Genomic DNA, 133,820 nt, shown 5'->3' with positions numbered 1-133,820 from the left:
GTGTCTGAAGAGGGAAAGCAGTGTTACCTCAGAAAATGCTTTGTTCAGGGTTCAAATCAAAGTCAAAAATTAAATAAACTGAGGAGGCAAAGAAAACAATGGAGTTTATACATACAGCCCACATTAAAAACATACAGCATATACACATTATGCAGCATGTAAAGTACGGAGGTGGTAACTAACTATTGTTACTTGTTACTTTAAATTTAATTCTATGAATCGTTAAAGAACATTACAGATACAGTAAAATGTGTTACTATCACTTTGCATATGCAGCTAAAATGATAATCAAACACAACATAAAATGGTTCAAATCAGCTCCACCTTTTCCAGCTGAGCGTGTTTTGTCCCAGAAATGTTTGCCTTTTGTAATATTTTTCACCTTTAGAAGTTTGTTTGCAGGTGCATATCTTCTAACATTTAATGTACTATTGCTTGTAACTAAAGGGTCAGTTTTCTAATAGAATAAATGAAATTAATTTTTAAACAGTCTAATAGTCTAAAGATTTACTTGATACTAATAATTCTTCAACTAGAGTAAAATTACTTAGTTGGAACATCTACACTCTACAACATACAGAATATTAGAAGAATCAAATAATGATATCTAGTTTACTTAATATAAATATGAGTATGTTGTTTATTTTATGATAAAATTAGAAGGTCTGGTTTAACTTTGTTGTGGCATGCAGTCTTTTAATTTGATGGTGAGTTGAATAAAAAAACGGATGGAAATTCCCTCAACTTTAAGATTTAGAAAAAAAAGCTAGCAGACTTCCCCGAATGCACTGTTTGAGTGTATATAGTTTAAAGAGACTATTTTAAATAGTTTGGAAAAAATTATCAGGATGAAAACGTCCTATATGCCTAGAATATGTACTGCATTGCCCCTATTCATAATAATAAAAAGTATGGAAACCATGATGAATGTTAGTGTTGAATTCTATCCAGAAACTAATTTAAACAAAGAAACTGAGGGCAGCTTCAGATGTTGTTGTTGTACCAATTTTGGTACTTAATGAATTCAGCAGCTGCAGCTGGAAATTCTTCATGTCGACACGAGCAACTTCATTAGTGTCAGTGTGAAGAACTGATTCTTTAAACTACAAAATGTAAAATAAAAACAATGTCTTTTGATTAACCATGTCACTAAATGATTGAGTTAACTTAATATTTTGAGCAAAGTGAACTTTACTTATAGATAAAACTCGTGAATTGACATTGAAAAACATCTTTTGACCTAAGTTCAGGGAAATTGTGTTTTCAAGGCAGCAGGTGAACTTTCGTTTCCAAGACGAACTTTCTTAAAATGATTTACAGTGGATACCCTAATTTTAAGGCACTTATTTACACACTTACTTAAGTATTATACTTCTACCTCATCTTCTAGAATGAAAAAGCATTACTTAATAATTTTAATGTGGACCCAAAAATCTATAAGACTATTTGTAATAACTATACTTACACACAAGATGGCAGCCTGCAACTATTTTAACTCTCACCGTGGGCATTCTCAGAACTATTATGTTTGGCTGAATTTACTCTACTTTGAAAACCTGGTAAATGTGTACTTAAAGTGGAAATACATCCTATTTCACTGTAATATGTATAACTTTTAAATGTATGTTTTGGTTAGGGTTTGGTCCTCACGAGTTGTGTGATAACATTCAAGACAACAATAAACTTTGAACACTTTCTTAAAGCCAATATTTTGATAATCTGTTTTATAAATTTCATATATAAAACATCAGCATTGTATCTGCTAGAAGTTGGAAATACACAAATACCCAGACTCTAGGGAGTATTCACTTGACAGCCTGGTGCTCCATCCCACTTTCTTCACAGAACATCTGTCTGCACTCATCAGGCCAAACCCAGTTTATGATCCGTTCAGCCACCCTCCTGTTTTAAAAGTGATTCTAACTTCTCATCACTGCTGACTTCTAGGACCCTGTCACAGATTGTCAGTCCCATTGTCCATCTGTTCCTCATAGACACAAGGCAAAGCCATGACGTTAGTGTAATTAGCTGCATGGTAAGTTTGGAATCCCCACAGGGAGCAGTCGAAACGTGATTTTCTGGGACAGTCTGCATCCAAATCTCAACCAAAAATAGATGTGTGGGAAAAAGAACAGACACATTCTGGACTAAAGAGAGTTACTATACATTGACAAATGACCTGTGTTTGCACATTTTGGGTTTATGTTTCGGTGCATATCCAGGGTTATCGGGACAGGGAAATTACAACTGTATAAATTATAAATATATCTGAGGTGAACTGATGGTAAAAAAAAACAAAAACTAAGCTCAAATAATACATTTCAGATGTTGGAACTATGTTTTATCCACAAAATATTTTCTTATGTCTGGAAATGTAATTTTCTGTTTGTGTGAGAAAGTGTATGAGGTAAATCATTTAGTGTTGCTTGAAAATATTATGAGTGCAAAAATACAAATTAGGTTCACTTAAACAAAATACATTTTAGAATGTTCAAGTTGATTGTTAAAAACGATAAGTTTGTGTAAAAAAAAGACAAACTATGCATCCGAATATACTTTTGAATTTGCTCACTGAATAATTATAGAAAGGATTTTGCTTATGTGTATGTGTAAGGATAACCTCAACATTGCCAGTCCTGAACTTCCATATGTCTAATTGCATTCTTGAAAAGAAAACAAGCAAATGCTTGAATACACTTTTGCAGAGTTATGGCTTCTCATTTTATTCAGTTGGTTATTCAAAGATTTATATCTCGAATGCTCAGGCTGCAGACAGAGACACAGTCTGCCTCACATTCTCCATCTATCCCGCCCGAGTCCTCATCTTATCTCTGAGGACAACAGATGAGCTCTCTGCAGTGGCCCTTATCACTCCCACTTACCTCTATGAATCTTTGTTGAGCTTGTGTGTGAGTGCGTGTGTGTGCAATATTACTATAATATACCACTGTGTGTGTGTGTGTGTGTGTGTGTGTGTGTGTGTGTGTGTGTGTGTGTCTGCAAATCCTTAGCCATATCCAATAGTTCTTTATGTAAAGTAGCTTTTCTTTAGATTTTCTTCATCACATTTCCTCTTTAGCTTTTTGTGCGTTTGCTGCTGCCTCATCTGCTCTACCATGACATAGATTATCTATTTTTTTTCTATAAGATTATACTGTAGGGAAAATGTAGAGATACAAAGCACCAGCATACACAAAAAAATTTTCAGATTACAGCTTGCTCTTTTCCATGCTTCTGAAACGAGCATGCTTCCACGTTCTTCTTTTAGTTAAGCTGTAGCAATGGCTCAGTAGCTTGTGCAAGCAAGGATCTGTTTCAGGCTGCAGTTCAAGGCCATTACCTCACACAAAATGTTTCTATAGCTGTGAGTAAACTTATGCTCTTATGCATTCCCTTGGCCCTTACTCTGAAATGAGGACTGACCTAAATGCTTCCACGCCCATTGTATTAAAACTCAAACTGACCCTCACACTGCCATGTACAAGTACAAGCCCTAGAAGATTACAATATAAACCCATCAGACTAAATGAGGCTGATGTGTATGCTGCCTCAGTTTATTTGACAGTGAAGTCAATAACGTAATGAAGCGAGAGTCTATTGAAATTACAATAACGCCTACTGACTTTCTACATGAGCTCTTTCACAGGCTGATGGACATTATAATAAGCCTTCAGCTGTTATTGTCTTCTTCACTCTGGCTTTTCGCTTCAATCCACTTGACCTGAGTTCTCTCTTCCTTTCCTTTCCCATTTCCCTCTAATGCCTTTGTCATACAAGCAGCATTGCTCGATATTATGGAAATGCCTTCTTCCGTTTTGGTTGATAGAGTACTTTGGTCTGGACTGAAATAGTTTATACTAATGTTACTTTATAACCACATCCATGATTTCCTGACTTTGTCATTGTGACATTGCTGATAATAGCATGTAGCTCAGTACAGCATCATAAAGCAACCAAAATGTAGCTCTACATGTTTCTCCACCCTGTGTGAGTTCAACTGAACGTTTCTGTTATTGTGTGACAGGTGTAACAGTCCAACTTTGAGCTTTCAAAAGTCTTATCTTGTCCATCTGAGAGCTTTCCTTCTCAACCACCCTGCATTTACAGTATGAGGCCTCTCACTCACACATTGTTCTGTGCATACACAGGTACTATACAAACAACATAGAATAATATGAAGCCAATAGAACATAGAAAGAAAAATAAAATTATTGTTTTCACAGCTGTTCACTTGGCACACATGCTTTAAGCTGGACAAACTGAGCTGGCTCAGAGTGTGCTGTTACAGTGAACTCCTGTTCAGCAGCAGCATGTACAGGGGAGAAGTGATGAAGGTTAGTTGTAGGTGATGGATGATGTTGCCTGCAGCACTGTCATTGAGCAATTGACCTGAAGTCATCTGAGTTGTTAGTATTGAATTAAGGATCTGTAATGAAATCATAGACCCGGGCAGCGCTAAACACAGGGATCCGGCTCTAATGCAGCAAGAGTGATGATGTTATTGCTGCACTCATATGTCATGTCCCTGTGTGCTGTTATCCTGGTTGGACATCAGTGGTAATAATTATGTAATAATTCATATAATCCTTAGAAATAATGTACTTATTTGCGCCTTGAATTCAATTCTATCGATATTATCTTTTCTTACTAAAATCAGTGCAAACTGTGAGATTTCACGCTGCGATGCCATGTAGAAGAAGCTGATATTGTTGTAGTTGTGATAGCAGAAGGATGGAGACGCATTTTAAAGATATTATAGAAAAGTAAATACACTGATCAGGTTTTGATTATCCGTGTTCAGCATCATAGGAGATACACAGGTAAAGGATAGAGAAGAGACAGTGCATTAGAGTACATTTCACTCTGTACTTGATTGTACTCACTTTAAACAATAATGCAACAGTAAACCAAACCTTCACCTAAGTTCTTCAAGGTACAGCAGATGACTAATATTAACAATGGTGCACTTGGAGGACTACACCAACCTCGTGGCAGGATGCATTATTTTCCTGGAATCAGATTTTTGCAGTCGTGGGGATAATAATGCTGTCACATGCAATAAGGTTTGAACCAAAACAAATTTTCTGTCTACGGGAAAGTTGTGTGGGTGGTTCCCTTCTTCTGTGGTCTGACCACTAATTGTGTCACGCACTAAAAGGAGAGCTTGGTTCAATTTCTAAGCAGGTATTTAGTTCTTTAGAGCACTCACAGAAAATTACTGTCTTCAGAAAACCTTAAAGTGGGTTACTCAGTATAGTAAATTCAAAGCTGAGCGGTCGACAGTGTGACTAATTTTGTCAAAGGAATAAACAAGGATATGAGCAATACACTAATCGTAAAGATCAGGATCTCTGACCAATGATTACACCATCCCTGGTGTCTTGGAATGCTGACAAGGAACAGATCGATGCTGACTCAATAAGAAAAAACAACCACAGCAATACAGTAAATCTTATACATACATATGGACAAGTTGAAATAGGAGATTGTAACTTCTCTCCATTCAGCTGCAGGAGACACAAACCTTGTTCCAAAAACCAGGCATTTAGCGGAAATTAGACACCTATCATTTACATGGTACAGTATGTTAATGGAGTTTGTATAACTTTGCACTCTCATACTTCAAATGTTGCAGATTAACTATATAGGATAACTGAACTTTTGCAGCCTGGTAAAATGCATGTCAATGATTTCTCTCTGTTATGGCCTCATCTACTGCAGAGTTGCATTAATCAGTGCAATTGGGAAGGCATTTTAAGGGGTGGAATTTAAAGTGGGTGGAATTCTTGGCAACAAGGGTTTGAAAATATAATGACATATGTAATGAATGAGATTTTCTAGCTTGTAATAATCAAGAAGATTACATGTTATTAGAATACACTAGTAGATCAAAATTGACAGATGGAGCTAATCATGCTGTTTTTTTGTTCCCGAACAAGATGGAAAATTGATGGCTACCATACATAGTGTAATTCTTCTGTTTTCAAATTTTAATGATCTTTTATTTAGTTATTTTAAGCCCTTTCTTGTAAAACGAGGGGGTGTTATTAAAGAACTCCTTTGTTTTGTTGTGGCCATGAGGGAATTTGTTTTGAGCTCTATTAACATTCTGTGGGGAACTGTGACATTTCCCCTCTGATTGTATGTTTGCGGGCTCAGAGCGCTACTTTTGGTGTGGAAGTGAAAAGTGATATGTGTGAGCAGCTGTTTGGTCTCCACAGCTCGCCTGGACTGCCTCCAAGCAGCTCATGTGTGTGCATACTGCATAGATGTAAGGATGTGTATACACAAATGTGTCACGCATCACCATTAACCCATAAATTCTCCCTGCATCACCTTGATGTCAAAGTGGAGCTACGCTATTCTTTCTCCACACTGTCCCATCAGAGGCTTTCTGTCCAGTGTGACTAAAGGACTGTGAATGAGTTTACAAGAAAACACAAAATGAGTCACACATACATATCCTGTCTTCTGTAAGCATTTCTACTTGGAAAACAGATTAGATTTATAGATTCAAAAATGATTTATATGATTTAAGGACAGTGCCGGTACCCAGCCTCCTGTTTGAAGCGGCTTGCATCCATCTGTAAATTACTGTAAAATTTGTCTCTGAAGAGAGCTGGTGGAAGTCGTTACACATGTTTCACTGTCTGTTTACACACAGACTGCAATAAAGTCCAAACCTCTGGCTGCTTGAATCCAATTTTGCCACAACCTGACTTCCCACCAAGTGCACACTGGGACAGAGCCCAGACCCTGAAATGGAGTAAGTGGGAAAGAAAATGAATAAATAAAGGAATTAAAGTTTGCCACATTGCCAACATTGGTTTTTCTTTTCACAGTGTGCTAAAACCTCAATACACTGGAGACAAGGCTGGTCAGAGGAACATTTCAGTAAAAGCAATAGAAAATTTAAAATCTGTGAAATCAGTTGCATCTCTGCAGCTTAAAAATAAAAACCCCAGCCACAGAGAGATATGAGCATTTGTGATCTTTTTGTGATTTATTTATTTATTTTTTGCTTTTAGAATCTAATACCACGCTCAAAATTACATCGTTAACAACATATACACCAGTCAGCCACAATATTAATACCACCTGGTAGTTTCAATACAAAAATATGATATGATTTTAATAAAAATCTTACAAACTAATAAATGCTGAGGTTTTTACTATGGATTAACCACCTGTGGAGTCCTACTGAAGTGCATTATAAGAAGAGGCGGTTCTGCTCACAATATTTGAAATTTATCGGGGTGCCAAAAAATTCGAACCATAATTATCATGCTCAGTATTGTTTAAATACATCATTATTAATTTCATTCTTTTAATTTGATAATAAATAAGATGATATCAGGTGTTCAGTGCTTACCACCTCTGCACGCATGGTGTTGTGTAGCTGCCATGCTAACCCTTGTCCTCCGTGACATAATAATTAGACCATCGGGTTTAATGTTGTGGCCAACCAGTGATATTACGTTCCCAATTTAAATTATTGTGTTTCCTTATGTTATAATTTGATTATTTACACTGCACATGCAACATATGCAGCTGAATTCTGCATATATATTTGGTCAAAGATATATATTTTTACCCTAACCTGAACCTAGATTGACCTGAACACTTTGCAACCTATTGGGTTAGAGATCAGTTGGGTTTTGGTTCAATTTCCATAAGTTCTAGCAGCACAATTTGTGCTGATGAGAAATCGCCAAAGCTGTTTAACCTGAATATCTTGTATAATGACTACCTGTGCAAGATTGCAGTCTTTCTAATACTTGTAACAACATTTCAGTCTGGCTCAAAGTGGTGGACTGACTGTACTATGGAAATAGTTGAAAATGAATATAATACAATCTGTTAAATCAACAACAGACTAATTTAAATGATTAATTGCAAAATCAGCAGTCAGTGACTCTGCTCTTTCTTTCCACCTTTGTTCATAAATATGAAAAATATTGCTACATAGGGCAGAGATTTTATACATACATTTTACCCATACATACCTGTATTGTAACCACAGTATTTGTATTAAAGTTACAAGAAATTATTCTATCAAGGGAGCAAATTCAGAGGTGGAAAGAAGGTCAGACATCAAAGATTAACTATGATTTGTATCTGGTCCTGTACTAGTTCTCTATGATAGTATAGTCAAAGAAAAATCAAATACTGTGCATTTTCACAGCAGGTGATAATTGTGAGGATGTTCCTGTTGGAAAATGTCTTTTTGAATGATTTTTACAGAGATGTATTATCATTATAACAGTTGCCACATTTAATAAGTTGCATTCTCACACTTTCACCATGACAATGAAGTTAAGTTAATTTAAGATCTGCTAAAAAAGCTACTGGTTTTGTCAATAAATGCAGACCTAAATTGACCCACGTCAAAAGTACATTTATTGTCCTAATTGTGGTAATTGTCCTCCAGTGCAGCTACTGACCTCATTTTCCGGCTGGATATGGCGAAGTGGGATCAACTCTGCATGTATCAACCGTATTAAATCATCAGGCCATGTTTCATCTTTAGTGGAAGATGAGTGCTCTCCTGCTGTGCTAAACTCTCAGTCCCGTCCTCCCTAAACCTGATGATTCTTATCCAGTGCACATTAGTCTTAATTAAACTAAAGTGTTTTCTCTTTTCTTAATTCCTCCGCTCTCCGTCATTTTCTCTTTCACTCCTCCAGCTCCCCCTTTTCTGTCCCTTACTCGATTTTCCCTGCTGTCCTACCAGCAAGGCTTCATCACATTTAATGCTCTGGTTGTCTTATTTCATGGGAAACGCAACCAGTTTACTTCCATTTATATACAATTGTAGGCAATAAAAAACATTCTTTAGTTCACAAACTAATGGGATGTTTCCAAAGGAATTTGCAACGATTCTCCACTGAAAATCACTGGCTATGTGAATAGGGCCTGGTGCTAATCTCCAGGCTTCTGTCTGAGTGTCGGAATAGTAAGCTTTGGTCTTTTCATGGGTTTTGTTGACAATGCAAACCGTCCAACACCAAAGACACAAAAGATACTACATGCACTGCACATTGACATTATACTGTAGGCTTCTTTATAGCTTGATTTTGATTGTGTGCAGAATCACGTTTGCATTTCTTTTCCATGTACTTATGTTAGTTTGCTTTTAGATTAAAACTTTTTAAGCTGAATCTTAACAGTCTTAATAACATCAGAGAACCTACATTTATTGCAGCCAATTTAAGAGCTCTGAGGAAGCCTTTCACACAGTTTAAAAATAGTCTGTGTAATACATATTTTTCATAATTTTCTACATCTCCTACATTGTTTTCATTGATGTATGCATGTTTTCAGGAAACATTATGTGAAGCAAATGGAGATCCAGCTGCATCATAAGATTAAGTGATCAAGTTTATCTCTCTGATGAACAGTACATCAAAAATGTGTATATTTTCTATGGATAGTTGCTACATAATAAACAAAAAGAAAAAGTGCCACAAGATGTATTTAGTGTAATTCTTGCATGTACTCAAAAACCGATGCAGCAAATTAACACTGAGTTGTGGTAATAAAGAGATGTGCAGGGATTTTTTTCTCTTTCTCATCCCAGTATACAAAACAATAATTCTAATTATCTGTAGCTACTTCAGTTACAAAACACATCTCTCTTCCACTTTGGCCAAGTGTCCATCGGCTTCCTTCCTGTCCCTGACCTCCAAGGTTGTGGCGGCATAATGAGCACACTCTCCTGTTTCTCTCACTTCTGCGCTGTCCTGTCTCTTTCCCACTTGTCTCAAAGTTGTTCCGCTTTTGCTGCTTAATATGACCTCATGTGTATGAGATTTACTGCTTGTGTATATTCAGGGACAAACTAGCAGCACATAATGTTTGACAGTGACTTATGGCTAAGGGGAAACAGGACTGGGTGCAGAAATATCACTGTTTATGATCAACGTAAACACAAACCTCGGCATTTAGCAGAAGCTCTGCTCTAAAACAGTCATACATCAGTGTCTCGCAAGTTAATGAACAGTTCACTGGATCACACTGTTTGTTGTTTTGTGGCTGATGCCATCTACGCTATTCACTGTTACTCTTTTCATTATAGAATGATGTTAATAATCACATCTAGTGAAGTATTAGAGAGTTTCTCAGCTGACCACAATACCTTTGGCTAGTCAAGTTTGGTAAACCTCATTAAAGTCCCCTAGACAGAAATGCTCTTTTTAGGCCTCACAGTTGACTGTTAAAGGGAGTAGGTCAATAAAGTCTTTATTTGTCTATACACGGCCTGTCAGCAGGTTCTCCGTGTTGTTTTCCTGAGAGTCACTTTTGATTTAACATATAATCCATTTTAATACAGAGTGGTGAATGCAGAGCGCTGAAGCTTAAGTCCTAACTTGAAAGGAAACCGTTTGCCAAGGAAATTCATGCAGCGAGTCCATTAACAAAGTCAGTGCACAAGATGTGTGGGAAAGATTAGAGCTGGCAGCGCTTATTCTCACCTGCTACTGTTAATACACAGGCAAACAAGACTCACAGAATTTTACATAAACCCTATTTTATTTCCATGGCTGACATTTTTTTTCTGTTACAGCTACTCACATTTGGTAGTTTTGTCCACCAATTCTTTGCTGCAGTAGTTAGGAAGTTATTAAATTATAGCATGGAAGTAACTGCATGCAGTAATCAATTCAGATATTTTTAAAATCATGTTTTTTATAGTTACTACAAATTACTAATCTTTCAATCTTATGAAACAATATTGTACATTATTTACACGTGTATGTAAGAAACAATAATATAACCAAATGTTTACAGTTGAGCTTGAGTTGTCATACGTTGCAGGGAAATCAAATCATTCACTTTTCATGTGTGAGAATAGAGATTGACGTTTCCATAGCGATGCATGTGCACGTCTGGAATGTCTCTGTGTGCACTGAGCTCTTTCTGTCCCCCTGTGGTGTGGATCTCTGTGACAGAGAAACCACTCAGTCTCTCAGCAGCCCTGCAGACTTCCTTTTGCCTACAGTAAAGCACAATTTTATTCTATTTCCAACTCTTTTTTGGCAGTAAATAAAAGTACTGGCTGTGGCTGCACAACTCATCAGAGCCTGCCAACCGAGGTTGTGGCCTGGTGGAGCAGGGCAGTAGCCTGCTGGTGGATGTATAGTTGCAGCTTGCACTGTAAATTAGACATCAGATAAACCTCTATCTCCATTCAAGGCTGTGGGAGTGTGGACCAGCAAGATGTTGGTCTCTGAATAGCACAGCAGCTGAAACCAAGGAGGTGAAACACAGGCTGAGATTTGAAGAAAAATACACTACTGATGAAGAACTGAACATTATTATACTGTAGCAAGAGTTTCGAAAAAAGAGGGGATAGACGCTGATGAAGATGTTTGTATTTTTTTAGATACAGTGGGATTGTTTCTATCTTTAAAGCAGACCTCAGAACAGGAGCAGGAACAACAATTTTCCCCCTCATCTTAAAATGATCAGCTTCCAATTTCAGTTTTTTTGTCTGCACGTTGTATCTCATCTCTCACCTCAGCTGGATCAGGCTGGAGGCCTGGCACAAGATATCCTGATAATGAGGAGAAAATGAGAACAGCGGAAACCATGAAAGGAAATATCCCTTCAAACGCCCCCCTCTCCCTTTTCTTTCTTTGGCCTCCGCTCCCTCCTCTCTGTCCCCACTCCAACCTCTCAACCTCTATTCCCAGGCTGCACACCGAGCTGGGCCCTCCATGGAGAGCAGGAAGCTGGACTGGGAACCAGGAGCCTGCTGTCTCCAAGCCAAGGCAAGCGGGTAGGAGATGTCTGCCTAGGAGAAGGTGGCCACTTTCCCAACTATGAGCCAGAGTCAAACTGACAGGCATGTTCAAAAGACCCGGGGGAAATCACAGAGTCTGAAAGACCTGAGTACATGGGGGCACCATGTGAAAACCAGCACCCAGTGGATGAGCATAATAACACACATTGTTCTCACTGGTCCCTTCATTTGGGAAATAATAAAGTAAATCTCTATCTTGCATACAGAGAGCCTGGGAAAGATTTGTTGGGCTTATGTGTCTTTTGGGAGGTATGTTAAACCACAAAATACAGAACTTTAGGAATCCAAGTTCTGTCACCATGAAAGGAAAGACATCAAACTTCATCCCCAGATTGCCATGCTAAGTTTTTGTTGCTTCAACATGTTTTACAGATTAGGGTGAAATATGTCCTTCAAAGAAATTTTGTGAATGTAAAATATTTTTTTGGTGTCATACAAGGTCATACTTCTACACCATACCCAACCTATACACCAAGGGGCTGTTTTACTGACATTATTCAGTGGTTTGCCACCACAGCCTGCAATGATCCTGCGGTGTGGATTTCGTAATCGTTACTCATTACATTTTTTTTTGTGTGTCAGATCACACAAAAATGTATGTTTTTCTTGAGGAAAGGTGCCTAGTTTTGCATTTAATCCAGTAATCAGCAGTGAATTCAGTCTTTCTAAATACATACCTCTACAGTAGCTACCTGATTAGTTGTTGGCAAACTAACACATGTTTTATTTTCTAAACTTGATTTCCCCCCCCCAAAAAAGGCAGCTAAATGAAGCAACCTACGGCCGAGCATGTAATTGAAAACATACTGTTCATTTGTGTTCTTGTGGCTAAGATTAGGCTTGTCTTCTAGAGGTTAACCTCTCTCTCTTTTTGACCTGTGTGTGTCATATATGAATTATAGTGGAAGAAAACGATTGACCATATTCCACTCTGTTCTCACCCTGGGAACTCCTTTAGGTTTTTCTAACCACATCACCAGTGTGGAATGTCTCAGAGATTAGTTAGATGCTAAATAATTGGTTTTTAAGTGTTGTGGCAAGATGGGTTTTGTGTTTGGTCCAGTGGGTTTCCATAAAACATGTTTTGGAGTTGAGTTTTAACAGTAAAGTTAAAGCTGTGGGTCTAGTCTGTCACCATAAGTCTGGGTACAGCATTACAGAGCTGTTCATGTGACTGAAGAGTCATGTTTAAATCTCGTGATGCTCTTAACATGTAAAAGAAACTGCAAATCACCACTCCAATACCAACAGTAATTCTACAGTGACACATCCTAGATAAATTAAACCTCAACCATCTGCACGTCTGTACAGAAAAAAAGTGAAAAAAATATGGTTTTGCATGTGTCATTTGAGTGAACATTTCTACATCTCACATTAACATCAAGTGTCTGCTTCTTTCTGTTCTTCACAGACGTGTTATCACACGTCAAATACAGTTTTTTGCAGCTTTTTTTTTTACAGCTCTGCATTGTAAATTTTACAATCTTTGGAACCCTGGAAATGTGTTTAAATTTGAAGATACACTTCTCTGTGTTTGCACAGCATGAGTATCAGGTAGGCATCACATATTAATTATTTAGTTATTTAGCTGTTTTCAGCTGTATTGTGTTGAAAACTCAGTTGTCCTGTCCCTGCTATTGTTCTGTTCCTCAAAGAATTGTCTCTATGCCTGTGAGCTCTGATAGCTGCTCCCTGATCCCCTCAGTGGCCTTGCTAAGCAGAGATACATCATTATTTTTGACTGGAAAATATCTCTGAGATGGGCAAGCTGAGATAAAGGTTGAGTAAGATATTTAAGGTAATTTGTCTTCATATTTATCTTAGCAAAGTTTTGAAAAATTGCTAGCCCTGTGTAATTTTCTTCTTATAGGGCTTTGAAAGACAAGAGCCTTAAAGCAGTCGCATAAACTACAAATACAGAAAAGCTTTTGTATATTTGTTTGCAAGAAAGCAAGAAAATTTTACCTTTCAATTTTTGCTGCTTTTCTTTAGTGATCAAAAGAGTTGAACTTAGTGTAAGTTTATACTTGGGGGATAAAAACAACACCATGTATCAGAAGGTAACACTCCCTCATGCAGCTTTAAAACGGCCGACTAATACGGTTATCCAATCCAATACAGTAAGTGGGTGCTCATGAAAAAGTGTGTGAGAATAAGAACAGGGAGAAGGGTAAAAAGAACCAGATTATAGCGTTATGAATCATTAGAGATTGATGGATTGGTGCAAGTGGAAACTGGGGTTTTGCCTTTCGATGCGGTCTGTCATACTGGAGTCCTTAGCTACGACTCTGGGACTATCTGACTCTTCCTCATATTTCAAAGCCTATTACTCGATGAGCATGACATCCAGAGATGAGCAAAGGCATCGTGGAGACTTCAGATGAACGTTCCACATTAAACATCCATTAGTAGGGATTTAGTTTGATGTGAAGTGGGACTAAAACCTAAAGTCAGATCCCAACTCTAGCACATGCAAGACTCTGAATTTTGTTTGATTATCAAACCTCAACATTAGGCAGTAGTTTTCATCATTAGGAGAAAGAGCTGGCGTCTGGAAAAGCGGCAGGATCCCCGTCATTACCTTGTATATTATGTTTTTTTTAACTTTACTGCCAAACAGATGGCTTGTTTGCTTTAGTTCTCCATGCTTTATGGCCATGCAGCTTCCATGTGTATAAATACACGCAGACATTGCTTCACAATAAGAAGGCAACAAACTAACCGTCAGAATAAAATAAGGTGTTCTTTCCATTCACTTGAGCTTTACAGGGCCATGAAAGTAGTAAAGAATATTTAATGCTGGGCAAGAGAAGTAATGTCGGAGTGAAATTTAGACTGCATCATTACCTTTTTCACAGAAATTCTCTCAGGTCCTTTACTCACTGGTTTTTATGTTATCAGCTGTACAAGGTTGTTCAGTATTTCAGCAAAGAAAAGTAATTTTTCAATCATAAAACAAAAATATATTAAAATTAAATTAAATTTTCTTTGTAAACTCTTATCATATTGCACATATGCTGCTGGGAGGCATACAGTTGACCTCAAGGCATTAGGTGTAATAGCGAAATATTCAAAATTTTAGCTGTTTGGAATGAACAAATAAAACAAGAACAATTCAAATAGTTTAACACAATTAATGTTACAAGTTGATCCTCCAAATTCAACACAATATTCAACTTTTAATGGTGCTGAACACAATCCCTCAAGCGCTCATGTTAGTAAATCAGATTTTTTGTCAAGCACACGTAATGCAACAAATCAAGTGCTTCATTAGTAGCACTGGGCTTGTTTGAAATAGAACACATACCTGAACTGCCTCGGGTTTGTTGAGTGTCATGTTTAATTGCATGTTAGAAATAATTCAAAATAATTGTCCAACATTCCTTTTCACAAACAAGCAAACTGATACTAAAAGAAACAACATTGAAAGCATAGTTTGCAAGTTAAAAGTTAACAAAACAGTGGCCACAAACAGAAGCCATCGATGGCTGGAAGCAGATTTTTGATGACGCAGGTGGAGAAAAACCCAAGACCCAAGAGCACAAGAAAAGTTGGCTCTAATATTCTAAAAACTATAAATAAGCGCCAAAAATTCTGGAATTCTTTTATGTTTAACTGGAACTTTTTGGGCCTATGGAACAGTGATATTTCTAGAGGGAAAATAATGAAGCGGGCCCAGAAAACAACCTGGTGATGCTCTGGCACTGCAGCATGTGGAAGACAAGATGGTTTCATTCAAGTATCAGGAGATCCTAGGAGAAACTTTATGCTGTCAGTGAAGAAGCTGAAGCTTAGAGATCATTAGATCTTTTAGGACAATCATCTCAAACATACATAAATGTCCAGCAAGGCTTGGTTACTGAAGAAGAGTGGCTGTCACAATCAGCTGACTTAAAACACAGATACTCAATACTCAAGAACATTAAGGAACTTGAGGCCTTTGCCCAAGAGGAAAGGGCTAAGATTCCTAAGGAGCAGTATCCACCACGTTGACTGCATGTCATGACTGCAAGGGTGTTCTAATAAGTACTATAAAGGGTTGTCATGAAATGGTCGATTCTGAGAAATGGTTAATGGTTAATTCTGAGACAGCAGTAGTCCAGAAAAGATGCATTTTGTGTAGATTTTGGAGGGAGCAAATGTAAAATTAGTTGTGTTGAGCTATTTAAATTGCTCCTAGTACCCGGTTTACCTCCTTCAATCATTCTACACAGATCCTGCAGATGGTGCTAAAAAGTGCAGGTATGGAGTTAAAAAAATAAAAATAAAAAGATAATCTGATAAAGGACATATACGATTGAAACACCATTATTGGTAAATACAGTTATTTTTAAAAAAAAATCATTGACAATCTATCTTTGAGGTTGAACTGTCCTTTGGCACAGCTACTGTCTATTAGCCAGAACTAATGATTTATGCTGGTAGAGGAGCACACATTGCCTCTTAAATTTAGATGAAAATTAATATAAAAAAAAGAACAAGTTTCTTTCTAAAAGGTTCCTCCTATACATGTTCACATCCATACAGGAGCAACTGTGTTGGATTAATAGACCATGGAACATCAGCGTTTGAGCACTTAATGATCAGTGCGCACAGATCCGATAAAGGTTGTGGCTATGGCTCTGGAGCGTTGGTTTCCCAGGGGCAATAAATGCAAAGAAGAACTTTCTGTGGAGTGTTTCTTGAATCTTTTTGACTCACATAGGCTTAAATAATTTATTACAAAGGCAGAAGTGCACTAAAGTACTTCATACATAATGAAGAACTTAGAGGATGGTTCAATGTATAGAAAAAGTCAGTATTGTAGCACAGTAAATATACACTATTAACAGCACTGCTTGGAGAAGAAATAGAAATGTCCATTTCTGATGGTCTAACTTAATTCATGGCGTGTTGCTAAAGAAGAAATTTAACATCTATCAGGTTTAAACTTTAAGAGAAGACAACGAACTCTGCTGGGACGACTGTGGCTATTACAGTATCAAACAGAAATGCAGAACATGCAACCTTTACCTGTCAGTAGTATGAAAATATCACTCTCCAAGATATACACCAGCAATTCAATAGTTATTCTGTATGTGAAGATCTTTTAAAGGCTATATAATTATAATGCAAGCTGTACTGTACTGCTGCAACAACATGCATAAGAAAATTCAATAAATCCTCGTGCCTTTCTCTCCACATTTCCTAACTCACATTTTGGCCTTCTTTGGTTCCTTTTATCCAAATGTGGCAAAAACAGGCCCAACTATAGTACATATGAACTTGCATAGCGGGAGCTTCCAGCTGCAAGGAAGAGCTGCCACTGAGGTGCAATTACACTGCTGGAGTGCCTCAGCGCCTTGACTTCAGACAGGCCTGGAGATGTTTGATGAGACATCAAACAAGTTCCAGTAAAAATAATGTGAATGTGAAGACTCTGTATGGCTCCTATCTTTTGTCGTGAAAGAGATGTGGGCTATAATGAGGGAGACATAGATGGTTTGGTTCATTTGTTCCCATGCATCCGACTTGTTCTCTGTTCGTCTGTGTCTTCACTCACATAACTGCTCTCTTCTTTCTGTCTTTCAGCTTAAGGTGACTGTGCATTTTGTGCCACTCATTCAAAAATAGTGTCCAGCAGTTGCTGATTTCCTCTATTTTAGGACTCTGACAGCTTCACCACCACAAACCCATGGGTCCTTGATCATGTTGGGATTAAGTCACCATGGAGGAGCTGCCTGAATTTACTTTGAAAATATTTTTTTGTGCACATTGGACAACCTGCAGGATGAAGGATACGCCTCTGTTTCAACATACTCTTGTATATTCAGCCTCCCTGGCTGAATCCAGATGTCTTGAGGTTGGAATAATGGGGGTCATAAATGAATTAAAGGCAAATTCACAGATATTGAAACAAGCCCACACAGCCAGCCAGGGGCTTGTATAAAAATACTCTGGCAAGACAGTCTTTGCAGCCTTTCTGCTGTATTTGTGAATCTAATATTACACCGACGCGTGCTGTGTGATAACACCTGGAGGCTCAGACATGTTGAGAAGCTCATTAATCACCAACTTGCATTCACTGCGTTTTGTGTGATAGATTGTAGCACGAAGACAAGCGTACAAATGACGAGAAGAGCCCGAGTTTCTGTCTCTGTGTGCTAGATACCCCTGTCCAGCTGTGTATGTATGTCAGATGTTCGTAACCCTTTACTTGGTTATGAACGACCTGGCAGCTGATGGCGCAGTGTAACTGGGCACCGACATGGGATGACTTACCACTGGGGGCACACGGCAGTAGCCACCTCTATGCAGATGGCTGTGATTCTCTTAACATCTGCGTCAGGCTGCCCCTGCTGTAAAATAAATTTCCCTTCTAGGCCTGAAACACAACTTTGTCTTTAGTAGCGTTAACATGCCATGTAATCACACTGGGTCTGTGAATGTCATTAGCCTCCCTTTGAAATATCTAAGTGAATGAGAGGAAGGGGGCTTTTTGAAAACAGGTGTGTGCATGTTTGCTTCCTCCAATGAATAAAAATAAAACCCTTTAAACTACAGACTGCAGTGGCTCCTCAGTATTCATAATTCACATGAAATCAGTCACGAGAACTGGACAGAATGCAGGATTGCTGCACAATTTCTCACTGTGTTGCAGGTTTTAATCAAACAGCGTATTTACAGGAGCCAGCAGCCGTATAACTTACAGTATATGAAACAAATTGTGATTGTATAGTAATGAGCTTTGAAAAGTTCCATATTCAACAAAGAATTGCTTTTAATTTGTCAAGTTAATGCTGCATTCAGCAGAACAACCCCTCAAGGACTGACCTGGCAACCTACAGCCTTTTCCTTTCCTTTCTTCTACATTTTTGTCCTTTTCCTTTCCTTCCTCGTCCGTCTCCTTTCTTTTCCTGTTCTGTCCTGTCGTGTCCCTTTCACTTCATTTGTCTTTCAACCCATTTCCTTTCCTTTTCTTTAATGTTTGACTACTTACGTATTCCACGACCGAGACAAACTTCCCTTCTCACACTGACCTGGGTCTGTCGACTTGAAATTTACAATGCTGAGGTGCAGCTAGGGTGTTTACCCTCCTGCTAAAGGGAGAACTGTGGAAAGGGCATTTTTGTGAGCTGTCCTCTCACGTGCCACCCACACAGACCTAAGCGAGGTGTTATCCTCTGCTATAAATCACTCGGGTCATTAAATCACCCCAGACACTCTTCTGGCCTTTCTCATCACAGTGGTTTCTCTTCATCTTATTCAATTAGGGAGATTAATGTCCTGGGATATGGCACCCAGGCTGACATTCTGTCATGGAGGACATGACTGAAATGTCACAATATGAGGGGGACAGGAAAGGAACGAATGGGCAGGGGACACTCATTACTCTGAACACATGGTGATAAGCCCCAAGGAGAGAGCTCTTTATCCTTGTTTATGTAGCCACCTGTTGCTGCTGGCTTGATATGGCTTCATGATCATAACTTACAATAAGAATCCAAAGCAAACTTAATATTCATTTTATTACCTTACACAATAAGCATTTTTAATTCTGCTTTGCCCATTAAACCCTGAATAACAGTTCTAAAAACCTCCTCTGAGATGAAAAGGAGGCTAAAAGGAATGCTCATCTCTTCACTGTGACTTACTCTAGATATGATTAAGCGTGAAGCAAGAACAGACCTGTAGACATGCAGCTCATTCAGAAACAACTGCCAGAACCAACAATATTTCCCTACAATAGAGAAGGGAAATAAAGTGGGGATTGACCAGTGGACCACATATGAAAAAAAGCTCTGGGCAAAGACTTTGAAGGCTCCTTGTTAGTCTTTCCACTAGAACTGCCACTGAAATGTAAAGTAGGTGGTCAAAAAAAGCCTGGGTAGATACATGAAAAAGTGAAAGACAGAAACGGAAAAGGGCACTTTTCAATGTATTGTTCTGCTGCCAATGAGAGCAACAGCAGGTCCTGGGGGATATTTTATGACGATATAAATATAGATTTAAAATGCCATTTAGTAAGCCTAGCTGTGATGGTGGGATTTGGATGGCAAGCTAGTGAGTTGAAGATATGTAATGGTAGTGTACAGTCTTTCATCTCCTGTCAAGTGCAATTTTTATCCAGCCTTGTTGTTGTGCTGTGTCTGGCATGTTCACAATAAGATAAAGGGCACATTAAGGAGGACAAGGTGCCAGTGTCTTGAACGACTGAATACAGACTCTGTTGCATGAGTGAAGCTACTGTGCTAACTGTGTTTTTGTGTTCTGTTTTTCTTGTGTTCAGACATTCTTGGTCCCCAGAGAATGAATATACTGATTTGGGTGATCTGATTTATTTTCTTTCGCATCATTATGAGGTCTACATTTAGGGATTTGAGTAAAACGCTTGTTTGCAAAACCATTAAATTTGGTACAAACATTCACGTCACGATAGGGATCAATTAAAATAACTCCGATGAACTCTGAACTGATCCCTTTGCTTTACAGAAACCGGTAGTCTTAAATCACATCATATTTTATTTTTAGTTTAACTCATTGTTGATATGTCAATAAGAAAAGAATTATGCTACATTTGAAATTGTGCTATATTTTATATTAAACAATCCAAAAAATGTTAGTTTTTATTTTTGTTTACAATTTCATTTTATTGATGTATTGTACTCTTTTTCAAAAAAATGTTTATTGCAACTGCCAAATTATATGCAGAGCTTCCCTCTCGATCTTTAAAATTTTTAAAATTATACACTGACCAGCCACAGGGGTGGCAGTGGCTCAGTTGGTAGAGTGGCTGCCTACAAAGCATAGGGTCAGAGGTTCATGCCGTGCTCTTCCTGACTACATATCAAAGTGACTCTGGGCAAGACACTGAACCCCCAACATCCCATCCCCAGCTGCGCAGTGCCAGTAGAAATTGGGGAGGGTTGCGTCAGGAAGGGCATCCGGTGTAAAAACTGTGCCAAATTAACATGGGAACAAAACAATCCGCTGTGGGGACCATGAACTAACAGGATAAGCTGAAAGGACAAAAAATAAATAAATTACGACCGCCAGGTGGTATTAATGTTGTGGCTGATTGTTGTATGCTTTGCTATTGATTTAGCATGAATTAATTTATTTGTTTAAAATACTCTGATGAAAAAAGATTGAGGAGGTTTACCCATTTTGCCTACAACATTAACTGACTGAAAAAGGTTTTTTTTTGTAGTTTCCCCCCCCTAGTCTCGGGCTATCAATGTCCTTCTGTGAGCCCTTGAATGTCAAGAACACCTTCTGAAATGTGCTCTGTGCAGCTGTAGTTTGCTTATCAAAACACCATGGCTATTATGATTTCAGCGCGGTTGTTTTAATTTCATTAACATAAATAAACAAAATGTAACGTGATTAATTGCAGAAAGTAGAGCAAACTAAACATTTAAAATATGCAGCAGAACTGCAATAACGATTAAAAATGCTAAAAATTGTTCAAAATGAATGCATCTGTGTAGTAATGCAAAAACATCTCACTGAGAAAAACAACAAGAATTTAGTGTTTTTGCATTTGTGTCGCCTTCACCTAACCCACTTTGTCTTCAAATAGGGTCGGGAGGCAGCTCAGTTGCTGTGTTACTGGTCTCAAATGTGGACTTTGGAGTTGACTTTAGCTGCTGTTGGCTGGTTTGTCTCTGGCAGGTGACTGACAAGAGCAAATACTCAGGCAGCCATAGTATTGTTCGGGAAAGGGAAATCTCCTGGGAACCCCTCGAGAGACCGCCCTCGCAAACACAGACAGGATTGTCTACCATTTGTTAGTACTCATTTCTTCCACGGAGTGATTGTCAGGCTCTGGGTAGTCATTGTTCAGCATGTGTTGTGTGATTTTAGGTGTTGTATAATGTGACAGTTATTGTTATCAAAACTGACTAGAGTCTAGCAATAAGCTTGGTAAAGTCAACAGAGGAGATGAAGTAACATTTTGTATGATATTGTAATAAAATGATAGGGTGCAAATGCACATGCTACAAGGCACTGCACAGTTGTACAGCGAGGCCTTTTAATTTGAAATTTTATCTGCAGCTGACAGCAGGACTCCTTTGTGCATTATTTATATAATTAACCTTTACTCAGCTGTGGGAGCCAAAGCACAGAGGAGCAAAACAATCACACAAATACCTTCATACACACAAATACAATTTGTCTCTGATGAAATAAGAAGCAGGGGGAAGATCATGGCATATGAAATAATATGATTATGCTGGGACTCACAGGTGTAGCTTTTCCAATTGCTGCTGTACAGCAGTTACAAAATCCATCCCCTCCAGAGCATAATAATTAACAAGTTTATGTTGTTTTTACCCTGGGTGGTTCGCTAAAAAAAAAGTGTTTAAATAATTATTTCTGTTTACATTGCTGTTGGAATCAGCATCACTCTTTGTTGTACAGATTTGAGAAACAGAGCCACCACTTTCTTTGAGGTGTTTTGTGAATTTGTGGATTTTATTTGCCCGTTTGGAAAATTAGCATTTTGGCGCTAGTTGGATATATCCAAGCTGTCACTGTCTTGGCAAACAAACAGTTGACATGATTCCAGCGAAAAGAAAGCAAACAATAACAACTGACTACATCTTACGGTAATGAGGTGAATGCTTACAAATGCTACAACTTTTTCACAGAAATGTGACATACAGTACAGTGTATTGCTATATTCACAGTGAAAAAAAAATATCTTCAATTACCTACTACTTCTATACAGTAACAAACAAGTGATTTTAATTCACATCCCCCCATTAAAAAACTGAGAATTATGTCCAGCAATGCACGGTTTTGCATTTGCTTTTCATATAGCCGGTCTAAAATAATGATGATGATTTTACAAAATTTACAAAAGAAGAGAATAGTTCCTCAACACACTACAGTGCACTGGGAAGAAGAAATGGGAAAAAAAAGCCCTCTCATTCTCTGGTGATATTTTGAAGGTCAAAGGATCAAATTAAACGATGGTTTTACATGGAAACGCAAATACACCAAATACACCAATCTTTATAATAGAAGAAGTGCCAGGGAAAATATGGGATACTCCCTGGCTTTTCCAATGTGGCCGCTGTTATGGCAAATTCTAGTACAATTACATCTCTCTTTTCATTAAATGACCATTTGTCACAATGAAGAAAAGAAATCCTTCATACCAGCATATGGTATACCTTTTCAGGAGCTTTTTCAACTGACCACAAACCTTCAAAATGCATCCAAATGGTCTGTTGAGAATCACACGTGTCTATAACTGAGTTTGTCCACGAATGACAAGGGATTAGACTCAATCAGACCATCCAGGCTGGTCAAATTCTACTTATAGGTGGATGAAAAACATTGGTTCAAAGAAGGAAAATGCACTTTTATGCCAAAAATAGCTTTTACTATTCTCTTGAATGCAGCAACATAGTATGTCATGTCATATACTGTCATTGTTAGATTAATTACTCTGTGGACAAAACTTCTTTAAATCCCAAGAAAATAATTTGCACTGGTCCTACACTCCATGTGGTCAATAAAAAGCTGAGTGACAATAAACAAGGCTTGTGCTATTTCTTGGCCAATTGTTGTCATCAACTTTGCACTGCCTCCCATTTCTCAGAAAACCTTGGAGCCATGGGCAAACATGTGCTCAGAATCTGAGCAGTGATGCTTTCACTTTGCTATTTTTCAGCAGGATTGATACTTAGTAGGAGGGGAGGCCAACGAGCAGCCAGGCAACTTCATTAGCATAATTGCATCATTAATTGTGAATCTCTTTCACTCTGAGAAATAGTTGCTGGTGGTGGATGCAGCTTCCAGTAAGGAGAAAGGCTCCACACACACAGCGGTTTGTAACGACCCGGAGAAATGCCTGCTGCCTCATTAGTGCTACATCCCTGCAGGCCTCCGTCCCTGAATACAGGGGGGTCTGATGCCTGTGAATGACAAACCCATGGTGTTTGGTAGAGTGGAGGCATTCAGGTGAAAGTTATTACACTTTTCTTCCCACACTCGGCCACATAACTCAGCTTTAGTCTTCCCCCTATTGGGGACACTCCAAGGTCGACTGTGTCTCTCCAAGTAAAAGCTGCAACCAAACTTGTGTTTGAAGAGCTATTCCCAAACTGCTGTCTCTTCTATAATGAGGATGCTCTCCCAGCATTCCTGGCCGCTGCTGCCATGAAACACAATGAAAGAAAGGCAGCGTGGAGAGGACGACTGAGTGAGTAATTAGGAGTGTAAGGCAGATCTTGAATTAGCAAAGGAATGACAAGTGTGAAAGCCGGCTCTTTATTTTAACAGAGAGAAACCTAGAGAGTGGGCAGAGCATGATTCAAGACAAGAGACAAAGGAGTGTGTAAAATACAAACCATGAAGACACTTTCATTTAAATGTGATGCTTGTGAGTAAAAGAATAAAGAGTAAATGTGAAGCTAAGCTAGCAGATAATTAGCCTAGCTTAGCATAAGAACTGGAAACTGGAAACTGGAAAACTTCTAAAACTAAATTAATCTATTAAACTAGAGGTACTATTTAACTTTTCAATTGAATTAAACCTATAGAAATTGAAAAAATATTTTTTTTACATGATTTACAGATAGTCATGTAAAGGATCATGCTTGGGTCAATTAACTGGGTGTTTAAGGTAGAATTTTGATGGACTTTTTATCTAAAAAACATTTCAATTTTCTTTAAAAAGATGTTTATTTTTAGACACCATTAATGTAACTTGGTTGAAAACTGGTCTTTCAATGAGGCTTAAATGGTCTCCTTCAAATGAAATTACTGGGTACATTTCCACAGCTGCCACGATTGAAAAAATATTCAGCTGCAGTGTCAGCAACTTGATCATTTTCTGCTTTCGATGACGGTGGGCAGTTATTTAAGCAGTTATTTTTCAGCAGTTAATTGTTTAGGCAGAGATTTTAGTTATTCTCCGGCTGCCCTAAAACAAACTGTACACATTTTTAGTTATCACAGAGGGATGTTCAGGGCAGTGTGGATTGCCAATTTATAATTCATAAATGATAAATAATGTGTCACAGTGGGTCAGCTGCACCACAGCTTAATGTAGTTTTCTATTTTTAGTCTACAGTGAACATGAATCGGACCTTTTTTATTCCATGGCGTGCAACTTAAATAGTTTTCTGCAAAGAATCAAACGTAAGACAGAGACTTAACAGAGACAGACACAGAGACAAAAGTATTCATAATGAACAATGCCTGCATGGGAAAGTGGTCTCAAATTCATGGAAAACTAAAGGCACTAAAGGGGTTTGGCTGTGCTTGTGTTGGATGGTAAACTTTGTGATGAATGGCAACAGAATGATTTCTGCCATAGGTGTGGGAAAGTAAAAAGATCCCTAAAAAACATTTTTAGTTGTGATGTAATATACTTTTTTAGACATAACCATGCGGACAATGATCCGCTATGGTGACCCTGAACTCACGGGATAAGCTGAAAGACAAAAAAAAAAAAAAAGACAAAATAAAAGATTCATCTTTTCTAATTACTGTCACTGTCCCTATTTCTATACTGCACCCTTGGCACCCTGTCTTACTCTTTTCTTTTTTTAGTTGAACCAGTCTGATGTTTGAAGGTTTTGTTTTGCTGCAAAACAAACCATGTTCTAAAGACACATAAATACAAGCTGTCTTTAAATGTAGATGATCCTTTCACTGATATAGTCACCACCCACTGAAGACCCGATTCTGAATAATATAATGCTGAAAAATAAGGTCTGTGTCAGCACATACACTATGTACAGCAGTGCCACTGACTCTACGATCATACTATAGTAAAATGGATGGGCACGTCTTTGTGATGAAAATCAGTTCCACTTTTTCATATTCATTACAAATGGAACATCCTGTACTCTGAGAGTCTTTGAAGTGATAAGCTGCCTCTATTTGCCAAATATTACTCTTTGTTGGTAAAATGCCGTGGACATCTGTTAAGGCTGATCACCAAACCAGACCTTTTTCCACGCATTCTTGTTTTTTTTCCCCTCCTTTTGCTGACCTTTGGGATTGTTTATTGAAAAGTTATGAGCAGTTAAAGGAGTTGCATAGGGAGAGGATGCTTCTGATAAAGCATAGATGGCGTGGCATCAAATTCTTCATGATGTCCTTTACAGTAGCCTATTGCAGACAAATGTTTTTGGTAAGTGAGGAGTGAGTGAGGAGTATACTGACTCAGAAGTCATACGTTGATTGATGCAAAACTGTGTATGTTATAAACTGCAATGTGGTAGTGTATTAGTCATGCTTGATAAGTCAGATAGGGGGGTTGACCCATATGGTCATTTGGTTAAGATAAAAGCTTGTGTTAAAGCCATTTGTATTTAAGACTCATGATGTTTGGAGTTGGAGGTTGACAAAAATCTGCAAATCGTTCTGCAAGATGAACTTTGTTATTGTCATCTCCCTCCTTTTACTCTGTTTACTTCCATATATTCTGAAACAGATCATTTTGCTTCTTTATGTTAATTGTGACAATGTGGTTATAGTTCCTCTTAGACACAACAGTTGCAAAAGCACAACCAAATATGTATCTCTCTGTCCTGAGTTCAGACTGCTCATCCAGCAAAATTTGAAGATGCCTCTGTATTTCAACAAAAGCCAAGCTCACATTTCTTGTGTATTAACAACCTACAATATCAAGAATTTGACATTTCACTTTGGTTCAGTGCTAAACATTAAAACAAATGCATGATTCTTAATTCAACCAAAACAAAACTCCTCAGATCTCTACCCTGAAACTTTTTCAAGGTTTCTGTTGCTCACTAGTTGTGTAATAATACTGTAAAAAAAAAACAGTTGAGTGACTTGAAATGTTGGCAGGTTCACTAATGAAAACCTAAATAAAAATATTAAAATGCTGATGAATGAGCCATCTACAGTAATTCCTACTTCCACTTTTCACTTTGTATGGCATATCCCCCTGAAAGGCCATATGGTCATAATACTTACAGTATAATCTATGCTACTAAATGTGAATCATCTTGAGTGCTGTTGGAGTATGGTTTATGTTGCACAATGTTGGAAAAGACCATGGTTATTATTAACTCAACCTCTCCTCTATATAAGTCACACCCCACAATGCTTTCTGCCTCCCTACAGAAAGAGCACACCAATTGGTTGTTAACATTAGCACTGAATTTATTGGTAAGACGTACTCGCTATTTTACTAACATGACTACTGCCACACTTTAAAGCTGCTGCTGCTGCTCATATGGCCTTTCATAAGCCCCACCTCCACCTCGCAATTTGCTTCCCAACTCAGACTGACAGTAAATTTGTTTGCACTTCATTATTTTACTATGTTTCCCTATGCCTAGCCCTAATGTTTTGTGTCTAAACCTAACCTTGATGATTTAGGTCTTAAATCTGAAAGGTTTGGAGGTTTGTTTATATTTGATGGATATTTAAAACCTACTAAAACCTCTCAGTTGACCTGTCCCATGTATGGCATGATAACAACCTTCTGAACCTACTCTGAGGTAGAATATTGTCTACTGAATTATAATTATGGGCTGATAAATGTAAAAACCAGAGTGGATGGCTAGTGACTGCAACTGTGAGGTTTCAGAAGCTCAAGTGCAATGTGGGGTAATTGCGTACATTTAGTCATATGGTTAAATAATTAGCAAACAGTCAACCAAGATGAGCTTGTTGATGAGGTCACAAAGAGGACAAAAAGTCACAGGTTGTGTCATGTTTAGAGAACTGCTTAAGATCACTGTAGGCATTTTGTTGATACAAGGCCCAAAGCAATGTAGTAGATAGTGGGTCCTGGGGTCACAAGATCTACAAGAAGGTGCAATAAAAGGGTTTTATTGCTTCACAACTGATATCTTCAGACAACCTAGAAAGGGACAAGAATGATGACTGTCAACTGCGTGCATCTGGTTTCTTCATTCATGTTTTGTGAGAGTGGTTCCTGTTTTGGGTTTGAGTATAAATAGAAGGGGTTTCAGAAATACAAGGCAAGACACCAACATCCATGGGTTCTTCTCCATGCCGGCATGTATTAAACTGAGATGGTTTATCACGGTGAGTTCTGTAAAGATTTAGTAACACTTGACTAAGGAAGAGAGACAAATTTCTATCACAGCAAACAAAAGGTTGCTGCATTAATTCCATAAACCAACATGGGCAACAGTGAACTTTCAGCAACTTTTACCTGCAGCCTGTTCTCACTGTGATTAAATTTAAAATGTTCAACTCTTCTGTACTTTTAATTAGCTGTGAATCATCTGCTCTCTCCATATGTGGTCTCCCACACTTGAAGTTAATTGGGAAACCTGTCCAATATGGCCCACAGATGTTCATTTGAAGGGTCATTTGCTGTAGATGTTGCATTAACACAAGTGTTTTAGTTGACTGACACAACAGTGATTTATGATCTTCTGGGAATCCCAGGAAATTGCGGTGAACATTTTATTGTGGGTGAACAGTTTTAGCTCCTTGCAGTTCACTGGACATTGTTGTCCGGTCAGTGGTCTGGCAACGAGTGGAAGTAGCAACAGGAAAGTATTGCTGAATGGCATAACTTTGATTTCTTGTTGATACAACCTTAATTAATTTGAGAGACCAATGTGGTTTCACATAATTAATGTTTATATGCTGTCCAGTAACTTCCACTGCATGAAGGGCTGTGAATCACACAGAAACTCATACAGAAACCACAGACTAGTTCTGCTTCTGCACCACCTCCATCCTTCATCGGTATTTCCTTCAGGTATCCATCACACAAAGCGCTGCTGTGTGAGTTGTGCCATACAAAGCAAAACTCACAATGAGCCTTTTTGTCAAGGTGTTGGATGATTTAGAGCATTAAAAAAATCAAATGAATTAAAAAAAGATCACTTTAAACTTCATTGCTTGTAAATTCAGCCGGCAGTCACCGTGTTTTGTATTAAAACATCCACAGTGAATGACAGCAACATTAGTTTTCCTGCCTCTTTGAATAAGATGATTTTGTTGGTGGTGCTGGAAACACTGTGTGCTTCCATCCCTAACCTTTTAAACTTGGTGTAGTATTTTCCAAGTGTTATACCAAAACATTTTAAGAAGGATGAATGTACTACTATATTTTAAATTTACAGATGTTGTGCGATGTTGTGGTGTGGTGAGAATGTATGATGACAGAGTGTTAAAAAGTAATGTTGAGTATAACAAGTGAGGGCTGAATTGAAAAAAAAAAGGATAATAACTTAATAACGTAAAAGCTTTTAAAGCTAAAGCTTCAAACAAAGTCCAATAGCATCTCTTTGTAAATCACTGTAAGTAAATTACAGGCAGTATTTGTTTAGTTCCATCCTAAGATGCTGCTACAACCCATTAGGTTCTTCTTCAACTAAACTGCAAAACGGTTACATTTAACAGACGAAGGAAATACAACTATATGTTGTTACTTTGAACATAATGATGATATGTTGCAAATACAATAATACTGTATATTTCTCTACATAAATTTCCCATCTAACAATACAGCATCCAGTTTGTGGGACTTTAGCATTATTAAACAATTTTATGGTTATGCTTAGGCATTTACAGCAGCTGGTTAGGGTAAGAGGAATCTGTGTCTGGTTTAATAATCACTTTACACATGTGCTTACAGTAATTTCTTTTACACAAATTCACAAATTTTCCCTAACCATTGGTTTGCCAATCCTGCACTTTACATCTCCCCAACCAGCCCAGCCACCTTCTTCCAACTCTTTTTCCCTTAATAAAAGTATAATTTCATTCAGAAATAATTTTGCACTGGAAAATAATGATGAACTCATTACAGTTTTGACTGATGTACTAGCATCTGCATGGAAAAATAACAGGATTTATAACTGGTTTACTCTGTGATCAGTGAAAACTTTGTTTGCCTTTTTAACTTCATATCAATTTAAATTAAACCCTGGTGTTCCTGCTGCTTTCTTGTGTCACACTATAAACACAACATCGAATAAATAACTTCAAGTTGTTGTGAAGGACATAAAAGCTTTGCTTTGAAGGACTAACGCTTTGCACTGTTTTTCACAGTTCCAGTTCCAAGCTCATAGTTTTAACTTAACAAGGGAAATCATTACTCCTTTAGTGTATGTTGCATTTCGGTGTGCAATTGGTTTATGTGCAATATGTAAAAAGTAAATCTTGGTGGTTTCATGATCATATTCACACATAATATATTACATGGCATGCACACACTAACCGGGTTATTTTCATCTCCATGAGAACTTGTAACAGATAAAGTAAGCATATTCACGATTACATACAGCAAACTGAATAAATGATTCATAACAAGACCAACTCAAATTGAAGAAAAACACAACCACTAAACAGACAGACAAACTGTGAGAATATTTTCATGGCATTTCAGTCACTCAGAAAGACTTCAACTCTCATCGTTAAATGCCCTTAAAGTTCAGTAAAGCTCTGTTCTTGGGACTAATAAAAAAATATGACTGCTTTAAAAATGACTTCCCAGTGGCTGTGATAATAAGCAGTTAACCACTAGTTGCTTCTGTTCTATTTTCTGCTCATTATTGTTTTGCCCAATATATAAACATTTTCTTTTGGCTTCCAGAACCCCTTTTTTAGCTTTTCCCACCAGTACAGAATAAGAAATGAAATCCCCTCATTTGATGACTAATATGATGAGTGTTAAACCGTCACTGTTTAGTAATTCTGGGCTGGTGGCAGAAACATAGCGAGTTAATTAAGTATAGTAGAGTTAGTTAAAATAGTTGACTAAGCTGAGCCATAAAACACTGAAAACTAAAATTGGCATGTTAATGTATAGTAATGGTTGTAGAATGTTGAAAATAATCCAATTTAACAGTTTCCATGTGTTTACTTCAGTTTATGTATTCACTGTAAAAGGGGCAGACTGTTTACACTCTTGCTATACTGTAGATGAACAGCATCAGCATTTTGGCATCAATGTAGACTTTGTTCATTTTCCACTCTGTCTGATTTGATACACAACAGAAAGCATAGTGCGTGCTGTTTTTGAGATTTCTACTCACGTGATGAAGGTCTGTGGCCTCGAGCTAGTCGCATGGCTGAGGACAGCAAAGTTGGACACAATCAAAGGCACTAATTACAATCAGGCATGTAATGGGGCTATCAGCATTGTTTGAAAAAGGGCCAATTTGCAAGAAGGTCCTTTGGTTTAGGAGGAAAAAAGGGAATTTTTGACAGAAGACACTTTTGCGTGTGAGAGATTCCATCCATGTGTGCAACGCTGCATTTCAGTTGCTTAAACAGATGAAAAACAGACATATCTTGGCAAACAACAAGTTGCAATGTGGTTGTGTCTGTTAATTACTTTAACAGCACTGAATGTATTTCAGCCAAATAAACACTTCATCAGTGTAGCAATCTGAAACTCAGGCGGCTATTTTACTTACTCATCTAAATTTTTTAGCATTCAGTGATCTGTGCATGCTTGGACCTCTGATAGGCCAGACCCAAAGGCCTTATCAAGAGTGTCATATGAGGAGTTTCAAGAGAAATAATGTCAAAATGTTATGTTAAATTGTTAAAACAAGTGTGCAGGAGATTTCTGTGGTAATCACAGACATATTTATCAGCATAAATGAATTTTACATTTGAAAAGGAATCCAAAAAACGGAAACTCTTGGTATAAGAATGAAGGCGTCCCAGGATACCAGAGCTCAGACAGGCCTGCTGGTAGATGTCCAAACCACAGCTTTAAAAGATTTTCCATTGAAATTCATATCACACCTGTCGGGGGCCTCTAGGCAGGAACCTTGCTGCTTAGCGTTCTGAAGACTATTTGCAAATTACCGCCTCTACCAGAGTGGTGGGTAGAATAACACACAGCAGCACTGTCAAAGACTCAGCTACAGTGCCTGGGTCAGCTACCGGAGGGAGAAGAGATATGGGGCAGGACCAAAGGGGATGTCAAACCTGGCTAACCAACTCCTACTCATATGGGACCTGTTGCTCTTTCCATGCTCACCCACTGGTGTCCCATTTCTGTTATTATGGGAGTTTTCGAAGGAAATGTCCAGTGTTGTTAGCAGCAGACTTTTTACTGGTTTTTGACGTGAGGGTATAATAAAGCAGACTTGAGCCTAGTGTCCATGCTCTAGATTTACATGATGGATGGTAGCAGTGGTTGAACAGGACAGGTTGCCTGCTGTAATGGGTCTCTGAGGAACTTAATCAGCCATTCCCACTGCGCTACGGATAAATAACAAGCTGGACAAGTCTACTCTAGGGGGGTCCAGCCAAGAAAGAGCTGACTGATGGCACTCTTGAAATAAATAGCAAGAACTACCCTTTAGCAAGCTAATGAGCTTAATCAAGAGTGAAGGCTAAGAAACAGAGACACACACTTAAAATGCATCTTTATTTCCATCTAGGGCAGCAAATAGTGCCTGTTCTGGTCATACCACATATTTAGTCCCCTGACAATCTCAACAACAACATACTATGTGAGGAGCTCCTGTTGTATAGTATATTTATCTCCAGTGGGAACTTGACTGAGTACAAAGAGTTAGATCGGCTTTTTGGCTATAAATATCTATTTAAAACAGTGACGTGTAGCATTTGAAATAGCTGGAAACATCACTATAGAGGTTTCAGTATCTTGCATACTGCATGTTGCTATGGTGTTAATTGGTGTACATTAATATGATTAGAAAAAAGCGTAACTGAGTGATACTTGAAATAAATGGTTACAGCTTAAACATTCCTAAACAAACAGTAGTAAGTAATATTTTCAATGTTTTCAACAACATACAACAGCATCATGAAGCTGACTGAGATCGATAAATCAAATCACTGTGTGTATTTTTAAAGCTAATATATCAGTATAACTACCTACAAATGAGAACAAGGTTTACAAAAGCACAGAAACTTCTAAGAGATAAAAAGTAATACTGCAATCACATTTTAAATTATAATTACTGTAAATATACTTGGAGGACCATTTTCTATTTAGTTTGCAGTTCTGTATTCCAGTGCTCCTGTTTCAATAAGGTAAATGGAGTCCAAGAAAATGTAAAGGGATTTCAAGACAAATCAGCTGTGTATGTAGCAATAATAAATGTTTCTTCTGAAATGTTTTTACACTACACTCTCACTTGCTCTAATGAAGTCAAACCTGAACAGTTTTTCTTTCCTATCCACTTTGTAGTTTTACAACGTTCTCTTCATTTTCTTTTATACTAGTTTATACTGTTCATATCCAACTAATTGGATCACTCTATGGACTTGGTCCCCAGTCTATCTATAGTCATCCAACCACCTGCACAACACAGTATGTGTTAAGACATACACATGATGATTTCCAGAGATATAATTGAAAAAAAAATGTTCTGCTTATTCTAGAAATGGTAATTTCAGTCATATGGTGAAAATAATGTTTCTGTCATATTTGACTATCAAAACTGACGTTCACTGGCATTTTATTACTGTGCTTATTTTTGTTATGTCTGGTTTACTGACCCGTCAGGGTGGAGTTTACATAGATTGTTCAACACAGGAAGGATGAGAGCACTGCTGAGGAGAAAGAGAAAACCTGTCCAGATGTAGTAGCTTTACAGCCGTTTCATCAATCCCATGGCCACCAGTTCCATAGTGTCATAAAGGACATATATATCAAAATAATTTAATAATTTATGCACAGCCCAAAATAGCTAGAGTACTTACTGATCTCTATGACAGCCTGAAGTATGCAATACCTAAGACTGGATTAAATCACAACAGCACATACTGCACATCACATTTTGTTTGTTCGTCAAATAGTCACACCAACAAAGAGTAGGTTAATTCAACATTCAGGTAAAGATGAGCTAGAGCTTTATTTTAATTTTGCATTACCTGAATACCAAACATGAGACATGTGAGTTTAATTTATACAAATACATCAAGCTGCATACCATTACTTCATTAGTTCAGTATTGTCTGACCTAATAAAATCCTAGTGTGTAGACATGTTTCTGTTTTCTGTTCAGACCATATTACCATTTTACCATTACCATTCATTGCATTGTGTTGTGGGAGCAACCACACAAAACAGATGTTTAAAAAAAGTTGTGTCCTGGAGTGTGAGTCATCTTAGGTCTGTCATGAATACTTATATCAGAAATGATGATGTAAACAATGTTAGGTTGTATTTTCTAGCTTTTCATAACTCATTTTATAATTTTAAAAAGTGAAAAGGCTCTTCTGCTTATTGACACATACAGCCGAGTATCATCAGCATAGAAATAAAGCTCAATTCAGTCCGTGCGTATCATTTGTCCACAAGGTCGTACTAAAGATATAAAAGCAGAGTGCCATGAATAGAGGTACTCCATATGTCACAGCATAAGATATTGATGTAGTATTTTACAAGAAACACGCACTAGGTTTTTTTTTGCTATCGGTCCGGAGTACAAAATAACATATCAAAAATATATTGATGTAAAACGTCGATAGCTGAGCGAGAGAAGATAAAATTGGAACCTTAATCCATAAGTAGTCGCTAATTTACTGCTTTACTAAGTGCTGTTTTGTTGTTTTTCTCTGTGACACACATTAATAGCGAACAGGCAAATTTCAAAAAGGTTAGAGATGAGATGGCACACACATGAACATTTATCTACATTGTTTCTCAAGCAGGTGAAGACCTTTCTATTAGTCCTTTTTCTCCAACAACAACAAGGTTCTTGCTCTGGGCTGGCAGTGATGTTGTTTTAGTTTGTTCAACTTGTAAATCTTTACCCACACAGAGAGCTACGACATCATTACAGATGTTCTACTGTACACTGATCATAATATTTTGAGTTCCAGCCCCTAATTTGAGTGGGCTCAAAACAAAGAGCTGTTACCCGTCTTGGACCAGTTTTATTGTCCGAGAGTGTGTTCTTTAGCTGTTGAAACAAGAAGTACTGGTTTACGATTGGGCACTGGCTTTGAGCCGGATCTTGAATTGCCTTGATGGAGAAGGGGAATCCGAGGTCTCTCGCTCTCTGAGGTCAAACAAGTAATTCCATTCTAGCCTTCTGTGAAACTGATCCTCTGGCAGCAGCAAACACTGCCTACAATGGTCCACAGTGTATTGCACAAACCTCACCTATAAATAATGTCTCATAGAGTCCATTCTCCCTAAGCATGCATGCAGTCCATGTGATGGTCTAAATGGAAATCCAGCTGTTTTGAGAAGAGACTTTTGTTTTGACAGTGCATCGGTGGATCTTCACATCTTGTCTCTGTGTCTGGAACCAATCAATTCTGATGTTGTGATATACACAGGGTGCACCTGCTTCCTCTCTGACTACCACACACAGCACTGTTCCAGCTCATAGGACCCTGAAATTCTTCTTTACATCAGCGAGGACATAAGGAAGATAAAGTACATTCTGTCAGTGTACACGTAAAGAAAACCTTCAGATGTGTAAGTAGGTCCAGCTGCCCCTCCTCCTCAAAGAAAAAAAGAAATGGCTCTGTGCTCTGTAAATCCTCAGGGGTGGCAATATTTGGGAGGTGGGATCTGGGCAGTGTCTTTCACTCCTTTTCTATGTTAACGTTGTACACCTGCACATATGGCTGCTCATGCAAGTTTACACACGGGTGTTGACTGAGGTAGCTAGTATGTGTGGAGTTTTAGTCCAGACAGGGAAATAGAAGACAGTGTACTTTGTTAGTCAGAAGCATTAATGGGTTTTGGAGGTTTCCTACAATTGAACAAGCTTTGGCACTGAAACTCAACATTTTTAGGTTTTGCATGTATCAGAAAGTTTAGTTCCAACTTTACAGAGACATTTTTCCAAATACATACTACACTATGTACAGTTGTCAGTTGGCCAGTGTGAAGGGTAAATGCTAAAATATAGAGAGGTGTAGTGTTAAAGAGAAGGTTTATGGTGTGGACAACAGAGAACCACCCTATGCATACATTTCTTGAGGTGTGCCAGAACTCCATCTACACAAACAAATATACATAAATACATATATACATTCTAATTTCAATAATAAAATCAAAAACTCATTCAATCAAGAGTAATTACACTCCATATCTACAGTGTATGTACATTTAGTCCTCAGGATTCGACAATTTAATTTTGAGAAATGTATTCCCCATGTTGATGACTAAAATGAATGCGTGCTGGATTGAGAGTTTGGACTGCATTAAGCTTTTATTGTGACTGCTTGTCACAATGCTTGCTATTATTGGGAAGGTACATTTGGGGGAACAACTAAATTTCGCTAAGCATGAACATTTTTTCATGTGCTACATTTTACCACACAGTTCGCCTGAGGCAAAGCAAAAGGAAGAAGTGCAGTTGTGTGGCTTACAAATCCAATATATTTACCTGCGTCATAGTGAAAGATATAAAAAGCTTAGAAATGCCCTATGCTGTGAACTTTGTTATGTTCTGATGCGCATTTTGTATTTAGAAGCAGTTTCTGTGACACTACATTGCAGTAGCCCTTACTACATTCTGCAGTAACATAACACCTAAGAAAGAAAATTTCCTTTCTGGAAATCAAAACACTTCAATAATATGAAGCAGAGTTAACATCTCATGCAGGAGCTTCATCCTAATGCTCCTTCTATCAAGTAATAACAATAGGCTATTGGGTCCAGAGGGAAAGGCTTCTCAGCATCACGCACAGCTGTCCACTTTAAAGAAGCTGGCAGGATGTTTTGAGCATCTGCCCCAGGCCCCTAAGATCAAAATGGTGATAGTTCATAAGCACATCCCCAAAATGTTTGGTTAATAACATTGGGCAGATTTGCCATATTGCAGAATAATAAAAAAACTACTTTTTTCCCATCTTGAACTCTTCTGGATGCAAGTGGTCGTATAAAGCAATGAAATACACTAAGTTCACTCAAGTACTAAAAGTGGAAGAAAACATTCCAGACATAGGGAGAAAGGGAATAAATGTTGTTTCTAATGCTGTGACTGAATAGTGAAGACGGATTAAAAAATCATCAAGTTGCATAAGATAATTTATCCAGGCGTCTTTTTCCATGTCTATTTATTACGGAAATTTCCCACAACGTTGAATCAGGACTAAATAACTCCAGGTGTAGTGTCATCACTTTATATTAATGTATAATTGTAATTTGTAAATGCATTTCTTTAAATAATTAAATTAAGTTTATTTATCGTTAGTACTCTAATTTAAGCTGTGTAGAAATAAAAACAACAAAATCAAAATCATATGTTTAAAGTGTAAAGTGGTTTAAAAGGCAATTGAGGATACAAACGAGCCTGGTCACATCACTGTGCAGTCCAAGAAAACTAATATGTTCAGCATGGGTCTGTATTTAACCAATTTTAGGAAAGTTAGCAAGACTATATAAGCAGCAGTTGTATATTACAGGCAGACTTGGGCAAACTTCCATCGTGGACGTGTTGCGTTATAATGGATAGATTTACAAAATCAATGTTCGGACACGTTGAGTGTGTCAAAAAGGCAAACATAGAGAAGTCGTGATGGAATGCTAAAACTTATAGCATTTTATTTGACATCATATGAAGAAACCTAGATAGACTCTCCACCAACAGTGTATAAAATGATAAGACATTTAATTTTCTCAACACAACAAACAAACAAACTTTGCCGTTGCATTATTTGTCAAAGTAAGTGAAAATCTTCTATTTTATTAGATAAAGATTCAAATATGACTGGACACTTCAAGCAGTGTGTGTGCATTCCAGACCAATAAGTAAAGTTGGGCGCCATGGTGAGCAGACCTCTCATATAGACATGTGAGAAACATCACAAGGCTAGACTGCCTCATTTTCAGAAAAGGGCCTTTTGCTTGTCAGCGGGCTCTGAATTGTGGGGGAGGTTGGAATAAAAACACACCAGCCATATGTATACACTGTGCTACCCCCTCCATATGGGAATATTTACATGTCCTCTTTGTTGTTCAAAGATCAAGGTGCAGGAGATCCATTTGGGTCGATTTTATGGCACATTTTATCAAATTTGCAGGGGGGAGCTTTAAATGAGCAGTAAAACCTGTTGCACAGCATGCAAGACCACCCCATTAAGTCTGTGTCCCACGTGAATTTAAAGGCAATCTGACTTAACATTATAGCTGTGCATGTAGCTACAGAGTGTAAAGAGAATGTGTGTTTATGAAACATGAAAAATTGTTGCACAGGAAGCAAATCAAAAGCAGAACACCAAAAATTTATTGTGGAAAAAAGCAACACTGGGGAAAAAAGGTCTATTCTGGCACACTGTTTATCTTTATATTACAAAAAAAAAGGAGGAAAAAGGCTACAAATCTCCATAATTAATACAAATACAACCACTTTCAAAAATAAATCTTTAATTTAGTAAACGCTCTGTGAACAAGTTTCAGCAATAACCCAGCGCTTGAGATCCCTGAGGACAGACACAGAGTGAAACACTTCTTTTTTTTTTTTTACATCTTCACTCAAGCAATAACAATTAGCAGTGTTCGTTCCTAAACACTCTATGTACACAGGAGAAATTAGCACATGGTGTTTGTGAAATGTGGGGCAGAAATGAATGTGAACTGTGATTACATTTCACTAGTGACCATAACAGTCAGAAAGAGAACAGTGTTGACACCAATATGAGTGCAACAACTGACATACAGTGACATTTATATATTAAATCGTACAATTGTTATCCTGTATTTACTTATAGTGTGTCACTCAACCGTATTTGCAGGTTTTTCTCAGTAATGAGCACAAACATCTTATCTGGTAACTTCCTTCATTTTACATATAAAACACAGTGCCAGCTGGTTCTGTTGCTAAGGAAACACAAAGCAATAACTTACAATGTAATAAACTAAGGACGAAGATAATCAGGGAGGTTTGAGGCTGAAGACAATCAAATCACAAATACTTTACTTATTCTTACTCATGGAAAGGTGCCGTTTGACTTATCATATGCTGACAATTAACAAACAAACAAATAAATGTTAATTACGCAGAATATATACAGAATGAGACCTTAAGACTGTTGACAATACAGGAAACATAAGGAACCAAACTTGCCCAGTATCTGAGTTTCCACTTTAAGTCTGGCTACTTTTTTGCTGCATGATTTTCTGTATACTATAAACAATGTAGGTATATATTAAGATTCATTTATACAAACGTAGTGAAATTAGTTTATCCCAAAGCAAATATAGGCATTAAAATATTTCCCTCAGACAGGCTATGTCTGCGCATTGTTCCTTGATGAAAAGGTGTGCATCGGCATAGCTTTTGTATTTGGTTAGAAGAACTCCATCTGTTTCAGGTCCACACTCACCTCTTTGTACAAGCTTCAGGCGTGCGGGGAGAATTTGTACCCAAAAACTACCGTACCTGTCGTTTTACATTCTGTGACTTCCACAGGAAGGCAGCTTTCCATTTATAGTTTTTCACTGTTGTCGACAAGTTACCATGGTGACTTTGGCTCCTTCACAAGTGAAAACCAAAAGAAGCAGAAGTGGCACTTGCATGCTACTGCACACCGCTAAAGTAGAGTCACACCTTTTATTATAAGGCATTACAATGTGAAAGAAGTCCCACTCTCCTTGCTTTTAGGGTTCATGCCTCTTAGAAACTATTGTTGTGCTGTAATATCTGACAAATTCATTTCCCTTTTTCAGGACATCTGCTACAAAAGCTTTACAATAATGGCACAAATTTTCATATCTTCATTATGAAGTGCGTGTAATTTCATGAGTAAAACAAAATGACCCATTGAGGATGGGGAGAAAAAATGAACAGACTTGAGATTTTAGTGACATAAACCTGAATTACATGATTATTTTGGAGTTAAGTTAGCTTATTTTTTTCATTATCAAGATGGAACATCTGATCAAACCACGGACTTTATTAAAGTCGTGATGGAAAATACCCTCATCGCAGTGCTCTGAGATTATTTTCTCTCTTCTATTTTATCTCAGACTGCTTGGGGATGGGTTTTACCCTTTTGATCTACAACTGCTTTAAAAAAAAAAAAAAACTAACTAAAGCTAATTCATCACAAATGTTGAAGGCTGTACCTATAGTCAAAAGCTCTACATTTAAAAAAAAAGACAAAAATGCATGTGAGAGTACTCATTCGGAAGAATATTCTAGAGTCCAAATACCACGTACTGTAGTGCCGGCCAAACTCTAAGCATTGCTTCTGAGCAAAGCTGCTGGCTTAAGGTGCAGAGCTCAGGAGTCACCAGGAGGACTGTGCGGCACAGTAATCGTCTCTCTAAACAAACGTCCTCCCTGAGTCTCTTCCATCTCACACCAGATGAAAAGAGTAAATGAGAAGCGTGTGGGCTGTCTTTTATCCCAGGTCTGGCATACAGATGGCAGGTAGGTGGGCAGGGTAGGTTCAGGGGCTTGTGGTCTTCAGGCCCTGTTTCTCCATGATGTTCCAAAGCTTGCGCAAGTTGGACTGGGTGATGGTGTCATCCGGTTTCAGTTGGAGTGCTCGGAGGTAATTGGCTTCAGCTTCTTGCAGTTTCCCATTTAGGTGGAGGATTGCCCCCAGATTCATCAAAGCTGCAGGATACTTAAAACCAAAAAAAAAAAAAGGAGATCATTTTAAGACAAGATCGGATTCATACTAAGAATACCTCAGGCTAACTTAAAGTAAAGGTATACTGTGTGTTCAAGAACAGCAAAACCGGAGTCATACTGTGTAATGGGGAAGTAGTGTACAGTAGGTATAAACATAGTGATTCAGCTTAATGAGCTGACATACACACAATAACAGCTATTTACTCACAGTTAATGGTCTGTTTAGGATAAAGAAATAACTGAATGAGGAATTTAAATTTTACAACATGAGAGACCAAGGACTGATGAGATGAATATTGCATAAGAAGTCTATGTAGTCACACTTTGGGGGTATACATAATTTACTAAGGACTGGAATCTGACCAGAATTTTTTTTTCATTAAAGTGCATAAATAAAAGTTTTCTGGATATTAAACTGAAAAAAGGACAACTGTTAACGGATAAATTGTATTAACGCTTTAAAATAAGAGTGAAACACAAAGTTGCTTCATCATATGAGGCTTTACAGCTGACCCTAACACGCTACTGGTTCCTGTTTGTCAGATCACCCAGACTGTGGTGCAGTGTTTGGAGCTTGGTAACCATGCTGTTTTGCGTGTCCCTGTCTCTCATATGTGGCCACACATGTCAGGAGAGCAACCACAACTTTGAAGTGGGTCTAGATGAATATATTGTATATTCCTGCTGGTGCCAGGGGGCAAAATCATCATCAATGCGATGAGCGGAGTGAGTCATATGAACATAAGTACAGGAAAAGTGTTTGGGATGATAATCACAGTATGACCATGAATCCGGGCCAAGGGAGGGGCCACATCTGATTCCCATTTTAGTTTCAAGTGTGGAAAAGATGTTTAATCCTGTCATGAAGCTACTGCTTTAATGCTTGAGACTATTGTAATTTCTGTAATTGCAACTCCTAGGAAACAAGGAATGTTCAAATAAAACAGTCTTTGTAAAAATGGCAGTTCATATGCTTTAACTGCAGTGTTTGTGACTTTTTCCTATAATTATCACCCCATACATCATTGTCACATACAATGGCACATGATTATGGCATCTTGACATTTACTAATGTGCTGAACCACAGACTTTAATTTCTTTCTTATGGCCTATTAACTAATCAAGAGCAACACTGTTTGCATGGGAAAAAGTTTTTCAATAAATCTGTGCAACATTATGTGAAAATGTAAACCATTCAACCAACAACAGTGCTGCTACAGACAAACAATGAGAGCTTCTAAGAAAAACAAAAGCATGTAAAAAAGCTTGTAAAAGCACATGAAGCATCAATTAACTGCAACTTTACAGCTGTGGTGATGGGTGTCCATATTAAACAATGACAAATGTCTAAAATGTGAGCTAAGTTTAAAAACAAAAAAACAAACAAAACAAAAAAAAAAACTAAAGGCAGAATCTGTTGTCTTTCAATCTTCCCAAAACACCCAAAGCACTCCTTTGTATGAATCCGCTCCTATTTATGGAATGATGGGATGGGTCAGAGCACTCTTCACTCTCATATCACACCCACCACTCTGCTTGACCAATACCCCTGGATCAGCACTGGGCAATGAAGAAGAAATGCTGCAAAAGGAGCAGCTATTAAAACCATCAATACATTTTTCTGAGCATCACTGAGACGTTTGTTATTATCAGAATTTCATACATCAAGAACAATAAAATTGGAAAATAGCTTAGAGGCACAGTTGGAGGAGTTTGCTAGGGAGCATGTTTATGGGCTAAACAATGCTTGAGGATCATCCTGGTAATTTTAAAAGCTGGAATTAATGTTTTGTTTTTTATAATTCATGTGCAGGTTTCATGTGCAGGTTTCAAAGGATGGTATCTAGTTGTCATCTGTTGGGCGGGTCTTATATTATGAAAAATAGTAGTAATGCATTTCAGCCTATTATAAGAAAAATAGGCAGTTTTTGGAATCGTAAATTGTCCAAAACTATCTCAAGTAGACCTCCAGAATAAAATATGCATAACACAGCCACTTTAATAGCTTGGTCTATGCATTAACAAATGTATACCAAATAACTCATGAGACATGCAAGCAAACTGCACGTGCGACTGGTGAATCACAGCACACAGCACAAAGTTTATACTCCACATTTAAGGGTCAGTTATCCAGATTTTAAGCATATTTTTTCTGTGACATAAGTGAACACAGACACTTTAAAACTCTACAGCCATTATTCTTGCTTTATTCACACCATAGGTGGACACATCCAGCCTCTTTTGTTATACTGTCTTGTCTCACAGACCTCCCAAAGCATCTCTCTGTTTTTCTAATGTCAAGGTTAGATGAGTGATGCACAATGCATGACAATTTCAAAATGGAACCGCATGCTGCTGTTCTTATAGGGAGTATTACATTGATGAATAAATCAAAGACTCTGGAATAATCCTATGGTTCCTCAGCGAGGAGCGACTTCTTCTCTCAGTGCCTATAAAACATGTTAGAGATGCCCTGCCCAAAGTAAGGGCTGGCATAATCAACACTTCTGCCACTTTCTACTGCTGCTCCATGACATCAAATGTGCAGGATACTAGATACCACTTACTGGAAATGGTGCAATTATATTAATCCCTCAGAAAAAAAAATCCCTCAGTGTTTCAATTATTATTCCAAGGAGCAGCCAAAGTTCTTGACTTTAATAGTGGGGGTAATTCTGAAGCTGTTTGTGCTATGAATTACTTTCAGTTTGACCCCCTCGTTTGGGGGTCAAACCACAAAGTAACAGGGAGGAATCAATTTGCAAGTTAGGGAGTTTAACTAGTCAGAAAAAGGTGAGCCAAGACAAAACTGTTAATCCATAGGGACACAGCTAAAAGAGACAGTAAAGGGGCCCCACATGAATACTATATCTAAAGTGTGGAGGTGACAAGTATAGGTGTAAGGGTATATTGGAAAATTAGAGTTAATACCCTTTCATGGACTTGCTGAGGATTCTGTGTTAAGTGAAGTGCAATTATCCCTTAGCCTCAGTGTGTTTCTAAGAGGTCAGGAAGTTGTGAATGGTGTCACTGGAATCAAAGTGAGAGGATGATTATGGTCCAACAATACCCTGCTTTGGGTTCTCAAGATGGCTACATGTCCTTGCATCTGTGGATTAGGTTTCTGGCAAATGTCCACAGCAATGAAATCACAGGACAAAACTTAAATGTTTCCCTTTAGAGGTTGAAGGAAAGAACAAAGGGACGTAACCCTTTCATAGGATTTTAGCTAGCATCAAAAAGAAAAGTCTGTCGAGAGAGTAGTTTTTAAATGTTTGGAAGGTCGTTGAAAATTTATAAAGACAATGATGATTTGAGTTTTGAAGGCTGAAACGAGAAAACAGTGTCCAATTATTTGCAATACAAATCAAGGTGTATACAAAGGTGACTTAAACAGATAAAACATATTTTTACTGTATGTTCCTCCAAAAAAAATACTGATGATGAAAGCATGTATTAAACACAAAGCAAAGGCTCCTGGGTAGCAAATCAACTGACTCCTGGTTTTCCTCTTAGTACAGCTGCAACAGAGGTTCAAAAGATCTTTCCCTTTGCCCATGCAGAACTTATCGGTTGCAGAGTATAGTTTTCTTCCTCCCGCCTGTAGGCATCCACCTTTCCTCACCCAAGCCTTTCTGCCCCTACTTCATATTGTTAAGACTTCAGTGATTTATAGCCCACCTCCTCCATTCTTCCTTGCCCTTGCAACACTTGCAACACTCTGCAAAATGTTCTCTTGTCAAAGGCTTTCATTTTTCCCTCATTTCCTGTTGCTCTGTAACCTTTCTGCCTGCCAATCCTTCCCGAAACTGGCATGTAGCAGCAGAGCCGGGGCCAGATGTGGAGCATATTAGCCTGGACCGTAAAGCAACATATGCTATAAAGACTGTGAGAGTTGACTGTGAAACTAGGCCGGGGAATGACCTGACCTGATGCCTTCAGTAAGGCATTTAAGTCATGAATATGAACATGCAATGACGAACCTTCAAAGGTTGGGTGCTATATGGTGCAGACAGGAACGCAAAGCAAACCAAGACTGTGATAGGATTCAGCTCCTCCAAATAGAGGGAGTTGTTGGACTAAGAGAGTAAATGCCTTGATTGGAGGGAATTGTCTTTTCTCATAGCAAGCAGATGTATGTGCTTAATTTAAAACACCAGGGTCTTTGCAGAGAAAAGAGTCAGGCGGCAGTAAAGCACGAAATGACAAATGAAGATGGACAGGGTACATGGCTCAAGTCAAGTCGCAGTGGAGAGAACAAAGAATAATGGCAAAGAAGATGGATGAAGATGCTAAATTATAACTGTGCCTCAATTCTAAGTAATACAAATGGCAAAAGGAATCCAAGTGACCAAGCAGAGGCAAAAGTGTGTCTCAGGGTTTGGATGAGGACATCAAATGGGTGTTTTAAAGACACCAAGAAAATATGGACTAATACACTAATATCCAGCTCTGTTAGGACCAACTCATTGTGTAGTTTGAATGTTTTTATCTCTGTTAACAAGCATTCGTACCATTAAACAAACAGCCTTGCAATAAAATAACAATGCTGAGTCAGAGGGTGTTTGTTGCTTCAGGTACTGGTGAGACATGAAATATATTTCAGGAAGTCCTGTGTATACTGCTTTACCTCTCACCCTTTTCTTTTTCACATCACTCATGTATGTGCTTGAGTCGTAGCAATGAGAACATGTATTTTTATACCTTTCATCTAGGTTTAATAAGATGATAAAAACACACAATGCTTCGGCAAAATTCTACATTTGACGCTGAAAACAACAAAGGGGACAGGAGCTGTATTTCATGGTTTCTGTGGAAATTTTTACCCTTTAGTTTACTTTTTCTCTTTGTTTGTCATTGTTTGTATATATTGCAGTAGGGTTTGTGTGCTTGCAGAACCAAACTGTATTGTCTGTATAAGACTGCCCAGACGTATTTTGATGAATAATCCTGAGCTGCTTTCTTCTAGTCAAGACACAGGAACAAACAGGGTAACAGTGTGACCACATGCCAAACATATTTTGCTCCCTCTGCGGCCTTCACTTAAACAACCTGACCCCTCCTGTCAGAACTCTCAAAGACTGTACCCCATTCATTTTCAAGATGTCAGAGTCCCCTGACTGAGTGTTATTATCATTATTCTATTCCATCCACTTGCCCTGGCCTCTCCTTTGAAGTTTGTGATGGATGCTACACAAACAAAGCTCTGAGCTTAGTCTAAACCTATCGCTCATTTTCTGCGATCCACTGACAATGAAAGCCATTGTGACATGGGAGACTGGGCAGTAGTAATATTAAAAAAACACCCCTATTGTGATTGCACAGTGTCCATCAGAGTACATAATAATCAACGCGGTTAGCTTATCACGGCTGTACTCACATTGGGTCTCAGGTTTGCTGCTCGTCCGTAATACTTCTCAGCTGCCTCATTGAGACTGGCTTGTCTGCAAAGAAAAGACAGAGAGAAGCAATCATTACTCATCTTTTTTGCTCCCGGGTTCAGATGAGGCCTTGAGCCCTGCATGTTTACTGCCACTCCGGCGTCATTGAGAACGAGCAAAGAGCCTGAGGGACGAGAATGGCTGCTATCTTCATAGGTTTCTCAATTGATAGCATCTTTCACTCAATTACATCTGTGCTGAGCAGCGCACAGCAAGACATTTCTGTTCTAATTAAACTCTGACATTTGGACGGGACAATTGGCTTATTGAGAGCTTGAAGAAAACTAAACAAACCAAGTCTGATCAGAAATAGTCACTGTGCAACTGCGTAGCTGGTGGAATAAACATCTCGTAAAGATGTGAACATGGTACTGAAGCTCAAAAGCATGAATTAATTATGCTATCATAACAAACAGGGCAGCAGAGAGGATGGCACAGATGCACCAAAACATGCTGTATATTCCACACTGCAACAAAAAAAGGATTTTTCGACAGATGGCTTGTCGGCATGAGTCCCTGGAACGAGAACTACTTTGTTCCTGAGAATATGAATCCTGCAGTAAAGACAGGGATGATAAAAATTTTATCTTCCTTCATAATCCATTATACAAAAAGCTGTGACTCCTCTGTCACAAGAGTCCTCTGTCATTAATACAAAAATCACCTTTCAGGCCCACAGCTGCATGCTTTTCACTAATGGTACCAATTCTCCCGTTGCAAACAATTTGACTTGGACGAAGTCAAGGACAGAGTCAATGACGGCTGGCAGTGGAGCCCCTCAAGTCGTAATGATCAAAGGAAGTGAGCCTGTTGGAACCACAGTTTCATTTAGGCTGTCGCAGTCTATTAAGGGACCATCATCTACATGGTCCCAGATAAAGGAAAGATTTTTCTTTAAAATGAGTAGTAAACATGTCCTATTATTGTTTAGATTTAAAGACACGGTTTATGGTTCCTTAACGTTTCATCATTCACTAATCAATGAGTAGAGAATTTTTGTTTTGCAGCGAGTTAGAACATAACTTTAACACATCGTTAAATATAGCAAAGCCTCAAAAGCACAGGAACTAAGACCTGTGACTCAAGTGGTCGCCATAGAAACAGACATTTAAAAATAATAACGTCCAAGAACAGCCATTTGATATTTTAACATCAGTAGTGTGCACATCTTTAACAGGGATTAGCAAGTTAGCAGCTAGAATGTGAACATTGGCAACACCAGCAAAGTGATGTTTATTGATGTTTAGCAAGTATCAATTTGACATTGGCAATGTTGTTCAGCGTACTAGCACACTACTCCTTGCTATGTAGCAGTAAACACAAAGTACTGCTGAGGTGGATGGAAAGTCATTTGTATCAAGCTGGGAACCGAGAACGTTTATTCAAAATGTCACAATAATCTTTGAGTTGTTGTCATATGACCAAAGGGGTTCAGCAACTGACAGTGTAATCCACCATCCAAGTCAAGCCTGTCCTACATGTTACCACTTACATAACTAATGTAGAGAAGATCATGCTACTGCTGTTTTTTGTTTTTTCTTAACCACGACAGAATTTTTCCAGCTTGATTCAAAAAAAAAAACCAATTTCCATTCCAAAGGCAATCCAGACACCAACCCAAGTTGCTGTATTTGTCCTGAGATTATAAACGTGGGTTTCTCATCCAACCACAACCATATGTTTGTTTGCCAGCACAATATTTAGAAAGCACAGTCCTCTGAGGAAAACAAAATGCTCAAATCTAATTCTATAATATCATCATCACGTTTATAAACACATTATCAGAGGAGAATTGGAGAGCTGCCACTCTGACTAGGGGAGCAGCAGGACTTCTTTGGGCTGTCTGACTAAGGGTTGTGACAGTGCAGAAGACAATGGAGGACAAGTATGTGAACCGCTGTTTGGGTTTAAACCCGAGGAAGTCTGAGTGTGAGAGTCCAAAAGCAAGGGAAAGAAAGGAGAGAATTATGGGAAAATGGAGCAAGAATGAATGGGAAATTAAATCTCTGGAGGGAAAAAAAAATTCTTGACCATATTTCAAATCAGCAACTTAACCACTGATCTTTTTACCCTCACCGCTTGCTGTCCTGTAAGGCTTTATTAACCCCAGACATGCATGGCAATACTGGATACTAATGACTGAATGAACAAATTGTGTTTTCAACAACAGTCAGATATTTGTGCTTAAACTGCAGAATCAAATATGTCTCAACCACAGAAGTACATTTTTTTCAGGACTAAGATTTTAAGATTGCCAAACAGCACACAGACATCTGCCCTACGGGTAGTACTGTACAGTTTGGGCAGTACACCTTATGTAATATGCCACCAGCATTTCTTTTATTACCATTATAGGGCTATTATTACAAACTCGTTTATATGCTTTTTGGAAACCAAATATACGCAAATTGGCATATCTAATATGATGACATGCAGGTAAAATACAAAAATCATTCAGATATGGTGTCTTATATTATTCAGTAAGACATGTGGTTTAGATGGAAATCTATTGGGTAAACTTGAGTACATATCCAGCTTGTTTGCTTTTAGTTTTTTCATGTCTCTTGGCTTGTCTTCTCTGGTCTGTGAACATCTAGAGATGTGATGTTACTATGAGATCTCGGTACTTTTTCACTATGAATCAGATTTAAAATGTGAAATGAAAGGAAGAACCTTATCCCCACTGTCCTAGGTATTAACTGTATTTTACTGTCCTATTCAAATTAAAAACCAGAGGTAGTTTGAGAAACATAAAAAAGTGGAAAGTAAACAAAGGGAAATTATTAGTTTGGAGGGAAAATGGTCAAAAACCAAGGACCCCAGAGAGCAGTAAAGGACATTTGCACATCTTAGAGCCTCTGCCCGTCCTTTCAATCTCCTCCCTTCCCCAGTTTAGATTAACTCGTGTCCCCACCAACTGAGGGCCTTTCCATGTCTATGTCCAAGACAAACATATAAAGAACATGAGCTGTAGAGGAGTGTGACCCCATGCCAAGCATGCAGAGAAAAGTTCAGTCCTGCTGTGCTTGAAGCTCTCTTTAGCTGCCAGGGATCTAGACTCTAAAAGAGGCTTTTAGTGCTGGTGAAGATCAGAGTAGTGTAGGAAGAGCTATGTATGAAGCAACGAGGTCTGTTTCACACAAATGTAGCATTTTTGTCTTACTTTTTGTTTTTTAAGTCATGGCAACAGTTAAGCTGCAGATGCCATGGATTCTACATTACAATTCATTAAAAATCAAATGAAATTGCTGATGATTTTCATTCACTATACACTTAATGTTATCTTAAGCCGAACATGTTTATGCACTGCTGCACGTCAACGAATGTGACGGGATACAGTGTAACACCAGTGGGCTAAGCAAATCAAATTTGCAAGCTAATTTTTAATAATCAATGCCACAAACTCTTAGTTTACCATAAGATAAATATTTAAACAAATGCCAGACCCACCTCATCAGAGAGAGAGAGAGAGAGGCAGAAGACATTACACACAGAATGTGAATAAGAAGATTTAATATAACATTTGTTGCTTTTAGAGCTTAATGAATGAGGACATTTTAACAACCTGGAACTGTATCCAACATGGAGCTGGTTATCAGAAACCATCCCTAGCAGGCAGCTGTAATCATATTGCAAAGTCCTAGAGTTATGCATGATGGCTTTAAACAAGTAAATCTCTACACTGGGTAATTTTGTAGGTTTATACAGTCAATGGGGCAGCACACTGGAAGTTGGCACAAGGTTTTATTTACACATTTCCACTTATGGCTTGTGTTCAGAAACACAACAGCTTGTGGGCAGGTTGCTACAGCGTTGCCACTCAAGCTCATCAGTTGAACCTTGCACTGATCTGGAAGCAGACTTTCGAGCTGGGGCCTGCAGAGATCGAGTGAGACACACTGGGAGAGAGGAAGTGAGAGAGAGCATATGAAGATACATAGCTGCACAGCACGCTAAGACAAACCAGCAGCTCTTGTGCTGGCACGGCAGCAAGAGAAGAGATTAAAAAAGTACAGCCAAGTAAATCACACAAGCTGAGGAGAAGTGTAAGCCCCTGGATAAACTGTGCAGACTGTCGACCTCCCTCTCTTATACAGCCTTGGAAAACTGTGGCCCACCCCTCTCATCCACACAGAATTTAATACCTGCAGTGTATCCGTGCATGTGCTTTGGCTATGAAATTCATCATTTCAATCTAACACTCACCTGAGCATGTGGGCCGCGCTGAAGACCACATCAAACTCCCCACTGTCGAGGCGTGCAGCTTTTTCTGCCATCTCTGCTGCTTCCAGCAGCCGTGACTCTTCCAACAAAAACTGACCTGGCAGGGCAGGAGAGAATAGCACCACTATTAAAACACTGAGGGATCCCAACAGAGGCACTGAGGGATGCACAGTCTGGAAGTGTTGCCTTTGGCTCAGGTGGAGGGACAGCCTGCTCTGCCTCTAAAATAATACGCTGGAATTCTAGACATGAGTGCAACATACCATCGCTCTTTGGCCATCTCTCAAGCCCATTTGTTCAGATTAGCCAACCTTGATAGATCTGTTTTTCTAAGATGAAATGTGTTTCGTGCAAGAGTTTTGGGTCTTATTATTGGGTGCGGCTGCTTTCACCACGAACCTCTGCGGACATGCCTCATGACACAAAATCATGGAAGTCTAACAAGGCCATGAACTAAAGGTGGCCGCCTTGGTAAAGGCCAGATTTAAACAGGAATTAATACCCTGCTGACTTTGGTTAGACCCATTACTGTACCAGGATGTTAAAGCACCAAGTGAACCTAAGCATATTTTCCTTAATAACTGTGGATGAAACTGAAGCCGTTAGTGCAGACCTTAGGTGGGTGATGGACTAAAGGACTTAGAGCATGAGTGAGTGAAAAATAGCAGAGCTGCAGTTATGAAGGGTTTATGATATCAAAGCAAATCTATGAGTAATAAAGGAAATATAGCTACTGCATCAATAAATGTCACAGCCCCGGGGGCCCTGCTATATTTTGAAAAAATATAGCACAAAGCTGATGTTTGTATAGGGAACGTGATACTGTACGTACTGTTCATCATGTGACAATGTGACTTCTACATTGGAAGCTCTAAACACAGAACTCACCCCAGGGTTTTTGAAGGATTCACCAAATTGAATTTAAGAAAGTCAATTAGAGGACATTTAAGACCTTTTTAATACCGCAAAAATGTAAATGTAATTTCTATCCTACATTTATTCTGGCTACGTACGATAGTAGGATGAAAAACCAGTAGAGATAAATATAGAATGCTGCCTAGAATTAATATTATGTTTTATGTACTACAGTATACTTTTTTCCAGTAGTTTCCAGCAATAAAACAGTTCCTATTCAAAAGATAAATTACAGTATATTAATGTGACCTTGACCAAGTAGTAGAAAGTAGTTGGATTTACATGTGAGTTTTTTCTGGCAAAATTGCAGGCCGCCAAGGAAGTCAAAATGCTGCGATTGTAATTATTTCAACCAATCCCCCATGAATTCTCTGCAACTTTGGAATTTGCAATGTCATAAAAATTTGCAACATCCACATTTTTTTCAGAAAAGCTGAAATAAAACTCAGCATTGTAAGCGACAAATTTCACAAAAAGTCCAGCAAAAACCTAAAGTTACTGAAATTGAAATGTGCCCAATAGGAGACAACACACTCCCCGATGGTCTGGTTGTTTGTTTTTTGATAACATTAACCTGTTGTATTCAAATGTCGCACGAAAGCTGATGACACTGAGCTGAAACATTCTTTAGAAAATGCCATTTAAGAGAGACATGGTTATAAATGCTTGTTAAGCAAAGAGGTAATTAACCTGTCAGCTAATTCAAACTCAAGCTTGAGATGACAAATGTTCTGTGAACAACACAGAAATAATGTAAAACACTGAAATGATCACGTTCCACATCTTATATCATATCAAACAGAACAATCTGAGGAAATCACCCTCTCTTTTAGCGATCCTTCACAGATCACGTTTAGGTCTGCAATATGGCTGATTAGAGGAAGGGATGACAAAGAGGTCAGCCAGAACTCTTTTCTGAACAAAATGTGTGATTTCCTGGCTTTGTACACAAAAGTGCATGTATGTGTATGTTAAACTGCTAAATAAATATGCAATGTTGTAAGAATCAAGTTAGGATGTAAAATGAAAAGAAGAAATAAATAAAATTGAATAAATAAATCTTTGCTTACCATAATGCATGTAGCAGTTGCCTTTTGTTGGATCCAGCTGGATAGCCTTGAGGAAGTACCTCTCTGCTTCTGTTTTCTGCCCCTGGGAGGAATTAATAAACATAATAGTGTCATTATTGTTTCAATTGCGCTTCAAAGCTACTTTTTGTAAAAACACCACATTCAGCTCAAAATCCCAAATATCTTTGTGTATGCCTCACATCCAAATCCAAACCACAAACCCCATTTAACAATAAATTGTAATAAATAGATACGAACCACGAGTGTTATTCTTTCAATCTCATGTGTCTACCTGTCAAAGTACACACTGTCATGCTTGGCCCAGCGCACCAGACATGGCAAAGGCTCATTCCTTGCACAGTTTTATCTGTACAAATAACACTTCCAGAGCATAACCACAGACTGGCAGTGTGTGTGGCCCGGCTGCTATGAAACAAATCGGTGAGCGGTTGATGGAAACGGAGCGAGAAGGTGGAAAAGAGAGGAAAGAGACAAAAAGGCTCATGTGTCTTTAGGGATCTGTAGGTTAATATAAGTACACACAGGTGCACTACACATACACACACTTTTTTTTTTTTTAATCTGTGTGTGTAGTGTTGTTCTAGTTGTTAGAGAGATGAAATCCATGCTGGGAGGTTGAGCATAGCATGACGAGGACAAGCATCACTGAAGCCTTGTGGACCCTCCAGAGGTCCCTCAGGTTCTTGCAACTGTGATACACAACCAATCAGAGCTCAAACAGAGCATAGCAGCTGGCCAACAAAGGTGCCAGCTGGGACTTTGACACACCCCTGCTTTCAGCTGGGCACCAGATGCCATCTGATCAACAATTAACAATGTGTGCTCATCTATAAAAGCTGATTTTTTTTTAGCCTAAACAATGCAACCATTAGTTTGTGTTTCATCCTACAAGATAATGCCTTTGACGTGAATAATTCATTATTTGGAACTGTACAAATTCTATAAAGGATGGAGATAAAATGCAAAAGAAAAAACTGAAAGAGTGTTCGGGGAACACTGCAAATGCAAGTAAATATAATATATGAACTCAGTGGGAAATGCAGAAAATTATCTGAGTTTATTCAAACAGAACAATGGGCTCAAAGCCAATCAGCACAGAGCAGTACACGTAGATATATACTTACTCAAGTGTAAACTTTATCAGTGAGCATTAATAATGTATTTAAGAATGTAAACATCGGAGTGTTGTTTCCCCTGATGCTGCAGAAAATTAGGCCTGTGTGTAACTATATGTTTACCAGAGTTGATGGCCGCCAAGTAGTTATTAGAATTTCACTTTGAGAAGCATAATCTTTTTGCATTTATGTACTCTCACTCACAGTTGGAGGAATGTGTATATTTAAGGACCAGCTGGTTTTATTATAACAGAGGCCTGCGTCTGTTAGTTAAACATCAGAATTAAGCTTACACACATCACAAGATTTGGAGTATGTTACATCTAAGTGTAATAATGGAGAGTATAGCAAGAGTAACTTATAGGGGAATAAAGTGCTCATTTCTTAGTATTCATCTTATGATAAAGTTTTTGCAGCCCGTACCTGTCTGTAGAGAGGGTATCCCTGTTAAATGTGAAATGGCATCTTCTGGTCTTTTATCTTTACATTTTTGGATCATACCTAACTTGGCTCACCTGTATGAATTACCACAAACCTGATCCTGCACTAACAGTCAATCTTGTTATTGTTATTCTCTAAATTTCAAGGTGTCAACCCAATATTAATTTAGCCGACCACCTCTCATCATCAGTTATGACACTGGTGAGAACAAAAAAATAAAAAGGACATTAATTTGCTTTTTTTTTTTGTTCAGGCATTGTTTGGGTTAATGTTGTGCAACCCAACTTCTGTTGTGTATCTACATTTTATTCCTTTCTGTTTGACTGTGCCAGATTTCCTCGTACTTGTTTTGATGCGTTGCGAGAATCACTGAATCACATCAATTCGATGTGTTGTGCATGTCAATAGCAAGCAAAAACAGTAAAAGATTCGGCCAGACCCCATCAGGTTTACTCAGGCTGAGGTGCAGCACCTTTTAATCTAAATGCTAATGCCAGCATGCTAACGTGTTGCAGTTTAGAAGATTTATTGTTATCATGGCAACCACCTCAGTTTAGCATGTTTTGATAACTAACATCTGCTAATTAGCATTAACAGCTGAGGCTGAAGTTTAAAAAGTAATGGATGAAAGAAAATAAATAATGTTGTTTCCGGAGAATGGAACAAAATCTCAAAAGATCAACTTGAGTTAATACTCTCAAGTTTTAATATTGTATGAGAATTGGGGTGAATGTATCTTTAGCTGTTTGTGAGCATTTCAGGACTGTTTTTCCTGAAGTGGAGCCTACACAATATACACAATATACAGTAATGTTAAATATATCTGCTATATAAGAGCTACTGTATGTGACATGATTTCTACTAGAATAGAGAAAGATCTTCAATTTCATCCACAACCAACTTGTTTGTGCTCACTGCATTTCTACATTTTGAGACATGACAACGCTCACTTTTTGTTGAACTGAACACATATTGAGGCTACCAACTTGGAGAGGGGCTGTAAAGGCAAAATGATACATGACATCAACAAAGAAAGCCAACACCTCCTCTGCATCTACTTTAGATTCTTGTCAGCACTTATTACAAAAACACAATATCCTCCCTTTTGTCGCACAGATGCTGAGTTTATTGATGTGTGCCTCACTACTAACATCTTCTGATAGCATCAGATAAAGTGCAGATGTAGCTCTGGCTGTGTGGACGCAGAGGTGATTATGAATAAAGGCTGCATCCTATTAGCTGAGGAAATGACAAGTGGATGACTGAATGCAATATTGCAAGAATCGCATCAGCCGTGTCCATCTCTGACCTGTGGTGTCTGTCTACACAGAGCCTGAAATGCATGCTGCTCCCCCACAGTGTCGGTGTAGAGGGGTCAACGCGGCTAGGGGGGCAATAGTGACCTGTGGTATTACTATAACTCTCCACTCCCTTCCCATTTTGTCCTCCCCTCATTGACAAATCCCATCAGCTATTTCCTTTCTGCACCTCAGCTACCAGCTCACAATCACGGCTATCCTCTCACGCTGCTGCCAAGCCTTATCTCGCTGCCTCTCCTCCTCTCCCATTGGGATCTAAACCTCAGAACCCCCTCGCAGAATCTGAAGCCTCTTCATCACTCACAGCTGTGCCACAGAGTGAGTAGGGGTTGGGAATAATAGAGGCGGAGGCTGGTGGATAGGTCAACTCCCAGCACTGGTTTTGATCATGCTTAAATGCTGCTGTCATCAGGCAGAGGTCAAAGCCACACACACACACACACACACACACACACACACACACACACACACACACACACACACACACACACACACACACACACACACACACACACACACACACAAAGAAAGCATACCTTAAATAGTACTCTGACTCTGACTCTAAACCAAGTCCCTTCTCTGACAGCATTATTTGAACTCGAGGGGTCGTGGGTGCTCAAATCCCATCTACCATATCTCATGGTCAGAGACCTACAGACATTCATCTCTGCAAATTTAAACATTCACTTTCTTAACTTTTTCTTCACGGCCTACTGAATTCTTCCCCGAGTCCACTTGACCAAGTCTTAACACTCTCCTCTAAGGAGTTGTGTTGTTCTTCCAGGCTGTCCTCAGTGAAAGTGTCCAGTAGCCTTTGTTCATGTCAGCCTAACAAGCGACTTTTAACTGTGGTGTCAGCGGAACTTTTCTTTAGGCTGAGCATCAGTCTGACCACAGACGGGAAAATCAATCCAGCGTGTTTCTCAAACTCCATTTAATTTAGACACACAACGATTCACTTCACTGAGGATACACTATGTAGTGGTATTACTAAGCCACAATTACACGAAACAAATGAGTAACAGTACTGCATTTGGAAAAGGTTCAGGTCCAGAGTTACAGTACGTGAGGCCACCAACACCAATCTCACATCTGTAGGTTAAATATGAAGCTATACTCTATCTTAGCACAAAGATAGAAAACTGTAGGAGGCAAGTAGTCCAGCTCTGTTTCAGTTTTCCACATTGCTATTTTGGATTACATTGATGACATGTTAATGAGTGAGCTTTAGAGGGGCTGCTTGGTGGATGCAGTTATGGACAGAGTTAAGATGATTCTGGTCCATGCACAAAGCTAATGAGCTGCTGGCAGTAGCTTAATTTTTACATTGCATGTATGGAAAGCATATACAGTAAACTTACCACCTAATTCTTTGCAATAAAAACATGATTTTTTAATAACTTAAAAATAACTAAAACTGTTCAATGATTGTACTCCACTGTACTAACCTTACTTCAATAACTATAGTTACGTTTACGTAAATGATTTAAAGGTGAGAATCCTCCACATCTACTGTATCAGCTGTGATATGCACAAACTCAAAAATTTGTAAAGACTATATACAAAAAGAACTTGAGACAAAATCTTTTTCTATAAAGGGAAATGAAAAAGGACAAAGACAGGAAGAGTCTAGACTTTGTGGGGAGATCCAGATATCACCGCTCCAGGCTTTTGAACCCGTTTAGGTCCTTTCATTAGGACCCAGACTGCGGGAGAGACGGGAGTCAGCTGAAGAAAAAGTCTCCACTATACTTCTGACCTTCTGTGCAACTCTCTCAAATTTGTTTAGTTCTGATCCGACAGCTTTAGCTGCTCTGTTCAGTCGGCTCTATTGCAAATAGGCCTATCTATCTGCGATCGGCAAAGAATGACTGCATGGCCTGACCACATGACCACCTCCTCATAAACTCAGGGACTCGGGGAAACTGTTTCTGCCTTGAGACTGTAGGACATAAACTGCCTTTTTGCTGATTGGAGCACAGGTCAGCTGTCTGACCCCAAAAGGATATTATCTCCACACACCCTGAAAATTCTGAGCAGATGTAGATTTGTTTCTCTAAAGTGCTTAGAGATTTAATTATTTTAGTTTTTAGGGCAACATACTAATTGTTAGTGCAGGTTTTTGAGCTTCCTTTGTAGACATGACAAGATTATATTCAGTTTTGACAGACAGGAACATCTTGACCCACCTACTATTTATATAATTTCTTGACTAGGGCACCCAGAGCTGTAGGTTTGTATTCTCAACTACTACCTCAAAGCAGGTTTTGTAATTTATGGAAAAGTCAGTAAACGGGCCCAATAATGTTGAAGTTTAAACCTCTAAGTGCATTGAAGTAAACCAATGTGCAAGAGTTTCATATATATTCAACTTTTAACTTTTCAAAGACTTTTGTCAAGACTGCTTTTATTTCTTCATTCAAAGGGTCACATTACTGTATTTCACTTTACAGGGAAAACGGGGGAGAGAAGTCTTACCGTCATAGCCAGGAGTTTGCCATAGGTGAGGTGCGCAGGAATATGATCAGGCTTGGCTCTCAGAGACTCTCTGTACCAGTGTTCAGCTTCAGTGAGCTTTTTCAGTCTCATGTAGGCCTCTCCTGCAACACAAGAAAGAAGAGGGCCAAGTTAGAGGTTAAGACATCAAACATCTTCCCATTGTTCTGCTGAAGATTTGCATGACAGAGCTTTGGCGAGGCCAGACATGAGTCCAGTGGGCACAAAACTAAGTACAAATACAATGTTATTTAGATGGTCATTTCTTTACTACATGGCCCCTAAACAACGAGGATGCAAATGCTCCGCTTTGTTTAAACATGCCACATTCATAATGCTTATGGTCATTCAGAAAAGCAAACCAATAAATTAAATCTTTTGTTTATTAAAATACCAAATGCTGAGTTCAGTGAATATTTGAGAAAAGTATAGAACTGAGTCTATAACACACTCTTATGCTGCCTGGTCTGTCAGACATCATCTGATACCTCCCCCCACTGATCTGACCCTCTGGCTGCTAGCACCTGAAATAACAATGACCTCTTTTTCATAGTCATCCCAAAACACGTGTATTATTGCAGGAATTTGACAACATCAGCTGGAAACTGGACACAACACAGTTAAAATCAACATTATGAAATATTTATGGAAGAAACAGAGGTATCACAGGTGTTCAAAGTTTACTCCAACTTGGTTTACATTTTTACGTATACTGATGTAATATAAACCTCCAAATAAGTGGACAAGATGTTTAGACTAGTGCAGACTCACAATTTAATTCTGTGGGGATTAGGGCTAATCGTTTGCCTGATTGAAAATATCGATAAGCAACGGGTGACCTAATTACAAACCGGGGCCTTTTTAGTGACTTTGGAACACTCCAGTGAGCGATAACCCCATGTAATGATACATATTAACACATAGTGTGGGCATGACATCAGTTGTAATATTTCAAATCCCATTTGTATCACACAGTAGGTTCTTTTTTTGAAATCCTAAATTCCCATCATGGGCTCGTAACTATTGTTTTTTAATGGTATAGACTAATTTACATTTAGTTTAATAAATCACCTGTGTTTTTACATATGTTTATATAGATTGTAAGGATTTATAATGAACCCAAGACATTGGTGTATTTTTTAAAGTCTGTTTTGAAAGGAAAAAGCAGCTGAAGTACTTGTTGCACCTTCCTGACAGCAGACCTTTGCATGGGACTAGCACAAACATCAGCGTTCAATTAGAGGTGACACTGAATCCAAGGAGCTGAAAACCAGCTCCGTGGAGTGGAACATTCCTCAGCCCACCAGAGAGTGTTGGAGCGAGACCAGCAGGGTGCAGATTACCACCCAGGTCTGCCTCTGATGAAAGCTTCTGCTCTTTGGCGTCTGACAAACAGCATGAGAGCAGCAGGGTGAGTGAAACTGAAAGGAAATAGATATGAGCAGGTGTGCCAAATGTGCAAATCAGTTCAGCGAGGAAACAACGTTGAGCTGCAGAAATCAGATCTCTGGCTCAGTGCCCTGACTATAGAAGCAGTGCTGCTCTTTAACGGTGACTGCAGCTTTCATCAACATTTTGACATAATCTGAGTAACTCCATCAAACTGCATTTTGCCATCATATGAGGAAACCCGTGGCACTACCAAGCTTGGATTCCAGATATCCCAGTTTTCAAGTGTATGTGTTTGTAACTTGGAGACAGAGAGATAAAAAAAAATCAAAAAATCAAAAAAGAAGAAGCAGCTATAATGAGCCTGCAGCAGCTGTTCTACAGCTGTAAGCCAACATGAGGGGCCGTTCCTGTAGTGAAAAGCAAATTAACTGTGTTGAACATGATATTGTGAAGCTTATTTAATTATTTATTTATTAATAAATAAATTACAAACCACTGTTTAGCACAAACCCAAAAGGGTTTTCTCAAACACAGGTTTCACTGATATATTATGATATAAATGGCTATTTGCTTGATGTCTATATGACACTGATTGTTTATCTACAATTCACTTTTTTCTACCACTCTTTAAAATATCAACAGCTGATCTCTGAACTGTTTTTGCACCCCTTGACCATTTTTATTAGTTCTGATGATGAGAAAACATTTGTACTTGCTGAATTGGCATTACTATTAAAAAGGTTTATCCTCTTTTTGCCATTTTGCCAAAGAGGATGCAAACCTTAACACCCAATTGAATCTATCAACAAAGTAGCTATTTTTACTCAAAATAATTACATACAACTGATGATAAACTGCTCAAGCATGACTGTGATAGGTAGTTTACCCTTAAATAAGGTTAAATGATTGTAACCTGGTTTTTGGGTGAATTTCTAAATGCCTGGGATTGTAATGTTTACTGAAGGTTTAGCTGACCTGTTCAGAAGAAAATGAAAATCTTATTTGTTTTAGGTGAAATAAAATAAAAAAAAATCTAAGTCAAAAAAAGTAAATTACCCTTGGTTCCATATTCTTCCTGCAAAAGCAACAACTTTTATACTAGTGGTCCTGAAACAAAAGCAGCTCTTACCCATCATGTTGTAGAGGCTCTGTGGTGCAAATTGTCTTGGCATTTTCTGTATTGCTTCTTTAAACACGGAGAGGGCCTCCTGTGAATGAAACAAATAAAAAAAGAGAAGGTGGGGGATGTTTGCATTACAGAGCAGCGAGACCCTGCTAGAGCAAGTGGCCCTGTGGTAACTAGTCATTCCTCCCATGCAGCCGAGGCCCTGACACTGTGAATACACAGCGTGGAATTGGGGGTCGCCGGGAGGCTGGTTCATATAGAGCCAAGCAAAAAGGGTCTATCCTTAGTGTCACGGCTGTTAAGATGACTAGTGTGGTGTCACATACTGACTCTGGATGTATAGATTGTAGGTTCCCAATTCACTCCAGGGTCCCTCAGATTTAAAATAGTACATAGAAGGAGCTGAAACGACTTCACTGCTGAAGCGAATGTTGCGGTAAAGGTTGGAAGAAGTAGGACTGCTCTCACTTTTTTCCAGCAAGCCACAAAAGCCTTCATAGAGGCTTTATGCTCTTGTACTGGTTCCCTCCTGACTGAATCAGCAGGATCAGTGATATACAGTATATATAATATAAATGTTCAGCATTGGAAGAGCAGTTACTTTAACTGACATTAAAGCTCTTTCAGGGCATGAAAGAGAGTCATTCTTTTAGAAACCTGTGACCTGTGATTCCTTTGCACCAAACATGGCTTCTCCTATGACAGACCCAATTTTGCAACACGTCTCAGCATATTCTCAGTGTTCCCCAAGGATTCCTTGGGCAACTGCCTGTATTTTCTCTCACTTTTATTTGTCTCAAAAAAAAAAAAACAAAAACAAAAATGGGAGCACTAGAAGTCCTATGACTATTGAGTATTTACCAGACAAAAGATGTTGCAAGCATGTTTAAAAAAAACAAACAAGGTACATATGCACTACTGTACATACAATCACGATATTTGACATTTTATATTTTAAGGGCCCAAAATGTAAATTAAAAAATAAAAACAAATGTTTTGGTGACTATAAATACACAGGTTATTTCATTTACTCATCAATAAGGAAATAACAATTGTTCACACTCGTGATTTTGTACAATAAGTTCTGCTGTCCTGGGTTGTTACCTCCTGGTGTCCCTGCTCATGGAGCAGTTTGCCCAGGTTGTATAAGCAGCTGGTGACGGAGCTTTTGTGGGCGTGGGGGTCCTTAAGGTTCTCATCTGGGATATCAGCACAGGTTAGGAAAGTGCGCTTTGCCTCATCTAGACGACCCTGATTCATCAGGATGATGCCTGTGTTCAAGTAAGCCGCTGTTGGGGAAAACAAAACAGAAAACATCGTAAATATGGGACGAGTACTACATTTGCACTCTTGCTAGCTAATTTGGATGTTTGTTTTATTCATGATTCACATTCAAAGCTATATAGCCATTAGCTGACCATAAAGCACAATTATATATATGCAGATGTACAGTGTTATCAATGTGAACTGACTGTTGATACATGCTGCATCTTACCATCCTCCTCTATACATTTTTGTATTGTTGACTTATTGTTCGTGCATGTTTTTGCTAAGGACAGATTAGTCAAGTTTATTTTTTACCTTTGTTTTATTCTCTTTTGTTGTTTTACTCACGTTCTAATAATTTTTGTCTCATATATCTCTATTTATCAAAATATATAATTTTTCATTTTTCCTCGTTTATAATATTTAATTATTTTCTATGTTTAGTCCTTTATTTGTGTGCATTAGTCTCATTGTTGTATAGTTTCCAACTTGTATGTCTTTTTGCCCATGTTTGGTGCCTTGTTGTCAACATCTCTTTCTTTTAATTAATATTATATTTCTGTGTGCCTTATTATCACAGTGTTACTGTTTTTTGGTCTATTGTTTTTGTTTGGTATGCCTTTACATCAACTTAACTTAACTCAACTGAATTACATTAATCTGTAAGAAAGGTGTTATATAAATAGAGTTTGAGTGCTTGATTGATTGAAAGTTCTCTCAGCAGAATCCTTGCTGCTCTGCTCCACTTGAGCTCTCATGTGCAACCAAACAGTGACTTAAATCATCACTAACTTGACATAAGTGGCTCTTACTGTCTTGAAGTTACAGACATCAATGGTGCTGAAAAGTTGAATAATAACCATCTTTATATGAAATACACTTTTGGGACAATACCAGTGTTAATCCTCTTTCATTCTTGACTCCTCACCATATTTGCCTACATCCTGTGGGATACTTTGGATACGATTTCTTGCGTGTTCAAAGACAACATCTAATGATCAATATGCAGCTGGATTGTAATTAGTCTCTGTAGACCTGTCTCTCTAAACAACTCACTATCAAGACTGACTGTTGGGATAAATTAACTTCATACAGCAGATTAATCTTGAAGCTCTGCTATAGACTGCTGACATAAAATCAGGTTAAATGGTGTTGGCTGAGAATCAAACAGCCTTTTCTTCACTAAAAAGAACTTATCTTCTCCCTCTGCTGTCCTTGCTATTTGCTATCTCAAAAGTTTACATTATTTTATTCCACATCTTTACAGACTTATCTACCTTAGATTGTATTGTTTTCATTTATCAACATCTAAATTCTTCCATTGCATGGATCTGTACTAAAGGGGCAAAGAGATATGAAAAATCAAAGACAGACAAAAGGAAGTTTTCCCCCAATTTTAACAGCCTTCAAAACACATTTTCTATGTGCAAAAAATGTGAGTAAGTCAACACTTATCACAAAACACGACTGCTCTGCATATTAAATAAAAATGTTACAGTTTTCACTAGTTGGCTCCTAATTAGGCATTGAGCAATAGTGTAACCTTGAAAAAATATATTTTTAACTGTCACACTCTTATTCTCAGTCTGCTGAGGGTAATTAATTACCTTGTTATCGCTTAGAACAGATTGGATAATTGCAGGCAGAATGGAAATTTTCTAGTCTAACCGTGATCTTGATTACGTCCATAATTAATCCAGTGAAAAAAGGAAGAAGACGTTTAAGATTCTCTGTTTATCTGTCATTGACTGATGCCTGGAACAATGGGGAGCTAATTTCTTGCATCATCGGCTAAGATTGTTAGCGATTTGTACTTATCATGAACGGAACAGGCTAAAAAGGACACTGTGTTGAAAATTCAATCCGAGGAGAAGCAGAAAAGTTGCAAATTCTCACGGGATGCAAAGAAGACGGAGAGACACGTCAAAAACTGGGAAAAAAGAGACGCAGGGAACTTTGGAGGAATAAAAACGAGAGCGTCACAGCCTGAACTCATAATAAATTACATCATACAGTCGCTTGATCTGTTGACATTACTTGGCTTTGCACGTCGGCCAGACAGCTGTGTTCAATGTTCAATTCAGCTGTATACCCACTGCCCTTTGCCACCTATTCCTCACTCTTCACATAACCACAGCCTGTGTTCACTGTTGCCTGGACACAGCACAGCCGCAACCACAAGAGCTGGAGATCGTCAATAAATAAGAAGAGCTGTACTTACAAGCCAGAGTTGGCCGGCTCCCAATGGCCAGCTTATAGTAGTGGAGTGCCTCTAAGAACTTGTTGCTCTCCTGTAGCAGCAAACCGCTAGAACAGACAAAAGGATGACAGTATGTGCTGTTTAGAGCTTAGAAAATCAAACAAGGTGCTGTTTAGTTTAGTGCCCGTGTTACGATTAGACAAGAACATGAGCAGCTGATAAAAGTGATGGGAAAGATTTAGATCTTAGCAAACCACAGACATTTGAGCACTCTGTGTGTACTGGCTGCAGACGTTTTGTGTTTTCCCCTCAGGCGAAAACAGCATCATTAATAACGCTGTCAGCGAGAACAACACTCTGGGGAACACAAGACAAGGAGACACTTGCTCTGAGACAACAGCGCTGATCAATGGACACACGCATGTAACAGGAGAACTTCATACATTCACACGTACTCATACTAAGGCACTGAAACTATGAGTGGATAGGTACATTCAAAACACAAAAGGCATGGTGAAATGAACAAATAAGAAGAAATTGTCATACTGGAGAAACTGACTAAAATTGTATTCATCCTGGAGGATTGAATCTGGATGCCTAGGAGATGCCTAGGAGAGTCTAGGAGGATTCAGGAAACCCCTTCAGAATATAGGTGAGTGTTGTCAAATGAAAATGTTAGAGAAGATTAAAAAAAACAAAAAAACTCACAGGTTATACAGCATGTCAGCCATGTTGCTGCGGTAATACAGAGCATTTCTGTATGCCTGTTCAGCGTCCTCCATCTTTCCCTGGCTCTTCAGGACATTTCCAAGGTTGCCCCATGCTGAGAGGTTACAAAACAAAACGTTAATCAAAAAGAATAAAAAGAAAATCTGTGGCACCCATCTTGAGTTGCAGTTTTCTTAAAAATCTAAAAAAAAAGGTCTCAAACGAAAGCAGCAGGAGAGGATATTTGTGTGGCGAGTAATAATTTTCTTTTGTTATTCGCAGCCTCACACTGACATGGGATCAGTGTTTTTTTAACCTCTAAAGAGGATGTTCTGTTCTGTTCTGCAGCAGCTGGTATAGGACGACATTAGAGTAAGGAGGGATGACACACCAGGGGAGCTTTGTTCCTATGAGAGTGTGCATGAATAGAAGACCACCACGGTGCTATTGCACAGCTAATGGTGTTGGTGTTGAATGGCACAAGGCAGTAAGTGGCAGGTGAAATAAGGTTGCTAAGAGCTTTTATACATTTTGTGGAGAGGCTGTGAAGTGCAACAACGAATGCAGAGGAGTGACAAAACAAAAGAAGTTCACTGGATTTAAAATAGCAGCAGAACATGCAAAGAGAACCTTTCATGTCAAAAGTGTTGTACAGTAATAAACTTGATAATTGATTAGTCCTTTAAACTATTTTTCTACCACCACCAAAATACAACCAAAATTTAAATTCCAGCTATTCAATTGTAAGGATATTGTGTACTACAGCCTTTATGTATAGGGTTTGAACCAAAAATACAAGACAAATATTATGAAAGTGATGTTTTACAGACCAAATGATTCATTCAACAGAGTGAATGTCAACAAAATGTTCTTTAAAAACATATATATGCCCAATTTGTGTGCATTTACGGTGTTGTCATTTAGGTGTATAAACCTTATAAACCTGTTCTATGGTTACAAGTCACAGGTACAGCAGGAATATGCAATAATGTATAAAATCCCACTGTGTTTAAAGTGATAATAGGTGCTGCCTGCCTTTGAGCAACACATTTGTCAAACTATTCAAAATCCTAACATTTTTACAATTAAAAAATACAGGCGGAAAACTCAGGCTTCCTTCGTTCATCTCTGCATGGATGCTCAGACGAATAGATTGAGTCTTACAGTAAAGAGTTGTTTTGTGTATCCCAAAATTTCTTAGTTCAAAGGATCCAGTGAGTGTTTTGTGTCTGTGGTTGGGTTGGCTATATTGAATGTGAGCTGGGGACATTGCTGCTGCTCTGTTCGGCTGATGGTCTGCCAAAACAAACAGCTGTCATGCCTCAGCTACGCTGCAGAATCTGAAAGGGAAATTAGCTAACACAACGTGTCCTGCTGTTGCCTCGCAAGTCCCTGCCCTTGCTTCTCTCCTCAGCAGCTCGGAGGAGCTCGCTTTGGATACAAAAATCTGCGTCTGGTGACCTTGAATATGAAAGCGGGTGAATATTTTTCTCCTGTTAAAGATGCCAATCAAAGATGGGTGATGGTGCTCTTCCAAGTGAGAGAGGGCATAGTGTGTCAACAAAGTGATCACATCCTGCGTATAAAAAGTTGTTAAAATCAAGTCGAGTTAAAAATTAATTTAGCCTTGAGTTATAAAATACGCACCAGTCTCAACTGGGTTCTAAGGCACTGAGTTCAAGTTGTGAGCATGTGTGTCATGCAGTAAAGCTGAGCCCTGACGAGCAAAGATTCTGAAGCAGGTTTGCTATGAATTACATACTCAGTGTGGCAGTAGACTCAGAGAGCACATGTTATCAAACCTTGCCAGTGCTTCTCAGACAGGCCAATATGAAAAGTGAATGAGCCTATGATTGGGGGATGTGTACAGAAATGCCTGGAATAGTGTTTGCGCTCATGTAAGAGCTAATGTGATTGACAGCATCAACCTGAGTCAGAGCTTACCTTTGGCAGGATTGACATAAATCCCGGACTTATAGAGCATTTCTTCGTTCTGCCAGTCCTGGTTCCTCACAATGGTTTTGACTCCAAAGAAAAGAACCAGAGTTGCACTGCAGTAGACCAGCATCGTCCTGAAAGACCTGCGTCGTAGTCGGATGTAAAGAGACCTCAACCCCACAGCTACCAGCAGACAAAAGCCCATGCTGGGGATGTACAGTACTCTCTCTGCTATCACAAACCCCACGTAGAAAAACAAATTTGTGGCAGGAAGGAAGGGGATAGCCAAGAGGCCTAGAGAGAACACTACAACATTTTCAGTGGTGGGCAGTGGAGTCCTGGTCTCATAGTGCTTTTTGGTACCATTTTGTGCACTATTAATGGGAATATCTGTGTGGGAATTGTTCGTATGTTCATGGCCGTTATATTGGTAACTGTGTCCATTACTGTTTCCATTCCTGCCATTGGTATAATGATGCGCTTTGCCATTAGTGTCTTTGCCCTTAGCTGTGGGGGGGTGTGACCACAGGCCAAACCAAGCCAGCAACAGCAATCCAAGGTAGAAGACTATTGTATGAATGTTCCTCCAATCAGTAAGGCTCCTGATCAAAGGCAGGGCATCCATTGACCAATCAAAGCTGAGTGTGTCCGGGCAGAGTAGGAGCCAAAAGTTCATGGCCGGCAGGTAGAAGAAGGTTAGTGTCCGCGTGAGGAGCGAAGGGGAGTCAGCCGCCGGGTTGTCAGAGTTGGAGAAGTTGGGGGGTTTGTTGCCCATCCAGTAGAAGCGGCACGCTAACAGGGTGGCTCCCCAGGCTGCCAGTAAAAACACATTCAGCAGCAGGTGGACATTCTTTCTCTGAAAGACAAAGAAAACACAGAAACAGGGATCAACTCTCAATCTACTGGAAAGGAAAGTAGTGACTGCTGGAGAAAATATACTGTGCATAGTGGAACATCAAGAAAAAACTAGTTTTCTGGGTGGTTGTAATATTTAGGACATTTACATTTACCTCAACCCCAGCGATCTAAGGAGCGTTGGATAAATAAAATTAAATCTCAATGAATTGGCTACAACATGGCTATAACACTGTGAAAAACTATCTGCTTTAGAACAGAATGAATGTTTGAGCACGATTTAAAAAAACCTTAAATAAGCAGAGCTTTTTTTATGGTTTCCATCTGATATTTCGGTTTGGTTGCTATGATCTGTTTTGAAACCTGTAAAGTTAGAAGAGTTTAGTGACATTTCTTCTTTTGTTACTGATTCTGATACACTGATATGATACTGACATGGAAACACCTTTTATAGAAACCGGAACTTTCTCGTTGACTTGAAGTCCCATTTAATCAATGACTGAATTCATTGATTAAATAGGACTGAATATGACCTTCCATCAAAACTTTCTAATTATTCACATTTTTTCATTGGAACATATGAACTCCATTCATCATATTACAGACTTGATATTAAATGCGTTCCCAAAAGCTGTGTTGAAACACATATGAAATATTTATAGTGTGTTTGGTTGTTTAATACTTTGCTGGCAGAGCCCTGAAAAATCACTGGATATATTTCCATCAAGCATGTCCCAATGTTAGAACCAACTGACCTTTCTTAATGTATTCTTGTTGAAAATCCAACTTGGGAAAATGTACAGCAAGGTATCCAGTTGTATTAACTTGTATCATGTCATAGAAAGACAAAACAAGTGGGAGAGAAATCTTTGGCACAGGAGAGTTAAAATATATAGATTTTTAAAAGATGAACTATGCATCAATGGTTTGTTTCATGAGGATCTGCAGTCTGTATCCAAATCTCCAGGGCATCCCAGTACCAGATGAAATTCCTTTTGTTATTTAAACTTAAACCGAAAGACAGCACACACTAACCTCACTTTACTTTGGTAACAGTGGATGTGATCTGTCTTTGTCTCCAGATGCCAAAGGGCACAAACATGTCTGTGAACATCATCTGTGATTCTAAACATCATTCCGCTGCTTTGGGGTTGCACTATTGATTTCCTCCTCCGTCCATTGTCATTTACACATTGTACTGCATCTGTGAAGCGAGACTTTGGAAACCCTTAGGGAGATCTGCCTGCAGGGGAGAAGCTTTGCTTTCTGCTAATGATCACTGATGATGCAAAAAGCTGCCGCCCAACACTAAGGCAAATCAAACAACAGGAAATGAGACGAGGCAAAACCAGGGCAACAACAAGAAGTCAAAGTCCTTTTAAATCGCTGTAGCCTTTGGCACTAAACAATAAAATTATTTGATGAAGTATCTCTAATGGGAAGATATTTTTAGATACTCAAAATTGAATCTGTGCTATGTTATTAGCTAAATACTGATACAGCCAACAATATTCATAGGCCTTTTTGAAAATATGAAAAGCAAACAAAACAACTTAAATAAGGTCAGGTCTGTCCAAACCTTCAGGTAAGACCTCAACAATCCATAGTACTTCTGTATTTTGTGAGGATAAACACAGCTGAAGAAGATGTTCAGTCGCTTGGCAACAAAAGGTCATCATTTGAATTCACATCACCACTTCCCATTAGTTTGAGAGACTGCCAAAAGTGACCAATCCTGGAGAAAAGCTTGGCTGAAGACAGGACAGAGTGAACCACAAAGAAGTAATTGTTTGTAGAAATTATTATTAGATACTATAAAGCACTAAATCAAGAATACAGTGTAAAGTTGAGCTGCTGAGTGGAGTTTTAACAGCTGAATCACTTCATCCTGAGACCTAATAATTTTTTTCACACTCACTGCCCTGCTCAGCTCCACAGTACACTCACAAAATCCCTATTAATAAGTTGCAAGATGTAAAAAAGGAAAAATATTAACATCTGTTGGAGCTACAAGCATTAATATAGTACAAACAAAAAAAATGGCTCTATTTTACATGGAAATTCAATTTCAGTGAATGAAACTGTGCCAGTTCAAGTGAAAGGCCAAAAGAGAAAGCACATGGGTCATGAAGCAAAATTTATGTTTTAATGGTCTAGTAAAAAAAGAAATAAACAAACCCTACTTCCCGTTGAATATAGGTTAAACCCATGTCTATGCATCATTTTAACTGGTTCTCAGCGACACACAGGAATGCAGCATCTATGTTGCTGCTGACTGTGGGATTAACATTACCTGCTGCTATATGCATAAAACAGAACTAAATGCAGGCATAAAATATAAGATAAAGGAGTAGTTTTATATTTTGTGTCAGCTACTGGTCATCCACATGCTCATCGTAGCAGCTGATAGCATACGTGCACAAATCAAAAATGCTCTTAAAGTCTGAAGTGACAGTGAAAAAGCTTAAACTCCATGTACAATGTAAGATAAACTTTGAACTTTTTCCCTAGTTTAGTTTCCCTAGTATCTCTGGCATTCTAAATAGTCCTTCTAAGCCCAAATCTAAAATCTGTCATTTGAACTTCATTCTCTTTAAATCCCACACAGCAGGTTTCAAAGCACATTTTCATTCCAGCCTTACAATCACTAGAATTGAAAAATAGAGGTCATGTGGCTGCTTTTTAACCTAAAGAGCATGAGCAGAAAATCTACAAAGAGATGAGGGGGACTGAAGTGGTCTATGAGGTCCAGGGGCTGTACTATCTACAGACTTTTCCAGAGAAATTTGTAGAGCGGTGTTAATACATCTGAATCACTACTTTGGGGAGGCTCAGCTTGGATTTATGAGGCTCTTCTACAAGCTCTTAAGATGACTCTCTGGCCTAAACACAGGGCTTATGTGACACCTTCTCAGTGCTAATGCAAAGCACTCTGCAGTAGAGGCTGGAAGAAAGATCTTCTCAATTTCTTGGGTGACAGGTCATCTAAAAATTGAGTGTTATATGGGCGGGCACCAAGCCAAACCCCTAACTGACCAACACCTAGATCCCCTCTGAGCTCATCTCTGTAGTGTTTACAGGTGATTGCTGCACTATCTTTGATGCTGGAAAGCAGCTTGGTTCATGCTGTGATGAGACCACCATCTGCAGAGCAACAAGCTGGCACGACTGTTTCATTTGTGTGTATACACCTCTGAAGTCCACAAAGTGCTGCTGCAGATGATAACCTGGCACCAATTCCACACATAGTCATTCATACCTGGCGCAATGACAAACAGATATGTCATCCTGACTCTTCCCAGATACTGCACACACTCAGACACCAACACCTTAACCACATCCATATGTCGATGCTGAATATTAGTGTTTCATTTACAATCCTGTGCTGCACTTATACATTGAGATTTTACATTTTCTATGTAGGATACAGTGTTTGGGCATTAAAAACCACCCTTTGATTGCACATTAGCATCCATTTGTAACCCTTATGCCCCTTCTGTTTATTGTCTTTTGGCAACTGGACTAAATTTCTCTGGACAATAATTGTGAAGGCAAAAAATATAAACAACACTGTATGGGCAGTGAGCAAATAGACAAATCCAATGTCTATTCTCTCTTGGATAAACAAACTTGCATTCTTCTTAATATGCCTGTGGTTAAAATGTCTCCTAGCATAAGCTCAATTACCACCCGGGCAACAGCTCTCTGGGTGCTATAGCGCAATTATGCAGAAACACCAAGGCATTCCAGCTCTGTGTCTTTTGTCTATAATCCAGTTTAGTTTGAAATAAATAGCCTAGCAGAACCCCTTAGGAGGCTTGAGGGCAGTGTTTCTTTTTTTTATTCCCTTTTGTGTTTCAGACGTGATCAGTTTAGAACTGAAACAATTTAGCCTCTATAAGGGAGGCATGTGAATAAAATATCCTTGGAGATGAAATGCAAAACAGGCCAATTAAGGTATCCCTTTTTGTGCCTGTACCTGCCTTTTTTCTTCTACACTCTGATTAGGTTGAATTGAGTGAGAATAAACTCAATCTAAAAAGTTTTTTTTTGTAACATCCACTAGCGTGTTCTGAAAGAAGTCTTGTGGCCAAATAAAGTGAAAAAGCTCAGAGAGAAATTCCATTAATTAGTTTGGTGAATGAACTTTATTGTCAAGGTGTTCACAGGCTTTTTTTTTTTTTTTTGCATAATTAGCTGATGCACACTAAACCAATTTTCAAGAAGCGTTTTAAGGACAATTCATTGCACGACAATAACAAGCCGATCAAACCACAGTGCTGCCATTGGCTCACACTCCAGCGAGCACCTCCAAGAAAATCCTGTCAAAGAAGAAATGGCACGTCTGACCGTTCCCCTCCTTTTCATCATTACTGAGATCAATTGTCTGCCGAGGGCCTTTCATCAAGATCCTGCTTCACAATAATAGACTTGTAATGGAAGTGAAAATGAGCTCAGGGTTGCAATCAGAGAGTGTAACCACCTTCAAAGCCTTCAGACACAGACACACACAGTTCTGATTTGGTAAGAACACCAGATCCCCTGAAAAGTCTGCATAAATCTTTCTGAGGGCTTGATGGATGGATATACTCGGCTTGTGTCCTTGACTGCCGGATCAACTAATCACGCTTGAGGTTGATGAACCACAAATTCGCCATCTATCTTTTCTCATTATTATCAGCAGCAGCTGTTGTGATCCCCTCTACTGAGACATTAAAGAACTTTGGTTGTAAGACTCAATTGTTAGCAGACAGGTAAAGATAACAGCACCAGTCACCTCGTAACAACATGTTATGGATTACCAACAGCTGGCTCATGTTTTTAAAATGTTAAGTTAATGGCTGACATTTGCTTTTACACATACAACATATAAGCTGGTTTGTTTTGTCCAATTTAACAGACATTTACTTTATGGATACAGATTGGGATACATGCTTATTTGTTTTTGTTGTTTTGTTTGCAAAACTAGACGCATAACTCCAGAGTAGAGATCTACTATTCATATCTTGATGTATGAAAATGGCAGCTTTTTCCTCTAGCTCTTGGTAAGAAAGCTAATGAACATATTTCCCAAAAGTTTGATAAATGCATCTAAGTACAGTGTAAGGCTGAGTGCTAAATTATGTAAAGCTGAAGAGTGACAGATACTGTCATGCTAGTAAACACTCAAGAAGATCCAAATCTTAATTTTTTGCAGTCTACTTTACAGAGATCTTAGTAAATCATGAATCATCGCAAGTCAAATGCTTATGTAAATGCTGTCATCACTTATTATACCACTTCAGTGCATAGAGTAGTTTACCTAAAGTCAAGTGGATCGCTGGTGGACTGTGGGCCACATGGTGCAAAAGGTCATAAAGTCAAAACCCACTGTGCATCTGCCTTGGCCTGCTCATGATCAAAGCGTTTAACCTGTGTGAACCCATCAGAAAACCCACACAGTCAGCTGGTCTGGCTGCCAGATAGAGCTGCAAAGACCAGAGAGGGAGAAGGTCTGGCTCAGTAAAGGCAATGGGATGCGATGGAAACAGGCCAGTGATGAGCAGGAATTTGCTGGAGATTTGAAAACAGAACATAACAAAACAGACTTTTACTTACTGGGAAACATGCAGTTGGAAAATGCCTTTCTCAATTAAAAGCAATTAAAAATTTCTCCATTGAATGTGAAAGATTTTCTGTCTGGTAGTACTGCCCACCTCTAGGCCTGATGTGAAGTAAAAGAGCTGGACACTCAACAAACATGGTATAAGCGAATAAGTGTCAGCAAAAACTTTCCAACCAAGACGTCGTAAAACATGCCATCTCATGTTTTCTTGGTCAGTCTTTATTAACCATAATCACTGAACCAATGGAGGATCCATTTCGCTCGAAACCTTCACTCAACATTCCAGCTCGTCTCACTCTGTATCACTTTAATTCAACCTCTTTAAACACACTTATTTTGGATGTCCCAGCCAAGCTCCAAAATGCCAGATGACCCTGATTTAGGGGTGAAAAGGGTCTCCCTTCTCTGTTGCCAAAATCAGAATAAATTTATTTCCTCATCAGTGGCAATCAGACATCCATAGACAGTATAAGAAAGACACATCTCACTCCATCTAACCGCAGTTTGTCTCCGGACGCGATGAAATTAGCAGAAACGTCTGCTAAGGGGCAAATGGAGCAGTGTGGTATAGGTTGTGTGTTAAGACAAACTGAGGATCATAAACAGCTAATCAATGGAAAATCCTTTGCTTTGCTTAGTGGTTACTCAAACTTGAGCAAATAGTGTTAAAAGAAAGGTAACATAGAACCGACGTCTCTTAAATGAAAGAACGGTCATGTTTATTAGTACTCAATACTAACTCGAGTTGTATTAAGAAAAGGGAAAAAAAGGGTCAGGCAGACCAAACAATAAGAGCATAATGATAATGGAAAACCAAAGTAGTCCCAAACCTTTAAGATTTCAGAGAAGATATTCAGCGAGTGAAACCACAGTAATGGTTTGAAAATAAAATGACTGTTCCTGATTTCTGGTCTTCGTTTCCTATATTTATTTGTACTGTGAGGGCCAACTCGACTGTGTGACCACTGCAGCAAATCTGCTATGACAAGATGCTGATTCAAGCGATAGGGTGGGGGATGAAATTTGGGTTTGAGGTAAGTTATGTTCTAAGTTGCTCCCAGTCTCTCAAGGGGTTTAAGGATAAATGAAAAACAATATATTGACCGAAAAGAAACAAACATGTGGTGCTTCTGAGGCTTGTTGCCAGCTGTTTTTGAACTGGATTAATCCTGTCACACATGGATTCCCAGTCATTACTATGTGTTTGGTAGATCAGAGCCATTGTATTGCAGGGTTTAGAGAGGCAGTAATCCCGTCCAGAACACGCATGAATGAGACACACAAAGCCAGAGCTGGGGTCCAAAGCTAAGCAGATCTACTGTCAGGGGGATGTCAGATACTGGATGCAGAAAATAGCACTGATTGCATTTTTCTTCCCTGAGCTGCTTTTTGCAAATAGCTCTCTGGTGTGTCAAGTTATGGTTGAGCACCCGATCTTAGTGACAGCATGCCATTTGTTGCTGTTTATACTGGCTAGTAACGAGCATGAGAGGAGCTCAGCATGCACATAAAAAAAGGATGACTTGTGGTGTGGGATGGTGATGAAGAGCAGAAGCAACCATCCAGCAATGGAGGTCAATGATTCACTCTCACCGCTCCTATACCATCATTTTTGGCCACAGCACACAGCTCCAACATCCCACCCTGCAGTACCAGTTCAGCAGAAAACCTGGAAACTACTATGGCTAGAGAATATATTAGGGGATTTGGCAGAAATTATAAGACTAGACAGACATTTCTACCAGGAGTTGGTGGAGATCAAAACATACAATATATGATAAAATCATTACAGACTCAAAAAGCTCGATGAAATGCCATGAAATTGCTTTAATTTGTAATAGTTTTCAGCAGAGATGGTAAATCAGACACTGTATGGCCACAAAGACAGAAAACTATAATGAGAGAAAATGAAAAAACAACAGGCAAAAAACAGAAAACCTGAGAGATCAAACTGAAATGTAAGAAAGCTGTAATGCTGTGGGAGTTTGCCAGATATCTTTCTGGCTGTCCATGTCTCCATGGAAGCTTGAACTCATACCAGTGCATGATAACTCAATTCCACAGTGGCATGCCCCCAGATTACAAATGAATCTGGGGATTGAGCGAAGAATTCCCAGATGTGCTGGCCCAGAAACCAGGCACCTGTATGTCTACGTCGGCTGTAGCCCCCAATCCATCTGTGACAAGATGGTGAAAAGCAACACATGGACATTTCTACCTCTAATCAATTAGACTCACTGTGGAGTAAAATTGGTATAAATAATGCAGATAGTTAACGATTGTTTTATGTGTATAGAATATGTTTGGACTGGATTAACATGTTAGTGCTGACAAAGCCATATTTTGAGCAATTCAGCTATTTAATCAACATGATTCTCAATAAAACTGGAATGTCCTTTTAAAGCTCCTACTGTAGAGAAAGATTCTTTCCACAATTTGCATGTTTCAATCCAGTGGACTATCCGGTGTGGCTTCACTTCACAGTTGCGATAATCATTCCAATGTGTCACAGAAGAGAAATTACAACTGTTCATGAGCCAGAGTCCATTCAGTCCACACAAATGATTGAATGCTTGAAAAAAGGAAACTCAGCAGCTAAACAAAGAAGAATGGAGCACAATCAGAGAGTACTGTAAGAGCAAAAATTAGAGGGAAAGAGCTGAAGAGCAGCACTCATCCTTCCATGGCTGCCATTTAGCACATGCACCAATCTGCATGTGCTAAATCACAAAGGTTATTAAAATTCAGCACATTTCAACAGAGCTCTCTGTATAAATGTCAGCTGTGATGGTTATGGAACATAATGTCATCTTAGAGGGCAACAGCAGACTGAAAGTGACACACTGGTTGAGGCTGAAAAAATCTAATAAATAAAAAAAGATGTCAACAAAAGCATGAGTTGACTTGTTCTTCAACACCCCAAAACTGTCTTGTCTCACCAACAGTCCAAAAAAAACAAAAAGTATTCCATTTTGAATCTAGAGACACACACATTAACAAGTCCTTACAAGAGAGAAAGCAGAGCCAGGGAACACCTGCTACCCCTGCCAGAGAAAATAAAGGAAACAACCTGTTTTTTGTAACCAAAAAAGTTGCTTGATTTTGAAAATTGCTACACATTGTCATGGAAATGTGTGTATTTTTCAGAGCCACATTTGTGTTACCTATTAATTAATCACTGATATTTTGGTGCTAACCCTATGAATACTATTGGCTCACATTAACAATTTGTGTATAGTCACTATTTTTAATGTAAAGTTTTTAGGATAGAAAACCTCTCAAACCAAACCCAGCAGTGACCTAATAATTGTCAAAATCCTTCAAGCATTGCTGTCTTGTAAGGCTGGCTGATACATTTCAACACCTACCCCCCATAAAAAGAATTAATGACCAAAATCCTTACTGCACGGATTAATAAGTAAAAATGTGCACTACTGTACATTGCACATGTTCAAATATGAACCTCCATGATCGATGATTGATATCCCATGAATAAACTAACACCAGCTTGGAACAGAGTGCCATCCCTGGTACTTGTACCCTAAAATAGGGCATCAAGTGGCTGATGGTTCACGGGAGTGACAGGCCATCTGACAGGAGCACTTCACACACACAGTACCTCCTGAAAATATCTACAGCACTCTCTGTCTCTGTCCCTTGGCTGCCCCATCCATTAATGTCTCTCCCCTTCTCTTCAGGACAGTTATGCTCCAACTCTTTCACACATGCCCTGTTTCTCTTCAGTTCTCTCCCTCTGTGCTGGGAGTGCCCACGGCGATGATAGAGCCTCTGCTGGGAAATGCAGCAGTACTGTATAGCAGCACGCACAGGGGGAATTTCTGCTGAGACTCACAGCTCCAACAGAAAAGACAAGCCTATTCAGGTAACAGACTGTACCATTCAGATTTTCAGCAACATTTGTGAATGTTGTAGGACATGTCAAGATGATGCGGCAGAAATTATTTTTGTATAATCCTCAATTTGTCTCTCTTTACTTTGTGTAAATTGGAGCGTTGCCAACTCGGCATTGGAATGAATTAATTTCTAATGTCCATCTGAAGAAGCTTGGAAGCCATTTATAGTTCACTGGATATCAAGTTATGCTTGTTTTGATTAGGATTCCTAAAGCCATATTTACTGCACTAAGTATACAAACAACTCCCATGCAAAAGTTCCCATGAGAACTGTAAACTTCTCATAGGGCTTTAAGCCAGTCCAGTTTTCACGCTGTTACCTTACAAGCACTCAAAAACCGCAAAAAACCAAACAAAACAAATTAAGCTTTTGAACAACCTCCGTGTTGGACTTTGTGTAAACACATGTCCATGACAATCAGCCTTCTTTTAGTTGAAGTACACCTTTTGGTTTTATATTTCAAAGAGGACAAAAAAAAAAAAAAAAAAAAGAAGGGATTTATTGAGAAATGACACAATAGGTCCATATGAGGCCTTGCAGATGCTTACAGTGGTCTATTTTGTTACTAGTGTAGCAGATGGAAGTCTCAAGTAATGCAATCCTAGCTGACTGATTTAACATGCCACTTTATTTGCTGAGACCATAAAAAGGAACCATAAATAGGAACTATGGTCAGCAACTGAAACAAAGGACCAAACTATATTTCACTTCTGCTGACGTTTAAAACTATAGTTTTTAAAACTTTCAGCTGGGAAATATCATCTGACCTAAGAGAACAGAATGTGCTCCAAAAAAAGGGTATATTTGGATTAGGATGGTCCAAAGAAAAGCCAAGGCTGTGAAAAGACATCTTGGTTAATTATAATGAAGAGTGTTTCATCACTGGAAGTCTGTTTTTTGCTCTAATCATGAATCATTCATTTCTTGTGAAAGTTTAATGATTTTGTGAAAGCAGATAAACCACCCACTGTATACACAGTTCCATTAAGACAGCCCAGAGCTTGCCTCAGAATGATACAACAGGACACTGTTACTATGGGACATTCATTTTCAGGACTAAGGTCATAACATGCCACTACTGATTCTTAGACACACTGTGATACACAATTGTTTTCAGTAACAAACGCAACAGGAAACAAGGTGAAATATTTCAAGTCTCTGAAGTATTTTGCATCTGTTTTATACCAACATGAGGCTTTGATTTATAGATTTTTAATCCATCTCTCATTGTGCAAAGTCAGAGTCACACAGTGGTAGCTGCTGCCTGCACTGTGACTGTCGGATTTGCTTGGCTGTGACTGAAGTAACCTCATATGACCTCAAAGCTTCGACATTCAGGGGTCGAACGAAACACCTGTTTAATCATCTGTTTTTGGAACAACCTCTCTATTACACCACAATACTTTTCTAGAAGGAGCTGAAGAAACAGCGTCTTTCACAGTTACAAACCACACGTTAAGTGGGCTGGCTTCATAAATACATTCGGGAAATAGCTAGCCCAGATCTGTCTAAATGTAAGAGAATTATAAAAGTCAATAAATGTTATGTTAGTATTATTAATTAACACAACAAATTAAGATTTAAAAGAAAAACCTGCTGTGGTTATATAAAGGTTTGTGTGTGAATGCCATGTAATACCATGGTATTGTAGATCTAATCCAATCTAATCTAATGTGCTGGGAAAAGAAAAAGGAGGAAGATGATGTTGAACACATCTTGGATATCCTGTATGGATTTGATTTGGTTTGGTTTCCTGCAAGCATGTGTGATACGATATATGTTGGAGGAGAAACAGGGAGACTAAAAATGCCATTTAACACTTCAGTGACTTGATTGCCATTTGGTAACTTACACGATATTCTTTGTCCCTTAGGCTGTTTAAGAAACCAGGTTCATTTTTTCATTTTGCCTGCCACATCTTACATGCGCTTGTTTCCATCGTGGCACTTGGCAAACAGCGGGTGTTTCCAAAAATTATATTATTGCAAAAAAGTGTGCTCAATTGAGTAGATAGAAATGGGTGGGTCAACACCTACTCAACTTACAACTCTCCCCCTCTAGACAGATATAGTGGCATCAATATTCCCAGTCAGCTCTGGCACTAAGCAAATACGCACATTTCCCCAAATGATGAACTATTTCTTTATGTTGTACAACACAGGAATCGACCCCTGTTACCTCTTTGTTTTTCAATACAGGTGCTCCTATTATGCATGCCTTCAACTACCCATCTCCCCATCCAGACCAGAATCGGTGGTGTGTATCCCTATGTGAGATGCAGGTGGGTGAGGGCAGGGGGCACTAGCTGAGCCCACCAGGCCCAATCCATCACACAGTGACAGGAGCCATTAGAGCATACAGGAGCATCTGTGGTGTCTCAGGTAAAAAGGCGTGGGGTGGGCTGTGTTTCTGTGTACCTCATCTAATACACGGCAAGGGGATGTATATGTCATATTTGATATGCAGGGTTTTAGAGTGTGCGCGCACACACACACACATACCTTGCCATATAAACCTTCACTGCACACACACATACATCTGTATGATCTGAGGGAGTTCCCAGTTCACATCTGCCCTCCCCAAGCTGTTCCATATCAGACATCTCAGAGGTCAGGTCTTGCTGGCCCCACCAGATCGCAGACACCTGAGTTCTCAGCCCAGGTGAACTCTGTCACCTTCCAGACACATAACCCACAGATGCCTTGAGCAATGACCTTGCACTAAAAGCAGAAGTGTGAACAGAAAATGGGAGGTGTGAAAAGATAAAGTGTGTAAGCCTGACATTCTCTGAGGGCCAGCTGGGTCTTGTCCCAGATTTGGAAATAATTTTCTAGTGGCTAGTGTCGTCGGATGCTGGACACGAACAAAAGCAATCGTAGATCAATGTCTCAAGTTTCTTTGAAGATATAGTTGAGCTCCTATGTGCTCAGGAGTCACTGATTGATGTATAGCATTGACATAGCACCACCAAGACAATTCCTCTTTATCCAGTTTACACATTCAAAGCATCAGATTTCTGTATTGTATTTTCAAAGGGTTATTCTTGTCATGATCATGTCAGGAGTGTGGCGCCTCCAGGGACTTTGGCTCATTCGGTACCTCTACGTTAACATCAGTATTGCCTCCCCAGTGTGAAAAGATCTAACGCTATCTCTCCTGCTATTATCTCACCCATCACAACAGAACAATGGCCTTCGTAATGAAATAAATATGAACCTCTACATCAAAAGTAAGGGAATAAAGTTTTAGTGAAGATGCTTACATAGAATTACATGACCAAACTGGTCTTGTTTTCCCATAGCTAAGGTTTAGCATTTAGGCAAATTTTACCGTCTATAATTGTCTAAACACTAATTTTAGTGCTAAGCAAACAATAAAATAACACAACAGGACAGACAATTTACTGAATTATGCTATGGAATAAACATCGTGAAATCATTTTAAAAGGCATACCTCCCTCAAGTGAATTGAGCCCCAGTTGTTCTTCACTATCTATTATTGAAAATGCGCTTATTAACTGATGCTGTGCAGGAACTTGTAAAAAGTACGTTTTTCTAAATAAATTGTGGTTACACCACCCCTACACACCATTGCCAACTATGTTACACTGACTGTTATAAATGCATTGCCTGGCAGTAGTTGCATATATAAGAACAACACATGGCCACAATGCTTTAATCAAGCACAAAGACAAAGTGGAGAATATCAGCACTGTAAAGGTCAGCTTGAGTAAACAATTTAATGACTGTTTTTTTTTTTTTACACTTTTGAAAAGTGCCCATGTCTTGGAGAGAACTAATTAGAACAAACTGTCAGCTGCAGACTTACACTGGCAGCAGTTATCAACACTGTTAGTGCTGGAGGCTTCAACATAAAACATACAGATTAATGACTGGGAGAATGGAAATAAATGGGTGCAGTGCATGTTGAAAGGGATATAGGAGAATTAAGGGACATAATTGCAACTTATTGCAGGCATATCCTTTAAGGAATATGTGTTTTGTAAGAATAATGTCGAGAAATCCATCCTTTAAAAGTTGTGATGAGTGACTTTGATTTATCTAAAGAACACTGTGATTTACTTTAAAAAAGGGCACTGGAACATCCAAACGCTGCACCAGATCTCTTAATAAAAAGCTTTCTCCAGAGTTTGGAAGTCAGAGCGCTTTGACTCCAGTGCCACTGTTAACCCAACATGTGCTTATTCAATTACTGTCTGGGCACTGTATCGTTTCCCTTTCTCCACCTCCGTCTTCTCCATACTTTAAACCAGAGGAGTTAGTGTATTATGAACAGAAGTGCAGAGTGAAAGAAACCAACACTTGTTTTAACTTTAATAAATTCCCCATATAACGATGCAAATGTTTAATACTCACCCAATCTATTTGAAAATATAAAGTTGCAGTTGGCTTGTCTAATCCCTTTAAAGATTTTTTATTGCCCAGAGAGAATTAAATTGGATGAATGGAAAAACCGGATCAATGTAAGCTCTGAGGCTTCTCTACATAGACAAAAACCTATTCAATCTGATATATATAATATGTTCCGTCTTAATTCAAATGAAGTTTAAGAAGTGTCTTTTGTCTACAATCCTTTTGTTTTGACAAATACTTAAAGAAAACTTACTATTTCCTTAGGTTCGTTTCCACACACAGTTAATTCTAATGCATCATTCTTTAGATCTGTCATGCTAATTTAAGTAATTCTAACCTAAAAATGAACACCCATGGATTACCTCGTCCCTCGGATTTGTATGTGGAGGCTGCAGCTAAAGACTTGATAAAATGAGTTATACGTGTACATGGAATTACAGTAAAGCTCCCAGCCTCAACAGCCTACAACCTTCAAACTGCACACAGAAGCTGAACTGACACAATGAGAGATTTGCAGCAGATATAAAACTCTAATGTAATTGACTGTGCACCACAATCAGATAAGAAGGCCCGTTTCACCATTTAAAATTTAGCGCTGGCCCAGCGTGGCCTGTCAGTCACACAACAAGCTGGACTTTCTGCTCTGACTAAAGACAGGGTTTTATGTACTGAAACAAGAAAAAGACTGTCACTTTTTTATGCTTTTTATGCCTAGCTCGCCTCTTATCAAACAACAGTAACGTTAAAATGCTGCTTTCCCATTTGTACACTTCTGTTTGGGGAGTTAGCAGCCAATTTTTCAGCACGCGATTCATCTCAAGGCTGAAATTTAAGGGAGGAAACTGTCTTTATTTTCACTCTCATCATTTTCAGCTATGTACAAAATGTAAGGTTCATACAGGCGGTAAAGGCTCAGCTTGCCCTGAGGAATGCCTCCCTATGCTCACCATCAGTCAATGTGACTGCCGCCCTCCACAGAGACGAGCAGAGATGCACAAGCAACAGTAAGGAACTGTTTGCAATGAGGATAACAGATTGGGTCACAACATTCATGCAAATTAATCTGTGATCCAAATGCACCATCGCATTACGGGCAGACAAGTCTTATAAGGCAGGAACTTACCAACTCTAAATTACTGAAGGGATGATGACAGCTCTATGCCTGTGCTTCCTTTCATGTTGTCTGTGGTGTGACTAAATGACATGCTAGGATAAAGGCGATTGTCAGTTCAAAGATGCACATTAGGAAAATCAAGCCCTGTATGGCAGCTTTACTTCCAAAGAAAAATATGCTGTTTTACAGTCGTCTCTTAACAGAATGGAAAAAAAAACTGTTGTTTTCCAAAAGAGCATGACAGCCCACGCAGCTCCTTATTCGTCCCAATGCAAAGAAACCCACTACAAGTGAACCGTAGCTGCACTTTTCTGCTTTGCAGCAATAGCAGACTCAGTCTAACATTTTGGTCTGTTAAATTTGTCATATCCAAGTATCTGTGTATGATCACGGAAAAGGCAGACATTAACTTTGTAAGTTAAGTGAAACAACCGAAACAGCAGAAACAGCCTGTTTCGCATACAGTGTACATTACACAGATAAAACCTGCAGCTTTCTACAGTCCCACTACATTGAAATGGTCTCAATCCAAGGTTTTGTCAGGATTCAATCAACATTTGGATGTGTAATACTAGGTTTTGTTTTTCATGTTACAACTAAAGTGTTTTTAAAGAAAGGAACAACAGTATTAAGTCTTATTAAACGATAAAGAGAAGACAGCAAGTCCCTCAACTTTTACAGTACCTGCACCCAAACCCTTTAGTGTTTAAGGGTCATAAACTTTTAAGTCAAGTTTTGAGCTATAACTAATAATTAAATTTAACTTGAGTTTTTGTTGCAATGTGCAATACAGGTTAAATGAGTGGCAAATGGTATGTGCTTTAAGCTTTTTAAAACTCATTTATCCTCTGAGATGTTATTATTGTTTTGTGGACTTATTTGACCTAGAATGCTATTTTAAATAAATTCCCCAAGAAAATTATACATGATGCAGGTTGTTAAAAAATAAATAATATTAAAGACAAATACATTACTATTAATAATAATCATTCATTCATAAGATTCATTTAGTCATTTTTTTCAAAAACATTAATCCTTATCTTGTAAGTCTGACTACAAGTCTGGTTAGTTTCTAAGAGCTATGTATTATGGATAAGGTGTTTATAATTTAATTATGAATATAACTAAATATCGCCTGGGAATTGTCTGCAGTTTGAAAAAATAAAATATAAAAAACCCAGATAATTCAATATTAGACATAACAGTGCAGAATCCAGAAATTACACTGGATGTGTTGTGAATACATCTGCCTCTGGAGAAAAATGCCAAGTTAGTTAACCATGATGGCAAGCCATGAAAGAGATCATCGAGTCTGCTCCATGCCAGAAGTGTAACCCTCTTCCACTTAATGTTTTTTTATTTTTCAAGAGACAATTGGATCAGCAGGGTTTGTGGATTTTCAATCACAAAGCTGAAAATCTGTCAGCTATGAAGCATCATCTCCTTCGGCCCTTATGGCCCTGTTTCCTCTCTAGTCTAGCCACGCCTGACATACTATTAGAATTCCTGTCTGTCAGCGCCAAAGGATGGGCCATACTCCAGAGGACGCAGGGAGCCAGAAAAGGCTTAAATCATGAGAAGACAGCATGGAAAAGATGACAGAAGGGGCCTTTATTTGACATTTCTACACTACACTAAGCACTAAAAGACAGGGTCTAGATTTACTTTTGAATTAAAACACTTCCTCTCTTTGTTTTAATCTCTCTGTTTTTGACTCCTGTCCCTGCCTGCAGCAGGATCATTTATTAAAGTGTTGTGTGTTGCTGGTCTGTGCCAGATAACGACCCGTTGTCATATTTGTGAGCACGTCCTGTTGAATTTTTTATGATGAGGAAGCCATGGTTGTCTCAATGACCAAACACCAAACATTAAATACTTGGGTCAGGGGCTGTTGCAGGGGAAAAGGCAACTTAATGGCTAGATTCATCAAGAGTGACAAAAAAACATCACCTTTTGTTATCTCAGCTATTTTTTTGAAATATGTTTCCATTCTCTTCTTTCTCTCACCATGTGTAGTGTAAAAATAAAAGCAAAGACACACAAAGCACAAATACACTACTGTCTAACATATGGCAAAGAGCACACTTTTCATTATTACATTTAATTTACTGACCACCAACACTAATGGGCTGATAAGTAATTAGCAATATTCTCACACTGTGGTTTAATTGTCTTCCATTGCTTAAAGGGTCCTTCATTTGAATGTCTAAGGGACAGAAATTAATAATGTGACTGCTAAAGGTGCAGCTGCATGAAAGGGAAAAATCTGCAACTGTACTGCAGAGTGGGGTAAGTCAGAACCCAAAATTTGTGACCCTGTTACAAATTCTGTCAGTTTAGTCCTGATGCTAAAAGGTTTAAAATAACTATTGACAGTTTTACTTATTCACATTATGATAATGATATTCATCATATTTGTCATTGGTATTAATTTCAGATGACCCATTAATAGATAAGAAATGTATGTATATTTCTTATCTATTAATGGGTCATCTGAAATGGCTATAAAACATAATTTCTGAATGTGTCTTATGCACAGATTTAAATTATTTATTTAAGTATTATTGCCTCCTTTTCAATATGTGTTTTTGTCTGCATTTCATGGAAAACACAATCTGACTTGGATGCGGTCTGACCTGTGTATACTCTGGTAAATGTTGTTTAAATTACACTGTGATGAAAAGCATACAAAACACACACATACTGTGCGCACACAAATACACACTCATATATAATATATGCTGTATACACACTGTGTATACAATACATGTACAGCAAGAAAACAGCACCACATGCCACAAGCAAGCCTTGTACCTTGTAGAGGAGCATGATGACCTGTCGAATTTTGAGCCTGTTGAACACACAGATGTCGTACAGCGCAGATATGGCCAGGACAGTCACTCCCAGCTCCTTCCACAGCATGCTGCAGGCAGCGCAGCCCAGGCTGCCAAGAAACCAGGCCGCGAGCCGCCAGGGCCCAGCATGGCCCCGCAGCTTACAGTGGTGTATGTAGCACAGCAGGGACAGCAGAAAAAACAGGGCGGCACCTTCATCAGCCCGACCCACAACGCCTGCCACCGCCTCAGTGTGGATGGGGTGAGAGGCGAAGAGCAGGCCGGCCAGAAGGCTCCACGGGCCTCCTCCGAGCAGCAGCCGAGCCAGCGAGGTAAACAGACCTGTCACAGCTCCGTGGAAGGCCACATTAACCAGGTGGTAACCCCAGGGCTCCAGCCCACCTACGGCATGGTTGAGGCGAAAGGAGAGGGTGCAGAGAGGTCGGTAAGACTTATGGCTGCCACTGTGTGTGAGTAAAGTACCCCAGAAGTCATCATAGAAGATGTTTGTCCAGGGGGTCTCTGGAAACAGGTCCTGATTGGTCTTGATTGCACGGCTGTAAGAAAAAAGAAATGTTGGAAATAAACCCAAGTTAAAAAACATTAACAATGTAATGCAGGTAGACAGCTCAAATTATTATTTGACGTTATACTGAATAGTAACATTTATCAATTCAATTCATGTCACACTGATTCCCTGCCTGATCACTTCACTGCCCTGCCACATTTAATAAAAAAACAGTGTTTATAAAATGCAGTACAGACATTCTGAGGAGAATGCACAGGTATTTTTTTTACCAATGCAGGCTAAGCAAGAAAAATATAGGCTGCTATGAAATGAAACAAACTGCATTTGCTTACAGCTTTACTCTAAGAGTGTGGTTATGTGGCATTTACAGCACTGGAGAGTGAGCGTCAAGTTCTGGACATCTTTGCCACCATAGCCACAGCTCTTACAATTGTTAAGCAAAAGCACCACACCCTTAACCACAAACAAATAAAGGCATGCAGGAGGGGAAGGCCATGTTGGCAAAATGCAACCTAGACTAAAGATGACCTGGGATGACAATCAACTTGCAAAGGACAATGTAGAAAATGTGGAAAACAAAGATATATTTGCATGTTTTAAGGGCATTTGTAGAAACTCATCGTCTACTTTGAGCTGGTTAGTGTTTCCCTCAGTCAGGGATGAACCTGCATGACCTGATCTAAGGCTGCAACATCAGCCACAAGCTGTGTGTGTCAGACATGCATGGGGGGGGAGTCAAGGCAAGTGAAAAAAAGGCGGCTTTTATCTACCGGAGTCCTTGATGGTAACTGTTTTCATGTCTTTTCTGTTACATAGGTGCTTGACAAAGTGACAAGTCTCTGCTGATTTTACTGGGGAACGGTGGGGATGACAATATGAAGGCAGGAAAATGAAGCTCTGCAGAGAGAATATGGTTGGCAAATGCAGCACAGAGGTGTGGCAATTAAAAGCGTGATAGATGGGACATGACACGTGATAACAAGCCAAGTGCACCAGGTTGTAATGTGTCCTCACAGCAGTCAAAATTAACACACTCAATTAGTTCAATGAGAGATGGGTGGAGAAAATATGGAAGTTTTAAACACCAAGTAAAAGAGTAAACAAAGCATAAATTATTCATTTTTATATCTGAATAAAATATGAGAAAAGTCAATGTACCCAAAAAAACAAAAAACAAAACCTGTCGACACAAGAGTAATGAACTGCTTCCTCAGCCATTCTGAGGCTCCTTAGCAGAAAACTTTACCTTGGCAGAAGCTTGCTGAACAAGTGCCACCTCTCAATACCAGAGAGCTTGGTGTGGTGCAGAAAGGGATTGCTGCATTTGTCAAAATCACAAAATTAACTGTCTCTCTCTGAGGTGGGTGAGTTACTTGTGATGGATCTAAGGGAAATAAATAGCACCTGGCCTCAGGTTGTTGGAGGGGGCATAGAAATAATCATCTGGAATATAAAAGAAATGCCTCAGAAGTCAGTCCATACATGATTGGGTTTCTCTACCTTCTTTAGTCTGACTGACGGAGGCTCCTGCCCTCCAACAACAGGCTTAAGATTCAGTAGCTCAGCTCTCTACTTCATGACTCAGTTATGCCAGTTTATTTTCTCTGGCCCATTTGTCAAGTGAGATCTTCATTCCACCGCAACATGCTCACATAAGTGGCATTATAGTTCAATTACATCTTAAAGCCACTTTGGAGATAAGTGCGCTCTTTTTTCCGTTGGACGGCCCAAAGAAGCCAACGAGGCCAGATACGTTATATATTGCCGCAAAACCACACCAGAATTTTCTGACAGCAAAGCACACTGCCAGTCACTCAAAAGCCAAGTGCGTTTTTGGGCTTGGGTTTAGGAATTGCTGTGCATGAGGCTCACCTCTCAGACTGTCCTCCTCTGATATGTGACACAGTAAGGCAAGCACTTTACGGAGTGCAGTTGACCAGCAGAGGATCAAGGAAGGCAGAGAAAGAGGTGGGTATAACCTTTTACAAAAATCAACTCTGAGCAGCTGAACTGAATGTGCCTACAGCTGACTTAACACACTTGTGTTAAACAAGTCTCTGTGAATCTTACCAATCTAATCTAAGTCATGAATCCACTAGACGTTCTTATCACCATCATCAACATAAAGCCCTAAACAACTTTCTGCCAACTTAGAGCTCAGCTCGACAGAAAGAGTTTCTGAGGCTACTCAAGCCAGTAGAGCCGGAAGCAGGGAGATCCTCTCTGTTCACTGAAACCCTTCACACCCGAAGCACATTCCTACAAAGACTGCCAGCCTGCACAATAACTCCTGGAAGAACAAGGGCGGATCATATGGGGACAATGAAAGAAGCCCCTGAAAATCTTTTCCAACTCTCCTCAAACTTTCTCAATTATCTGTTCCATTCTGCCACCTTAATTCCTCCGCAGATGAATCATGTCTCAATTTACCACAATGTGTTTGCTCGTCACAAAATAAGAAAGAAACACGGGCTGAAAGAAAGAAAGGGAGACTAAACTATCCTTGTGAAAAAAATTGGTTCTACTACGGCAAAACGTTAAAAGTTAAATGCTATAAATACTGTGAATATTTAGCATGAAGGACAAGGTTATGGAAAGCTTGTGTGAATATGCATTACACTGTATAATACTGTATACTACAGTATATAAACTGTATATACAGTGTAGAATAGAATAATATTTTTCACCAAGGCATAGATGTGATTCTGTAGAGGAAATAAAAAAAAAACCCAAATGATTCACAGTGTCTTTTGTTCATATCAAAGGCTCAAGACATCTCACAGCTTCACCCCCCCACCCCGAAAAAACAAAAACAAAAATCAACCATCACTTTCACTCGAGCACCACTTCAGAAAGAATAGATGGGACAAATAGACCCCTTCTTGTGTAACTGTTCCCCGTTTGTTAAAATGCTGTCACACGTGAAAGTTGTTTGTGATCACATTATTCATTTCTTTTTCAACCCAGAATTCAGACAAAATTGTTTTTTTCCTGTCATGTAATTCCTTACATAATTATTGGCATAAAAGGAAGCTCAAATAAAGGACTGGCTTTAAGCAACTGTAGCTGCATAAAGCCAGAGCAAAATCAATGGGATTCATGGGCACACCTGGAGCCCCCTTTTGCAGGATTAAAGAGAATTTCCATGAAAAATGCTCCTGCTGTCTCCTTATCTCCTTAGCTGAGTAATAATCATGTGAGAGCTAACCTCTTTACCCCTGAAACAGTTTCCCTCATATTGTGAATGCAGTGTGAAGAAAAATAGCCAAGCCCATTGACTGTAAGAGTACAACATCCACAGGACTATGAGGCTGTCTAAAATTGAAGATTGATTGGCTTTGCGGTGCGGAGAATATAAGCAGCAGCATTGCACACAGAAGATGAGACTGGATATTAAAAAGGAGATTGAAAACCAAGGACATGTCATCAGGATTTTCCATTTACAACTACTCAGTGAATTCAAGATGAGGCTGTGAGTGAAATGGAGCTGTATGACCACACAAAACCTAAAAATCCTTCAAGTTTTTAAGCAAAAGGACATATAAATAGACAAGCAGTCATTGCCTAAGAATGCCTATACTGGGAATCTGTTCACAAAGAAAGAGCTGAGCAAGATTCGTTTTACACTAACAGATACTTGTCTCTTTCAGCCATACTTTTAAGCATGGCTGAAAACATGGGAGCAAACTGTCCCGTACTGTAAAAAATAAAGAATATCAACAATAAATTCAATCAATACAATTAACTTAGAAATGAAAGACTTTAGGTTTATTTGGATAAAATAGGAACATCAAAAACTAAAATGTTTGATTTCACTAGTAGCAATAATTGCTGCATATGAGGAGTTTCCACTTAGTCTTTGTGATTCAACTTATTCTCTGATATACAGTGAACCACAACTGTCAGATGAGATGTGATCAATTAAAAATATTCACACTGATTTTAAACAGGCTGATACACTAAGCAACGCACAGCTTGGAAAGTGATACGCTAAAGAGAAGGTCTGCCTCATGAAATACAAGACATTTGAAGATTTCTATTTGCGACAGCAGCACATGAAAATAAACTGAACTCTGGTAGAAGTTTGAGGAAAGTGATCGAGGGTCTGCCAGCGAGATGTCATTACCCAGCTTCAATATCTGAGAGAGCGCAGTGGTATTTTTAGACTGCCCACAGAGACACGGGGGCAACCCACTCAGTGTTTCCGGCTCTTTTGTCTAATGTTTTTACCCATGGGCATTAAAGCAGGTCATTAATGGCATAACTGCACTTGTGGTACCTGACACAGAAAAACTATATTACAACTATATATCTATATATCTTATAACTATCTTATAAACTATAGCTGGTATTATATTTATTTCTTTTACTAAACTGTTGTATTCATACTTTTATAGGTTATTCAACAAAATGTTACTCTTTCTGCTCTCAAATCTTCTTGTACAAAGAAAGATTAAAAATGCCTAAGACTGGCTTTAGGGCGTTATTAATGAATTAAGCCATTAGGAAAGCAATCTCTCAAAAAGCTCATTTGAATATAGAAATTACTAATGCAAATAGTGATAATAATGGGCAATAACTTGCCAAAAGACAGAGAAGGACATTTTTTAGTACTGGTACAAATGGTTTTGCTAGCATGAAGATATGGATAGCACCCACCAGCCACTGTCAAAGCATGGCTTAGAAGATAAAATGTTACAAAAACGTCCAAGTTAGATTCGGTTTACAGTCAGAACTGTTTCAATATCTTCAGGCTAAAATATAACACTTTAAAGAGTCCTAAACTTTTGATATTTTATCTGTAAAAAGAAGGCAGTACCACGAATGAAAGAAGAGACTAGAGAGAACAAATACAAAAAGCGGTGGTGGGGTAGCTCACTGTAGCCAACACCTTACCACAGAGGCCGCCGTAAAATCCCAGTTGTCAAGAATGAATGGCTGCTTTCTTCTGTTTGACATATGCGATTAGTAAGCCTATAATAAAAGCTCCTAATAGAAGGAAAACAGCCTGAGGGAGTGTTGAAAAGGAACATTGAATTTTTTTTTTTTTTTTTAACTGCAAGACAAAACTTTTGTAATGTTTTATTTTGGTATTTTAATCAATTGACTTAAAAACAAATTTCCATGTTAAAAAATCCCTGTTACAAAGTCCATTAAAAATGAATTTCTTAATGTATATGAATTAAGCAGTACCAGAACACTGGGCTTGTCTTTTATTTTTACTTGCATTGTAGCAAATTAGGTCACCTGAAGTCTTAATTGCTCCATAATTGCAATTATTAAAAGGCAGATGTAATAGTAGTGATGGACAATCAGGATAAAGGTCACGGACTATGTAATTAGGACTGAATCTTCTCTTTCCTCCTAACACAAGATTGCAACATACTGATTTCCTAAAGATTCCTAATCATTTCAGTTTCAGGCCCTAATTAAAGGCATATGTGGCCTGCTCACACTGTTCGTCCATGCTGTCAGGGTTACTGTGAAGAAACAAGGCTTCTTCAGGCCTCGGCACAGGTTTTCTGACAACACACTGTACTAAGACAGGCCTGATAGCTGAGATTGTTGCCTCATTTACTTTTTCCCTAAGATGGTCAGGCCCAGTGTGGAATCAAGGTCATGAAATTCAGCAGTAATCGTAATCTGTATTTAATCCAACTGAAACTGTAACGGTAATCCAGGTTTAAGGTGGTTGATTTACACGCGCTGCAAAAGGAAAAACACCTGAACATCAATAGAAAGTAAAGAAATGAGCAGTTTCTCTCAGGCTGCCAGCTGTGGTCACCTGATGTTTTGCTCCATCATTCCTACTAATAAAAGGCAGATGTGATACTAGTGATGGTCAATCAGGACTAAAGTTCAGGGACTATGTAATTTCAACGCAATCCAGTTATTTAACACTCCAAATCAGTTGTTTTTCATTAGACAGTGTATGTTAAATTGACTTTACTATTTGGTATACCCATGGTTTGTGCCTGCTTCTTCTAAACCTGTGTTGCTGCCTTTACAGAAGTATTCTTTGTACAACTAAATGATGTTAGGGCCAAATTAGCCTAAAAAGATAAATGCAATCTGATTCTTGGATACTGGGCTAAGTTTCTTCATTCCATTTGTTTAAAAAAATAAAAACATCCACCAATAACACAATGATCGCTTTACTGGAAATGATTTTGTAACAGTTACTGTAATACTGTAAAAGAAATACACACTAAGCACACTAAAAGGTTCAAAGTGTTGTCCATTGTGCAACATATAACACTCTATCCAATTTACCCAGTGGCACCCCCCAACTAAATGGAATAGGTCTTCTCCTCAGGGAAAGTATTTGCATTGCTGGATTTGCACAATCACACACACTCTGTCCGTTTCATGGCACAGTAGACAGACAAACACCGGGACACTGAGACACTGAGTCTAGAGCGGGGCAAGCTCGCCCAGAGTGTTTTAGCTCATTGAATACCCACGCCTGCTGCCTAGCATCCCTGATCAGCCTTTTGTGCTGTATGGGACAGGCACAGTAGGGCATGGCCTGAATGCTGATCGCCAGAGCTAAGCCAGCCAGCCAGAAAACCAGCCAACCAACCAACCAGTGAGCCACACTTCTGCCCAGCCAACAGGAATCCTGGCAGTCAAGATTGGATCTCATGGTGTGTAGTTGCCAAGGCCATGTTTGGGTCTTCTTTAATCCTCTGCTGTCCTGCCGTGGCCACTGGCTCATCTAATAGAGCTTTCTGGACGTCTATCAACATTTCATTGGACTAAAGGTTTTGGCCTATATTATCTGACCAACCTGTATAATAATTTGTAAGAAAGAAAAATGCACAGCTTAAATTCTCTAATGAGCTGTTAATGTTTTGTAGTATTCAGACGCTTGTTTGTCTCCGATCACTGTCCATGCATGGATTGTTCTAATCAAAATCGTCTAAAAGTCATGTTTTCAGTCCGTGTGTAAAGGTGTTTGATGTTTATATTCAATTCCAGGTGTAACAGCCAATTACAGGAGCTGCCCGTGCAGAGAACAGAGCAGGGTGATATAGCACACTGATTATTGTGTCCAATAAATCTGTCAGCAAGTGCAGGGCTGTGGCAAAACAGCAAAGAGCTGCTGGGTCACCCCCTCTCTCTCTTACACACATCCCTCTCTTTCTCAGGCACTAACTCTTCTCTCCTATTTCTATCTAGACAGAAACACTTGCTTTGGAACTGTCACTACCTCTACTGTGAACTGGCTGTGTATTGGTGACGCGCATGCAGCGTCTTATTGAAAAAAGGAAAGATGAGGGGGAAACGTAGCAAATTTAAAGCAGTAGTACAGCTCTGAGGCAGTGGTGAGGTATAATGGTATTTTGAGCTAAATGCTAATGTCTGCATGCAAAGTCATCCTCAGGAAGGGCATGAATGTCAGGTTTTAATTAATCCTAAAGTTTCACATAAATCCGTAAAAGTCGACCTCATAGCCAACAGCTAGCAAGTTTATCGTAACAGGACCTGAAATAATTCTTAAATTGCTATAACCTAAAACTTTATGCTGAATAAATTTAGCTTTGCTCTGATATACATTACTATATATTGATTACTGATAATAGTCATCAAATTAAAAGATTACATTTCACAGTTCCTTCTGTATTCGGCTACTTAACACTAAAGTGGAAAATTTCTTGAAACAGGTTTTATTAAATAAACGTCACAGCCCAACGGGGATCGAGAACAAGTGCTTTGTTTTTAATGTGGTCCGATGTCCAGGTTTCCCCTCAGTCTGACCCATGTCTAATGCTGCGTTAGTCACCCAGACTCTGTCTAGAGGGGGGCCACTCCACAACACTCCTCCTCACAACAGGGGGGCTTTTGTCACGCTCTGACCTTTGCGGCCATGTGGTAATAAATGTGTTTGATTTGTTCCTCCTCTCGTGTTTAGAGTGGTTCTCTTTCACATGGAGGGGGAGATCATTGCTGGGGAGGCTACTCTTCATGGGCTTGTGGCTAGGTTGCGTGCAAGACCCATCCGGTCTGGCCCACCACGAGGCCGTTTAAGAGTTCTGATTTGGGGTTTGGGCTTGAAAGATGTTGACCCATGAACGAGTTCAGCGAGACCTGCACCAGATGGATGAGACCAGCAGATTGGGATGGAAAAATCTTTTGCAAGCCAGAGCTCAGACGTCCACACAGAAAAGCAATCCATGAGTGAATGGATCGCCTGTCCAGGATTTTGTCGTCCTTCTTCCCAAACCTTTTTGTGTGAAGGGGCTTTAACGAGGCACAGCAGCCTTGAAGGATGAGTCTGAATCATGGCACATGACCGCAGAGGCCTATGCTCACTGATGTTTATTGCACAAAGGCTTAAGTGCAGGAAGAGCCTTTGAAAACGCCAGTCAAGTAGAAAGGAGAAGACATCTTTAGTGCCATGACCATCTTATATCTTCAGCATTTAAAACAGCTGCGTTTTGTTCCAGTTCTCCTCACGGCTACAAGGCTACTCTGTTTAAATATGAAGATGCTGCAGGCGCTGTGATTAGTGGGTTTTTTCTAGAGCCCTTGTGAAATCAATCAAACACAAACACATATGACAGGGAACCCTTCAGCTAAAGGCCCCGAACAGAACAAGACAAAGCAGCCAACAGGGACAAGGAGATGGAAGCAAATGATTGTTTTGTCATTAGATTTATACAAACCTCCAAAGCTGACTTCTTGTAGCTTCTCCCTGTGTACCGCAAGCCAACAACCAGAAGACAGCATGAGAGTGTATTTGGTGAATTGGGACACCCACACACACACCCACACACACACACACACACACACACACACACACACACAAAGAATCATTACATTAATGAATGGCAGCGTTCAAGGATGCAGCTCTGAGGATCTCATTAAACACTATCACAACAGGCCAGTGTTCTCACACTGCTCGCAAACCAGACTTTTTTTGAGCTCTCCCATTTGGACTCCAGTTCCAGGTCCTAATTGAAGGCACATGTACTGTAGCCTGCTCACACAGTGTGTGAGGGCTGTCAATGTTACAATGAAGAGACGGCACTTTAGCGCTCCTTCAGGCCTCGGCACAAGTCTTTCGAAAACAGAATGGACCAATACAAGTCTGATAGCTGATACTGTTCCCTCAATAACCTTTGCCTGCCCACAGATAGTCAGGGCATGTGTTAAATGGAGGACATCAGATTTAGGTGACCTGGTATTCATTCTAACTTAAACTGGAAATGGAAAACTAGGCTTAGATAGGAGATAAAAGCTCATATTATAAATACAAAGGAAAGGCCCTCCACCATGACCTGAAGCCTGTTACCCAAAAGCAACTTAAATATATCTAGTGTCTACTGCCATTGCGTGAGACTCCACCACCTTATAAACCAACAAGAGGAACCCAAATAGCCTCCTACGTGTTCTTAAATGCTTTATCTTCCACATGTTGTCAATTTGCATTTTTGCGAAGGAGCTCATTTACGCATTTGAAATTTTATGGCCACCAAATCACACTAACCACACCGCCTCCGTACCCAGCGCCTGTGCTTTTTACAGGCTTTAGATTTCCTCATTTAGTTTTCCATCTACACAGTGTAGAATCTCTGAAATACACAAATAAACACAAACACAATACATTAAAAACACGTCACGTTGTTTTTATTGTATGCTCCGATGCAGCTCCTCCTTTACAGCATCTTTGTCCTGCATTCAGTCAAACAAATAAACTGTACAATTTAACTGTCGCATTTTCATAATATTCAGGTTATTTATGATCTTGCAACTTAATGTCAGGACAGCACACAGCACAATGTGTATGTATCTAATAACAGGTTTCTGTCACTGCACCACAAAAGTCTTTTCCTGCCTAATTTCTTTCTCTGAGTCAATAACATTCAGAGGCAATTTTCTCCAGTTCCCTTTGTCAGCCTAAATTGAATTCTAAACGAAGATGCAACATATACTGCAGCAAACCCCAGCAGTCAGCACTATTGGATTTTCTAAAACCGTTCTTTCAACACAGGCACTTACACTGTAGCATATTCTACATTATATCCAACACAACACATACAAAACAAATTTATAAGAAAATAGCATAAGATCCACTGAAGGTGCTGATGAGGCATAATTAGCTTTAAATTACGGTGGAATGAATTGAATGGAATCAATTGGATAAAGTGAGTGGTAATTGATGTGTTTGCTGTTGTGTGCTCACACTCAATCTATAGTGTCTGAGTCCTGAGGGCATGTCTGACAGTCAAACAGCCAGTTTGTTTATGTGTCTTACTGGGTGTTGCATAATTAGAGTCACGTGACTCCACAGGGACTGTTACTCGATTTCAATGTTGCCTCAAGAAGTTCGTGTTGAAAATAAGAAACAACCCCAGGGACTGCTAAAATTTTTTTGTTTCTTATAGTTTTCTTTTAGTTTTTCAGCATAAAACATATGGCGCAATTTTTTAAATAATTAAAGTATGTACTGCTTTCAAAGTATTTTTCTCGATGAGCGGATAAAAAGTTTGGCCAAGATGTGATGTTACACAGAGAATGTGGAAATATGCAGAATAAAGCAGGTCGGAAATTTTTCATGGATCAGGCAGACATTATGAAAACAATCCAACCCAGTTCTGTAAATGGAAGTTTTCAAACCAAATGATGCCTCACTGACTCTATACTACGGGCAGTACAATGACCTAAAAAGGAAAAAAACAAAAAACAAAACACAACAAAAAAGAGGTCTTCGCTTAGGCTACCCAAAAGGTAGCCATTTCCCTTTGATGTCTTACCAAATTGTATTTCTGTTTAGCAACAAAACAACAAAGGGCCATGTGTGGAGTCAACCTTCATTAACAAGTGCATGTTACACTTTATTCTCGCTTTATTCTCTCGTCTGTGTAGGAAGCATGGAGGCTCAACCAAATGAATGCCATTTGGATGGTACACCAGAGAAGAACAACAAACTCTCTTATGAGGTATATAAAATGAGATCCCCCTACAATTTAAAACAGTCTGCGAAGGATGGGAATTTCATCAAATTGATATCATTACCATTCTATATGCTTAATGTTAATAAAGTGTCAGGGTAGAACCATTGTTACAGCCCTCGACAGACGTTTTCTGAATTAGCAAGGCCTTTAATACATTGAAAAAACCTTCCCGACATGTGTGTCAAACATCAAAAAGCTCCACACTACAGATAAAAAGAAAAAAGGAAACATAATAAGGCTAGAATATTAAGATTTATGGATGCAAAGTCAGGCATGTTAGCAGACGTGGAGACCAAGGAACATATATTAACTTTTTAGAATAGTATCCAGACTTCTGATGGCTGTTTCTGGGGTCTCTGTAATTCAGTCAAGTATGATAAATATGTCTACAGGTTTGATCATTTCTGGCTTTCATGTGGTCTGTGATGGAGGTTACGCAGCCAGTGAAGACTTCTATGACTGAGTTCTGCTCTGTGTTGTTGTGCTGTTTGCAACACGGGTGTGCATGAGGTTTTAATTCACTTAATTAAACTTGTATTTAATTTTGAACAAATTTTCGTAGCTGCACTATATCAACAAGATTTTCTCACTCAGGAAAAACATTAATTCCCTGTAGCAGTAATCTCATTTAATTCTAATTTAACTCTCTAAAAGTAAAGGAGGGAATGCTGTAATTTCTTTTTTGCACGCCATCTGCTCAGCCCAAGAAACTGCCCAAATCATTGGCAAAACCTCGTGAACAACATGAAATCAAAAACCCCTTTTCTCCCTTCTTTACTTAGGAACATTCACACTAATAGAAAGACTTGCTTTCATTGCATTTCTGGAATACTTGTTGGTGGTATACTGTAGGTGGAGTGAACAAAGCAGAGGGAGTGAACGCAGAAGCAGTGGGCCCCCAGATAGGAAGACAAAGGAGCCTGGCAGAGCTCAAGTTAAGAAAAAGGGCCCAGACAAAAGGCTGAGAAGAAGAGAGCTCTATGGGATGGAGAAGAGGCAGGGCCGAGGGCCTGTGCCTACGCACCGAGGTCCAGGCTTGGTGAGCTGCTGGAGCACAGTCATGTGTGGTCCATTATCACACCCAGCAAGCAGTGAGCACCACGCCTCCCACAATGGGAAGACAGATGCCCCCTTGCTGATTGCCCCAGGACCGGGTAAGAAAGGCTCAAGAAACAAAGGCACCCGCCCCGATGGGAGATTGCTATTGAAAAAGTTGTAGGAGCATGCCTGCATGGGTTTACTCTTCTTCTGGGGAGGACAATGGAGTTGACAGGTGCTGCAGGAAGACAGACAAGAGGAAGGAGCCAGAGAAAGGAGATGAATGGGTTCGAGTATGGAGGTGGAAGAAAGAGAAGACATTCCTGAGAAGCATGGGGCTTCCTGAGGGGAGCGCAGCAAGTATTTGTGTCCTACATTTTGAATTGGTTTGCTTGTTGACGAAGCAAACAATGAAACCCTGCTGAGTAAACGCAGTGATGTTGAATTGGTAAACAGTTACAGGCAGAAATGTTGTCAGAGGAATCGTCACGTTCGTCGGCTCATAATGATGCCTGACACAAAACTGCCCTCAAAGTCGTCTAACAAACGTCAGTATTTCCAGCCTCGCACGCACAAGCTGAAGCACTTGTCATAACATGTGAATAAAGCCGTGATTCATCCTTCCGTTTCTTCATTTGTCTTCATCCGTTGTGGCCGCAAAGGCCACAGCCCTCCAGAGCAGGAAACAGATGGAACCATGTCCTTCACTAGATCAAAAAAATCGGGGAGGCAGTTCAGGCCCTTCAGCCTCTGCCTGCGTCAGCTGCCCTCTGTGCTGTTTCCAGGTCAGCAAAAGGGGGCAGGGAGCAGCAACTCTTCTCAGGAAACCTTTCCTTAAGGAATTAGGGTCAGCGGAGGAGAGCAGCTGACCTCCCATTTGCCTAAGATCAAAATCAGGAGATAATGGAAGGAAGAATGAGAAGACACCTATGTCATTCCATGTCCCCTCCCGCCTTCAGTGACCAGGTCTCTTACACAAGAGGCTTTAGAGCTGCATTATCGGCTGCTACCAGCAGATGAGCTGGGGGTTCAGAGCAGCAGGCTGATTACACTGCTTACAGACACTACAATCCCTGTCCTGACTGTCCAACAGGGCATATCTCACAACTGTCACCATGTATCTGTCAGCATTGAGCATATATAGCACAAAGAGTTGAGCGCTTCAAACAGCACTCAGCAGCTTGTTACGGTCTGTGATGAATGCCCGTTCACGAGAGGCTTAACAGGAACCCAGTTTTCATGCATTAGGCTGTGTTTTATATCAGCTCAGATAAGGTTAAATAAACGGGAACACAGAAAATGCTTCTTGTTCTGGAGTAGTGAGTCTCCATATCCTATGATAGTTAATGTTTCACAGCTGTAGAAGCTTGTTTTAGGCTACCCTTGTGGTAGCATTAGTGATAACATGAACAAGTCAGTAAAACCCTGCAATTATGTCTAGTAGATCAACAAGTCACCAATACATTATTCATATTTTAGAGAGCAGAGAGAGAGCAAAGAAAGTCAAAGTTGTGACGAAACCTTTTATGGACATTAACAGTGAATTGATTTGATGGTCTTGTTTCATTGTAATATTCATAAGAAAACAAATCTCTTCGTGGTTAAAATTTCTGTTACTTCAAACAAACACAAGTCCAAACTTCTCATTACGTTATAGTTAAAGCTACACCTCATTCAGCTCTCCCTGCTTCAATATGCACTTCTACTATCTGCAAAGCTCAACCAGGCTCTGCACAGCCCGTCAAGTATTAGTAATTAGCAATTATAAATATATAAAAAAAGCTAAAAAACGTAACTCTAACCCTATCAGAATAAAAATGCACCTCCGGCTGGTACAAATGTTATAGCAAAGATGGTCAAGAAAAAATGGTCAAGAAGAGTACAAAAAGGTTATGAAAAATTAATCGTACAATTATATTAAAATTATTTTAATCCAAAAGCTTGAAATCCCCATCACTGATAAAATAACAAATTTACTTGCTATATATGCATTAAATATTTTTTTTTTTAATTACTTGTTTTACTCCTTTTGACATTTCAAAATAAGGGGATAAGAATTTGCACAGTATGTATTATGAGATTGAAAAGACTCAGACAACAAATGGCACACAGTAGAGAAAAGATAGGACTTAGGTGGTTTTTACTGAATTTTATTAATAACAAAGATCTGGGAGTTGAGAAGCAGTTTCTCTTTTCAAAGATATTTGTCCAATAGAACAAGTCTGACAAAGTTTAGCATCAAAAGCCGCCTTTCAGTCGTGTATAACAAGCCTTTTTAACATTTACCAGGTAGAGAGGATTTACATTTTGGATATCTGTAATATATTCATGACTAATCAAAACTTTAATTTAAGATATCTGTTATTACATTTTAACTAGTCAGAGTTTTGATTAAAGATATCTGTGATCATATTTTGACTTTGAATTTCACTTTCAGACATCTATAATTGAATTTCGATCTGAAATATTTTCCAAAACATCCAAAAAGTTAATAAAGATATCTTGTAAATGTGCCAAATTAAAGATACAGTATCTATAAATGAAACTATGACTAATCAAAATGTAATTTAAGATATCTGTAATGTAAATGTTGACTAGTCATGATATGATTAAAAATGTGGAATTCTTCATTACAGAGAGTCAGATTCTAATTGTCAATATCCTAAATTCGTTTTCTCATTCAAGTCAATGGAACCTCCTGACTACTCAAAATCTTTAATAAACGGTAAATGCTACAACAGCACAAAGACAACAATGACATCCTCTCTGACATCCACAAAGGAATTGTGACTAGTCGAAATGTAGTTGTAGATATTTTAAATGTTAATTCTTAGTAGTCACAGTTATAGATATTTTATATTATAAATTTAACTAGTCACACTGACATTTTGACTAGTCAGAATGCAGTTTGTAACATCTGAAATGTAATTCTGGATATTCAACTGAAAATTGGTAGATGTTATAAAGGCTTGCAGTAGTCTTAGTCATGGCAGTGTGGCACCATCGTGCTCCACCGTCTAAGGAGGACAACCTATCTAAAGGACATTGTGAAGACAAAGTGGAAAAAGGGGTGGTGAGAACATCATTACAACATCTGGAATGGAAATCTCACTATGACAGTTTAGTGACTGTCTTTTTCATTGTGTGGGCAACTAGTAAAAACATCCCTGCTGTGCATGGGTGATTTTTCCAAAACCAGGCAAACATAGAAACAATATTTGGCTAACAAACGATAGGCAGTAAACAGGCATTGTGTAACCACCCTGGTACAGCATCTGGGATCTAGTCAGGAAAGGATGAAAACACTGCCTAGCTCTACGACGCAAAAACTACCCACATGTTCTTCGTGTGGTTCAGAATCAAAGCTCTTCCCTCTAAGATAAATAAATCCCCAAACAGGAATATCATACAATCTTTCATCGTCATGCCAAATGTGGAGAGGAAACAATCATTTACAGTACAGTAAATACTGTGTAGGCTAATATCCAAATGTCTGGGGATGTCTGAGGAGGAACAATAATGTGATTCCAGCCAAGAAGTATCTGTTCCTAGTCGCTAAACAGTTCTAACCTTTACTGGAGCAAATCCCAAAGCCTGGAGTAGACCACATCACACCATCAAGATAGGAACATTTAAACATATGAGGCAGAGCGAGTTATGGTGAAACGCTCAATACCCAATTTGTCTGGCCAAAGCCAAGACGATACTGCAAGTTCATCCATGTTCATTCTCCTATATAAGACAGATAAAGACATGACATCCAGATATAAACTGAAAGAAGAGATCAAAGATGTTTGAGATGAGCGAGCCAGAAATACCATTCTGAGGTGAAACTTGTGCTCTTCAAACAGTTGTCCAAGCACCAAACTGTCATTTCTGGTATGTGCTACTGAATATAATTGGCTGGGAAGCTCTTCGCAAAAGGTGTATTTTTCATCTTTCTGCAACACCTCCAGCTATATTTCATGCACAGCCCAAAGTCATAAGGAGAATATTAATAAATCAAGAAAAAAACCATCATACAAAGTGCTGCTTTTGGATTCTTCCTACAGTACACACTGGGGAGTAATTTGTTATTGCAGGTGGCCCCTTACAAGCCCAGTGTTCCTTCTCAAGTATCCTAAAATAAAGAAAACAAAGGCTCTCAGACTGGAAGGGCAGTGTTTTCATTCTTTGCTCTCCACATAAAATAGCACTAGAAAGCACAGCTCTTGATATAGAAATAAACAATATCTGCAACTGTTTTTGCTGTCTAAGATTAAGCCGATGCCAGGGCTTGTGTGGCACAACACTTTGCTTAAGTAAATTCACAGAAGTAGATTAGTCTGTTTCTCCCATAATCCCTTTGTTGCCTAGAGGAAAGGATTTGTGGGTTAAACCTGAAAGGGTGGGCGAGTTCACTCTGCGTCCACCTACAGCGGTACGGCAAGAGAAGATACACCCAGATAAGCAGACGAAGCCTCCGCGCCCCTGCTCCCCCTCCCCCACCCAGACACACACACGCATATATCCCCCCTCAGACAGCCCAGGAACCAACCATAATGGCACAATGACCTACAAACCCCAACCCCATGGGAATTATTCACAAGCTTTCAAATTAGATTCCATTAAAAGTCAGCTGCAGCAGCAGTGCAGATGGATGAAGGGGGTTGTGTGTGTGGTGGGGGGGGCGTTGGCATGTTGCATTCAAACACATCATTTAACAAGATCACTTCAAATCATAAGACATGTGCTGGTCATTACACCTAATTTCCAACACACAATAATCAAGGAAGTGCACCCGTAAAAATAAAGACACAGAGGAGTGGTGAGCTGTATTTTGCATAAATATTATTATGATAAGATAGAACTAAAATGTAAGTAATTAACCTATATAAACTCAATTAATCCTTAGCGTAATGCAATGTTTTTGAGATAAGGAACTGCTCCACATAATGCAGTTAAAGCAAAACCTATTTTCATGTCTTCTTTTAAGAACTCTTTAACCAAAAAATGAGACGTTGCCCTAGAGTGACATTACAGAACATTTTCTGTCTTTTTGGCAGTCTTTCACACACACATGTAGGCTAATAAACTAAAACTGGACCCTTTCCTAATGATTAAGACTTTTCTGTCTTTTTTTTCATTTTGTAATTTTACAAATTTCGTCTGCAAACAAGCAAATTATTCTCATAATATAGTCCAGAGTCCAGAAGTTCAATTGAAAGAAATTAACACTCACAGCTCTTGTAATTCCAGCTGTAGAAATTGTGCCCCCGTTTTATAAATCCATCATAACGGGACTATGAAATAAACCAGCTTGTTCATAGTAGAATTCAGTCAGTGAATGAAATGTCAACATTCTTAAATCAGTCAATAAACTGCAACTACCTGCCAGCTTTTCTGAAACTGTTTGATCATTTACGGTAGAAACCACACAGCGTATTAGGCTGCCAAACACAGATCCAAGAAATACTGTGTTTAGGATTCAATTTCCTCACTGAGTGAAGAAAAAAGTTGTACTATTGGTGTAAAAAAAAAAGAAGCCTTTTTCACAATTGACAGCAAATAAGCAACTTGCATACAAACAGCCTAATTCCTCTTGTTCTCTGTGCTCTGATGGACCACCTGTTAGACACGATGCTCATTAGGCAGGAGACTGTGAGGCCGCCAAGGGGTTGTTCTATCAAATAGTCAGACTCATCCGGGAAGAATCCGGTTGTAAAACATACTCTCACTGGGAAATCACTCAGACTAGCTCATAAAAAGCACAAGCGTTTACTCACACAAGCTCTCTTTCTGTCACACACACACACACACAAACCCACACACAGCCCCAATATGCCCAAACAAATGCACATTTTTAAATGTGAACTGCTTTCCATTGAATGCAGAGGAAAATGCTCTCACCAGTCCCAAACAATTCAAAAGCCCATTATCCAGCGGGTGGAGATTTGATTTTCTGTTTGGGTGCCTTCAGTGTGACAATATGATGATGAGATTATCTTGGGAGTATGATATAGTTGCCTTTAGATGATGCACACTAGATGATGTCTTGTAAACATTTGCTGTACCCTTCTTTTGACAGATATTTTATTGTCAACACAGCAGCCAACTCTGTAGTCTAAACCAACACCCAGAGGTAAACGACACGTTATAACTAAATTTGTATACTTCCCTAAAACCTAAAATTCACCAAAGATAAATCTGTGCTTTCCTAGTTTTGTATCTACAAGCCAGAGACAGTTTTAAACAATTCAGATTGTTGAGAACTCAGTTTTTAAATCCTTCTTCACAGCACGATTTAAGGCACAGTTGTGGGCGGCTGCATATAAACAGCTGGAGCTGCATCACTGCTTATGTCCCTTTGTACCTCTGACTACCCATAATCCACCCCCCCCCCCCCCCCAGAGGGAAAGGATAACATTAGCTTCCCCTTGAATATTTATACTGTAGGTGTTAAATGAGCACATGCAAGCAGCATCGCCTCTACCAGATTGTGAAGGATGTTAATACTCCTGCAAACTCTTTTGAGTCTCAGGGTTAAGGTTACACCATTTTACATGAGCACAGAAGTTTTTCCAGGGGTAATGAGAATCTGTGCCAGCCTGAAAAGTGCAAAGCACACTCAGCAGGCCCCAGAGGCAGACAAAACAGCATTAAGTATTAAGGCTGCTTAAATGGAAAGATATTCTCTGTGTCAACCCAATTTCCTCATGAAGGAGCGAAGAAGCCATAATCTTAAAAATAACGTGTTGACAGTAGGTGTATGTTCAACATGCTAAAAGTGCTGTGGTAATGACCAAAACAGGGATTGGGGCTGAAAAATAATGTTTGTTATCCCTTTGATTCATGGGAACAGATCGGTAGTGATGAAACAATCAAGTCCTGTGTGTAAAGGAATAACCTCTAATCACCTGAGGTAGAGCCATATGTTTTCACAGTTTATTAGATAGAAATTGCATGTTTCCCCTAGATTCTCATACAAGATCATTTGCAGATTTATATTAAATGTATTTATCGCTGAACAATGAATATCGCTGGGTTTTAGACTATGAGTCGAACAAGCACAAGAACTTTGAAAAGCTGCCATAAGCTCTGCAAAAAAAGGCATTTTTACCAATTTGGATATTGGGACATATAGTGCAAGTGAAAAATAAATGGTGAGAAAGCGTATGAAGACGCATGAAAAGCAAAACTGAAAACTGACATGGTGCTAGTCTTAAATCAAAGCACCAGACAAATTGAAATTTAGATCATATATCCAATTGACATTTAAAGGTAATCTTAGAAAGCTAGAAGATGACAATATAAAGAACAAGGTTAGGGTCCCTGAATGGCTAAAAAGAATTTCATGTTAATCCATCAATGGTGATATTTAAATCTGGACTAAACACTGAACAACCAGGGACAGATGATTGATTGATACTGTCATTTAAAAAAAACTGCCGAAGCAGTTCATTTGTTTGATTTTATCTTCATTATCATTAAAGCTAAATACAGAAGATAATAAGGCATGAAGGTAAATAAGGCAGAAACTGTCTGAATTCTGACAGAACACTAAAAGGAGAACAATCATAGTAAGACCTAAAAATAGAACCTGGCTACACACAGCTTCTTTCTTCACGCAGTTCTTATAACATCTTATTAATGTGACAAAATGTAAAAAAGAGACCGACGGACCAAATCAACACTTGTTAGCTTTTATGTCACTAAGGCACTTAATTATCAGCCAACTGCATGCTTAATGACGAAAGGAAGAACAAAGCGGAGACAGGAAAGAACCATGTACATAAGACAAAGCCGCATGCAGATTTGAACAAAGCACAGGGGTTTAATTACATGAACCTGCTAGCATGTCAGAACCCTGATAAGAGATTTGAAAGGAGGACAGATCTTCTCAGAGGAAAGATTTACTGGCCTGACCCAGAGGAAGTGAGTAAGTAACAGTGGGAGGAAGGATTCAATTGATATACAACCAAGAATGATGGTTAGTAAACTTTTTAGGCTGGGTAATACCCTCTGCACCTCCCCTTCTTGATCTTTGACTTAGGGGTGCAGAGCAACATGTTTATCTTATTAAATCTACATTTTTATTAGCCATGACAGCAGCATGGCTTAAGGGATGAAAATTATCATTATTTTGGTCTAGACTGAAGCCTAAACACTAGACAAAAAACATTCATGGTCCCAAGTATGAAGCTTATGAAGCTTACTTCAATGATCCATTGATTTTTTCCTCTAGTGCCACCATAAGGTTGACAATTGTCATTCAGGGTGCCATTTTTAATAATGTTTACTACTGAAATTGCCTTCAGCATTTTATATCAATTACCCAAATCATCTGATAACTTAGTTTTTAATAATTTAGTATCTTTTCGTAATAAAACTTAGATATTTTATATGATTTGTCTTATAATAACTACTTTGGTAAATAGCCACTTATATAGCGCTTTTATCCAAAGCGCTTTAAAATGGTGATTCCCATTCACACACACACACACTCACACAACAATGGCGGTGGCTTCCATCCAAGGTGCTCACCTGACCCACTGGGAGCAACTTGGGGTTCAGTGTCTTGCTAGATGTATCAGTGCTAGAGCATTGGGTTGGGATGCAGAAGGCCGCGGGTTTGAATCCCACTCCACCAGGTATGAATCAACCCAGTCACGGTGCTGCTCCCGAAGATGGGAAGGTTGCGGCAGGAAAACCCATGCCAAATCAAGGTGATGACCCCTGAAGGAACAGGGGAGCCGAAAGTTCTTTGATTTGTCTTACTAACTAGTGCTGCCCATGTAACAAATGATTCTGCTCCAGTATGTACAAATCCTTTGGGAGGCAGGCAATGCAAATTGCTCATTTGTCAGTTCATCCACTTATTATTTATCAATTTTTCAGTTCAGTTTTAGCCCAGTCTGCTTTCACTGTCCAAAATTAGTGCTGGGTGTTTGAGAGCCACTCCAGAATAAAGAAATCCCTTGCAGCAAATGCAATGGAGACTCTGCTTTCTGCCAATTTCTGTTATTCTGGTGCACCAGAGTGCATCCCTGGAGCTTAGCAGATATGAAAAATTAAGGCAAGTTATGCAAACTAGGTTAAACAGGCACACACTGCTTAGCTCAGAAACCAAGGGTTCAAGCCAGACTCTTACAGTTGTGGCAAAGAAATGCACTCTTTAGTACTTTGGAGTGTTGACTAAGTGCTCTGGTTGTACAAGAACAAACTTTAATGATAGTTTAATGATGTGGTGTCCTGTCATTCTCGTATGATGCTTAATTTGTATTTTATGGTGAAAGGCAACAGGAATAGACATGCAAAGCGTAGCATGAAAGCTGATATCAATGTCTGTACTGCCTCTTCACTTCTGTGACTCTCAGGGACTACTTTGAGGGCTGCAAGTGAGGAACCTTCAGTGAGAGGCCTTCTTCCAGCAGCACTTGAGGTGTGCTCGCAGGTTTTTATGAGGTGCAAAGTGAGCTATTATTCCCACCAACGATTCAGCAGCCCTTCCCGAGGGCGAGTTATGTTCTCTAACCCCAAAGAAAAAATACTTGTGTATGGATTTTATGACTTGAAAAGTGTTCTTGCCATTGACCCATCTTCTCTTTTGGCTCAGAAAAGCTGAGTTCTGCACAGTGTACATGCAAAAAAATGAATTAAACACTTCAGCTGGTTTCAAAACCTGAACCCAGGACAAAAGGAACACACCCAAATTCAACATCTCTGATGTCCCGTGTATGCATTATTTTAGTTATACCAACAAATTATTCAGACCATGCTCCTAGCTTTGGTGGAATCAATGGACAACAATTGTTTTCTAATGCATCAGGTACTGTACACTACAAATAGGCCTACATTGAATTGAACACAACACAGCATAAGTGTGTGACGTCCCCATGTCATGGTATATTAAAACCATTCGTTTGGGATTCCCATTGCATTTTATGTTCCACGTGATATCTCTTGCAAAGATGGTCCATTAAAAAGAATTATTATCTGCCTGTAGAACAGAAAAACCACATGGTCAAAACAAATTGTCTGTGTCACAGAGATATGTTTTTTTCTCTAATATCACATGAAGTATAGTGCGGCAATAAGGTTGGTTGATAGCAAAGGCCGGAATGAGAACATAGAGCTGCAGAACCATTTCCACAGGCTTGTCATGTAGTATTGATCTTCCTGTGGGTCATAGACCCAGTTTTTCCCTCATCTCTCTCCCCCCACCCAATTGCACTACACTGCTGAACTTGTCATCTCATTTCACCAAGCCACTGGAGCAACTTTAACAAATCAATTACCAGAGTCTTGCTGGTTAGCTCTACTACAGGTCAGTAGCAGCCCTTGATTTTAGGATAAGAGTTTGTTTGAGACAGATAATGCTGTTGTATGTTTGACTAATTTAAAGCCTTAAAAGATTCACAACTGTTCTCTTTAGAGCTCGTTAGAGTCTGAACTCATTACACCGTGTTTTTAAGGATATTGTCAACACATGCCATGAAAAGACTGCAATCAATAATAAACTGATCCCCCTAACAAGAATTGACTGTGTAGCCAAAGCCCAACACATTGCACCTCTTTGTGCCACAGACACACTGTTGTCAAAATCTGATAAAACCCCATCAATGAACCACCACATCACTGCACTGTATGTGCACTGTATGTATGTATTCCTTTACAAGAAATACATTACAAATGTGTATGAGAGCTCAACTAAAAGTTGTCCTCAACAACCTCACTTTCTGCTCCTGTTTAGGTTTTCACATGCTGAATTTACTTTTCCTCAGGTTTAAGTAAATGACTGGGGCTTTGTCTAAAAAGAAAAAAAACTATAATTGCTAATCCCCTTTAAATACGGTATTTATGCATCCAAATAAACAATGAATGTGGGACAACTGTAAGTTCAACATACAGATGAGAATGTAAGTTGCTTTTGAGGTTTAAGCCTGTGCCCCTTCCCAAATTAATTAAACATGCTCCTCTCAACATTAACTAACCCTCGGGTGTCTCTGGGCCAGTTTTATTTACTATTACTGATGCCACAAACATCAGGACTGGGAGGTAGGCTTGGGCTACTTTGAATATTTGCATTTTATCAATTTTCCACTACAGCTATGTGCAAATAAACTTGCATATACGGCCCAAGTCTCCAGGTGAAAACCTAAGCTTTGTAGAAAGGCTGCATTTTTGTGCAATTGCGTACTGAAAGTAACAATTAAGGACCATTAGGTTACAAAACTGTTATACTGAACCAAACAGTCTGTTTATGATATCCACCATGGGGATAAATATGTTTTTTTTTATTAATAAACACATGAATAAAAGTGGTAGTATTGAAAAATAGTTACATTTACTTATAGATGTCCCTATTTTGCATCTCAGGAAATGCCTGGTATCAGATATGTGACTTATTTGAGAACTATATTTTTGACTACGAAGAATGAAAGCTGAAAATACTTGGAATCTTTCTGAATAATACATAACATTTAAGCTGATAGAAAAAAATCAGATAATTACTCGGCACTAGTCAATGCCAGTCACATTTGTAAATCCTCAAAATCCGAGTGACTTCAGTGAAGTTTAAACAGGTACTTCCTGTTTATTTTGCGCCAGGCACAATGGGTATCCCTAAGACAGCATATGATTTAGTTATACCAAAACCTCTTGAGATAAACACTGCTGAACACTGTTTTTTTTATCCAACTCATAAATCTCAAAATTATCTGACTGGGCTTTCTGTATACAAGAGAAGTTGGTTCCATATAAACAGGTCTAAATCCTTCTTAAATAAACACATAACCTGTTTAGCTGATAACCCAAACTAATGGTGATAAAAATAATGTTGTTAAGCTTTGTAGACATATACAGTATAAATAATAGTGTTTTGATGAACTGATACTGGTTATATAGTACAGGATACCTATCCACTGTAGTGGGTACAGCAATTAATTATTTAGACGAAACTCAATCATTTCTTTTGAGAAAATCAGACTTATGATTGTGTTTATGCATCCATTTCAAAACTGAAAACTTCAGGTATAATTCACTTTTTTAGCAGATAACCATATGTAATCTATTAACAGGAAGATTGTCACCGCAAAAGAATTTGGTGAAGAGGGCAAAGGAAAGCACACCTAGTATGATTCTGCAAAAAGTAGAAGTGGAAAATAAGGAAAGCTGCTAAACACATCAAGTCTTACATCACTTGCATCCTTGCATCATAGAAACTATAGAATTGACAAGGTGAAAACTTTCCACGTCATATTTTAAATTACGCTCATGCAATGCTTCACGCAGCATTCTGATGGATAGCGTGTGATTAGACCGATAACTCTGGATTTTAATGATACACTCTGTAGAGAGCAGTTGCCTCTCATTGCGTTAGTGTTGCTGTTAGTCCTCAACGAGGCAGCGAACATACTATCTGCAGGCATGTGAAAATAGTTAGACTGTCCGTGGGTAAACACCATCAAGGTTTATAAAAATACAAGTGACATCCATTTTATGGTATAGAGCCCACAGAAAGTGTACCTGTGTTGCATACAAAGAACTGGGTTTTATATAGTATATCCACCTGAGTGGATTCGAAGTAAAATCAAGATGTTTGACCAGTTTTTATGCTTTGATCTCAAAGCATCAAAAGCGCAAAACCTTTGATTAATTCTCAGACGAAGATCAAATGCACCTTTTCTTCAAGGTTCTTCTTTTTTATTTAAGGCTTTTTTTGGTTTAGTCACAAATCTTTTTGGGGGCTACTAAAGTATTCAGAATCTGAATCTTTAAAATTTAGATTTTTTTCTATATGTAATGAATAATAAAAACTAAGGTGCACTGGTGCAGCTTGGTCAAGTAACTTATGGCCATAAACTAGGAGAATTAAAGGTCTCTTGACTTTGGACTAAAAGGTTTAAGCATTTAATCTCATTTAGACTGTGGGTGTCTACTGCTGCAACACCTGACTCACCGACAGTTACACAGAAAGCCTCCAAAGTCAGACAAATCTACAAATAATTAAAGCTTGGGGGAGTCTGTTTTATTCATAAATTCACCCCCAATCTATTTTGAGGATGCAACTGCACCTGCAAAAATAAATAAATAAATAAATAAATAAAAGCACACACAGTATCATCTGTCTGCTTCATCTTAAATTTCTAAAATGAATAATATCTACATGTAAATAGTTTAGATGAAACACCCTCCAGAAACAAAAATCTGTTTTTGATTATTATTATTATATCTACAATACTGTGAATGACATATGAAATCATTCAGCCTAGAGCAGTCAAATGACCCACAGCTCTTCTTTAGTGTTGCCCCACAGTGTCCCATTCACTGTGCCTTTCACTGCCTGGCTAAGGATTCCCCTGATCACAATACTTAAAAATATTTTTATGGATATGGGCTGGATATGTAATAGTGCAGGGAAAAAAACCTGACAGCTTCTACGAATGAAAACATGAAATTAATCATTTACCCAACATGAGACAGCAGGGCCTGTTTCCTAAAGAAAACCAGGTCTTCTTAATAAATGGCATGAGATCATTCGTAATGATGATTATGGCACAGCCCTGGATGTGTCCTCTCCAACTGTAAAGTCACTCAGAGACTGCACTCTAAAACTATTAGGCCTTGGCAACAAGTAGTATGACTGTTTGAAGGACAAAACGTTGACTAAAATATTGAGGAAGTGCTTTGCAGGACATTAATTCAAATTTCTACTTTTACTTATTTCTATGCAAAGCATTGAGTTTTGAATAACTGCAACAGGAGTTAAGCACGTTGTAGAGACGATGCATTGCTTGCACACAGCACTCAAATGGGAAAGGTAATTGCACTGGTTAAAAGCCAAGACTGCAATTTAGTGTAAAATACAAAGTGCCCATGAAAATAACAGCCAATTACAGTAGGAAAAAAACAAATGTGTAACCATGGCCAAACTGAGAAAGAGGGATAATTTTGTGTGCTAAATAAATAAACACAAAAGATGAAAAAACTAACCATGGAGGTAGTTGTGGGGTATAACAGCATTGGCTCAACATTAAAGCTCATCCCCAACAGCTTTTTCCCTGATGCCACTACACAATTTCCTATGTCCTTTTAGGACACTGTTCATTTATTACTGTTCGTTTATGCCACTGTTCTGTACAGTAAAATACAAAAATCAGCAAAACTTTAGTTTCTAATTAACCAGCACCTCAAAGTACATTCAAACTTTTTTCCCTCTGACAATTGCACTGAAGTACAGGTAGCTGCAATAATGTAACGTTAAGGCCTTTCAATGAAACATGCCAGTCCAGTAAACTCTTCTTTTGCCTTTTTAAAATTGTTTTGTAAAACTCTGCAGCTCTGAGCATCTTCAAAACAGGTAAGTTCCTCCACAGACGTCTGATTCCCAGAGAACCCTAATCTGCTGATGTCAAGTCATTACCGCAAATTAAAAGCTCATTGAGCAGGCAAACATGCCAGCGTGGGTCCTGCCAACTCATCTGTTCACTGTGACAACTGCTATCCATCATTTATTCACATGATTAACAGCCAAACGTCTCCAACAGTAGAGTGTGAGATGCACCAAAATCTCCTCCATAAATCTGATCTTTATTTGTTGGCCACATGCAATAGATCACATACAAAACACAAAAACGCTGGTGTGGTTCCTTAAGCTACAACATCTGGATGCTGAATGCAGCTATAAAAAGGAACTTTTTAGGGCATTTCAGGACAGTCGCCACATTAACAGTGAATCCATCTTCTATAGAAACATATGCTGGTGTGACAATGCATGCAGCAGAAAGTCAAGTCATTTTGCATTATGAATTTACAATTCATTAAATGGGCACCGCAATGGTTGCAGGAAGATGTAGAGAAAATCTTTGTTCACCTAAAAAGGACCAGCAGGCTCACATAGAAGATATGGTGCATTATTCTTTAACTAAAAATCAATAACCACTCAATGAGCTGCCAGCGGTAAGATGCTCACTCCTGAGAAGAATGAGAATAAGAGCTGCAGGACGTGTAGTTTAGGAGGCGACATAATTGTAGCTCCAAACAACAGGCTTGTGTCTGGAAGGAGAGGACCAGCCCACATGGCAGGTACCCGAGGCCTGACTACCAACCTTCAGCTGTCATGTTGGAGATTCATCAGCCCCATCAATCAAGTGGAGTGATGATCAGGCTGCATTAGCAAATGTTTCAGAATAAAATTAAATGAGCAGAGTCTGAGAGTACTCTGCACAAGTCTAGTTTAATCTAGTGTTCCATGCTTATATTGTATTTGTCTTTACACAAATCTGCCAGTGGGCTAATATAATTTCACTTCTTCCCAGAAAGAAATCGACTCGCCTCGGGAACTTCTCGATATTGGTGTAATGAGGTTTGTTGCTAAAAAAAAAAAATAAAAAAAAATTTGAGTGTCTGATGTGGCTAAAGACCTTATACTCAACATTGTTTTGCTTAAAGAAATGAGGGTTTGATGTTTCTGAGTGACAGTGTGTTTGAGCAGTGGTAAGCCTCGTGTGTCTGAATGCCAGGGTCTTCATCGGTGACCCCAGCAGCCACTCACGCAAATGAAAACAAAGCCAACAGCGCCTATGGATTTCTCTTACAGTGGTTCCTAATTAAAACAGCCGCTGATGTTTCTAGCATGTGGTAGTGAGCAGTGTGTCTACTGTGCAGCCTGGACATGCTCAGAGAAACCTCTTGGGGGATCCAGTGTGGTTTGGGGCCTTCTTAACATCTCATCAGGTAGATGTTGTAAGGCTCTTAGCAGCTGGAGTTCATAGTCGGGACAACACATGCTTGCCGCAGGCTGAAACTGACATTCAGCTAATGCCATGATGCTCTATCACTCATTCTTTCTCTCTTGCCAACTCTGCGTGTTTCTCTTCTGCATACCCTCAATCTCTTTCAGATTAGAAATCTATTTTTCTTGAGAGCATATACAAAAAGTATCATTATTCTGTCACAGCCACTGACGGCGCTTCTCCCCAGATCCTCAAACCTCAGGGGCTGGTAAAGGAAAAACAGTTGTGCAAACTTTCTCCCAACTTCCTTCTCAGATAAAAACTAAACTCCAGCCAATTGTGCTATCCATCTCCTGCCGAAGAGGAAGACCTCACTTGGCAAAATAGCCAAAGGGGAAAGTCACACATGCGAAAAGGTCAAAGATGAGGAGAAATGTCGTGTCCATAGATACTGAGGGTCAGTGCTCAGCCAAAATAAACCCTCTGAAATCAAGCCTGTAAACCATCATGATTCCATCAATCTGTCATCGGTGTGATTTTATTCATGATGACAGAGAGAGAGGGAGAGCGAGCGGCTAAGAAAGAGAACGAATGAGAGCTGGCTGTGTGTGCGTAATACAATATAACACAAGCTGTTCTCCATCTGGAGAGATGTCAGACTCATCCGCCTCACCAAGCCATGACAAGCTACATTAGAAGCAGTCAATTTACACATTTAATTGGATTTGATAATGCCACATACTCAAATGTAAATCACAAACAACTGGAAACAGAATCTACAAATGTAACTGGCAGGAAACTAAATGCAGTAGCAAAAAATCAATACAAACTACAAGAAATTAACCTAAACATGCATATGTGTGTGTGTATGTGTGTATGTGTGTATGTGTGTATATATATATATATATATATATATATATATATATATATATATATATATATATATATATATATATATATATATATATATATAAAAATATAGTTTCATTCTTCAACATCCCACAAAACTGTTTAGTAAAAAACCCCCAAGGCTGAGATTACAGCTCTGGATTGGATGCAGCTATTGCCCTCGCTCCATATCTGTTTGATGAAATGCTTGGCAAGGGTCACATCCAAGTGTGGTGGGTATTTTTTTTTTAAACTTACTTAAACGTAGCTATACAAGGTCCCGGGGCAGACTGGTCGTCTAGTTGTAAATAACCTGTGGTGTCCCAGAGGGTGGCACACTGCAGGCTGTTGTGCTTTGCACGCATTTTGTAGAGTACTAAAACCACGCACTGGGTTCCCAGAGCTCTACAGTATCAATTAGAGGCAGCTTGTGAAAAGATGTGCTTCCTGCGTTGCTGTGGTCTGGTCAGAGGTAGGAAGTGAGGGAGGAGAGAGGGTGGAAGCTACAACTGAGACTGTTGGGTCCACAAGAATTCAGGCTTCAATTCGCTCCGCCAGCTAAGTCAACAGGTCCACCAAAAAAAAAAAAAAAAAAAAAACTGCTACAATAAACCCCTGACCAGCTACCTCTAATTTGCTTTTATTTTTTATATGTTCTATGATGTCCCCTCTCTGCAGTCCCATCAGTTTCACTCCTGTCCCATTATTTTAAGTCTAAAAAGAGCTGCAGGTTACCGACAGTGAACAAACTGACCAGACTACAGTCCTTCTGTGCTGCATCTGACTCACTTACCACATTCAGGCAGCACCAGGTAGATTAATCGTGTCTGAGAACCACTTTCAACTCAATAATACACAAGTCACAAAAATTCCAACAATGTTTCCTTCAAGAAATAAACATAAACCTGACAAGAAATGGAAAAAATCCTCAAAAGTAATAACAACACAATATTGGGAAATGTTGTTTTCTCAAGTGATCTACAGCACAGAAAGCTCAATATTTTTATTTGCTACAAGCAACAAGAATTATATTCAGTTGAGAAGCAGCCACACTGATGAACGAGTGCTGCCACTGCACAGATCTCCACAATTTCATCAAGCTAAGCAATACACTCTCAGCAGCAGTACCCTGTTAGACAGGAATATAATCATAGAGAAAAAGAAACATCATCAAAGTCTCAAAGCCAATAGAAGACCACTAAACACAGAGACAGAGTGCTTTATAGCAGCAGCAAATCAGGTTATTCTAGAAAACTTTTAATTCTTTCTCAAAAACTACTAACTCTCCAAAGTCTGAGTACCATCACGGAGACTTGGCTTATGTAAAATATGTTTAATCTGTCTTGATTTCACCTTTTAATCCATATGTCTTGTAATTAAACAAGACCGTAACTTATATATGACAAAAATGTGGCAACCAGTCTGTCTGTGCTTTGACAACCAAAAGTAGATGGCTGATTTCCAGCCTGGGAACCAGCGCTAAAAGTTGTCAAACCACATTTGTGCATTGACTGACAGATAATTTTTCCCACTATACATCCACACCACCCAAAACTAACAAGTTGAGCTACCATATTTCATAACACAATGAAGCTCCTGTTAGCTCATTAAGTGTGAATCCGCCTGCTATCCTACCGCTGTCTCTCTCTACTTGAAACATTAACCACAGCACGTCCAACCAGAATGAGTTCACCCGATTGCTTCTGACAGGCTGGGGCTGCTTAGTTGCAGCACTTTTCTGTTCAAACAGTGAAAACTGAGTTCTTACTTCTTTGTCCTTTATTAACAACAGGCCAACACAACCAGAGCTTAATTCCTCCTCTATTTGGGGACAAATAGCCTCGTTCATTGGGTCCAAGGAGAACAGAGCGACCACACAACCCCTTCTTCCTACAAAGGACAAAGGCTTTGCCCCCACACCGGCCAACTTGTGTCATAACCTTATCGAAACGAGCCATTGCTCCTTGCCAGCAAAGGCCACTGAGATGGCGAGGCCCAGTGAAGAGGGGTAGACTTCTCCTCTTCCTTACTGAAAAGGCCAAACTAAAGCATCCCTGTTGGATATTGGGAACAGGGGAGTTTTTGTTTCTAATGGCTTGGGGTTCTCTGCTTACATGTCGTAAACTCTCTCATCCACAGTCCTGTTAATCCCATTAATATGAAGAGGGCCAAGAGCCTGAGAGTGGCCACGGCTTAAGAGCCATCAGCCAGCATTAGCCTTCCAAATCCAAACCCTTGTTTAGGCCCATTAACAACTTTGCCCTGCAGAGTCAAACCATTTGAGACCTGCGTCTAATGATGGGAGAATAACCTGTAGCCAGCCTTCAACAATCTGTGCACCTGTTCAAAATGCTGTTTGTTTAAGGAATACACAGAGTGGACATGCGACATGGTTCATGTTATAAATGTGACTAATCTGATGTTGACGCCAAATGGCTCATTCGATCCATAATTTCACTGAGTGTGTTTCTTGGCAGCTTCAATGTCTTTCCCACATTATTGAGTATATGTGTTGAATGTCTGCCACACAACACTGACCATGTGAAGGCTTTACTTGTTAGATGATTTAATCCAGTATTATGTATTATTCCCATTTAGGGTAATTATGGTCATATGTCTGTCTGTCTATCTGCAGTATATAGTGTGTGTGTGTGTGTGTGTGTGTGTTTTCACTGCTACATAATGTGTTAGGAGAGATAATTTGTTGAAGAGAGAGCACGAAGAATAGCCAAAGAGGACTCAGGTTAATGTCTTGTGCATTACAGTGAAGACAATCTCTAATGCTTCGATCTACTGCCAGACAGCTAACCCGAAATCTACATGTGGCCAATTTCTCATCCCACTGCATACCAGTCGGGTGATTACAAAGCATCAGAGCCTGATTAATGCAGCTTTTAAGGAGCTTGCTCTGGCCTGACTAGAGCACAGCGAGGGCTCTCAAGAAACGGTGGGCATGACTGCTCAGTGCAGCTTTCAATTCCACAGTCACAGCACTAGCCTACCAATGCAGCATATCACAAATGACAATCAGCTGAAGCGGGCAATCAGTTCAATGGCTGAGCTCCCTACACGCTGCCACACATATTTAGTTTTATCCAACGGGTGATAGCAGCTGGCTCCAGTAATCAAAGGGAGATTTGTAGACTACCTTCTCCTCCACACTGTGCAATCACCTCCACATCAAGCAATCACAGCTATTCAAGACTCTTGTATGTATCATGTTTCTCAGGAGTCGAGACACCATATAGACATGGAGATTATGGGCGTCCAGTTGCCTCACAGAAGCATGTTGCCTGTTCAAAATTCCCATTAGGATTATTGTTATTGTGAGTAATAATCTATTTTAGTAGTAGCTTATTCGTGAATAGTTATCATGGTAACTGGAATGTAAGGAGTAGTAAACATCTGTATACTCTATGCGGTAAGCCACATTGCTATGCTATAGTTGGCCATCAGTGCAGCTACAGAAAGTTGAAATCATTACATCATGTCTGGACTAGGTCTTTAGTATCAGCTAATCAATGTAATCCCTAATTAATTTAACGCAAAAAAATAAATAAATAAAAAGGATACATTCCTCGACATTTCTTGTGATGCTTAAAATTGCAAACCTCCATGGCATGATCTGTTGGATATAAAAAACCTTTTTGTTTTTAAGAAAGTTAATAATTTTAGCTTTCAGCTTTAAGCATTAAAAAGTCAAATCTCATTATATTTACAGCTAAGAGCAGAAAGTAAAGAAGGAATTATATTAAATTGGTGGAGGGAGTGCAGAGTACCTGGGTTTCTCACATTTGTTAATGAGAAATTTAGTTGCAAAAACATGCTGACTTTATAATAAAATGTTTAACCATAGGGAGTCATGAGCAAACTATGTAGTTTTATCTTGTTTATTAATTATTTGTCTATGATTTATCGTTATTTTTGTTATGCAATATTGTTTGGATAGATAGTTGACTTTTTCTCCAAAGACCTTTATGCCCCAATTTTAAAAATAAAAATCTATATTATTTCAGTATATACTGAAAACATTTTTCAAATGTGCGTGTTTATATATAAGTACATCTTCATATCACATGCTCTCACATTTTGTTTAGGTTAGAAAGTAATATAAACAATACAAAAACCAACTAGTAACAACAATAAAAGTAAAACTACTGCAGAAAAGCAGAGACATTGTCATTGTAACATGGTTTAGTCCAAATCACCAAAACTCCCCAACTCTCTCTTCTTGTCAGTGTTTCAGTGTTGTTACTGTAGTTTGTGCTGTCAGTCCGTTCTGTCCGGCTGTTATCACAGGCATGTCTGAACTTGCGGCTACATATCTACAATATTTTCCCACGGACTCCCCCCTTCTTTTGAGCCATGATTTTTAGCACATGAATGTGTGGGGCTCATAGGAAATGGCGTTCTTGAAAGGTAGCTGCAGAACTAAATACTGGCTAAAGAAGGAAATTAGAATTATATTTTGTACTATGCTAAAGTGATGTTTATTGATTTCGGGTGAACTGAAACCCTTTGATGTATTTATGTATTGTATTTGTGTATCATCATGTAGTGTATCATTGTACATTTCTAAACAAACTGTATTTTTTGGTATTTTTGCGATGTAGTTCATGAGGAAACATATGCAACAAGCAAAATTACATTTACATTTAGTCATTTAGCTTTTATCTAATGCGACTTACAAGTGATGTGCAAGGCAAGCAAAAATCTAAGTCAAGGAGAAATTACAACTTAAATAAGGTTAGAAAGTATTGCAAATTGACAAAATATATTTTACACATTCGCAGTTTCTTTTGGAAGAAAAGAAAACAAATAGAGAGGTGTATCTGTACTGGTGGGTCACATCCAAGGGTACAGACATCTGTGTTGAGTAGCCTTTCAAATGTTGGGCCACACAGCACTTTGAAGAGCTACTTTAACCATCAGACAAAGAGAAACCTGGGGACCCAGAATGGAAAGGTTGAGAAAAGGAAGTCCTCAGTTAAGCAACAGGCATGCAGTGCCCTGCTACAATGTGTGTGTTTCCACACCTTTTACATGTTAGGAAGTGCACCAATAAAACACTTTCTCAAATTTAATCTGTATTGCACATTTTGCAAATATGCAGGTACTTCAGATTTTTCCTTTCTGCCCTCACCACAGGAATTGCAGCTCAAAGGCCAACACTTTGAAACAAACTTTAGGAGGTGAAATTCAATAACCGACATACAGTATAATGAGGTCTTACTCTGGGGCTGATGACAGTGAAGGAGAATAAGGGGCATCATTTCTAGTCAGCTGTTTCCTATTGACCTAAATATGAACTCACTCCATCCAAGTCTGTAATGCTCCAAGTAATTCTGTATGGTTTTGTGGGCAAGTAACTCACAAACATATCACAACCTCTCATTAATAGTATTTTTAGAAACAAATGAATTTCTGCCAGGCTAGCTTATCTCACAGTCGCGGCGAGGCTGAAGCTGTTTCTCCCCTGACTGCCTATCTGTTGGAAAATGAGAGCTTAGGAAAATAGAGATTCAATCCATCTGTGGTTAAAACTGAACTGATCTGGGCTGATGTAGCTGAAATAAAGATGCTTGCAGTGGCGTCATGCTCTATAAGGAGAATCATCAGTTTCTGTGAAATGACTAAACGGCAGGAGCTTAACAACAGTGTGAGAACAATGAAAAAGGCGCTAGAAGGAAAATTGCTACAAACATTTCACACCTGAGTTTATTTACACAACAGCTACTATATCTGGAATGTGAACAGTCTCAATTGTGTATAATCTGTAAAACTTGTTCACAAATAACAAACTCCCTCTATTCCTCACCTGACAAAATTCATCAGAGAAAATGTGGGGCCAACAAATTCAAGCAGGACGCCTCCCACATATCTCCTTCCTCTCATTCCTACAAACTGTACTCCCTGCTGATCTGATGGAGGAAACGCAGGAGCATCAAAGCTTGCTCCACTGGACCGATCAACTCCGAACTGACAACACAAGAGCAACACCTCTCTCAATACACACAGGAATGTGATGCAGTTAATACATAAACACTGATTAAACTCGCCTTAAATTAAATATTTGTCTGAATTTGCATTAGTCTTGAGGCTATCATCATCGACTCTCTCTTTGTCATCTGCAACTCTGATGCCTCCATCCTGGCAACTACAAGCAAACACAGCATCCCTCATTTGAGTTCACTTCAAAACCTTCCCCTTCAAACTGCAGAAGGGAGAAAAACCCTAAACTGCTTACCAAACGGGACCATCTGGAGGCAGTCGTTGGATGATCGGAGCTGGAGGCCAAAAAGGCTTTGGGGGTAAGTTGAAGGGAAGGCAGACAGGGAAAATGAGAGCACGAGAGAGACACAGTGGAACAGCTAAGTCTACCAAACCATGTCGTGAGTCCCCTCTCTGCAGGCAGGACGCTAATTACAGGGCGCAGGCAGAGACAGCCTGAGTAGGGAAAAAAAGTGGAGATGCTCAGACTGCTGGGTTGCCGCCCTTAGGTCCTCAACACAACCGCAAAGCTAACCAGCCCATCTTGCAGTATAGGCCGTAAGAGCAGGGTTCCAGATCAGTGCACTCGGACACAGTGCCAAAGAAGAGGCAGCCATGGGCACAGACATCGGGCCAGGTAGGTCAACACAGACTGCTCTCCTGCTCAAAGGGACCACACGGAGCTTTCAGATTGATAAACAAAGCTCTTTGAAGGACAATGTTAAAATTCTGATACACAGTGAGAAAGATTTTAAAGTCAAGTGCACATGACTTTTTGTCTGTCGGTCTGTGAAATACTTGCCTAAAGCCTAATGTGTACACAACACAATAAAGGGCGAAATAAACTCCTTATGTTCCATGATAAAAATGATTAAGAGTAAAATCAATAATAAACTCAATTGATTAATAAAAAACATAAAGTGAAGCACTGTGGGGCTTCTCTGCCATCAGCATCTGGAGGCTTACATCGGCTTGAAGCATCTCACTTCTGCTCCCAATCCCGACTTCCTCCTAAATAAAGCTTTCTTGGCACGGAGCAGAGTGGCCACTCGCCTCCACCAACTGTCTGAGCATTATAAATCAACGGCCATGGCCCAGGGAGGCGGAGTCCTTCAGCGTGACCCGCAACCTTCACACATCCTCACACAGTCAAACCTCACATGAGGGTAGAGAAATGAGGTGGGTGCAGTTCATAACATCCATCCAGCCCCTGACAGGGAAACAATAATCCATAAGGCCAGCGAGTGGGTGAAGCTCAAACAGTCAGTGAAAACAATGCAAGTGTTTTCTACTGCTGTAGTCACTACTAGTGCTTTAGTACTGTACTCACTGGTAGCACTAAAGCTTTTTTAATGCAAAAATTTAAAGGAGTTAATGTACTTGATGTGTTAAGTCCTTTGCCACATTTTGCTGTTGCACTGTAAGTGTTTAGTGTGCAGTCGCAGAGTATTGCACCACTATTTCTCCTCTGACATTTATTTGGGCTCCCCCATTCCTTTACTTAGCCCTAAGTGTGGATTGTAGCAGCACAGATATGAACTTTAAGATGTACGATTCCCATTTTCCAGTGAAGGTGTCAAAGCTGTGTGTGTGCTAATGATGAGTGTGTCCATGGGAGGGAAGAGGAAAAGCTCCCCAGGGGGATTTGGCACGGTGGAGCAGGCCACTCTTCCAGGCTGTCGTTTTTTGTTTTTTTTACTGATTCAGTGGCTGTAACTGTTTTTTTTTTTTTTACTTTTTTAATGGCTGGAGAATATACTTCTTATAACATTTGTAAAGTTTTTTTTTTTAACTGTGACCTCCTGATGGCCTTGGTTACTATGTTTGGAATGTGAAAAGTTTGTTCAAGTTAATGTGTAACCACTGAGCACAACTTTGATAAAACGTACGTGTCTAGTTACACACAGTGCCCTAGAGAGCTATGTTTTCCTCTCTTAATCATGACAAGGGTTGGTAGGGGAAAAAAGTTAATAATAACATATTCCAGTGGTATACAGAGACGACGAGCCAATCAATTGCAAATCCTCAGGTGTCAGCTCTGTAGCCCCTGGCCATTTTTTACACAACCGTACACACATTGCAATGTTGGAGAATAACTTTAAATCGTGTGGATTGTGTGGAAGCACAGTCCGTCTTTTCACAGTGGAATCAACGCTGCATTGAGACAAAAGAGCCACATTTAATGCTTCTGCAGCTATTCATCATAAGCATTCAATGGAAGTCAAATCTTTTTCCAATTTTAAAAATACACTTTAAATAGAACATCAACTATAGATTTGTATTTTTACCCATGAAATGCAACTATACTTATGAAAAACATTATGAGAATTACCCACTAATTACTGTCAGATTCACATTTGAAGCAAATCCTCTCTACGTACTGTCTAACTGTTGTCGCACCCGCCTTTCCTCTATCTTCCTCCCTCTCCCAGTGGAGCCCTAGGGGATGGGAGACGGCTGCTAATCGCAAGCCTGAACAAAACACATGGTGTTAAACAGACAACGCTGGATGACAGATCGCCTGCAATGAAAAGACATGTCAGAAGCAGAAGCATGTCGAAGAAAATGTCTTAAAAAAAAAGAAAACCTGGCTAGGATGCAACTGTCATTCAGCTGTTTTGTGAGAGCTCTGCAATAATTTGATCCAAAACTCATATGGTAATAAATAACGTTACGTTAACATCTCTTCACAGAATAATCAGGGTTCAGTTTTCTGTCTTACATTAAAACTTGGAGACTTGAGGCTCTCCAGCAGCCACACACAGCAGCCAACGGTGGAGCAGGAGCAGCAACAGAAGCAGCAGCAGCCTCTCACCTCCGCACACCATTGCCACTCCCTGACAGGTTTATGGACACAGAACACCATCTTGCACAGTTGTGCTTGAATCTCCAGACCTGAGTCCAAAGTGCAGACGCAAAGTGGCTCTAATACAAAAAAAGCATCCGAACATTGAATAAAAATGCCTTTGGGAATGTGATCAGCAGGAAGTGTTCTACATACAGAGCAGGAAGCTGGTAAGTAAGTAAATGGAAATTCACCATTAATTTATGTATAGGGTGTTAGTTCAGTAAACTGTGTCCTCTGGGGGTGTTTTAATAGTCACAGAGCACCTGTCAATATTATGAAAACTGCTACAAGTTTACGAACTGCACAATATTCTGTTCGGAGGAGATGGACTTACTGTATATTAATTCAACCTGCATTAGATTTAAAATGACGGGAAGAAGATATAGTGATGGCAAGAAAACAGTGGTGCCTCTGACCTACATGGAGGCAGGGATGGTGCGTAAATGAGCCTGAGGGAATGGCAACCATTCAGCCTTCAAATATCAGAAAGGCCAGCTATGAGTAATGCATTAGCCTGCATTACAGCGGCTGAACCCGTGCACATGGTTTCGAATGGGGGATGGCACTTTAAAATAAAGTCAGTAAAGTAAATTAACAATAAAGTATTTTGGCTCAAAGTTTCAGTGAGATGCACATTTTGGATGAGTTTGGAAAAAGGGACTTGCGCTGTGAAGTGAGGAGACATATTTCTTCTCCAGAGATCAATTATTTCCTCAGCACACCAGGACTGAGAACAAGTCCAGGCTCTGGAGACTCTGCACTGAGACACCAAAACCCACTGCCTATTTAGTACAGTGCCAAACTTCAGCCTATGGAAAACAGATATTAGTAAGAGAATGTTGCAATAAGATTGATACCACAGTGATTGTGAAAATACTGGTCTATCATAAAAAAAGGGTGTCTTTGGGAGAAGTTAGACACACACACACACACACACACACACACACACACAGTTTCACTCGTTTCAGGCTAATTAAAGTAGCCTACAGTACTCGAATAAACTAATGTGTACATGCTTTCAGACAGACTGATGGTTGTATTGGTGGAAATGGCCAGTTCACGCATTAAATACCACTGTTAGGAGTTATGGCAACATGGCGAACGCAGCTAATTATTACTGTCCTGATTTCCATAATCGATAAAGAGCACGGGTGATGAGACATAGCGGTGACATAGCAACATAGGGCTGGATGTCATTCATTCACCAAAGTACCTGTCATCGTAGCAGAAGTCGGCGCCCAGAGTGTTGACATACAGGACCAGAGCCACGGCGCTGCACAGCAATTCTGCAAACATTTCTCTGTCTTGGACAAGGGCAATGGGAAAAAATAAGACTAAACAAAAAATAAAAAAATAAAAGAAAATAAAAAGAAAAAGAAAAAGAAAGATGGCTTAATAAAGGCGGAAAGATACAAAGCGAGACAGAGCGCAAGGCAGCGGATCGCGATCTCCCTCTATTCCCTCTCAGTCCGCGTCTTTGTCAGGATGTCTCTGCGAAAACAAGTCCATTTTCCCCCTCCATCACCCCCGGTGAAGTGCACCAAGTGGATAATCCATATGTCGCCTTCCTTCTAACCCATGTTGGGTCTGAGCGGAGGAGCTTTATATCCTGCTGGGAGCGGGGCTCTGAAAATAACACGAGCAGCGCTTGGTGAACGTGTGACAGCGTCGCCAGCAGCACGCCTTCCCGATACGGAGGAGGACCAGCGCTCTGATGCTCAGCGGCCGCTGCCGGAGAAGCGTCGTGATGGAGACGCGGGGCAAGTCAACGGGGATCACACAATCAATATCCGGTCAGACTTTCAAAATAAAGCAGGCTGATAAACAAGAGCAATCGTTCACTAAGGTGAATGTGAGAATCCTTACTACTCATTTCATACAATAGAGACAATGTAGCAACTATTAGGACACAGACAACAGATGGAAGGTTCTCATACTCTTCAGGCATAACCCTCAGTACATCCATAACTCATGACGGAAGACAAATCTGCCATTTGCGATTAGAAACATTTTAAAATCAAAAGTATCTCCACTTTATGGTGTGTAATATTAAATACACATGTATCCAGTTTATACTTAAGGCTATAGTACTTATTCAGTTTGCACGTGCCGAAAGCCTTGTTTAAGATGCTTTAATATGGAGAAAACTCGGTCTCACTTCCGCTCCTATTCTTGGTGTATTTGTGATCCAAACGCATGTGGTTAGGAGATGTCGAGCGCATGCGCACTACCCCTCCTCCTGCAACGAGGATAAGTCTTACACACTGCTGTTGGTTAGGGTCACTCACTACTAATGTTAGTCCATATTGTGGAGATGTTCCTCAAAACGGAGTCCAAGTAGTTTAAATGAATTATCTGAGCACAGACATATTTAATTTCACTATTATTTAATTCCCTAAGACTTATTATCATAATGAATGGAAATGCTATTACCGTCAGTGGTGTCACCATCCACATTCCCAATTACTGTATAGAAAATTAATCATGTTACTGGCCCTTTTGTTTAGTTTAACTATTATTATTACACTACTTTGGCTTTACTATTCTAAACATTAAGGATCACAGGTGCAGAAAAAGCAGCCATAAAAGAAACACTGTGTGCTTGCGCTTTGACTTCAGTTCAGTGAAAACATACCAATAATTTTTGTCAGTCTAGTGTCTAGATTCTGTCTTAAGTGGAGACAGTAAGCAAAAAAGTCCAGTAATTCATAAGAGGGAGACTATTTTCTTTTAATTGATGTGAAAAAAAAAGACACATGTTCATCACATTGACCCCTGAGAGCCTCTGAAGTGTTATCCCTGTAAAACCGCTCTATTGATTTGAGTTTGACCAGAATAAAGGAGTGTAGTGACCAGTAGAGGGCTCACAGTGCATGATGCCTGCAGGGAGAACAAAATAAGCCCTGAGGCAGTTTTTTCTATCTGTGTTTAAATTGCCCAAAATTGAATACAAAACATAACCAATAAATATCCAACATTTATCTTGTTTTTCAATGTTTCCCTTAATAAAATGGCAAAACAATTTGTGTTCTTTTTCATGATTAGTAGCTAAAGTTGGTCCATAATTTGACTTTCCCAGCTTGGATTTAGTGTCATAAATTCAGCATAAAAACATGTTTTAGCTCATAAAAACAATATACAGCTTTTTGAAATGAAACACTTCCACTAATTGTGATTGTTAAAAGGTTCTTGGACTTCCTTCCAGAACAGACATTGCACAATACTAAGATGTAAGAGACCAGCTGCAATGAAAGGAGAGAAAAAAACTGAATAATTATGAAAGTGGTACACAGACAAAGCAAGAAGCCTGGCCCACTGAAAATTGATTCAGGTATGTGTCAATAGACAGAGTCCAACTGATGGGGCGGACTTTAATGCAGCCTTTCATAGGAGAGCAGCAGGACATGATGATGTAACACATTTCAGGAATTAATTAGACTGATCAGAGCAACCAGCACAAGCCATTTTTTTTTACTTCTAGTCTCTAATTAAGAAGACTGATGGTAGGTCATAACATAAATGAGTGCATGCTTTTTCCCCTATGATGTATAAGCCTCTGCATCTGAGGAACATTTTTCTTGTAAGAATCAAAAATGATATTTTTTAGGAGTTTAAACTATCAGTAAATAATAAGAAATACTGACTACAATTAACCAAGATGATGATGTTGAAAGAGCAAAATAGTAATTTCTTGCACATCATCAGGCAGTATATCACATCATATACTGACTGGACACGACACATTTTGAATGCATAACTTTTACCTGTACTGTTGTGCTATTTAACATTGTGCTAGGTTCATTTGATTTTATTTGAATGTTTATTCATTTTCTTACAACCACATCCTTGCAAGAACTTAGCAAAGGGATAATTCAGTACAGCTTGTCCTACAGAAATGACTAAGTCAGTAATAAAATAAAGTGAGAGTCATAAAAGGAATCAAATTTATAGAGTAAAACAAAATTTATGAAGAGAAGATTCAACCTTCTATGTCAATAAATCATAGTATGTGTACATTATGATGATAAGTTCTTAACTTTAAACATGTAAAGTGTCCACTAAAGTGAAAACATGTGTGTGTGTGTGTTGGGGGGATTCTTTTGCCTGATGTATGTGACTGAGGAAGACCTCCCTGAATGTCTTTGAATCCTGGATGGTTTAAAGGAATTACAGGGACACTGCTCTGGATGTTAGATAATTACAGGTTCAAGCCTACGTCTGAGCACCAAATCACTTCTGCATGGAAAAAAAAAGAAGAAATGTGAGTGTGGTAAAACAGAAAGTGGTGCTTAATGCAGACCCTGTTAGGAATGTCTTTGCAAAAAGCATACAGGACTAATTTACTTTTGTATCTGTTTAAGCAGAGAACTTATGATATCAGATCCCTGTGAAGAATGATTAACATACACCAGGACTAATAACAAATAATATTAGTGTTGCATTTTTTGTGATTTTATTCTTTACATTCTGGTAATTTATTCTTCATCCCTATAATGTCAGAAACTCACATTTCTGTGTCTAACAGTAAAAAACATGAGATTATTAGTAGGAGACACTGACCGACTGAAAATGTATTTGAGACGACTCACGCAGCAATACACTATCATCCATAAATTGCCTTTGGAGTCAGAGTTGATGGTGCAGTTGAGAAGAATGTATTGCTGATGGGCAGATCTGGAGGAAGAGGCATGTGCACGTCAAATAAGACACGGTGACATTTCCGGTAATATAATTTGTCGTTCCCTTTTTCATTAGAGTTAGCTACGTGACAGGTCCATTAAGTGTAAGAGAAATGAAGGAGGCTGATGTAGAAAAAGGTCTTGGGAGATTCTGGCTGCCAAGTTGTGTGATGTTAGGAAGATTACATTGAAGCTGGTGTTTCTAAATATATAAGAGGTACCATACATCCACCCTCCACCACATCTCACTGTGCAATAGCGCATAAAGAACAACATTTCCAATTTAAAATCCAATTACATTCTGGGCAGAGACATGAGCAGAGAATCTATCAAGGCTTGCTGTTATCTTAAGGATGAACTCACCTAAATCAGGCTATATAACCCAAGGATCTTTGCTTGCTCTAAAACATGTGCACTACTTTTTTTCTCTTGAAGTAACCCTCAACATCTTAGGTTCCATCAGCGTACTCTGCTTTTTGCTTTGCACTGATGCCCCCTGCAGCGGCAGCCACATTCTCTCTCTCTCTCACAAGTTTGAGCAAGGAGCCAAGAAGTCTTGATCTTTGGTGAGGAAGGCAAACGCTGTCTTTTTTCCTTTTAAGTCACAAGATCTGAAGCTGATTCTTGTTATTTTTCAAGGGAAATTACAGGAATCCAGAGTGGGTTTGCCATGGATTATTACTCATATATAAAAACAGATATATACACCTTAGATTATTACCTTTTTCTAACTACCTCAAATCATAATGTGCAGTAGGGGAAAGTTTAGCATATTTCTGCTGTTAAATATGTTATGTGTGTAGTGTAAAATTTAAAAAGAAAGGAAATACAGAAAGTTCAATAGTAAGTAAGAAAAGGGAGGGGATTATTTATGGCACAATGATAGAATAGAAGAACAATAAAACCTGTCTACAAGACCTGAAAGTCAATGAACGGTAGTAAAATTACAATTTTTACATGCAGTATTTCCACAGTTTCTACAACCTGAATTCAAAAAAAGTTGGGATGATGTGTAAAACTTAAATAAAAACAGAATGCAATAATTTGCAAATCTCATCCACTCATATTTTATTCACAATAGAATATAAATAAACATATTAGATGTTGAAACTGAGACGTTTTACCATTTCATTGAAAATATTAGCTCATTTTGAATTTGATTCCAGCAACACATCTGAAAAAAGTTGTAACAGGGTGATGTTTACCATTTTGCTTCATCCCCTCTTCCTTTAACAACTGTCTGTATAAATCTAAGAAGTGAGGAGACCAGTTGCTGGAGTTTTAGGAGAGGAATGTTGTCCCATTCTTGTCTGATGCAGGACTAGCTGCTCAACAGTCCTGGGCCTTTGTTGCTTGATTTTTTTGTTTTATGATGCACCAAATGTTTTCTATTGGTGAAAGGTCTGGACTGCAGGGAGGCCAGTTCAGTACACGGACTCTTGACCTGTGAAGCCATGCTGTTGTGATGGATGCAGTATGTGGTTTAGCATTGTCTTAATGAAATATACAATGAATTCCCTGAAAGAGACTTTGTCTGGAAGGGAGCATATGTTGCTTTAAATCCTCCATGTACTTTTCAGCATTGATGGTGCCTTTCCAGATGTGTAAGCTGCCCACACCATAGGCACTAATGCACCCCCATACCATCAGAGATGCAGGCTTTTGAACTGTTCACTGATAAAAAGCTGGATGGTCCCTCTCCTCTTTAGTCTGCAGGACACAACGTAAATATGTTCCAAAAAGAATTTTGATTCATCTGACCATCGAAGAGTTTTCCATTTTGCCTCAGACCATTTTAAATGAGCTTTGGGTGAGAGAACCCATCAGCGTTTCTGGATCATGTTCACATATGGCTTCTTCTTTGTATGATACAACTTTAACATTTTTGGGTTGCACAGTGAACTGTGTTCACAGACAGTGATTTCTGGAAGTGCTCCTGAACTCATTCGGTGATGTCGAGTAGAGAATGATGCCTGTTTTTAATGCAGTGCCGCCTGAGGGCCCGAAGATCACGGGCATCCAGTTTTTACCTTCAGCCTTGCCCTTTGTGCACAGAGATTCCTCCTGATTCTTTAATTCTTTTGAATATATATAGTGTAGATAGTGGGATCTTTGAAGTCTTAACAATTTCACATTAAGGAAGGTTTTCACAGAACCTATGCCCATCCTTACATTTGAGAGGCTCTGCTTCTCTGAAAAGCTCCTTTCATACCCCGTCATGTTCCTGACCTGTTGCCAATTAACCTAATCAGTTTTCAAATGCTGCCCCATTTGTTTTTTACAGCAATTACTTTTCCAGCTTTTTGTTGCCCCTTTTGCAACTTTTTTTAGATGTGTTGCTGCCATCAAATTGAAAATAAGCTAATATTTTCCATGAAATGGTAAATACTCTCAGTTTTAACATCAGATATGTTGTTTATGTTCTATTTCGAATAAAATATGGGTTGATGGGCGTTGCTAATCATTGCATTCTGCTTTTACTTACCTTTTACACATCGTCCCAATTTTTTTTTGAATTGGGGTTGTATGTCCATTTTAATTTTTGTTATCATTAGCAATTGAAGAGTTTGTAATTTCCAGTCCTATTTGATTTGATCACGCTCTCTGCGGGATGAAAATGCAAGCACAGCAGCTGAATGTAATAAATAAAAACAATAGACCCCAAAGTACAGTGAAGCCTGGACTGGGCAAGAACCCTCATCTGTTTATGCTATACAGACACAGGCATTGTCAAAGGAATGCTGTGGCTTTTTTCTGAAGGCCATTTTTCCTGTTAACTCAACCCAAAAAGAATGAGTGCGGCTGATCAAGAGATCACAATGGCCATGGTGCCCATACTGTACGTGTCCTGCCAGCCGCAGTCCGCCCGTGTCCTTTTGAGCACTGTCACAGGCACAGAAGCATTCACACTCATCTGCATAATGAAATTACCCAGAGCAAGGTCTTTCCACGGATGAATCAACGTCTCCTCTCTGGAGACAATTGCTGAAACCTCAGTTATTCCCAACCTCTGCCTCTATAACCCACACGACTGGCAGGTTCCAAGTACCAATGAACACTACAGCTGTATAGATTCCAAATGCATAGTATACTGTGCGAAATTACACATTTTCCACGAAGAAAATTTATCAGACTGCCTTTCTATAGAGGAATAAACACCATCCTCTGCAGAATGCCTCTCAAATACTCAGTGACAGTGATTTTTTTGGAAACAGGTTTAAGGACAGTTCACTCTAATGATCAAAAATGTAGTTTTCTTCAAACAAAACAGATATATTCCCTTCTTTGTCATGTTTTAATAACATGAGGTATACACATTTATTCAAGTAGTTAACGGCTATCTGTAAAACTGCAAACCATAATCTGTTTGATCTCTGGCAACAAGCTATACTAGAAACCCTTAACAAAATCACTTTAATAAGACCCTGTGGATTGCTTAAACGTAGATAGTGCACCTCTCACTGTACCTTAACTCAACAGATATGTTCCATCAGAGGATGTTTACAAGGATTTCAATGAATGCACAGCTCCCTAAAGCTGTCAAACTAACTTAAACTCCCAGTGAAGTGTAGCTGTTTGTGTGTTAAATCAGCATACTGTGCAGCATGTCTGCCAGTTTTGTGTGTGTGTGTGTGTGTGTGTGTGCGTGTGTGTGGATGTTTTGCACATGCACATAAACCACTGTGTCTGTTTCTAAGAGAGTTTGTTTATACATCCGTCTCTGTTGTTTTTTTGATGTGCAACATTTGGTCCTCAGCCTGAGTACCCATGATGAGAATTGCAGCTGATCTGGGCTAATGTGTTCAGCAGAGGATTGAGCAGGGGAGCGGAGTCGAGGGATCCTTTAAACGTCAGCTCAGTTCTCCTTTGACTGCTCCTTTTGCTCTTAGCCTGGAATCCTTTGGTAAGTGCACGCAAGAGGAGGGCTAACGATGAATAAAAGTCTTGTTGATGTGGAGGAATTGTATAACTTTTTGAGACAGAATTAGAATTACACGCTTTGCACAGTCGCTGGTTATGAACACCATGGCTCTGCTGCAGTTTGCAGATGTTTAAATGATCAACATTTTCTGCTGATGACATAACCAAACAGAGAAAAGAAAATAAAGAAACATGTTTTAAGTATACATCTCTTTGGTTGGTTACTAAAAATATAAAACAACAAATAATTCATCACAACATCTTGATTTGTTGTAAGTTGTGATAATTGTTTTAAACACCTAAAACATCTTTTGTAAAATCACGTTTTTAAATTATGTTTAAATGTTCTGTATGCTCATTATGGTGCAAGCTAGAAACTAAATAAGTCACCAAATTCCCCAATAATGATGCTAATAATAAAAATTGTAAAGGTGGGACTCTATAAAGAGATGCGACAGGAGAGTGAGAAACCTGTCAACTCAACACAGTCTTTACACCCCAAAATTGTATTTCTCACTAAGGAATTTTGTGGAATCAGCTTATTTTTTATAATTTTGCTTATGTAAATAATTACATTTTATGTTTTCACATTAATTCAACTTAAAATTGTAGTTTTTAAGGTCAGGACTAAAGCTGGGGACTAACCTGAAGACTAACAAAGACAGGTTTCACAGATTTCTTGTTGGAAATGGATGTAAAGGTGAGGGCAATGCAGACCTTCCTTACAGAAGGAAAATGAAGGTTAAATATTTTAAACCTCACTACATTCAGTCAAAGCTGTAGTTACTGTAGATCTGCTTCGGGTGTGATGTCATCGGTCTTTGTGTGAACAACTGACAGAGACAGGTCTTTAAAGACTAGAATCTTAACACAGCACAGACTTAACGATTGTCACTGCCAACTGTCACCACCAACTAGGCCGGACTGGCGCTGACCAGCAGCAACTAGGTCCAACCAGTCATCACAACCAATTCACATTCCTAATCGGTGTTGATGTGGAGGAATTGTATAATTTTTTGAGACAGAATTAGAATTACACGCTTTGCACAGTCGCTGGCTATGAGCATCATGGCTCTGCTTCAGTTTGCAGATGTTTGAATGATTACAAAGTACAGTTTCTACACTAAGTGTGTGCCATCCTTTAGTAACAATAGTTTAAAAAATAAATAATGAGTCGAATTAATGCAATTCTGGGAGTTCACTTAAATCATTAAATTAAGTAGCAAAATAAAATTAGGGTACTGGTAAACTTCCCAGCATTCCATATATAATTCCTTAAGCTTTGCACAAAAAATAGTTATATCCTGTAAAAGCTACAATATGCCACATTTGGGAATGAAGCTGGCTATAGCATAAGACTCAAAATCAACCCATCCTGGGTGTCACATACTGTTACTGTTTTAAAGCCTGCAGCGTCTCATCAAGGTACCCTTTTGTGTCAGCATGGGATGCAAAGGGTTTAGGCTTTTTCTGATTGGTTAGAAGGGCAAACCTTACTTTAGCAGAGAATTCCTCTGCACTACTCCCAATTCTGTGCGTGGGGCTGAGCCATGGGAGGCACCAACAATGCCTCTCCACACTAGGATACATTTTGGAACATTAAAGAAATGAAATAAAGAAATTAAAACTATTTTCTGTAGCTTTAAATTTGCAAAATGAGGCAAATTGGCCAAGAAAGGCAAGAACTCGCAGAAGGAGAATCAGTTAATTGAATTGAATCAATTGATAGAAGATGCTCCTGGTAAAAAAAAACTTTTATGTTAGATGCCGATAATCAGCCAGATCAATTCTATCAAGACATTCTTCTGAAAGTGGTTAGCATAGAGAATCGGGCTTGGCACATAAAATAAAAATCAAATGTGAAAAGCTCTCATGGTGTGCCTTGCATCAGCAATAACCTCTTGCTCGGTGCACTGCTATGCTGTAAACATGCTGTTTGATTTATAGTGGAGTGAGCACATAGCGAAGAGTGACTAGTCACTGAATGCTAATGTGCCAAAGTTAAGGCTTGCATACAAATGTCTGCTTCCTCTCGCGCCCTTGGCAACACACTTCTTGCATTATTTCTCATTCTGTCCCCTTTTATATTTGTCTTTTGTGTCCACCATCCTGCTCTTGCTGTCACAATGACTTTCTATTATCCTGTCTGTTGTGAGACAGCACACAGTTGACAGATTGTTGGTTAGTGCTCATGCTTTCTACATGTTTGGAGCGGTGAAGGCAACACGCAACCGAAGAAAAGCAAAAAGCTTCTACATTTTCCTTGGTTCTCCCCACTGCTTTTTTTTTTCCTCTCCAATAGTGTTCCTAGCCGGAAATTCACATGGTGCTTCAGTGTTTAAGTGGATCCACACACCAGGATTTCAGACTGGATTAATGTGGAGGGGCCATGCAGTAACCCCTGTTTGGGGGTAACAGAGCTGCACTTGGACTGTAATTTGTTCATTTAATGTGGTTTAGAGGATTATGTGTTATTATACATCAGAGAAAACCAACATCTTTTACTCTTGTAATAATGTCATTACATGTATGAAAAAATGATGACAAATAAGTAGGAAGAAGCAAAAATATTT

General features: G+C 39.1%; 1 protein-coding gene across 2 annotated transcripts; it reads right to left on the bottom strand.

Moving 5' to 3' along the window:
• Nucleotides 1-38,076: 38,076 nt before the first annotated feature.
• tmtc2b (transmembrane O-mannosyltransferase targeting cadherins 2b) lies at nucleotides 38,077-124,371 on the bottom strand. Of its 2 annotated transcripts, XM_067501972.1 has the most exons (13): nucleotides 123,861-124,371; nucleotides 84,657-85,233; nucleotides 65,987-66,836; nucleotides 64,043-64,157; nucleotides 63,596-63,691; nucleotides 63,356-63,441; nucleotides 60,973-61,157; nucleotides 59,872-59,950; nucleotides 57,333-57,454; nucleotides 51,959-52,040; nucleotides 49,956-50,070; nucleotides 45,689-45,752; nucleotides 38,077-40,300 (listed from the first exon to the last, which is right to left on the bottom strand). In XM_067501972.1, exons 1-13 carry the CDS (start codon nucleotides 123,941-123,943, stop codon nucleotides 40,121-40,123), a joined length of 2,634 nt encoding a protein of 877 aa, XP_067358073.1. In that variant the 5' UTR covers nucleotides 123,944-124,371; the 3' UTR covers nucleotides 38,077-40,120. The 2 variants fall into 2 exon arrangements, with proteins under 2 accessions (XP_067358073.1, XP_067358074.1); XM_067501973.1 differs by lacking the exon at nucleotides 63,596-63,691.
• Between the last annotated feature and the right edge of the window lie 9,449 nt (nucleotides 124,372-133,820).

This window comes from Channa argus, chromosome 4 (genome assembly GCF_033026475.1).
Source record: "Channa argus isolate prfri chromosome 4, Channa argus male v1.0, whole genome shotgun sequence".
Lineage (NCBI taxonomy): Eukaryota > Metazoa > Chordata > Actinopteri > Anabantiformes > Channidae > Channa > Channa argus.
Note: the sequence above shows the minus strand (reverse complement) of the source record. Positions and strands in the feature narration are given on the sequence as shown.

Bases quoted from the DNA above. Each gene is read 5' to 3' on its own strand.
- tmtc2b (XM_067501972.1), bottom strand. From the start codon at position 123,943: ATGTTTGCAGAATTGCTGTGCAGCGCCGTGGCTCTGGTCCTGTATGTC. The intron at 85,234-123,860 runs GTACTTTGGTGA...TTTTTCTTACAG, and splicing joins GACTTCTGCTACGATGACAG to CCGTGCAATCAAGACCAATC. The intron at 64,158-65,986 runs GTAAGCTCTGAC...GTAACCTCTCAG, and splicing joins TTATGTCAATCCTGCCAAAG to CATGGGGCAACCTTGGAAAT.